The sequence below is a fragment of the Prionailurus bengalensis genome, chromosome X, assembly GCF_016509475.1.
Source record: "Prionailurus bengalensis isolate Pbe53 chromosome X, Fcat_Pben_1.1_paternal_pri, whole genome shotgun sequence".
Taxonomy (NCBI): Eukaryota; Metazoa; Chordata; class Mammalia; order Carnivora; family Felidae; genus Prionailurus; species Prionailurus bengalensis.
The window spans coordinates 20377620-20521798 of record NC_057361.1 but is presented as its reverse complement, the minus strand read 5'-3'; the positions used below and the strand labels follow the sequence as shown (position 1 = coordinate 20521798).

The following is a 144179-nucleotide window of genomic DNA, read 5'->3' as shown; positions in this document are numbered from 1 at the left end:
GTGTCCACAGAAGGGAGGGGGAGGAGAGCAGAAAGGACCCCAAGATGACTGCAGCAAGATGGGAGGCACCCTGGAAAGGACAAAGGGTACATCAGGTAGGAACTGGGGATACCAGTGTTTTGCCACGTCGGCTAGTGTTAGAGCCCATTGTGAGGTCTGTCGGTGCCTCCAGAAAACAGCAGATGAAGAGCACTCCCTGCATCGTGAACATTTGCCCCCTTCAAATGGAAGATGGGACGTAGAGGGTCAAGTAGGGCCTCCCTTCCCCCACCGCTGAGTAGCAGCCCAGCTCCTCTGTTGACACTGAACGTGGCAGTGGGGCGGGCCAGGGGGCTGTTAGGAGGAAGGAGAGGGGAGGGCCCTATTCCAACTCCTACACTCCAGTTCACCAGCGTGGTCCCTGGACCAGCGGCACGCATTTCACCTGGGAAACTGAGGAAGGCAAAGTCTCGGGCCCCACCCGCTACGTGGGGGCCTCTGAGGGAAGGGCCCAGCGGGCTGTGTTTTACCCAGCTCCTCTGCTGTCCACCCGAGTTTGAGAAACATTGCTCCAAGGCAGCTGGGAAAAGTCTCTCTCTGCTCTTATCCAGTACTGCCACCTATTGGGCAAGCTCTCCAGGCGCTGGGAGGTTCATCTAAACTCGAGGGTTTCCTTTAACAGACTTAAACAACTTTACAAAGCAAAACCAGAGAGCCGCCTTCTCGCAGCCCCTCACATTAGGTAAACACTAAGTTCACACGGCTGTGACAAATATATTGAAACTCCTATATTTTGGGTTTTCAAAAAATAAAACATTTTGCGTTCACTTTCCACGGCCCAGTAGAACACAGTCATTCCTTTTCTTGTACTGTGCCATCATAATACAATTGCGAAGTCACGGTGACCACGTTTTTCGAATGTGATAAACTAGACATATGGTGCAACTGAGCATAAATCGACAGATGGAGACAACATGACCTAATATTTGGAATTAATACCATCCTGGGAAATCTTAGAAGTTTGTTATTGTATCACAAATGAGGCCATCATTTCCGTGGTTTTGAGCACTCGAGCTCTTTACGGTTTTCAGTAGTTACAAAGAATAAAGCAGTAAGCACCTTCGCATAATAAACTGGTTTTTAAAGGTGATTTCTTTAGGATTACAATACTAAAGTAAAATTTCTAGCCCAAATGGTATAACATCACAATGGTACCTAAAGAAAGTTGAAAGAAAAACTAGAAGGAACGCAAACATGTTAACAAAAGAATCAGTCAATTGTGGCGCCTTCATCACACGCTGCTCGGCAGCTGCTGTAAATCACATTTACAACAAGCTTATACCATCGTGTCAGGGAATCTGGTCCACGTTCCGGCCTCCCATTATCTTGGGAACACTCTTCCTCTGTCGGTCCTGCCTCCCTGGTAGAAGCCAGAAATCTTGCTTTCTCAGCTTCCCGTGCAGATAGGTTCACACGTGACATAGGAGTCCTCCGTCACACGGACAGAAGTGAGACTTCGATTCATAAGTGAGCATCGTGACAGTCAAGAAACACGTGGCGTGTGGCGCCGGCAGCCGAGGGTCCAGCGCCTGCTCCCCAGCCCTGCAGGTGCAGGCCGTGGCACCGTGGCCGTGGTACTCACGGACCCCCCGGTGGGACGGTTTCACCGCCACTCCCGGCTGAGAGGCCTGGAAGCCGGACACTCTGGCCCTCTCAGAGGTTTGCAGACTCCGTGATTTTCTTTAACAAATCCCCTCTCTGCTTGTGTGCTGGCTCTAGTACTTCTGCTATAGAGCAAATCACCCCAAGGCTCAGTGGATTGTGTGGCTTAACGCAGAATTTCTCAATCTCAGCACAATCAACATTTGGGGCCAGATAATTCTTTGTTGTGAGGGGCTGTTCTGTGTGCTGTACAATGTTCAGCAGCACTCCGGGTCTCTACCCGCTGGATGCCAGGAACTGTCCCCTCCTCCCAAGTTGTGACAACCAAGCATAAGGTCTCCAGACATTGCCAAACGTCCCCTGGGGGGAAATCCCCTCCAGCTAAGATTGACTAGCTTCAAACAACAAAGTATTGGAGAATGTCTTGGCTGGAAGGTTCTGGCTTGGGGTATCTAATGAGGTTGCAGTCAGCTGGTAGTTAGAGCTAGGGGCTGGCTGGTAATGTTTGTCTTCTCATGGAGTCTCAGGGACCCTCCACATGATTTCTCTATGTAGGCTAGTTTGGGCTTTTTCACCACATGATGACCTCAAAGGAGTTGAAGTGCTTACGTGGAAACTCAGCGCTCCAAGAGGACTGGTACCCAAAAGAACTGGGTAATGCCTTTTAGAATCTAGCCTCAGAAGTCACGTGGTTCCACTTCCAACATAGTCACAAGATTCGAGGGGAGGGGACAGAGACTCTGCCTCCGGATTGGAAGAATGTCAGAGTTACACTGTAAGATCCTGTGGGATGGGAGATGGTGTTTGAAAACGATCTGAAAACTGAAAAACCATCTGAAAATCTGTCACAGTGCTCTACAACGTTACTCATCAGAGAAGTGCAAAGCACAATGAGACCCCACTGCATACCCACCAGAATGGCTAAAAACAAAACGATCAACAGCACTAGGTTCAGACAAGGACGTGGAGCAACTGGAACGATATTACTGAGGAATGTAACTCAGTATCACCAACCTTGGAAAAACTGTTATGGGCTGAAGCCAAACCTACGCCTAGTCTATGACCCAGCGATCACTTTCCTGGGCTCGGAACCCAAGGGAAATGAATGCGTATGTTCAACCAAAGGCACAAACAAGGATGTTCATAAAAGCTTTATTCGGCGTAATTAAAAACTGGGGGGGGGGGGACACGCGCATTGGGGCGCCTGGGCGGCTCAGACAGTTAAGCGTCCGACTTTGGCCCAGGTCATGATCTCACAGTTTGTGGGTTCGAGCCCCGCGTTGGGCTCTGTGCTGACAGCTCAAAGCCTGGAGCCTGCTTCCGATTCTGTGTCTCCCTCTCTCTCTGCCCCTCCCCCACCACTGCCTCTCTCTCTCTCTCTCTCTGCCTCTCTGTCTCTCTACTTCAGAAATAAACATTAAAAAAAATGTCTGTCTGTAGGAGAAGGCATGTATAAATTGGGATCTTCTCAAGGGGCGCCTGGGTGGCTCAGTTGGTTGAGAGTCTGACTTCAGCTCAGGTATGTCACGGAGCCCACTACAAATACTCTGTCCCTCTCTCTCGCTGCCACTCCCCCACTCACACTCTCTCTCTCAAAAAAGAAATAAAACATTTAAATAAATAAATAAATAAATAAATAGTGATTTTTCTCATCCAAGAGAATGTTACACTGCAGGGGGCACCTTGAGTGCCTCTGTCGATTAAAGGGCCGATTCTTGATTTCGGCTCAGATCATGATCTCTCGGTTCGTGAATTCGAGCTCCGCATAGGGCTCTGTGCTCACAGCGTGCAGCCTGCTTCAGAACCTGTCTCCCTCTCTCTCGGCCCCTCCCTCACTCGCATGCATGCTCTCTCTCTCTCTCTCAAAAAAAAAAAAAATAGATGTTTTAAAAAAGAATGTTATGCTGCAATATTAAAGGACAAACAACTTATACACTGAACAACAAGGATGAATTTCAGAGACACTGTGCTCAGCAAAGGAAGTCAGACATACACATGGTGTAATTCCACTTAGATAATGTTCAAAAAAAGGAAAAACTAATCAGTGGTGATGGAAATCAGAGGAAATGGTTACCTGTAGTGGGGGAAAGGGATGAATACCAACTGCAAAGAGACACAGAGAACTTCTGGAAGGCTGGGGATAATCTATATTTTGATTTGGGTGGTGATGACACAAGTGTATATATATATGTAACAGGTAATTGGGACACTTCAATTCGTGTGTTAGTGCCCTGTAAGCACTTTATTTTATCCCTCAATAAAAAGTAGAAATAAAATTCCTTTTCTGCTTAAAGTAGCTACTGGATTCTGTCAGTTACAACCGAGACCTTCACCACCGGACGGCCAGGTCTCCCGCCAGAGCCACCAAGTTCCTGTGTGACTGGACCCTCTGCAAATTAAGCCCTCTAGAAAACTATCTCCGCTCAGGATGCACCCAGGGGAATTTTCCTACAGAAGAGAGGTCCACAACCAAGCATTGTAACCCTAAAATATTAAAAACTGATGAACAAAACCATGTAGCTGGTGACTATCAGTCAGGAACATCCTACACACAGCTGAAAGATAAATTAGGGCACAGAGAAGTTCCATTGAGAAGCTTTCCCAGAACACAGTGCAAAGAGATAAAGGGAGGAAAGGAACAGAGGATGTAAAGACACATGGAGGAAAGATTCAGTAGTTACAATGTTCTCTTAAAGTTATTTCCAAAAGGAGATAATCGAAGCAACGTTCAAAAAATGGTAATAGTCAAGAAATTCCCAGAACCCAAACACAAGTCCTTAGATTGAGAGAGACAGAGTGCCAATCGATATTAAAAAAAGAACAACAACCACCCACATCTAGACAATGTGGCAAATTTTCAGAACAAGAAGGACAAAGCAATTGAGAGGGACAGCGAGTGCCAGTCAGCGTTTAAAAAATAACAACAACCACCCACGTCTTGACAATGTGGCAAATTCTCAGAACAACAAGGACTGAAAGATACTAGAACAAAATGACCTGAACAAAATAAGAATGAAATTGACATAGACTTCCATCAGCAAAACACATGCAGAACTTCTTGATAAATTGCTGATATGAAGTGATAGATACTTGGGAGTTCATTATATTATTCCCTCTACTTTTCTGTAAGATTAGACTTTTTCGCAGTGCAAAGATTTCTTTCGTTGTTTTTCCTTTTGTTGTCTACTGGAGGGTAAATATATTTGAACTTTGAATTCTGTATCCATTCATATTGTGAAAGATGAAGACAAAATGAGAACATTTTCAGATTATAAGGACTCAAAGCTATTATCACACCAGATGCTCCAAGAGAACTTCAACAAGGAAAAAAATGCAACTAAAACAAGTAAATGGGATGAAAGTGAATAGGAAAAGGGTTAACATTGGGCAGGGAGAGATGAGGGACCTTCAGGGAGGCAGGCTGCAGCTGCAGGGGGAGGCTGAGGAAGCAGCAAGGGCAGCGGGAGTTTGGGGAAAGGAGGATGAGATCAACCTGTTCCGGACCCGCCCGGGCTGGATGCCGTGCATGGAGTCTCACGAACCCTCTGGTAAGGCCCCAATAAAAAGTCAGGGACAGAATCCCTCAGCGGCTCCCCCCTCAGGACCCCTCTCACACTCTTGGGCACTTTGTATTTTCCCTCAAGAAACTCTCTCGCTTTGCTCACTCTCTGTTGTCCGCGAGATTCATTCTTCCACTCCGTGAGACAAGGACCAGCGTCTCCCCCACCCTCCTGTAACAAAAGGGGCAACGGAAGGGAAAGAAGTCCATAAAATACGTGGTAAAACTAAATTATGATCGCTTATGAAAATGACGGTCTTTAACACCAAACCGTAACTAAATTCAAGATACATCAGCATGGAAGTCCTAGGAGAGTGAGGAAGGGGTGGAGTTGAGGGCAGTAAAAGCTTCTAAGGGTCTAATTGTGTCCAGCTCAGTCATACAGAAGCAAAGTGGCCTTTAGCCGAGTACGCCTCACACTTGGATATGTACATGAATCACCGGGGCCCTTTGTTAAAGAGCATTTTCTCTTTTTTCCTTATATGTTTGTTTGTTTGTTTGTTTGTTTGTTTTAATTTAGAAAGACGGAATCCCAGGCAGGCTCCGCACTGTCAGCGCAGAACCTGATGCGGAGCTCAAACCCATGAACCCTGAGATCATGACCTGAGCTGAAGTCGGGACACTTAACTGACTGAGCCACCCGGGCGTCCCTAAAGAGCGTTTTCTGATTCAGCAGGGCTCAGGTAGGCCTGGGATTCTGCATTTAAAACATACTGCACAGACCACATTTTGAGCAGCAAGTCTTTAGGCTGTATTGTGGTTAAGGATTGTGCTGACTCAGGGCGAATAAATAGCTAAACTTCCCTCGTTCTGTTTCAAAAATGTAAAAATGATAAACACAGTGTTGCAGAAAGTATTCCGGGACACGATTTGTAAAAATCACAGACCAGAAGCGAAGTGGAAACCCACGGCTGTTTAAGTGTGGGCCCTTAGAGACCAGGAAGGACCTGACCCAGGCAGTAAAGTCTGGAATTTCAACTCCAGTCAAGGAATAAGGAACCGCCGCATCCTCTCCCCCCACCCACAGTAGGGGAACAGATGCACTGAGCTCATGGTCCACCAGCCCTATCTGCAGGCTTACCAAATTCCACGTGTCTGCTTCGGAGCAGAACTCGAAACAAACTGTACATATTGTGTGAGCTCCTGGTTTGGAACTGTGATACATGCCTGCAGGGCAAAAGCCCTGAGCCCCTGGTTTCTGTCCTCAAGACACTGGGCTGAAGCAATCTTAAAACCACTTTTCAGGGACACTGAGTGGGAAAGAAAACAAAACCAAAAAAAGCCTCCATAAAGATAAACGTTCACAAAAATTTTTACAGGGGCACCTGGGTGACTCAGTCAGTTAAGTGTCTGACTTCGGCTCAGGTCATGATCTTGTGGTTCATAAGTTCGAGCCCCATGTCGGGCTCTGTGCTGACAGCTCAGAGCCTGGAGCCTGCTTCGGATTCTGTGTCTCCCTCTCTCTCTGCCCCTACCCTGCTCATTCTCTCTCTCTCTCTCTCTCTCTCTCTCTCTGTCTGTCTCTCTTCTCTCTCTCTCCCCCTCAAGATAAACATTAAATTTTTTAATTTTTTACAAAGGCCACAATGAAACCCAGCACTGCAAAAGGAGGCCACATGTAAGAAGAGTCACATAAAATAAAGTAGAAATAATAGAACAATCTGGAAAGGATTTGAAAATGTGTATTTAAAATCAACAAAAGCAGGAGGTTATGAATCAAGAACAGATGAAAATCTTGAAAATTAAAAAACAAACAAACACTGACACCATTTTTGGATGGTAGATTAGCCGAAGTCCAGTCAGGAAAAGAAAAATCTCTCTAGATACTTCCAACAGAGGGAACTTGATACAAGGAGTGTATCACACAGGTAATAGAGGAACTGAGAAGCTGAGAGGGGACAGTGAGGCATCCCAGAGATCAAAATCAGCAAGCGGCTGCTACCACGCCTGTGGCTGAAGGGACAGCAGAGAAGGCTGTGCTGTCAGAACCCAGCATTTAGAGCCACGTGACAGGAACTAGAGCCATAGCAGGAGCTGCCACAGTGGAAGGTGCAGCTTTCCGACAGAAGACAGAGGCACAGAGGAGACACAGTCCCTTCTGGAGACACTGCCCAACACCCAAACAGGAGGGAAATTCCTCTCCCCGGAGGCATCTGCCAATACCTCCCATTGGCCAAACCTGCCCAGAAGGGATCATGGGATACATAGGTCCCTGCAATATGGAACAGGACAGAGTAGGGTGGGGAATGAATCAGAGAAAAACCGACAAATGACCAACGTAATGAGATCAACAGGAACGGGCGCAAAAAGGGGATTCGTCATTCAGAAGACAGAGCTGAGGAAATCACTCAGAGGCGGCCTAGTAATAAAAAGATTTAAAATATGAAAAAGTAATTTTCATGGGGGGGATAGATTGAGAGGCACCAAAACCTATTTAATGGAAGTTCCAGAGAGTGAAACTAGAAAGAATCAGGAAGTAGCAATATTTAAGGAGGTAATGTCTGAGAATTTTCCAGAACTGCAGAAAGACAGCCCCTAGATTGAAAAAGCTATTTCCAGGGAAGATCAGCTGTATTAAGGTACCATGAATCCCCATGAAAATAACTAAAGCTACGGGTAAAAATTTTTAAATCTTAACAGCGTTAAAGAAAACTAATAAAAAAGCAAGCACATACCAGGCCAAAATTCAAGAGAAACCAGGAGCCTGTAGAAAGAAACAGAATTTCAAAGCACAGACTTACTTTTACCCCCAAGGGATTTGCTAATAAGGAACACTTGTGCTTCAATTTTAGCTGCTTAATGGGAAAATTTGGACATAAAACAACGCCAGGGCCGGCCGAAGGTAGAGAAAGTAACAGGAGGCCTTTCCCATGTTAAGCTGGGACCCCATTGGCTTGGAGATATTTAAGAGCAGAGAAAAAAAATCCTTCCCTGTGAGGTTGTGACCATGAACTTGCAGCTCAGGTTCACACTGCCTGAGTGGTTCTGGGAATTTAAAGCTATGTACCTGATTTAAAGCGGTTGCAGATTGGGGCTAACCCAAGAAGAAAAAGCAAATGCAAAACTTTATTTTTTTAAGAAAAGCAACTTCATCCTAGGCTTCAGTGAATCTCCAACAAAATAATTTTTCAAGTACAATAAACCAGCATCAAGTAAAAAATAACCAAACATATAAGAGAACGAGTCACCATGAGTGGGAACCAGATAAAACAACAGAGTGCAGAATCAAACTTAGCAAAACGTCAGACAGAGATTAATTGGAAAAAAAGTCCTTACTGCATTTAAAGAAATAAAATACATGATTAAAAATATCTGCAAGAAGAAAAAAACTATAAAAAGTGATCCTTACCGGTTTCTACTGCTATTCTCCAATAAAAGGCATCAGGGCTCCTTGGAGAAACAATTGTTTCTAGAACTGGAGCAGGAAAAATACACAGTGAGCCCGGAGCACCTTGAACTGCCAGAAAATAAGGAAGTGCTCAAGAAACGAAATGTTAAGAGTATCTCAAAGGAGCACAGGAGACAACCCGAAGGAGCCACTAACAGCCAGAGCTGGGACAATTGGGGCAAGAGAAACAAAATACAAAAAGTAGTATTGCATTATAAACTAAAGTTGTATTTACAAAATAAATATCTATGAGTCCATAATGATACAAACAAAGAAAAAGTAATGGGGGAGAATAGACAAATCACAGAATTCCAAACAGTTTATGTAGATACTCCCCCTCAAGGAGGTGAAGCTTAACTTTCTGCCTCCTCCTGTGGGCTCTGCTTTGAGCCTTGCTTCCACAAAGGACAGCATCGAAAGGAAGGAAAGGAACTTAACAGTGGAGCAATCTGGCAGGTGCTACCTCAGCCAGGTGACCAAGGTCAACATGGCCAGAGAAATTGCGGAAACATATATTAACTACAAAGAAGAAACAGACAGTGGACTTTGCAACAAAAAGAACAGAGGCCAGGAGAAAATAAAGAGATAATTTCAGTGAGCTGAAAGAAAATAACAGCCAACCGAACAATCCATACCCAGTGAAAAAATATCCTTCAAGCATAAATGTGAAAGAAGAGAAGCAGAACCAGAGCAATCCGGACAATGAAGTTTTTAGAGAGAGACACAGACACAGAATCCGAAGCAGGCTCCAGGCTCCGAGCTATCAGCACGGAGCCCGATGCAGGGCTTGAACCCACAAACCACGAGATCATGACCTGAGCCAAAGCCGGCTGCTCAACCGACTGAGCCACCCAGGTGCCTCAAAAGAGAAGATTTAAAACTCTGGCAACAAAATTCGAAAGTGTAAAGAGGGGTGCCTAGGTGGCTCAGTCAGTTAAGCGTCTGACTCTTGATTGCGGCCCAGGTGATGATCTCACGGTTTGTGGGATCGAGCCCCACATTGGACTTCGAGCTGACAGCGCAGAGCCTGCTTGGGATTCTCTCTCTCCTTCTCTCTCTGCCTCTCTCTCTTTCTCTCTAAATAAATAAACTTTTAAAAAAGTGTAAATAGAATCAAATGGGAATCCAGAACAAAAAAAATACAGTAATTGAAATTAATAACTTGAGTGATGGGTTTAACAGCATTATTATACGCAGCTAAAGAGAATTGATGAACTGGAAGATAAGCCAGGAGAAAAAATATCCGTGACAAAGTAGAAGGGGAAAAAAGGAAAATATAGAAAACAGTGTAAGAGACATATAGGTTATGATGAAAAGACCTAACAAAAGGGTCGTAGAAGCCCCACAAAGAACAAAGAGGCAAAATGGGACAGAAACAATATTTGGAAAGACAATAGCTGGCAATTTTCCAAAACTAATGAAACATACAAGCCATATATTCACGAAGTGCTGTTAATCTGAAGAAGGATAAATACAAAGAAAACCATACGTAGGCACATCATACTCAAACTGCTGAAAACAAAAGCCAAAAAAAAAATCTTAAAACACGCAAAAAAAGACAAGTACCTTCAAAGGAGCAATTATGACACTGACAAATAATTTTTAACACAACAAGCGAGAGGAAAATGAAATGATATCTTCACAGTGTTGAGGGTCATTAGCTGCCCGTCCCGAATCATGTATTCAGTGAAAATACCCTTCGAAAATGATGGTGAAAAAAAATATTTTCAGACAAGAGACTGATGGAAATCCTCACCAGTAGAATTTCCTTAAAGGAAATAGTAAAGAGTGTCATTCGAGCTGAAGGAAAATGATGCCAGATGGAAATTCGGATTTTCAGGAAGGAATGAAGTACAAGTATAAGTGTAAATATGTGGGCAGTTCGAATATTGACTGTTCAATACAATAACAATAATTGCGGGGAGGCTTAGCATACACAACTGCAATGGCATACGGGTCAGGGGCAGGGGTATAAATGGAATGTTCAAGGTCCTTGCATGGTCCCGGAAGTAGGCAAAAATACCGTTTAACATTAGATCTTAATCAATCAAAGACACCTGTTTAATCTCTATTACAACTACCGCCCAGCAATCGTACTCCTGGGTATAGGCCCCAAAGAGATGTGTAGACACGTGCACCACAGGAGAAGGGTAAGAATGTTCACAGTAGCAGTATTTGAGACAGCCCCAGATGTTGATGGAGAAAGGATCAATAAATTGAAGTCTATTCATCCAGGGGAACAAAACAGAACGAGGGAGGGAGTTCCAGAGAGACTCTAACTGGAGGAGCTTGACAATCTTTCCCGGCATAGCCACCGGAATGAATGAATTGATTTGCTTCACTCCGTTTAGGATTAAAGGATTAAAAGTTCCAGGAGAATGAGTCAGCCTCACATACTTTACACAACACGCTGACACTTTGGCTCTACTGCAGTCATTAGAGGAAGAATCTGGCAGATGGAGCCTTCAGGGGCCTCTTTAGTTTCTGTAGCAGGAGTTCCGCCAGATCCTCAAGTTATCATTCCACCAAAGATGGTGCACACCTAGGGAATCGCCCAGAAGTAACCGTCCTTGCTGTTAGAGGAAGGGATGGATCGCTGCGGGCTGGTACCCCCTCCCCTCACAAAACAATCCATCCTTTCGGTCGCTCATTATTCATATAACCCATCTGCCCCTAGAGACGCTTCCCAAAATGCTGGGGTCTAAAATAATATAGAACGCGCTCACTCTTCCCAAAGAGAGGCACACCGAAGTCTCCTCGGTTTCTGTATCCAGCTGCAAGAGAAAGATCTCTGGATCAAATCTGCTCCTCTTCTAATTCCACCACAGTTCTATGTTGAGAAAGGAGTGAGTCACAGATATGAGGAATTCTTTAAAATTCATAAATATACATATTTGGCAAGGAAGAAACTTTGAGGATCAGAAATGGTCTTGTTTTTGCAACTAGTTCTGTGGTTTCCCTCCTCCATCATGCAACCCTAATTCTTCCTGCCTTGCTGGCGTGAGATGTCCCAAACTTGAATTTCTCAGAGTCTATGCCCCTGTCAGTCCTGCCGGGTCAGGTGTCCAGTAGTCTTGCCCAGGGGGGCCCCAGTTCCATCCGTCCCCTGCCCTACCCCCATAGCAACCTATTTTGTATGAATCAGAGGCGGTGGATTAAGCCAATATCATAAGCCCCTTGTTTTGCCTTCTCACAGCAATATCGCGAAGAGGCAAGAAGTTTCTGCACCAGATAAGCCCAGAGGCTCTCTAGATTAACATCCCAGCTGAAACCAGTCGCTCTTCCTCCCCACAAAGGGAGAGGATGCGCGTGATCTCAATTTCTCACAGGCTCTCCCAGTGCTATCAGCAACGGGCAGCTGATGCTCTCAGAACTGATATGCGACCCCCCCTGGGTAGCTGGCATCCAACTTCAAATCCACACCCTCCTCACCTCCCCCAACCTCCTTCCCACACAACTGTTCTCCTAGAAGCCCTGTAAAAAAAGGGGGGGAAAACCTGCCAAGAAATATACAAAAGGATTTTCAACCTCGCCGATAACCAAGGGAATGCAAACTAAAACAACAAGAAGTCATTTTTCACCCATCAGAAGGGAAGATATGACATTTGGGCAAAGTTTAGGGCAAAGAGGCACTTTCATTACCGCAGGAAGTCTAACTTGGCACGGCCACTTTGTCGAGGAATATGGTGGTGTCACTAAGTCTAAACATGCACATATTATATGATTCAGCATCTGCCCTTTTAAGTATCTGCTCTAGAAAACACACTCTGAAATAGACAGGAGATGTTCACCTTGGCATTGTGTATAAAAGTGAAAATCTGGAAACAACCTAAAGGTCATCAGTACAAGGTAAGTAAAATGTGGTCTTTTCATCACATAGCTAAGAATGAACTAGATGCCCAAGTATCAACAGGGATTTCAGAACTGGATGAGATGGTTGAGAGAAAAAAAAAAAAAGCAAGGAGAAGTGAAAAAAGTGAACGACACTGATAGGAGTGTATCATTTTTGCAAAAACAGGCACATGCGTGTTTATGCATATACTTTTTAAGTTCTGGAAAGATTTACTCCAGATTCATAATAAAGAGTGGAGAGGTGGGGAGCAGAGGGACTTAGATCAGGTTATTTTCAAAGGTGACTTAATCTTTATTTATAACATACTTATTTTCATCAGGAGAATGGGTTCATGTTTTATTCTTACAAGTGAAAATTAATAATAAAAATAACGCATGTTACTCTAGAAAGTCTACTTACCTTAAAATGCTCACTCGCTTGGTGTATGATGAAGACCCGCCTTTGGTGACATCTTTTATGCAGGACCATAGACCAAGGGGCCCTAGAAGCTTCCAGGAGTACTCCCTTGGAGATACAAGGTCTAACAGGCAAACCAGGCAGGCACAGCAGAATGACTCCATGAGTTTTAAGCCAAATTTAAACAGGAAGCTTCTAAAGCTTTTGAAAATCCACCAAAATTAGTGAGCTAACAGTGGCCCTTAAATGACTTATCAACTGCTGCATAAGAAATGATCCCAAAACAATACAAATCAAAACCACACTCAGGTATCACCTCACGCCAGTCAGAGTGGCCAAAATGAACAAATCAGGAGACTATAGATGCTGGAGAGGATATGGAGAAACGGGAATCCTCTTGCACTGTTGGTGGGAATGCAAATTGGTGCAGCTGCTCCGGAAAGCAGTGTGGAGGTTCCTCAGAAAATTAAAAATAGACCTACCCTATGACCCAGCAATAGCACTGCTAGGAATTTATCCAAGGGATACAGGAGTACTGATGCATAGGGGCACTTGTACCCCAATGTTCATAGCAGCACTCTCAACAATAGCCAAATTATGGAAAGAGCCTAAATGTCCATCAACTGATGAATGGATAAAGAAATTGTGGTTTATATACACAATGGAATACTACGTGGCAATGAGAAAAAATGAAATATGGCCTTTTGTAGCAACGTGGATGGAACTGGAGAGTGTGATGCTAAGTGAAATAAGCCATACAGAGAAAGACAGATACCATATGGTCTCACTCTTATGTGGATCCTGAGAAACTTAACAGAAACCCATGGGGGAGGGGAAGGAAAAAAAAAAAGATGTTAGAGTGGGAGAGAGCCAAAGCATAAGAGACTGTTAAAAACTGAGAACAAACTGAGGGTTGATGGGGGGTGGGAGGGCGGGGAGGGTGGGTGATGGGTATTGAGGAGGGCACCTTTTGGGATGAGCACTGGGTGTTGTATGGAAACCAATTTGTCAATAAATTTCATATAAAAAAAAAAAGAAATTATCCCAAAACATCATGGCTCAAAACGACACTTATTACTACACAGTTTTTGTGGGTCAGGAACCAGGGACTCTCACAGTGCTGCAATCAAGGTGTTGACCGGGGCTGCAGTCTCATCTGAAGGCTCCGTGGAGGGAGGCTCCACTTCCAAACTTGTTCAGGCAGTTTGTTGACAGGACTGTGTTCTTCACAAGCTGTTGGATTGAGAATCTTGGTTTCAGTGAAGGCCTAAGTTTCTGATTGGTTGTTGGCCAGAGACTGTCCTCAGTTCCTTGACATATGGACCTCTCCGTGGTGTCGATCACAACATGGCAGCTGGCTTCATCAGAAAAAGCAAGCAAGACACATCAGACAGAGAGAGAGAGTTGTGACCAAGACAGAGGTCATAGTCTTTTGTGGCCCAATCTTAAAAGGGACAACTCATTGCTTTTGTCATATTCTATTCATTAGAAGCAAGTGACTGGAGTGGCATACTCAAGGAGAGACAAGCATCATTAGGATCCAGATCAGAAGCTGCTACCATCACCACATGGGAATTCTGTGTTGTGTTTATGCTGTGTTATAATGGGGCCAATAAGGGGGAGGGGGGTGCCCCAAGCATGGAGGAAATATTAGTATCCAAGAGTCCTGAAAGAGAATTCCCAGTGTTCGAGAGAATATTAGTAAATCCAGTAGATGGCACCCTTCACTATGAGCTGGTACATACTCCCTTGAGAACAGCATCTTCTGACACAGCCTACCCTGGAAATAAAGAGATTTAAGCATCCAACTAAATATTAATAGGGATTATGATATATACCTATTGATGACCAATTTTCAAAGAAAAATAATACAATTCTGCTACATTTCAAATTGATTTCTATGATTACCTTTTTAAAATTCTGTTGCAGATTTTGGCATGTATGGTGACAAATTCTATCATAATGACATGTAAATTTTTTGTGTGTAAGCCAGGATCTGACTACTACTAAGTGAGCAGTCTTTTTAAACTACAAGTACCTCAGTTCGGCATCACAACTGATAAATTCAACATCATGTGGCCGTTTGTGCCTAACAAAATATTGTACTTCCAGAAAGATGGCCAGACCATCAATTAACTTTTAAGCCTTTCTTCACATGGTTAAAGTCTCTGGGTAATTATAAACATTAAGGGTCATCCAGCAGTGATTTTCAATCTATAGTATGTGACTTACTAGTGCGTCAGAAGGGACATTCCCATGGGGGCTGAGCAGTCTTCTCGGTGGTTAATTTGACAACTACATGCGGAGTGCTCTCTCTCGCTCTCTCTCTCTCTCTCTCTCTCATACCATGTTCTCCAGGAGCTCGTGCTGAGCAGCGAACAGCAACAACGTGTACTCTCTGCATAAAACTCCCCCGGTAAGCCAGCGAGCCCCAGCAGAGACGCAGGCAGCCAAGCTTCCCCCACTCTGCTCCAGCCCTATAATCCTTGAAACAAACTTCGTATCAGACCAAGCATCACAGCCACACGAGCAGGACTTCTCAAACACAAACACAAACATGCAAAACTCAGAGAACGTTTGAGGGAATCCATTGCCATGAAGGACAGGCACCAAGCTCACCCAACACAAGAAACACCAGAGTTGCCTCTCGTATTTATGGCGGGATGGTTATGTGTGTGTGTGTGTGTGTGTGTGTGTGTGTGTGTCTTCTTCCCACTCCATTTTGAGGAGTCTGAAACATCTCAAAGCTGAAATAATAGGAGGAGGCTTTTTTTAAAAATGTAATTAAAAGCTGAGAAGGAGTCACAAGCTCTTTCAGCATATTTAGGCTCAAGATATACACCAACAGGAAGTTGTCCTCCACAGAAATGTCTGATTGGTTTGTAACTATCTCTCCTGAGGGTCACCTCACCCCCATGAACTCTTCCGCTGTCCATGTCCACCCGCAGGACCTGAAACTTTCTCCTCCTCCCTCCAGGAGGGGAACTGGGTGGGGTACAGTATAACTGGTGGCCAATAATAGACTAATAAAAAGATCAAGGCATGTGGGAAAGAAGCAAAGATGTTGAAATGGTTCAAGGAAGTCGCTCTCTACTAGCGAAGAAGCGGACGCAGGCCCACAAGATGGGTGAACGGATGAGGACAAGCCACCAAGTTCTTCTTTAGACTCCATACGGCCTGGACTGTGAGGTGAAGAGTTCATCGTGTGTGTCTGGTTGGCTGAGGTGTGGGTATGCTGCATCTCTTCTCTCTCAGTTACTTACCAAGCTTTGCTTTCTCCTAAGGAGAAGACGAAGAGAGGAAAAGGTCGTGCATGGGGTCGTTATTGACCATCCCATCCCTTCCCCAACAAAGCAAAAGTCCTTAAGCCCAGACCACATTTTGAGGCACTCTAAGCCATCTTGGTGTTTCAAGGTGTGATATTCAGCTGGACTTCAGATTAAAACTTTTGTGTTACGATCTCGCGGTCCGCGAGTTCGAGCCCCGCGTCGGGCTCTGGGCTCATGGCTCGGAGCCTGGAGCCTGTTTCCGATTCTGTGTCTCCCTCTCTCTCTGCCCCTCGCCCATTCATGCTCTGTCTCTCTCTGTCCCAAAAATAAATAAACGTTGAAAAAAAAATTAAAAAAAACAAAAACAAAAACCTTTTGTGTTAAACAAGAAAACATTTCCACCATAAATGTCAGACTATAGAAACAATGATGTTAAAGAACGGGAGTTGCCCAGATGCAAACTGCAATAGCTCTGACATTCACCCCAGATAGCCCAAAAAGTGGGGGGGGATGGAAATTGTGAGACAAAGCGGCAAATGTGGTGGAGAACAGGCTATTGGAACTGCGTATGTTAGAGAGAAACCAAACACACGCAGCATTTGGTAAGTCTACCAAATTGAGCAAGTCTGAAGCCGTAAATCAGGTGGCGCTTCAAACATAACCTCCACAGATGAAGAAAGAGAAGTTGTTCCTGGGTGGAGACAGAGGTCTTGTGACCAACACGGGCCCCCCCTAAGCTCCACCAGTGCCACTAGCCCCCTGGGACTTGGGAGCCTCTGTGAGGCTGGTGATAAATGGACGCTTTAAAGTCACTGATGTAGAACACTTGCCACCAGGAACAGGAGCAATTGGTGAGGCGGATTTCTTAAGGTACCAGATCGGAAGACTTTGATCTGTGATTAGAGATGCCAATGAAATGGGACAAGAGCAGAAGCCACAAGAGCAGAGGGACTATGAAGTGATTCCCATGTTAGGGTCGTTCACAGCCTCTAGGTCACCAAACTGGGTTTTTGTTTGTTTTTGAGGGAACAGGAGAATGGACGACAGCTGCAATCCATAGGCCCAATTGATTAGCACAAGTTGGTGAGAAGGGGGACAGGCACCGCCTGCTCCTCCAGACCCTCTACAGCAGGGACCTCCTGGGAGAGAAGACAGCAAGGCTGGAAGGGCCAGAAGCACCAAGAGCAGAGCTTCTCAACCTCGGCTGCACGTTGAGTCACCTAGGGAGCTTTCAGAAAATACCAGTACCTTGACTCCTCCTCAGAGATGCACATCCTACCGGCCTGGGCTGAGTCCTGTGCCGAGAAACTTTTTCAGAGGATCCCAGGGGAGTCTAATGTGCAGCTAGAGTTGAGAACTTCTGACCCAGATTAAAAGCCTGTAATCCTAACGTATAGTCGAGATTTATTCAGCCATCTTCGTCTTCAGATTAATCTTCAGAATTCTCACCACGGGTGAAGCTAATCTGAGGAAGGGGAAAAGGTCATCATATCTGTTCTCCAAAAGCAAGATTAAATGACCAAGCTCCCACTGATCCAAGGGATAGAAGCGATCCAAAATACAAAAGTGGACCTGAGATCAGTAAGATCCCCAGGGTTTAGACAAAGCAGGATCCGAAGTCTGAGTAGGGTCCCCTCCCAAAAGTTCAGCTGGGAGACTCCACGGACTGATTTGACTTCAGTTGAACAGGATGAATCACGAAGGGACTGGCAGTGAGTTTTTAGTCACTCATACCCCAGCATTCGGGAAACCCAGACACACGTAGATGAAACCTGAAGTGCCACCTCCAAACATCGGGAGGATCTACATGGCCTGGGTTTCTTTCAAGTTGTTAGGGAAGACCGCCAGCAGCGAGCGGCCCGCAAACAGAAAGATACCTCCTTGGAGAAAGTCTTCTCGTTTTCACACAATATAGGGCAGAAACGGCGGGATGTGCTGCGCTCTGGCTCTAAAGTATGGGCGAAGAAATCACGACGAACTTGGGGTGAGGGGTTGGCTCAGTCGGTTGAGTGTCCGACTTCGGCTCATATGATTTCTCAGTCCGTGGGTTCGAGCCCCGTGTCCAGCTCTGTGCCGACAGCTCAGAGCCTGGAGCCTGCTTTGGATTCTGTGTTTCCCTCTTGTTCTCTGCCCCTCCCTAGCTTGTGCTCTCTCTCTCTTTCTCTCTCTCTCTCTCAGAAATAATAAACGAGGAAACTTGAGAAGAAAGAAGGAAAGAAAGAAAGAAAGAAAGAAAGACAGACAGAAAGAAAGAAATCATGATGAACTCAGTCAAGCTCAGCATGGCCTGGCCTCCACAAGGCCAAAAAAGGAGTTAAAGTCACGTGAGCAGCAGAAGGATGGAGACTGAACTGGAGAAGTAGTCTTTGGATGCCATTCTCAAATACTGGGATTCTCTCTGCAGAAACTTGCAAATACGTCCTCGGGAAAAGCGCTAACAGGGACAACAATTGTATAGAAGAAGCACACACGGTCCTCCCTCACTGTGTTCAGTTTCTAAGGAGAAAGAGTCTTTTTCACGTTGCAGTTCTTGGGTTTTCCTTTGTTGCGGAGAATCCACAGGTAATGCACATAGAGATTTTTAAAAATATAAAGAACATAGAGATTCCAAGTTGGAAGAAGAAGAGCAATGCGTTGGGGGGAGGGGCGGGATAAGAAGCTTTGTGGACTAGATATTTGAGGAGATTTGAGAGGGTTGGAAGAGATTTTCAGAGATCTCTTACCAGCAGTGTAAAGTTTATTGGGGAAGCAACAGTAGGGAGGAGGAATATTTAAGATGTTAGGTAGGCATTAAAAACGCATTTCCTCTTTGGTTTTTCTCAAGAGACCAAGTAAAGCTGTAAATTACTCATCATGAATGTTGGCTGCTGACCTAGATTTCTTTGGATAGATTCCTTGCAATAAATGGCTCACATAAAGTCCTGCAAATTAAAATTATTAAGAGTAGATGTAGCACACAGAAAATGACTTAGAATTAATTAGTAATATCAGGAGAAAGATTAGAGAGGCTATCACATTCGTAAAACAAGAATTGGCTCTTCAGAAATAAACGAGTTAAAGATTGGAAAACAAAAAATTGAATATCAAAAAACACTCTAGCTGAAGAACATGTTTTTCTGAGTGACATTCTCAGAACACAGTACAAAAGGGGGAACAAAAGAGGTAAAAATGTGAAAGAAAAGTTAAGAGAACAAGGACAAATTTAGAAGAATCAGCACTGATCTAATGCAAATTCCAGAATAGCCAAAGGGAATAGAAGGGAGAATATAGTAAAAGAACTGAGATAAAAATCCCCCAGATGTGAAAAAGAGACATGAGCTTTCATATTTAAAAAGCCAATCAAATGCCAAGTAAGATAATTTTTAAAATATTTATCTGGGTCTACTATGATGAAATATCAGAACACCAAGACTAAAGAAAAAATCCTTTAAATTCCCAAAGAGGAAAAACATATTGCCTTCAAAAGAATTGGAATAGCATTCTTGTCAGATTCTCATCACTGCTTCTAAATACTGTAAGAAAGGAAATAATATAGCTTCAACTACCAAGAGTGAGAACAGAATAGACATATTCAGACAGGCAAGGACTCAAAGTTTACTTTCCCAACCCCCTTTTTTAGGAATTTAGATGAAGTGTTCCAGCGCATGACTGTATAAGCCTAGAAAGAGAAAGACACAATGTTAAAGAAACAGTAAATACAATCAGGAAAACAAGTAGAAATAATTCAAGGATAGCAGCTGCACAAACAGACCTGGAGACAAATCAAGCCAGTTGAAACAGAGGAAGGAGGATCCCAGAGAAAAAATTTTCTGAATAAACCCAACCGTCCAAATGCTGAATTAAAATAAAAAGTTCAAAAACGGCAGTGCAATGGTAAAATGGTGGCAGAGGAACATCAACGATAAACTGAGAATTAACACTAAACTAGAAATTATGTTTATAGAATGGAATGTGAATTTCAAACACCTTGATGAAGTACAATAAAGTAACTCATAAAACATGGAATGTACATTTTCTATTTCTGGTGACTGTAGATTAATTTTGTTGCATACAAACTCTTTCACAAAGTACAAGCAGAAACACCAGGTTAGATATTTTTCAAAATCTGTTTGAAGGTATCAGAGCCAATGCAGTGAGGACTTGAGAGCCAAGATAAAAGAGATGAGAAACATACAAAGATGAGACCAACATTCGCTGCTGACTTCTTTTCCCTTCGAGGCCTTTACTGATTCTAAAAAAGCAGCTGAAAGGCTGAGAAGCTTAGCAAAAGCAATGACTCATAGACTGAGGAACTGAGCGCTGCTTCCAATAGTCTCAAAGGGATAGGGGGGAAATTAAAGAGTTTAGGGTCCACTAAGGAAAAGGGACACTGATAAACACTCCATGTTTTCAGCTGAAATCTCTGAAGGGCCATATATTAGGAATAAGAATGAATCAGAAACGAAAAAGCCCTCAAAAAGACTTACTCCCAGCTTCAAATCAGTTTAATCCCTGATTATATTAAGGAGAATTGCCTCTCTTTCAGCTTCCAGCCTGAAGCTAAAATAAAACTATCCTGTAAGAAAATAACTCTACAGTGAATCAAATTATCCCTCTCTTTTTTTTATATACACAATGCCAAACATTCCATCAACAATTATTAGAAGGATTCTGGCCAAGATGGAGTAAGGGGATTGAATGTGCCTTCCTATCTGAAACAACCAAAAGATGGGAAAAAAAAAAAAAAAAGGAAAAACTAGGTTACAAGACGCTGAACTTTAGGCAACAAATGACAGTGTTGGGGAGAACTGAGAAATAAGGTGATCGCTAGAACTGCCCCACGTTACTCCCTTGAGTTTCGAGCTCCCAGTGCAGGAAAGGAGAATTCAGGCACAGCCTGGCAACCTCCCCACGTTGAAGAGACAGAGCTGGAAATCCAGGGAGATCCACATGGCGAGAATCTGCAGGAATGAGTTTCATAGAGGAAACAACTGAAAACACCGAGAACTCCAGCCATCTACAGAGAGAGCCCCCTTGAGTATTCAGCAGAGTGCTAATCAGCACAAGCATGTTAGCAAGCTGCCCAAAGCCAGGGAAAAAGCTAAATGAAGAGGGACAGTACTTAAGCTTACACAAGGCCAACAACACTGCGTGTTCCCACCAACCAGACTGGACAACCTCAAAATTCACAGGAAATTTGGCAGAGTACTCAGAAGAATCTTAGGTCAGTTGTGGAGATAATTAACCCTAGACTAAACACTGTTCTGGTCCTGTCTAACAAATCTTAAAAGCAATACCTGAGAGGATCAAATTGTTTCCAAGTGACTTAACTGTGTCACAGAATAAAACTCAAGAATGTTTATAGGAATACAGAATTACCCGGCATTCAACAAGGTAAAAGTCACAATGGCTGGTGTCCAATTAAGAAATTACTAGGCATGCAAAGAGACAGGAAAATACAACCCAAAATGAGAGCGGGGGCGGGGGGGATAAATCAACCAAACCAACCCAAAATGACACAGATGTAAGAATTAGTAGACATTAAAAGACTTAGAACAGTATTTCATATGATCAGAAAGTTAAGACATGGAAGATATATATTTTTTAAAAGACCCAAATCAGCCTTCAAGAGATGAAAACTACGACGTCTGAGAGGAGCTTACACTGGATAAGATTAATAACAGATTAATAATAGCCAAAAATTTTCCAAATATGATGAAAACTATAAATTCACAGATCCAAGAAGCTCAATGACTCCCAGGCACGAAAAAAAACCCATGAAGAAAACCATTACAAGGCACATCATAATCATAGTGCTCAAAACCAGTGATAAAGAGAAAATCTTAAAAGCAGCCAGATAATTAAAACACATGTCACACAGCATATTTCTCTTTGGAACAATGCAAGGAAGAAGACAGTGAAGAAACATCTTTAGTGTATTAAAAGAATAAAAGTCCACCGAGAATTCTATGCCAAGTGGAAATTTTCAAAAATTAAGGGAAATAAAGACTTTTTCAAACTTACAAAAGCTGAAAGAAGTCATCACACAGTAGGGAAAGGAGAGTCTGTCCATAAATGATGTTGGGAAAACTGAATCTCAAAGAGATACCTGCACTCCCACATTCGCTGCAGCGCTATTCACAATAGTCAAGATAAGGAAACAATCTAAGTGCCTGTAATGAATTAATGGATAAAAAAATTGTGGCGCATGCACACACACACACACACACACACACACACTGGAACATTATTCAGCCTTAAAAAAAAAAAAAAAAGGAAATCCTGCCATTTGCAACAACACGGATGAACCTGGAGGACATTAAGCTAAGTGAAATAAACCAGACACAGAAAAACAAATACTGCATGATCTCACCTACATGTGCGATCTAAAAAAGTTGAACTCATAAAAGCAGAGTAGAATGGCGGTTGTCAGGGCCTGAGGTTTGGTAAAGGAAATAGGAAGATTTTGGTCATAGGATACAAAGTTTCAGTTATGCAGGATGAATAAGTTCTGAAGATTTAATGTACAACATAATGACTATAATTAATAATACTGTATTGGGTGGGGTACTGAGCCTGAGTGGCTCAGTCAGTTAAGCATCCGACTGTTGACCTCAGCTCAGGTCTTGATCTCAGGGTTGTAGTTCAAGCCCCACATTGGGCTCCACACTGAACGTGGAGCCTACTTAAAAAAAAATACTGTCATCGAACACTTGAACTTTACTGAGAGTAGATCCTAAGTGTTTTCACCACACACACACACAAAAAGGTAACTGTGTGAAGTGATGGATATGTTAATTAGCTTGATTGTGGTAATCATTTCACAATGTCCATGTAGATCAAAACATTACAGTTTCAACCTTAAATATGTACAATCTTTATTTGTCAGTTACACCTCAATAAAGCTGGGGGTGGGGAACAAAGGGAACAAAGAACAGATGGGACAAACAGAAAACTAGCGAAAGATACAGACTTAAACCTAAACATCTCAATATGCACATTGAATGTAAATGGTCTAAACACCCCAATGAAAAGGAAGAGATTGTCAATTGAGATTACCAACAAGACCCAACTATACGTTGCCTATAAGAAAGGGAGCTTAAGATATACCAGTCTTATAGTAATAAGAAAGCTGGAGTGGCTATATTAATTTCAAACAAAGCCTATTTCAGAACAAAGACCATTATGAAGAACAAAGAAGAGCATTTAATAATGATAAAGGGGTGAGTTAATCAAAATGGCAGGCAAGTCCTAAACATTTCTGCATCTAATAACAGAACTCAATAATACATGAAGCAAAAACTAATAGAACTGCAAGGAGAAAAAGACACATCCACAAATGTGGTCAGAGATTTCAATACCCCTCTCAATAATTTATAGAAGTAGGAAAATCAGGAAGGATATGGAAAACTTGAATAAAACTACCAATCACCTAGACCTAATTAATTGACATTTACAGAACACTCCTCCAACAACAGCAGAACACACACTCTTTTCAAATATTTGGTAATTAAATAACACACTCCTCTATGACTCATGGGTCAATAAAGAAATCACTGAGGGGGGCACCTGGGTGGCTCAGTTGGTTAATTTTCCAACTTCTGCTCAGGTCATGATCTCATGGTTTGTGGGTTCGGGCCCTGCATCGGGATCTGTGTTGACAGCTCCGAGCCTGGAGCCTGCTTTGAGTTCTGTGTCTCCCTCTCTCTCTGTCCCTCCCTGGCTCGTGCTCTGTCTCTCTCTCAAGAATAAATAAACATTTAAAATAATAATAATAATAATAATAATAATAAAATCAATGGGGTACCTGGGGACTCGGTCAATTGAGTGTTCGACTCTTGATTTCAGCTCTGGTCATGATTCCAGTGTCATGGGATCAAGCCTTACATTGAGCTGCTGGCTGAGTGTGGAGTCTGCTTAAGATTCTCCCCCTACTCTCTTCCTCTGCCCCTCTCCCCCAAGGTCTCTTTCTAAAAAATAAATAAATAAACGAGGGAATTAGAAAGTAAACTGAGCTATCTGAAAAAGGAAACACAGCATTTCAAAATTTGTAAGATGACACTAAAATAGTATTAAGAGAAGAAATGTTCAGGACTAAATGCCCAAATTAGAAAAGAAGTAGGACTCAAATAAATGACTTTATTTTCCACCTTCAGAAACTAGAAAAAGTGGAGCACCTGGCTGGCTCAGTCGGTAGAGCATACGACTCCTGATCTCAGGGTTGTAGGTTGGAGTCCCACTTCGGATGCAGAGATTACTTAAAAAAAAATGTTTTTTAATATCAAAAAAAGAAACTAAAAATAGAAGAGAAAATTAAACCCAGATTAATGAGAAGAAAGATGATACACAGATCAGAGCAGAAATTAATGAAGTAGAAAAAAACCAAGAAAATAAACGAAACCAAATGCTGGTCTTTGGAGAATTTTAATAAATCTGATAAACCACTAGCCAGACTGATCAAGGGAAAGAAAAAGAAATCATCACAAGATATGGAAACCACAAGCCAACATCTGCCATGAACATAGATACAAAAATTCTCACCATCCCTCAAACCAACCTCTCCTCCCCATGTCTCTGCCATTGTTCATGCATCACCATTCAAGTCATCCCCAAATCCCGTTTTCTACTTCTCTTTTGCTCTGCTCCCATATGCAATCAGTCAACTTGTCTTCAATTTTCTTCTGCACTCAGTGGTTTCCAGGCTGCCCCTCTTTCCCTTCTACCATCCCTGCTGTGGCTCAGGTCCTTCCTATCTCACAGCTGGAGTAGCCCTCGAACGGCATCCATCCGAATCCAGTCCGTCCAGGACACCTGTACACTGCTACAAACCAGCTCGACCTTCCAGGAGCACCATTTTTGTCACCACCTTGAACTAAGTGCCTTATGTCAACAAGCACTAACCACAGTGCATTGTACATCATCAGCACTCAAACATTATTTACTGAATGAAACAAACGAGTTCCTCGGGGCAGGGATCGTGTTGTTGTTTACCACTGGATACTCATGATCCAGCACAGCGTAGGATAGCAGCACTCAATCAGTGTTTCAGTGAGTGAATAAACCAAAGGTTGCCACTGACCTACCCAAAGCATTTCCAGGGCTCCCTCTCCCTATCGAATCAATGCTCAAACTGCTTAGTCTGGCATTCAATACACTTTATAAAATATTTCTGTGTTAGCCAAGGCTCTTTATGTTTTGAGAGATTAAAAATACAATTCTAGGGGCGCCTGGGTGGCGCAGTTGGTTAGGCGTCCGACTTCAGCCAGGTCACGATCTCGCGGTCCGTGAGTTCGAGCCCCGCGTCAGGCTCTGGGCTGATGGCTCGGAGCCTGGAGCCTGTTTCTGATTCTGTGTCTCCCTCTCTCTCTGCCCCTCCCCCATTCATGCTCTGTCTCTCTCTGTCCCAAAAATAAATAAAAACGTTGAAAAAAAAAAACAATTCTAAAGAATTTGCGCACGAGAAAGGGAATTTACTGGGGCACCCGGGTGGTTCAGCCAGTTAAGCGTCCAACTTCCCCTCAGGTCACCATCTCCCGGTTCATGAGTTCAAGCCCCGTATCGGGCTCTCTGATGTCAGCACAGAGCCCGCTCCAGATCCTCTGTCCCCCTCTCTCTTTGCCCCTTCCCTGTTCGTGCTCGTGCGCGCACTCTCTCTCCTGCTCTCTCAAAAATAAACATATTTTTTAAAAGTTGGTTTATTGGCTTGTGTAACTAGGAAGTCTAAATATCAAGAACAGGATCAGCGGAGCCGCTGGGTTCACAGTGGGCTATGGCATCCCAAGATGTCTGAGGCAAGATCTTGGGGGAAAGTCTGCACAAAGTTAAGTGGAGGCTGAAGAGACAGAGATGATGGGGAGCAGCGGGGGAGTGACTGATAGGTGCTTGAGGCAAATCCTGGAGTCTGCAATCCTGGGTCATTTGTGTGAACAGAGCAGGTCCACTTAAAGCAGCTTCGGTGGGTAATCCGCTGGTGGGTGTGAAGGACCAAAGGCCAGGACTGCTCGACCTGGGGGTGCGGGTGGAGCGAGGTGCTCAATGATGCCACACGGGGGTACAGTTAGTCAGGAACTTCTACCCGGTAAGAAAGACATTTACACCTGAGAATACACACCCGTCTCCCCACCCAAGTGAAAATTATTTCCTTCCTGTCAAAGAAGAATATCAGGGTTGCTGATGGCCCTGGATAACTTCCACACTCATATGCCTAAAATCAGGCACCTGCACCAGAGGATTGCTCCCTGTGCCTTTCACTGCTCCGATTTCCTAGCTGTTGGCTTTTGTCAATAACATGGGGTTTCCCCAAATTTCAGAGAAGAGCTGATGGAAGTCAGTCATATATATATATATATATATATATATATATATATATATATATTTGGAAATGTACGTGTCCCCAGCGTGTCCCCAGGACCCAAAGCTAGACTCTGGGATTAGAAAACCAAGGCAATGAGGTTAACTGTAAACACTCCGGGAGTTTCTTCATAAACATGACGGGGTACTGCAGTTCAAAAGAAAATTTTTTATAAATAAACATCATACCTTATACAAAAATTAACTCAAAACGGATCATAAATCTAAATTGAAATTGTAAAACCATAAACAAAATAGGAGAAAAATCATCTTGACCTAGGGTTAGACAGAGTTCTTAGGTATGATAGAAAAAGCATAATCTATAAAAAGAAAAAACCCTGAAATATTGGACTTTAAAAATTTTAAACTTCTGATCTGCGAAAGATGATGTTAATACAATCAAAAGATAAGCTACAGACCAGAAGAAAATATCTGAAAGTCACATGCCCAACAAAGGCCTGATACCCAGAATACATAAAGAAACTCCACAGTAAGAAAACAACAATTCCATTAAAAGTGGACAAAATGCATTAATTGATGCTAAAAGAAAGATACATGGAGAGTAGACATATTGTAAAATTCCATTTCTTTGAAATGACAAGAAGAGCAAATCTGTAGAGATGGAAAGTAGATTAGTGGTTGCCAGAGGCTGGGGAAGGCGGGGGGTAGAGGAAGCCATGAGGATGAGATTTCTTTTGGAGAGATAAAATACTCTAAACTTACATCATGGTGATGGTTGCACAACCCTTTGATGACACCGAAAGTATTGAATTGTATACTTTTTTGAGAGAGAGAGAGCACAAGCAAGCGAGGGGCAGAGAGAGAGAGGGGGAGAGAGAGAGAGAAGCGGGGCTCACCCGATGTGGGGCTCAAACTCACAATCCGTAAGATCATGACCTGAGCAGAAGTCAGAGGCTTAACCCACTGAGTCACCCAAGTGCCCTGAATTGTATACTTTAAATGGGTAGATTTTATGGTATGTGAATTATATTCCAATAAAGATGTTTCTAGAAAAATGTAGTATATTTGCAGAAAAAGACAAATGACAAGGACAGACAACAAAACAGAGAAATAGACCCGCATACGTAGGAATATCGTATTCTACATATTAGCCAGCTTTGCAAGTCAGGGAGCAGAGTATTGGTTTTTTGATGGGGTTCAACTTGTACCAGTTTGAAACAAACAAACAAACAAACAAACAAAACCCTTAAACTGGATGCCTAATGCATACATATCCTAAAACCAACTGTGGATTAAAGGCTCGAGTAAGGAAAGTCAAACCATAGAGCTTTTAGAAGATAACATGAGAGAATATCTTCTTCATAGTAGGGAAGGGAGGTCCTTCCTAAGACATAGAAAGCACTAATCATAATGAAAATACCTGTTTTACTACTTTATTTTTTTAAGATTTTATTTTTAAGTCATCTCTACACCTAACATGGGGCCCTAACTCACAACCCCAAAATCAAGAGTCTCACGCCCTACCAACTGAGCTGGCCAGATGCCCCTCAATTTTACTACTTTAAAAAACTGGGGGTGCCTGGGTGACTCAGTCGGCTGAGCATCCAACTCTTGATTTCAGCTCGGATCATGGTCTCATGGTTCATTTGTTCAAGCCCCACATCAGGCTCTGGGCTGACAGTGCAGAGCCTACTTGGGATTCTCTCTCTCTCTCTCTCTCTCTCTCTCTCTCTCTCAAAATAAATAAATAAATAAATAAACCTAAAAAAGTTTTTTAAATGAAGAACTGTTCTTCAAAAACACAATAGAAAGAGGTGAATGGCAAGCCACAGATCAAGAGAAAATATTTGCAGGGATTGTTAAATATCAAGGACTAATACTAAGAATATATAAAGGACGTTTGTGAATCAACAAGGAAAAGACAAACAATCGAAAAGAAAATGGACAAAAAAACCCCACCCTATACAGGCACGTCACAAAAGAGGAACCACAAATAATTAATAAACATGTGAGAAGATACTCAGTATTATTCATTAGGAATATGCTAATTAAAGCCTCAATGAAATATTTTTTTAACACGCACAAAATTGGCAAAACCAAAGTCTGAAAATATCATGCTTTGGTGAGAATGCATAGCAATGAGAATTCTCATATAATGCTGCACATCTTTGCCAAAACTGTGTTTTCAGATTTTGCTGGTGGGAGTATAAATTGGTCCATTTGGAAACAAAGCTTGGCATTGCATGTTAAATTTGAATAAGGTGAGATAAGATAATTGGGGACAATGGCAATGTCTGCTCTCATAATGCTCTAATTATTTTAATTATTTTTTTTTTGAGAGAGAGTCTGAGTGGGTGAGAGGGGCAGAGGGAGAGAGAGAATCTTTTTTTTAAGTTTATTTATTTATTTTTTAGAGAGAGAGAGAGAGAGTATGCAAACAGGGGAGGGACAGAGAGAGGGAGAGTGAGAATCCCAAGCAGAACCTGATGCAGGGGTTCCAACCCACAGACCATGAGATCATGACCTGAGCCAAAATCAAGAGTCAGATGCTTAAATGAATGAGCCACGCAGGCACGCTGAGAGAGATTTTTTGTTTTAATTTTATTTTTTATTTTTTTAAATTTACATCCGAATTAGTTAGCATATAGTGCAACAATGATTTCAGGAGTAGATTCCTCAATGACCCTTACCCATTTAGCCCATCCATCCTCCCACATCCCCTCCAGCAACCCTCAGTTTGTTCTCCGTATTTATGAGTCTCTTCTGTTGTGTCCCCCTCCCTGTTTTTATATTATTTTTGTTTCCCTTCCTTATGTTCATCTGTTTTGTCTCCTAAAGTCCTCCTATGAGTGAAGTCATATGATTTTTGTCTTGCTCTGACTGACTCATTTCACTCAGCATAATACCCTCCAGTTCCATCCACGTAGTTGCAAATGGCAAGATTTCATTCTTTTTGATTGCCAAGTAATACTCCGTTGTATATACATACCACATCTTCTTTATCCATTCATCCATCAGTGGACATCTGGGCTCTTTCCATACTTTGGCTATTGTGGATAGTGCTGCTCTGAACATGGGGGTGCATGTGTCCCTTCGAAACAGCACACCTGAATCCCGTGGATAAATGCCTAGTAGTGCCATTGCTGGGTCATAGGGTAGTTCTATTTTTAGTTTTTGGAGGAAGCTCCATACTGTTTTCCAGAGTGGCTGCACCAGCTTGCATTCCCAGAGATTTTTTTAAAAATTTTGTTTTAAGTTTCTATCTTGAGAGAGAGAGCAAGCGGAGCAGAGAGAGAGGGGAGAGGGAGAATCCCACTGTCAGCTCAAAACGTGATGCAGGGCTCCAAATAACAAACCGTGAGATCATGATGTGAGCCCAAATCAAAAGCCAGATGCTTAACCGACTGAGCCCCCTAGGCGCCCCAGGAAGGACACAGAATCTTAAGCAGGCTCCATACCCAGCTCCGAGCCCAACAAGGGGCTGGATCCCATGACCCTGGGATCATGACCTGAGCCAAAATCAAGAGTCAGAGGCTCAACTGGCTGAGACACCCAGGCGCCCCAATAATGCTCCCCTTCTTGCTAGCTTAACGAGACTTAGAGCATTCCAGGAAGGAAAGATATGGGGAATGCTTATCCAGCACTAACTATATGCTAAGCATTAAGTTAAGACCTTTTCACATGCTTCTTTGAAGTTGAGGCAAAAGGGGTGTCCAGAATGCTGTCATTCTATGACACGAAACTTCTGGCTGAAGTTCCTTCTACTAAAGAGAAATATCTCAGGAGCACTCTTACTCCATCAGGACAAGCTACACATTTACAAAGATTACCATTCTCTGGCTTCTTTCTTCAAGAGACATTGGTTTCAAACATTTCATTTTTTCAGTACAATCACGATCACACACTAGGGTGTGAGAATAAAGGGATTTTTCTCGTCGGTGCCATTTTATGATGATGAGACAAATCCAGGAGATCTTATTTGTGAATCACAGGAATGCCCAAAGAAGCAAGATGCCAATCAGAGAAGTAATAAATACAAACATAAGAAAATTTCCTTCAGCTGAATAGGGACTTGAGTCATCCTGAAGAAAGGGCTCAACAAATAAACTCCAGACACAGTTAGGACACACGTGCGCACGCACACGCAAACGACAGATCCTGGTGAACCTTCTGAATTCCAAAGATAAAGAAAAAAATCATATATCCTTCAGGCAACAAAGGAACGGGCAACATATAAACAACAACAACAACAACAACTACACTAGCATCAGACTTCTCCGAACACTGAAGGTGGAAAACAGTGAAACATCTATGAACTCTCAGAGAAAAGGGACCGTGACCCAAAGTTCTAACCTCTCAACTGAGATATCATTTGTTAAGGCAAAGGAGGTATTTGGGGGTAGTCAAGGCCTCAGAAAGAATATACACCCACACAGCAGACATGAGGGAGCAAACATGAAGTATACATCAATCCAATGACAATTTATTCAGCACAGAGATGTCACATGGGGAAAGATAAAATGACTAAGAAACAGCAGTAACAATAAATCCTGTGGTGTATTGTGCACTTACATCTAAGTAGATCATGAGAACATGACTGAGATTTGTAATGTAAGAGATTAAAAAAAAAGATTGTTGACATAGAAAACACATCAGATAAAACAGAATTCAAGATCAAATATGTTAAAGAGGACAAAAATTATGTTCTGTAAAAGGCACAGTCACGAAGATTACACATATGTAACAAAAATCTATATAGACACCAAATACATAAAGCAAAACTTGAAATACAAGGAAACTGCATAAAACACCCTTATGGGGGTTGATTTTAATATTTTTTGAAACTTAAAAAATTAAGTAGTCAAAAATTACCAAGGATATAGAGGATTTGAAAATACAATCAACAAGCCCAATTTTACTTATAGATTTATACCAGATATGGAAAAGTAAACAGTATACTAATACAAAACCTATTATACCTCACCCAAAAAGAAAACTTGAAACATTCCCCCAAAATGTAGAGGTTATACACACCATAGTTTGAACCCAAACCAATAAGACTAGAGATCAACACTAAATAAATTAATAAAAACTTTTGCTATTTAGAAGTTAAACACTATTGGGGCGCCTGGGTGGCTCAGTCGGTTAAGCGGCCGACTTCGGCTCAGGTCATGATCTCACGGTCCGTGAGTTCGAGCCCCGCGTCGGGCTCTGTGCTGACAGCTCAGAGCCTGGAGCCTGTTTCAGATTCTGTGTCTCCCTCTCTCTGACCCTCCCCTGTTCATGCTCTGTCTCTCCCTCTCTCAAAAATAAATAAAACGTTAAAAAAAAAAAGAAAGAAAGAAGTTAAACACTATTGTAAAGAGGAAACCAAAACTGACGTGTAGAGCTGTCTTGAAAAGTATGAAAAAGAACAATTAATATGCAATGGGACACAACTAAAGCCATATACCAAATAAAATGCACAGCTTTCAAGAAGTTCATTTAATAAGCAGTGAAAATAAGTGAAATACGAAACATGAGACATTTTAACTAGATAACAAAATAAACTAGAAGAAAACAGGAAAAGAAAACTAGCAACAATGCAAGAGGAGATTAAATAGAAAACCAAAACATACAAGGAAAAAACAAAATTAAGAGCCCTTTCTTTGATAATATCTGTAAACAGCTAAAACTCTGAAAACCTGTTTAAAGAAACAGAGAGAAAGGGTTGCCCAGCCGGCTGTGTCAGTGGAGCGTGTGACTCTTGGTCTCAGGGTTGTGAGTACGAGCTCCACATCGGGTATAAAGATTACTTAAAAATAAAGTCTTAAAAAAAATAGAGAAAACAAAATATACAACATTCGGGGTGCAAAAGGAGATAAAACCAGAAGTGCAAGAATAAAATAATTATGAGAGAATATTGTGTATGTCTTTAGGATAATAAATTGAAAATCTAGAAGACTAGTTCTCAACCTTGGCTGCACACTGTAATCGCCTGACGAGCTTAGAAAATTCCTGATGCCTGAGCCTCACTCCCAGAGATTCTAATTTAGTCGGTCTGGGGTGTGGCCTGGGCCTGGGGGAGACGAAGCTGTGCCAAGTGATTCTGATGTTCAACCCAAATCTAGAACCACTAAGTCTTTACAGGGCTTGGGCCATGTGGTCCGTGAACCAGCAGCATCAGCACCTCCAGAGACCTTGTAAGAAATGCGGAATCCCAGCCCCCACCCCGCAGACCTACAGAATCAGGATGAGCATTTTCATGACATCTCCCAGGTAATGTATACGCACGTTAATATATGAGATGTACTGATCTAGAGAAAATGGAAAATTTCCAAGGGAAATATAGATACTAACATTTATTTAAGAAGAAAAGCTGAAGGGGCGCCTGGGTGGCGCAGTCGGTTAAGCGTCCGACTTCGGCCAGGTCACGATCTCGCGGTCCGTGAGTTCGAGCCCCGCGTCGGGCTCTGGGCTGATGGCTCGGAGCCTGGAGCCTGTTTCCGATTCTGTGTCTCCCTCTCTCTCTGCCCCTCCCCCATTCGTGCTCTGTCTCTCTCTGTCCCAAAAATAAATAAACGTTGAAAAAAATAATAATAAAAAAAGAAAAAAAAAGAAGAAAAGCTGATGGATTAATTAGTCAATTAACTAATGTAGAAGAGATCAGAAAAGTAAAGACCTACCATTTATAATAAGGCATCAGACTCAGATGCTTTCACAATTGAGTTCTATCTAATCCTTAACAATCAGATAATGCCTCCAGTTTTAAAACCATTCGTAACTATAGCGAAGTTTCCAAGTACATCTCATGCAGCTAGTATTACATTCACATTCAAACCTGATGCAGTAGTACAAAACAAGAAAATTATGAACACAATTATGAACACAGATATAAAAATTGTAAATAACATATTACCCAATTTAAGCAACACTCTATTTACAGAACAATAAAAATTGCCTAAGTAGGGTACTTTTATCCTAGAAATTCGAGCATGGTTTAACTTTAAAAAATCTATCAGTGTAACCCAGTATACTTTATGACATTAACAAATACAAAATGAAAATCAAGTAACTATGTCAATGGGCAGCTAAAAGGCACATGATAGTGTTAGCAGTTCCTAATAAAATCTCTAAGTAAAAGAATAATGGAAAGAAATTATCTAGCCTTGGTAAATGCTACTTTCCAAAACCGACATTATACTAAGTGGTTCAATACTCAAGTATGGCCATCCAAAGGAGCAATAGAGAAATGACTGCTATACTATATATTATTCAGCATTGTTTTAGAAGTTCTAGCTATGATAAGACACAAAAAGGAAATAATTGACATCTTTTTGTGGTGACTACGCGCACAGAAATTCAAGAGGCTACTAAAGTGCAATTGGAATTGGGATGATAGTATGGTGGATTCGCTGGGTACATAAAAGTATATAGGGGCGCCCAGGTGGCTCAGTCAGTTGGGCATCCGACTTTGGCTCAGGTCATGATCTCACGGTTTGTGAGTTCGAGCCCTGCATCGGGCTCTGTGCTGACAGCTCAGAGCCTGGAGCCTGCTTCGGATTCTGTGTCTCCCTCTCTCTCTCTGCCCCTTCCCCACTCACACTCTGTCTCTCTCTGTCTCAAAAATAAATAAATGTTAAATTTTTTTTAAAATTTATAAAAACCAATAGTTTTTCTCTATACACTAGCAGCGTCTAGGTAGCCAAAAAATTATAATGTACTCATGACAAATATGACCTATATGAAGAAAGCAGTCGTACTTTATTAAAGAAGGCAAAACAAAACCAGAATAAATGGAGGAACATGGACGTGAAGACAGTATGATACAAATATTAGGCTCAATTTAATATTAAAAATTCATGCAATTTGGAGCAAAAAAAAAAAAACCCAATTCAATGGGTCTTCTAAGGGAAGCTAGGTAAAATGATCTCAATGTTCCTTTGGAAGAATAAATGTCGACAGAACAGTGAAAAAGAAAAGGACTTGCCTTTTGATATTAGAGCTCAGCGTAGAGTGCTGTGAGTAAAACAACATGCCAATGGTACAAGAATAACAAATAGATGAATAAAATAGAACACACTTCATAAATAAATCCAAGGTTATACATGAACTTGGTACATACAATGTCATTTCAGTTCATCGGGGTCAAGGATGACCTACTATAATAATTCGCTCTCTAACCAAGAGAAAAGGGAAACTAGGCCCCTTACCAAATAACATATACCAAAATAACTTTAACTGTAGAGAAGTCCAAACAAAATTAAAACATCACAAGAAAATCTAGGTGTGTATTTGTAGAACCTTGGGGTAGAAAAGAACTTTTTAAGTAGGACAAGAAACCCTAGGAATCATAAAAGGGGGAAAATAAATATATCTGATTACACAAATATTACAGATGGCAGGATAAGCCATAGACTGAAAAATTGTGCAGCAAGTGTATCAAAAAGCTAACAGGCCCCATGTTCAAAGGACTAAGTAGGAAATGGGGCACAGCATTTGAACAGGTGATTCATAAAACTCAAAGGGCTATTAGCCATGTGAAAGTTTTACTTAGCTCCACCAGGAAATCAGGTCAAGGCTTACTGAAACAAGGATGGCATCTAGGCAGAGAGATTATTTTTGTATCCATGATACTGGCCCAAACAGCCAGTGTTTGTGAGACTGAGGCGAGCGGCTACAGCCTGGAAAACCTGAACATCCAGCAAGGATTTCTTTAGCATTTGCTACATGCCATGTTGTTCTAGGTGAACAACAATGAACAAAACAGACAAAAGTCCCTGCACTCCTGGAATTTACATTCTAACCAAAAATAATTTGCCGATATCTAATAACATTTTCAGGGGTGCCTGGGTGGCTCAGTCGGTTAAGCATCCAACTCTTAATTTGGGCCCAGGTCATGATCTCACGGTTCGTGAGTTCAAGCCCCAGCGTCGGGCTCTGCGCTCACAGCGCAGAGCCTGCTTGGGATTCTCTCTCTCTCTCTCTCTCTCTCTCTGCCTCTGCCTCTCTCTGTGCACCTCCCCCCTCACAATAAATAAATAAACTTAAAAAAAGAGCACATACCCTCTCACTTAGTAATCACATCATGGGGGAATCCACCCTACAGATATTGAAACACAAGTATGTAAGGATTATATGTACAAGGACAATTATTCCAGCATTCTTGTAGTGGCAGAAAACTGGAAACAACCTAAATGTCCACTAAAGGGGAATGGTTGACCAAATTATGGTGGGTTCGATCTCTGGAGAGTTATTCAGCTATTAAAGAGAATGAGATAGAGTTCAGTCCAGTGTCCCAGAGAGATGGACATGATATGTTAAGTGACATGCAAAGATATGCAATCTGACTTTGGTCAAAGTGTGAAATCTCTGCTTCACCTGCTCTCCCAGATTCCTCATACTCCCTTTACGTTATCCACCTTTATACGGGTTTGTATGAGTAGAGAGGGAAGACACAGTCTGTTAACTATGACTACCAAAAGGAAATGGTTTGCAGAAAGCATGAGGGTGAGCTCTAGGTTGTCTATAAAGACACATACTCATTTTGTATTGTATAACACTTGTGACAGTAACAGGTATTTTGCAACTGGAAAACCCAATCAAATTAAAACTCAGTACAGATATTCTTTAAAAGACAGTATGTTCATCTAGATATGTCTCTTGAGGGAAGGGAAACAAAGCAAAAATAAACTGGTGGGACTTCATCAAGACTAAAAGCTTCTGCAGAGTGAAGAAAACAATCAACAAAACTAAAAGGCAACCTACTGAATGGAAGATATTTGCAAATGACTTATCTGATAAAGGGTTAGTATCCACAATATATAAAGAACTTGTAACAGTCAACACCCAAAAAACAAAAAATCCAATTTAACAATGGGTAGAAGAGGGGCACCTGGGTGGCTCAGTTGGCTAAGCGTCCGACTTCAGCTCAGGTCATGATCTCACGGTTTACAGGTTGGAGCCCCGCATTGGGCTCTGTGCTAACAGTTCACAGCCTGGAGCCTGCTTCAGATTCTGTCTCCCTCTCTTTCTTCCCCTCCCCTACTCATGCTCTTTCTCTCTCAAAAGTAAATAAACATTAAAAAAAAAAACTTTTTACAAAGTGGGTAGAAGGCATAAACACACATTTTTTCAAAGAAGACATACAGACGGCTAACAGACACATGAAAAGATGCTCAATACCAATTATCATCAGGGAAATACAAATCGAAACTACAATAAGATATCACCTCACACCTGTCAGAATGGCTAAAATTAACAACACCAGAAACAACAGGTGTTGGCGAGGATGCGGAGAAAAGGGGAACCCTCTTGCACTGTTGGTGGGAAGGCAACCTGGCGTAGCCATTCTGGAAAACAGTATGGAGGTTCCTCATAAAAGTTAAAGCTAGAACTACCCTACGATCCAGCAATTGCACTACTAAGTATTTATCCAAAGGATACAAAAAACACTAATTCAAAGGGATACATGCATCCCTATATTTATAGCAGCACTATTTTTTTCTTTTTTTTTTCAATATATGAAATTTATTGTCAAATTGGTTTCCATACAATATCCAGTGCTCATCCCAAAAGGTGCCCTCCTCAATACCCATCACCCACCCTCCCCTCCCTCCCACCCCCCATCAACCCTCAGTTTGCTCTCAGTTTTTAAGAGTCTCTTATGCTTTGGCTCTCTCCGACTCTAACCTCTTTTTTTTTTTTTTTTTTTCCTTCCCCTCCTCCATGGGTTTCTGTTAAGTTTCTCAGGATCCACATAAGAGTGAAAACATATGGTATCTGTCTTTCTCTGTATGGCTTATTTCACTTAGCATCACACTCTCCAGTTCCATCCACGTTGCTACAAAGGGCCAAATTTTGTTCTTTCTCATTACCACGTAATACTCCATTGTGTATATAAACCACAATTTCTTTATCCATTCATCAGTTGATGGACATTTAGGCTCGTTCCATAATTTGGTATAGCAGCACTATTTACAATGGCCAAAATGGAAGCAACCCAAGGGTCCATCAATTGATGAATGCATAAAGAAGATGTGATATGCACACACACACACACACACCGGAATATTATGCAGCCATAAAAAGGATGAAATCTTGCCATTTGCAATGGCACGGACGGAGCTAGAGAGTATAACGCTAAGTGAAATAAGTCAAAGAAAGACAAATACCATATGATTTCACTCAGGTGGAATTTAAGAAACAAGACAAATAATGCAAAGAGAAAAAATAAGAGACAAATCAAGAAATAGACTATTATGGAGAACAAACTGATGGTTACTAGAGGGTGTGTGTGTGGGGGGGGATTGGTAAAGTAGGGGATGGGGATTAAGGAGGGCACTGTCATGATGAGCATCGGGAGTTGTATGGAAGCGGTGAATCACTATATCGTACACCTGAAACTAACGCTGTATGTTAACTGGAATTAAAATTAAAACTTTTTAAAAAACAAAAAAGATAGTATGTTCTAGGTAATGGGATTGAAAAAGGAAGGTGTTTTACTTTCTTCTCAGTACCATACCGAATTTTCCATATTGTCTCCATAAAGAATGTGCACTAAAAATTTTTTAAAGACAACCAATAGATATGGAAATAGTTGATGTTTGAAATGAAAATTCCTGAACACAGAATCGATGCTGTGGTAACGAGACAGATAAAGGATTCCCATGTACAAAGACTGGAAGAGAACAAAGATGAACCCCTTAAACAGAGCAAGTGGCATCGTGGGTGATCGTTTTTCTAAATTTTGTGACAACATGTAATAAAAATAACTTGTGAAGTTATCATCTTTGAATAAGCAAACTTGCCCTTGAAAAGTTAGTTTTCGGAGGAAAAACTAAAGCATACTGGCCTAGAAGAAACAGGAACTAAATCTTTAAGTCTGTCACAACAACCACCAAAAGAGCGGGCAAATAAAAGTTTACTGGGGAAAAACAACAAATATTTAAGGCTAAAGGCAAGAACCTCACATTCCACTAGTGGGCTAACGCCAGAAGGCAACCCAGAGCTGGACTAACCCTTCCTATTTTATGAAGATGGCATGAGGGGACTTCTCTGCCTTTTGTGAGTCCTGGCCTAGGAGAGCTGGTGGTAGAGGGGGGGGGGGGGGGGTTGCTGCAGCCATTCTGTCCCACTTGCTCCATTTCTCTGGTGGGAGACCAAGCAGTCTCAAGAGCTCCGAGTGACTTCGGGTGACTGGCTGCATCATTCGAAGCCTAAACTGAGGGGAACGAGATTTGGCCTGTGTGTCCCTGATTCGATTTTACCAGAAGTCACACATTGAACTGGTGTTGTACGTCACTTCCCAATGTGGTTCGAACCCAAAGAGGAGAATGGGTGTAATCAGAGCCCCCCAAACCCCAAGACACGACTGCAACAGCTCTCCTTATCTCCAAGAAGCTCGGACAAAAGGAAATGGCTTCTGAACGTAAAGCCAAACACAACCATAAAGGAGAAGCAGAAACTCGCCTCTCTTGAGAAGCATAACAGGGGTGCAGTTAGCTATTCTGTTTTCATCAATGAGTTTAGGTACTTGTGTGGTCATTCACATGACGGGAACAATAAAGGCCACCGAAAACCCCTAAGCCGGTTTTCCGCAGCCAAGTATCACAGCGGCTTTACGGTATCAGCAGGTCACAATGCCAAATCCTTTGTGTCCACCAGTATCAGCAATACAAGTAACACGAGAGACCGTGGGAATAGGAAAAAAAAAAATAAACGAAAATAATTCTTGAGGTTGACCTCAAACTTGGTAAACTAAGAATTCATGAAAGTCAAGAAAATGATTTTAAAGTCAGGGTAGGTGCAGATGCGATAGTGGTATCTCATCGATGCTAGAAATGCTGAATGGAAGGGGTCACATCACTTGCAGTTTGAAGTGTTGGGGACTTATTAACTTTGTCATTTAAGCCTCCCCATTTGTGTGTGTGTGTGCGTGTGTGCCTTGTCTATAGCCAACACTCCACTAGGGTAACTTAAAACAAAATAGGAATTTATTTACAACAGCAAAGATGTCAAAAATAACAGAAACGATATATAACAAATCCAAGAATTATTTTATGAAAAAGGCAAACAATATATACACAAGAGATAAAATAAAATTCAAAAGGGCAAACTTAATTTTGACCTCATCAAAACAGCTGCAGAATGTGGCAAAGTGGTTTTTCAGGTATGAATTGCTTAAGTAATGTTGGGCCAATTAAACACACGCACTTTTCAGCTTTTCTCTCTTACTTGCTGAGTCTTCTTCCTCTGAATCCTGTGGACCTTTGAGGACTGTAACGTAGGGGAGGCCGTACGAGATTTACAAGTATAGGCTGTTTACTGAAAAAGGTATGCTGTCTGGCGGGCTCACACTTTTTAAAAAAAGGTAAACCAAAGGTACAAGCGAAGTCCCATTTCACCCTCCCTGCTTATTTCTGGGGTTGTGTGTGTGTGAGAGAGATCGTCTTGCCTACCACACAAAATGTTGCACCAGTAATCCTTCCAGCTCCTCAAGTGCTCTAAAATGTTTTCCCCAACTTGAACGTGCATCAGAATCACTCAGAGGGCACAGTAAGACACAGATCACTGGGTCCCGAGCTCCGTTTCCCGATTCAGTGGGTGTGGTGCGCGGCTGAGAATTTTTATCCTTAACCAAGTCCCAAGTGATTATGATGCTGTCAGTGCTGCCAGACCACACTTCAAAAACCACTGCTCTAAAATATCACACCCTTTTAGGATTTTGACCAGTCACGCTTTTCCCAGAGAACAGAGCAGTACATTATGCGACCGCTTGGGATCAGACTGGTAAGATGTTGTCTACCAGGCATTCTATTACAACTAAGTTTTTCACACGCAATGGTTTTGCGTGACTTACGGATCGGGACAGTGACACCATGTTCTCTTGACCATTTATCTCAAGTTCTAATTAGTTACTATTTCAACTATTAGGCAAACACTTGTACCTACAATAGTTGAAGATCTGAAGGATCTCGTCTCTAAAAAGAAAGATGGCTTGCGACGCCTGGGTGGCTGTCGGTCGGTTAAGCGTCCGACTACAGGTCAGGTCACGATCTCACGGCTCATGGGCTCTGTGCTGACAACTTGGAGCCTGCAGCCCGCTTCGGATTCTGTGTCTCCTCTCTCTGCTCCTCCCCTGCTCATGCTCTGTCTCTCTCTCAAAAATAAACATTAAAAAAATTAAAATAAATAAAAGAAAAAATAAAAATCAAGGACAGCTCAAATCCATCTGTTACTCTCTTTGAACTCCTGGTAGCTTTTACCTAACATCTGATTTTCACATGACAGTGGCCGTTCTCTAGTACCTTAGCGTCTACTAACTAAAGCACTCCAAACTTGGCACAAAGGTGTCACTGGAGAGCAGGGCTTCTCTGCTGTGGAGGTGAGGACAACACCCAGGGATTAAATGTGCTGTGGGTTGATGCTGCAATGAACTTTAAGTGCTCTCAAAAACAACTTTATGCAGGGCAAATTCACGTCAGGGGAACCGGAGAATGCTAATAAAACAAATCCCTTATGAAGATAAAAGAAAAAAAAAAAAAAGAACTTCAAGGACATGCTCATCAAAGGACTCACCAATCACCTCTTAAGTTCTCTGCTATATGACTTGCAAATTCGCAGGGCTCAACTAGTATGAGTATTTGCACTGAGTCACAAAATTCAAAGCAATCAAGCATTTTGCATTCCACTGTTACGTAGAAGGAATTAAGAAATGGGGAAATGAAAATAATCCACTGCTTTTGATGTTTATTAGGTTTACAAAAACTGTACATTTTTTTCCTTAAGAAAAAGCATTAACTTAGTACTGGTATCAAATAGACTAAACATCCATTAACAGGAAAATATTCTGATTTTTATTTTTGCACGTTATTCTCAAGTACACAATTACAATAATGTCACACATCCCTATATGATTTTCTTTTTATGTATTTTACTTTTTTTACAAAGTGTACAGAGGGAGGGACATACAATATTTAATAGGATATTTCTACAGAACAATAACTTATATTATGTCCTTGTAAAAATCTGTACCTCTTTAAAACATTTAACTGAAACATCCATTTTTTTTAGCTTTGCTAATCAAAATTGTTTTAAGAATTAAAACTAGGTTGTAACTAATGTCAGTACATAACAGTGACTACAAGTTCATTTTCTCTTTATACAGACAAATACATCTTATCATATTCACTTGACCAAACCCTTAAATACCTTTTAAAGGTTTCAATATTGTGCTTTAAAAAGAAAATAGCTGTGTATGATTCCAGACTATGTAAGAGAAATATAAAGTGTGTACAGTGTTGTGTTCTTTATCTTTCAGTTTATTTAAAAAAATATAGTTAAATGACCAATTCTTTATATTTTCTGTACTAATTTTACAGCATGTTTTAAAGTTAATAACTTTCCACTTTCACTTAAGTGTTTTCTTTTACATGACTTCTGGGAAAAAGAAATTAAGGGAGATTTTAAAGGTTCTCACAAAAAAACAGACAGAGCTTTCAAGAATAGTACTGCAGGGCAATGAATCACACAATTGTAAGTTACGCTTAAAAAAAAAAAAAAAAAAAAAAAAAAGAATGTTTATGGGGCCAAGAGAGCACAGGAGCTCCCGCTGGGATAGGCCCATGCCTTGGCTTTAACTGGCATTCAGGCTGGAGTTCATACCAGCCTAAAGCACTTGATTTCCAAGTGGATGAAATCAATCTAGCACTTCAGAGGCTTGCCAAACACCAAATATTTAGATTTCTAACCCTATAAATAGAATTCTTGAATACAAGTATCAATGGCAAAGAGAAAGATGAAAGGTTAAACCCGAACAGCACAAAGGGGAAGGAGCACCATCATGAAGTGGCAAGGCAGCTATCAGGTGGGAAGAAAAGTCCTTACTAAATCTCCTACAACGTGCCGGATACTCACATGCTGACATCCCATATAAAGGACCCCAAAAACTGTTCTCCATTTTCCAAGACCCATCTTCGCATGATCCAATTCTAAGTAACTGACTTCAGTGTATGCGTTTCTGAACTGATTCAGAACTGTTTAAAAAATACCAACTCTCAAAGAAAAACAAAACCGTGAAAGACTTGGGGATGTTCCAAATAAGGCCTCAGATTTTCCTCATGCACTTAAATACACCTTTATCTTCTAACCAAAGCCAATTTGGGTGTTCAGGTTTTTAAAGTTTGCTAACTGTAACTAAGACATAACAGAGCAGGCTGGACCTGCCAAGCGGAAGTCATCATTAGCACCCAATCTCTGGGACACGGAGCTGTGGCTTCCTTAATCCCCCTTCACTGGGTGACAGACACAGAGTTCCCTCAAGAGTTTCTCTGAGAGAACGGAGGGAGTTCTGTCTGGATGCTCATTAGCTTTTCAGAAAAATATAAAGGCATGGAGCTGAAGTTGTATGAAAACATTCTATCTAGAAACATCGTAACGTCTATTTTTCAATTACCAAAGATATTTAAAAGAAAATACCTTTAACTCTTTAAAAATACTAGTGTCCTTATTTTCCTTCTAATTCTTCACCTGAGTAGTCTCTCTGAAGAGCATGATTTACAAAATGCTCTTTCATGCATCCCTGCATCTTTCGTGTTATTGTAAATTTAATACTTTTCATTATAGATCTTAAACAACTACTACTGGGGTTGTGTGTATAAATATGTAAAATAAGCAATACACACAGATACATGTTCTCTATATATGTGCATATATATAATTCAGGGTACATTTACATATATAAAGTCGCAAAAGATCCTACGAGCCACGAATTACCTCAAGGAGATTCCAAAATGCAGTCCTCGATAATCTCATTTGTAACACACAACCATTCCGAGACAAAGCAGCACAGACGGAATAATCAAAATACAACATGACCAAGCAAAATTTGTCAAGGAAGTTTTCTAGAAGTCTGCTATGCTGACAAAAGATGTAAATACACCAAAGAAAGCCCCCCCCACCCCCCCTCCCTGCAAAAAGTACAGCTTGTCTGCTCAACGAAATGAAAAGTAAAGACGAACCCAGCCACTGTTCTTTCCTCAGCGATGCCCGGGTGGCAAAAGCTCAAATGGAAACTTTCACTGTCATGTGGTCTGAGAAGAGCAAGCAAGACAAGTCAAGGACTTCCATGTTAGGATAATTAGACCTGACTGTAAAATCTCCCGTTTATGTTAGTAGATGTCTCTGACAATTTTATTGTGAGAAATTCATGGGGAAAAAAAAAAAAAATGAGTCAACACGAATACTTTCAGAGTTACCAATCTAAAGTTACCTTAACTTTAAGTTAAATGGTCTTAGAAGAGTACCATCAAGGTAAGCAAGGTAAATATTTAAATAAATATAAAACTTGTAAGATAGAAAAATCCAGTATAGCATCAAGGATTACTTTATTAAAAGCAACTTATTTGTTGCTGCTTTCCCCCATTTATTAAACAAACTGAATAGAATTCAGAACACACTATTCAACAAAATGTAAAAAAAAAAAAAAAAAAAAAAAAAACAACAAAACTCTCAACTAGAAGCAATTCTATTTGTACACAGCATAAATCAATATACAGTATTGTATGTGAACGAGACTGACTGGCTTTAAAATGAGATTTCTGCTTCAAGGCCAACATCTCCATAAATGTCTGTAGAAGGACTATCAGGGCAGGCCAACCTCCTTATGATGTCGCATTATGTGCTGGTTCTTTTCTGAAGGTCGTCGGAACCCCTTCTTGCAGTACTCACAACGGTGAGGATAGTCTTTCGTATGAATGGAGATAACGTGCCGTTTAAAGCCCGAGGCGTCTGTAGTGCTATACTCACAGTACTCACACTGGTACACTTTCCTGCCACTGTGTGTCTTCATATGCTTTTTAAGCTCGTTCTGTTGCCTAAATCCCTTTCTACATCTCTTACACCGAAACGGAAGATCTTTTGTGTGAACTGAGAGAATATGGCGACTTAGAACAAACGGATCTGCAATCTTAAAGTCACAATGTCTACACTGGTGCATTTTTTTACCCTTGTGGGCAGCCACGTGTTTCTTGAGTTCAGAAGGCCTGTGAAAGCCTTTATCACACATGTCACACTTGTGGGGGTAGTCCTTCGTATGGACTGAAATTATGTGTCGTTTCAAGTCGCTCGAGTTCGAACTCTTGTGGTCACAGTGCAAACACTGGTGTGTTTTGCTTTCTTGGTGGATAAGAGCATGTTGCTGCACCTCTTTGGTATCTGAGAAAGTCAGAAGACAGATGTCACACTTGAATGGCATCTCTTTACTATGCTTAGTTTTTACATGCGTTTTCAAGTTAGAAGAGTCTGCAGACCTATACTCGCAGTACTGGCACTGGTAGGGCTTCTCCCCAGTATGGATTCGCATGTGCTTCTTGAGCTCTGACGGGTGACGAAAACCTTTACCGCACTCCACACAAATATGAGGAAAGTTCTTGCTGTGGACCGCCAAAAGGTGGCGATTCAATAAACCTTGTTCAGCTGTCTCGTATTCACAGAATTTACACTTGTGCATTTTGTTGGCTCCTTTCTCCTTATGCACCATTTTGTGAGTAAACAAAGCCCCAGCGTGAGAGAAATGCTTCCCACACTCATCGCATTCGATGGCCTTCTCGGCCTTGCTGGTCAGCTTGTGGCTCTCCAGGTGGTTGTGTAAACTTATCTTCTTGTTGGTAGTGTAATCACAGTCAGTACAGCGGTACTTCTTCTTGGTAAGGTGTTCGGGATGGTTTTTCATGTGCCTTTTCAAAAAACCTCTGGACTTAAATTTTTTCCCACAAATCATGCAGGGATAGACAGTCAAGGGATGTCCATCAGGGCCAATAATTATTGCTAAGAAAGGAAAAGAAAGGAACATGAGTGATCAAACCAAGTTCTGTTTTGGTTTCTTCAAGCATTCAAAGTGTGCGTTCTGAACATCATTAAGCAAGTGTTCCTACGTTAAGCTATTTGCTACTTAACATTACTTCTGCCAGTTTTCAATGTAAGAGAGAGAGCAACCTGGTCATAAAGAGAACCCTGGTCTGAAAACTTCATTCAGGCTGACTGTACCAACCTCAGTCCCTCCAGTTTGAAAAATCAATCAATAAATATGTGACTCCTACCAACTAACGATTGAAGCTATATCACTCGGTAGAAAATTATTTTGAAAAATAAAGTGTCGTAATCACAATTCCTGCTTTGCCGATTCCAAAAAACGTAATTTTGTGTCAACTTACAGTAGAGCTTAAACCCACCTATGAGAAATTTCATATGCAAATTGCCATACACAAATAGACAGGAATAGGTCACATGAACTCGAGTACCCGTCCTCCTGCTCTATAAAGTATGCCTACTTTATGCTACCAGAATCAGATTCTTTGTAGTCATTGAGTTTTTAAAAGAGTTAATGCCTGCGACATATTTGAGGGATTTCTTCTCATTTCCACATAAAAATCACCCACGTTTTGAATTTTTTTCCCATCCGTGTTCGATCCATTCCTTGTGTCTTTTTATCCCAGGAAATCATTCATGAATATCACTGAATTCTTAAAATTATATTTTCAAATTCAGTACACAGAAGCTACAATGTGGTCTAGCAGCTAGATTGCCATCACAACACCTCCGTGGACACACGCTAGGGTTTCATCTGAGAGCTCGCAAAGCACGCTGCGCTGTGGAACTCATGTGCCCTCACCTGTTTGGTACTGCCTGGAATCAGGTCTTCTCCTTTTCTTTGGTTTTTGTTTAGCCAGTCTGCCGAGCCCAGCAGACTCATCTATGTGCAAGAGGGCACTTGCAGTGCCATTCCGGGTTTCAATTCCATCAGAATTATTACCTAACAATGCGCATTAAAAAACAAAATTATACAGTATTATAAATTATAAAAAATTAGGGATTCTTTATTAACTATAACAATGAAAAGTAAGCCATGATACTCATGAATGACAGAGAGTCCCCATTCTAGGTAATGGGTTGTATGACCACGTTCATTATAGTGAGACGGTAGGAAATGCCTAGCTTCCAGATCTAAAAAACACAGGTCAGCATTGTGCCCCATGGACTCCCCTGTCGTCTCCCCAAATTGCAAAGTCACGGGCCAGATACAATCAAGAGGAAAAGTTTCGGCTGGAAAGCCTGTGCACTTCTTGCAGTACTCCCTTCTATGTAATAAACACATGAGGGAAATTCCTGTTAGAAATAAAGACAAAAAGTAGACTTTATAATCTTCCTCTACTTGTGTTCAAATCAAATAACCCTTACAGGGCACTGGTATTTCGTATTTCGGAACCCTAGGACAACAGGCACCGTTTCCAGGCATGGAGTCATGTTCACGAGCCAACGGCGTCCAAGGAGCTGCTGAGCGACTTACCGTAAGCTGCCGCCCACGCTATTGGCATGAAAGTCTTGATTTCGTTGTCGTCCATCTGCTGCTCGTGCACGGCAGCGGCCGCCGCGGCAGCAGCGTCCTCCTCTCCCACGATCACCTCCATATAAACTTCATCAGCGATTTCAGCAACATCTGAATAGGAAGTGATATAAACCTTTGTGACCGTGTTTACAGAGATGGCAGGGGAGACGTCTGTACTCAGATTCGGTGAAGAGGCAGGTAGAAAGGCCCAAACGTTACACACCTAGAACACAGCTTCCACACAGTCGTGAGCAGTCGACAGATACTTGCTGAATGAACCCTCCTCCATTCCTTGGCTTTCACCCTAACCCGTTTTTAAAGCAACATTCGAAGCGTACGTAGTCGCGGATACTGCCCCTGGGATACGGCAGCATAATAATCTGTACAGTAACGCTACTCGTTTCCTTCAAATTCTGACCAGATTTAAAGAGGGCGCTACAGAAACATAAAATTTTTCTCCCACAAAAAGGGCACCTACTTACTTAAATCTTCGTCTTCTTGCTGAGAGTCGTTGACAGTCATATAAACCATCTTTTCCCTTGGCACACGAATACTGCTATTCTGATCAAGTAATTCAACTCCGTGGTCATTCTCAGGTTCACTCTCCACAATGTCTACGGTGCCACCTATCAGGGAAGACGACAGCTCCAAGAATTTATCTGAAAACTTCATTTCCATCCGGGTGACTTACTACATTTTACAGACTTTTCTCCCCCTACATGGAAATCCTTGCTTAACAGTTATCTTCCGAATAGGTTTCAAAGGTTCTCAATCCAGACCACCCAAAAGTCATCGGGTTGAAGCGGCTGACCAGGATGCAGGTTATGCTGAAACTTTCCTCTTACCTAAGTCATCCTCTCCAGGGTCGGCTTTAAAAATGTACACCTTGATGACTTCAGGGCAAGTGCCATCCACTTTACAAGGATCGATTTCCGACTCTGCATCCATGGTCATTCCAGAGGAACCATCGTGTTCTATTTTGCCAGCATCATCCACTGAAAACGCAGGGAATGCATTACAAATAACAATAGCAGATACTTAAATTAAAACGTTACCGTTTTTAAAAGTCTTTTCTACGAATACAATCTCTAACATGAGTCATATGAAACTGGATAATTTTCCCTAGACAAGTAGACACGCAGGCACGGTGGGCCTTGTGCAACCAGGCAGAGGAGCTCAGAGACTTGACAGTGGTAGGCCAGAGGTTTCTCAATCGGGTCAGATGTCAGTATCTCTTAGGGAACTTAAAAACACGGGCCCCAGCCCAGCGGCACTACAGAATCAGAATCTAGGGGTGAAGCCAGGTATGTGGGCAGATTTAGAGATTCTGATCAGAGACTTTTAAGCAGAGCAGCGACAAGGGCACAGCACCATTTTTGCTACACCGTGCTGGCCTTTAGAAAAGTGGATGCAAAGGGATCAAGACAAAGCAAGGATACCACTTGTGAGTCTATAGCAATAAGGCAGGCAAAGGATGACGAGGCCTCGAATCAGGACAGAAGCAGATGGGGAAGAGGGCTGGACATGAGCCCCGTCTCAGGACTGAAACGGCAGGACTTAAGACCCAAAACTGAACATGACAGAGGAGCCAAGGATAACTATGGGGTTTCTGGTTTAGGTGACTGAGTGACTGGAGGAGGAAACGTCAAGAAGGACCTCTCTTCCTGCATGATTAATTAATTTAAGGTCCGAGAGGTAACATCCCTAAAAGCTCTCAGAGCTGGTGCCTGCCCCTATCCTTTTAGATTCCCAGCACCCTTTGCTTGTTTCTCGCAGAGTATGCAGTTCACTGTATTCACTATCAGGGATCTTCCCCCATCCCTCCGACTGACAGAGCAGAACCTGCCATTTCATTATTCAGTCTTTCAGGACCGAGTCTGGTGATGGTGGATGCTCAGAATACTGATGAACCAATGATTCAGTCGACGAGATGTGTGAGGTCAGTTGCTGAATATTGGGAGTCTGAAAGGCTCAAGGCTGACACAGATTTGGAGCCACCAAGTCCATGTCAACTAGCCCTGAGATCACACGCCGAGGACCTGCAGCGTGAGCGGAGAGGGCCAAGGATATCCTGAGGAACATCACGGTTTAAGGGAGGGACCAGAAGAGTTCACAAAGGAATCCGAGAAGGGAAAGCCGGAGAGGTTGGTGGAAGATCACAAAGGAAGCTAGCGAGTTATAAATTCCAAGAAGCCTAGTGAGGCCCATGGCAATAACGCAGCATGCGCACGACTGAAGGAGGAAGGTCTGTAGTGACCACAGCAACCTGGAAGTCACTCCTGCTCCTGGTGAAAAACAGTGTGGTGAAGGCTAGATGGGGTCAGATTAAAGTGGAAGGTGTGCATTTCTTCAAGAAGTCTCATTCTAAAATGGAGAACAAAGGGGCACTAACTAGAATGGGTTGCAGGGTCAAGGACTTTTCTGTTTAATTAATAAAAATACCCAAGCATATTCAGTCTGTGGGAGCAAGTACAACAAGAAGCTGAAGCCAGAGGACATGGTAAAACTTCTGGATCAAGATCTTAGAGGAAAAAGGGAAGATGAAACTGGAGGCAAAGATGAAGAAATTTCCCTTAGACTGGGAGAGCAATATGTTATCCTCTTGAAACTCGAGGTGGTAAACATGGATGCAAACGGTACGTTTGGGGGAAGGTACGTTAAGAGGGAAGGTTGTAGTGTCGGAAGCTGGAGGAGTTCAAGGCTGATGGCTCCAACTGTGGATATGAAACTGCAGGCAAGGGCTGCAGTTATCAGTGAGAAGATGGCAGACTGGGTGAAGAGCTTCATAAGTTTGAGAAAATGAGCTGATCCGGGACAAGCTTCACGATATGAAGGTTCAAAGAGATCAGCTGGTTAAGCTCTTTGTGGTTTAAAAAAATAAAGAGGGGCACCTGGGTGCCTCAGTCGGTTAAACATCTGACTCTTGATTTTGGCTCAGGTCATGATCTCACCGTCCTGAGATGGAACCCTGAGCAGGGCTCTGCACTGGGCATGGGGCCTGCTTAGGATCCTCTCTCTCTGCCCACCACTCTCTAAAAACAAAAACAAAAACAAAAAACAGCAACAAAAAAACCCCCAAAACCAAAACCACAAAAACAAAGGTTCCCTGAACTCTGCACATAACTACCTGAATTCCAGTATCTTGACTAAGCTTTATAAAAATGGTTTGTAGGGAGAAAGATTTGGCATTAAGTCCTTATTTCTGGCCTGATATGTATTTACCCTTTTGCAAAGCTAAATATTTTTATGACATACCCAGCTGACTGAGCCAAGGCTATTTTCTTAAAGGGAGCTTTGGAATTTCAAACTGAGGTAGCATTAGAAGGATGAAGATCTCACCAAACTCATAGGAGAGTCCTGAGTAAATCTGTTACATCATCAGAGAAATCATCTCTGAACCCTTTGATGCTGTTAACGAAGCTTGCCCTTCGTGTGTCAAAACTGATTTTAACAGGTACTGGAAAATCAAATGTCCTTGTGTTTACAAAAAACAAGGTCAGGCTAGCTGTTTTGTACAGGTTAATTTGTTGGTATTCACAAGATAAGATGTTTGATGACTGAGAAATCTAATCATTTTGGAACTTGCAAAATGCCATGTATTTAATTTACCTATAATCCGGAGTAAAAGACCTTTCTGTTTGCTTTCATAAATGTGTGGGAAAACACATTTGAAATATACAGGCTCACCTGAGCCAAGCAAAGCTATTCTATTATCAAACAAAAGCAGAATTCACCTTCAGATTTTCACCTTGAGAATCTATCCCACTAACTGAACTTAGGAAATTATTCTGAATATGAAATATTACAGAAGTGATTTGTTTAAAAAAAAAAAAAAAAGGCCCACGTCGATGGTTCTGTTAACTACTCAAACTTTCCCTGTGATTTTAGAGCTACCATTAAAAATGCATTTCTAAAACCAGACAAAGGTGCCTTTGATAAAACTGAGTCATCATACGTATGATTTCTGCCTAAGTGCCTTCTTCTAATGTGGTAATGAAGGACTAGAGCTTTGGTACTAGGCCAAAAGAGAAGAGCATAATTTCTGGAAATTAAGACTACTTCTAATAATAACTACCAATGGCATGACATTTTGCTATTTCCTCATCATTTGTATGTACTGTTATTTTGATTCTTACCTTTTCCAGAGACAGAAAAAAAGACCCGGAGATGGCATGTGACTTGCCCAAAGTCAGTGAACTAATGAGTGAGGGATGAGAGAAGAGGCACCTATCTTTAGAACCCAGACCTTCATTTTCATCTTCTGATTCTTTTAAGACATGTATGTTTACTGTATAAAATTTAGAATTACAACAAAACGAAACGCCAATAGTCCCACCAACCAGTTCCCATCACTATGTTAGTAAATTTTCTTGGCAGTTTTTCTAGTTTTGTTAAAGCAAAATTGGCATCACAGTTTCCTCAAGCCTTACATAAGAATAATCTTTACAGCTCATCCGACATTTTAAACTTCAAAACTGAGAAACATGTGACAATCTCATTAGTAACAACAAAACTATAGCAAAATGTAGGCAGTATTTTATACTGCTTCAAAGGAGCGTCAGTAAAATCTTTCAGAGACCGAAAATCGAGGATGTTTATGCGCAATGTTAATAAACAGTATGGTGTCTAAAAACACAGTTCGTTAAGATTTCAGAAACCCAGTACTTTCTGGAAAAGAAAAATTACTGGGGTGGGCGGGGGCGTACACTACTTCAAGTCAACTGTTAAACGAATGTTGATCTAATTAAAAAAAATCCCCCAAACTAAACTGATAAACAATCTACATAGTAAGGAAGGATGGTGATTGTGACGGAGAATGGGAACATTTATGGACCCTGGACCTCATGGCGAGCATGATGATAAGCCCTTAAAATGTCCCATTTACTCCTCACAAAAACCTTACGAAATAGGTAATATTGCTTTGTCATTCTCACCTAAGTTTCTAGACAAATTTCATTACAATATTTGCCAAAATAGAAAAATTTGTGATACTGGATTGCAGCGGAATTGCATTTTGTACAAATGAACACAAGAAAAAAAGATCTCTTCACCATTTGATCTCTCTCTTCCTACGTTTCCTACCAAAACCCCCTAGACACAGCCCTTAGTCAGCTTCCCTAAAATGAAGATCCAGTCCCCTTACTCTCTAGCCTACAATGGTACCCCATTTCCTACCAAATAAATTACAAACTGCACAGTCTAGCCACTGACCTCTGAGCAAAGCAGAGTGCCTTCTGCCTTCAGTCTCATCTCCCCCAGGAGCCCCGAGACAACCTCAAGTGCCCTGAACTTAGACAATACGTTATTTTTCTATTTCCATTCCTTTATGCTTCTTGTTCTTTGCTATATATATAATTTCTTGTAGAAATTATACAGCTTACTATTTAAGAAAAGTATTTTTAAAATACAAAAGGAAATAGGGGCATCTAGCTGGCTCAGTTGGAAGAGCATGTGACTCTTGATCTTGGGGTTCTGAGTTCAAGCCTCACACTGGGTGTAGAGATTACTTAAAAATACAACCTGAAGGGGCGCCTGGGTGGCGCAGTCGGTTAAGCGTCCGACTTCAGCCAGGTCACGATCTCGCGGTCCGGGAGTTCGAGCCCCGCGTCAGGCTCTGGGCTGATGGCTCAGAGCCTGGAGGCTGTTTCCGATTCTGTGTCTCCCTCTCTCTCTGCCCCTCCCCCGTTCATGCTCTGTCTCTTTCTGTCCCAAAAATAAATAAACGTTGAAAAAAAAATTTTTTTTTAAAAAAATACAACCTTAAAAGGAAATAAAAATGTGACCAAATCCCACCACCTAGTGGGGCACCTGGGTGGATCACGTCAGTTAAGTGCCCTACTCTTGATCTCAGCTCAGGTCTTCATCTCAGGGTAGTAAGGTTGGGCTCTGCGCTGGGTGTGGAGCCTACTTAAAAAAAAAAAAAAATCCTACCACCTAGAATTATCAATTTACAGATCATTCTTTAGACATTTCCCTATGCATATTTATAAATAAAAGGAAAAGCGAACGGATATTTTAATGAAAATTGGATACTGTAATATGCCCTTTTTTATTAAATTTTGGAGACAGCGTGCACACGACCAAGTGGAGGAGAGGGGCAGAGGGGGGTGGAGGGGTGAGGGAGAGGGGGGGAGGGGGAGGGGGAGGGGGAGAGAGGGAGAGGGAGAGAGAGAGAGAGAGAGAGAGAGAGAGAGAGAGAGAATATCCCAAGCAGGCTCCATGCTCAGAGCAGACCCCCACATGGGACTCAATCTCACGACCCTGGGATCATGACCCCAGTCGAAATCAAGAGTCGGAGGTTCAAGGGACTGAGCCACCCAGGCGCCCTTTTAACATGGCATTTTTAAATAAAAATTATTACAATTTACTTGAAATCAACACCAAGACAAATCTAATTCCACGGTCTATCCATTCCCTCGCTCTCCCATCCCTTGCCCTACCCCTTCCTTTCATTTCATCATAGTGGCTTGGCAGAACCACAATCTAGCCTAATTGCAATTTTCCTCTACGCCTCTCCACCAGCACCTATGCAGCTAAATCTGACCGGAAACACACATGCACTCTCCCATGCATGCACGCATGCTGGTTTCACTTTAAATTCATGACCCTGAACCTGAAGCAAACCTCTCCTGCTACCTTCCCTCCTGTTTTCTAAGTCTGTCTCCTCAAATCTCTAATTTCACCTCCCCATTCTTGCTCTCAGTTGATCTTCTTACTTCACTGAGAACTGAAACAACTGGAAGATCCACTAACAGATCTACCCACCTACCCGGAACTAAACCCGGCATGTTCCCATAGACAACTCACCTGTATTCCTAGCTAAAGCCTGCCCCCCTCTCCCCCACACCTTCTGCTGGATCACTTTCATCAGCATATAAACAAACTATTCTTTGTCCCCCTTTAAAGCAAAAACTCTGGATCCCATTTCTCCAATTCTTGTTATTCCATATCCTCTAAACTCACTTCAGTCGGGACCATGACTTGACCAGAAGTGTTCATCAAGGTCACCCGTTCTCTGCATTCATTTGACTCTACTTCACTTTCCTCACTTGGCTTCTAGGACACAAGCTCTCTGGTTTCCTCCTCCTTCACTGGCCATACCTCCTCAATCCTTTTCAGGGGCTTCCTCTTGGCCTCTTAATGTCGTAAACCTCAGGACTCAGTCTTGGGTCTTGGTTTATTTACAATCACTCCTTTGGCAATGTCACTGTTTTATAGCTTAAGTTTCACCTATATGCCAACAACTCCCAATTTTGCATCTCCACTCTAGTCCTATCTCCCAAACTCAGATTTGTACGTGTCAAGTCTCTGCTCAAATGTCACCTTCTTAGCAAACCCTGGCCACATTTGCAACCCCAAATCCTCCTTATACTCTTTTCTTCTCCCAACAAGGTATCACTTATACCATATCACTTATTTATGTCAGTGTACCTCTGCTAGAATATAATCTCCAGGAGGGGAAGGCACGGACATCTGTTTTGTTCACTGATGTATCCCAAGTGCCTACAATACAGTCTGACATACAGTACAGATACAACATTCATTTCTTAAATATATGAATGCTGATCTTCGAGTAAATGTTTTGTCATTATACGAGTTCTTAACCTTCTAAAGATAATATACTACAAAAACATTTAGAGTCATATTTTGCTTATAATACATGAATCAATTTTAAAGCCAGTATCTGCTGTCATCCTACTATGAAAGATGTGGAAATTAACACACTGACATACCTCCACTTCCCAAATATTTTATAGTTTGGTACTAAGTGAATGCCAGTACTCACTACCAATCCTTTTATCAGTTTTTCCATTCTACGGTTCTAGTGACTGACCCTTCAGTTTGCTAGATTCATTACCAAATAGGGTGGGCTGTCAAGAAGGGCTAATGGATACTACAGTTCCTGAGTTCTTGAATACATGAAAATGTCAGTCCGTGGCCTTTACTTGAAGAACAAATTGGCTGGCTATAAAATTCTTAAGTTACATGGGGCGCCTGTGTGGCGCAGTCGGTTAAGCGTCCGACTTCAGCCAGGTCACGATCTTGCGGTCCGGGAGTTCAAGCCCCGCGTCGGGCTCTGGGCTGATGGCTCAGAGCCTGGAGGCTGTTTCCGATTCTGTGTCTCCCTCTCTCTCTGCCCCTCCCCCGTTCATGCTCTGTCTCTCTCTGTCCCAAAAATAAATAAACATTGAAAAAAAAAATTAAAAAAAAAAATTCTTAAGTTACATTTTCTCAGAACTTTGTAGAGTTCTTCCACTGTCGTCACACACTGAGTACTTCTGTGTGGATGTCATTATACTCTTTATCCTTAAAGTTCACTAAACGTCACTACTGATTATGACTTGCTAGTTTTATCATTCTGTTAATTTCTTGAAACAAGAAAGATCTGATCTTTATTTTAGGAAAATTCGCTAAAAGATTCTAATCTTTATGTTAGGAAAATTTCTTCCATTGTAAATATTTTTGTATTTCACTGGTTGTTCCCTTCTTTCAGAATTTCACTGGTGTTTGGCTCCTTTACCTGTCTCCCGTATCTAGCCATCTTCTCCACATTTTTGTATCCTTTTTTTCCTTAACCATTTCATTATTGTGATTTCCTAAAGCTGGGTCCTCTGCCCATGCTTATTTACTGAGATATATTTATTCTTATAGTTGCTTCTATGGTGGCTTTTATCTTGATCATATTTTTATTTTTCTCTTTAACTTCTTTCTGATTAGTTTACTTTCTATCTGCCTCATACTGTCTTGTAATATATTCTTTGAACTTCTGCATCACTTCTTTGACTTTTAAAAAAGAGAACATGTTTTTTGCAATTTCATTGAGCCTATACAGACCAGTGCTAACCAATAAAACGTTCTGCGATGATGGAAATGTTCTACATCTATATGTGCACTAGCCACATGTGATTATTGAGCACTTGAAATGTGGTTGGTGCAACTTAGGAACTATATACTTAATTTTATTTAATTTTCACTTAATTAAACTTAATGAGCCACATGTGGCTAATGACTACCATATTGGAACACACAGGTTCAGACAGATGTTGGGATATACACTTTCTGTGTTTGAAATTTCAGAGATTCTTCTTGCAATATATTAAATAGAAGTATTTCAGAGAGCTGAAGAACATGAATCTTTAGATTCAAAGGGCTCACCATGCATGAAAACATAATGCATGAAAAAGACCTACACCAAACTAAGCACAACTGTATGGTATTTCATATCAGTAGGGATAAAGAGAAGGTCTTTAAAGCTTTCAGAAGAAAAAGAAACACCTACAAAAGAATGAGAGTCAAAATGGCATCAGGCTCCTAAACTGTAACACTGGATGCTAGGTGACAGTGAAACATGGCATCACATGTTCTCGGGGAAAATTCTTTTTAACCTAGAAGTCTGTACCTAACCAAATGATCAATCAAATATAAGGTAGAATAAAACTTTTTTTAGTATACAATCTATACTCCTTAAGAAGTTATTTCAATATGTGGTCTATTACAATAAGGGAGTAAGTCAAGAACAAAGGTGGCATGGGGATCCAGAAAACAGTGGATTAATCTCAGGAAATGTGAAGGACATTTTCAGAAAAATGTCTGCATGACATTAAGCCTAGAAAGCAACTACTTCAGAATGGAGCTGAGCGAGAAAAAGCTTTGAGAGGAAAATCACTGGGAGAAGGAAGACTCAAAGAAAAAAAACCTAAGAGGATGGAGAAGTAGGTCAAACTTAAGGATATATTTCTTAGAAGGCACAAACAATTCAGAAGGAAATCCCATGCTAGAGGACAGAATCAGTCTCTAAGACAGTCTAATTAAGTTTGAAACCTATAAACCTATGGACCAGTACCCACAGGGAAGACAAGGATTCAGTCACAAAATCCCAGCCTTCCAGAACTAGAAGCTACCTGTAAATCTTGGAACAGGTTAATGTGAAAGAAAAATAAAGACAATTTCACTTCCTAAATAATTTACTTCAAGGGACAGACAGTCTGAATACACAAATCTTTTCCCAAGTTTTAACAGGATCCCCAGGCGTGAATGTTAGGATTAACATCAAGGAGGGAGATCGGGCCTTTTAAGAAGAGCTGCAGTCAGTATTGCTGTGGAAGAAAGAAGGAATTTGGTTCTCTGAATCAAAAGCCTGTTCTAACTTACTCTGACAAGTCCAACAGTCTTACTACTTAATCACTTCAATTGTTAAACCTCTAAACCCAAAATCCAATCAAAAGAAAAAATTACAGAATAAAAGCTTGATACTATTCAACGAGTCCTAAGACTGCCTGTGTGGGCGGGTAGCTACTTAATTGGTAAAGATATCACAGATGGGCAGTTCCTCTTAAGAGGATACTTGAGCTCATAAGCAACTGTTAGGTCCCAGACACTGTGGTGAGTGGTGTCCCTCTCTTTTATCATGAGATCAATCACAACAGCCTGATGACAGGTGTTTTGTCCACCTTACGGACGGGAAACCAGAGCCCCTAAAAAACTAAGTAACTTGCAGGAAGCATTCTGCTGAGTAAGCAAATGTTCTTGTAGGTAAATACACTTAGAAGTTCACTTTTGGACCTCCCTTTCTTAGCTTCCTCCTCAGGAACCCTTTCTGGGGTTAAAATCCCATCTTATTTTTGTTACATAGCCTATAAAAGATTTCAGAGAATTAGTTATAATCTGATCTCCTTTTTAATTCTTGAAACTTTCCTGGACAGGTTCAAAGGTTTAATGAAATTAGCCTTAATCTGTAGAAAGGGAATTAAAGGATCAGAGCCATTCAAGTGCCAGTCTTAAGTCACAGTGATCTCTAGCATGGTGTTGGAGATAGAACTAATGGAAAATATTTGCCAAAGTGCACTACTAAAATGGCACTAACTAAACCTAGTTAACCAAGAACTGGCTTCTTAATTCCATAAATTCAGGGAGAAAAGAAAGGAATGACTATTACAATCCCACCCTGTGCCTGCCTTTGCCCAGGAATTCCCTGATGGGACAACAGGAAGGTCTTAAGTAAAGCCAGTCCTGAGTGAGTCCTGCCAGCCTGGTTGATGCCACCAACGGGAGACAATGTGTGGACGACAATGACCAGAGTTACTGACAGGCAGGCTCCATGCTGGGTGCCTGGTACATGGGATCTCTGATCAGCCACAGGTCAGGTAGCAGGACTGCCATCTTACAAATAAAAAAAACCAAGGCCAAAGAGAAGTCCGTAATTTGCTCAAATTCCTACAGCTAGCGAGCAGCAGGGCTGGCGTCCGTATGGAAGGATGGCTGGCTCTAAGCTGCAGGCACTGATTCCACTGCTTCTGAAGCACCGAAGAGCCTCAAACGAAAGGCACGTTCTCTCTCTCCCTCTCTCCGCCTCTCCCTCTTCCCTCCCCAACCCCCATCATCCCACAAAGTAACCACAGATCTGTTCAAAGGGCAAGCTATTGGACAATTTTGTCTAGGCTGCAAGCAGATAAACAATAAATAGGAGTCAGGAGGCCAATCTGAAGCTCCAATTGCTTCTAAGGCTTTCAAGATACAGACTTTTCACCCAATGTGATTTTTGGTGGGGAGAGGGGAAGACAATATATTTGCCTTACTTGAGGGCTTTACAACTGATACAAATCTGACATCCAGACTGAACAATAAACTGAAAACTCTTTAATGCCTTAATTTTGGTGATTTCTAAGTAAGTTTCAGAGTACCCACAGTAAAGACTATAGTTTTAGATGGATTAATAGCAATCTTTTTTAAATTTTATCAAAACAAGCTTAAAGCTTATTCAATATATCTTCTTTATTTTTTTTAAGAAACATTTTTTTTTAATTTTTTTTTAACGTTTATTTATTTTTGAGACAGAGAGAGACAGAGCATGAACAGGGGAGGGTCAGAGAGAGGGAGACACAGAATCTGAAACAGGCTCCAGGCTCTGAGCTGTCAGCACAGAGCCCGACGCGGGGCTCGAACTCACGGCCCGTGAGATCACGACCTGAGCCGAAGTCGGCCGCTTAACCGACTGAGCCACCCAGGCGCCCCTCAATATGTCTTCTTCAAATAAAAGTTTTCTCACATTTCAGAAACATTCCCAGGAAGGTATGTATTTTTAAAATTCTAAAATTTTATTCTGTGGCTTACCAAATGGTTTGAGAAACAAAAAAATGACAGAGTGCATATATAAAAATAATGGTAAGATACATAAACATCCAACCATCAGCCCACAGAACAAAGGAATAAACGACTATTTTACCGTCTCCTATGCTAATAGCCCTGAGAATCAGTAAATAAACCATCAGATGGCACTAATTCTCAGAGTTTGTGCCTTAAACACGGAAGTTTGGATTTATTTCTTCATTCATTCCCGGAATCACTTTTTACTGGAAGTCTACCACGACCAAAAGTTGTACTTAAGTAGGAGCTAACATCAGACCAACTGGTCAGAACACCTAAACTAGGAGGCCAGGGGCACCAAGGGGACATCGATATGTAGCAGCCGGACAGATCTCCAACATGTCCACACATGCTCCTCCTCTGGTAATTGTTTTGCCATCTGCCTAGCTGCACAAGCCAGAAACCAGAGAGGGAGCTTCGAACACTCCCTCTTCCTCAAGCCTTAAATTTAATCCAAATTCTACTCCCTAAATATGTCATGAACCAGTCTGCCAAAATCTACTGAGAGAACCTTATTTCAAAGTATTGTCACTGGTTTCTTACCTCAACTACTATAATCTCCCGTGGTGCAGTTTTTGTTTCTGATTTTACTCCTGTCTGCTTGCTCTCAACAATGCCAAGAGGATGATCTTTCTAAACAATCCACCTAACCACATTGTTATTAATCTGCTTACAACCTTTTAACAGCTCCCCATATCAAAAAGGTAAAGTAGGCTTCTTAGTGCATTCAAAGGCCTTTATTCTGGGCCCTGCCTATTTGCCAATCTTATTTCTCACCATTTCCTACATTCTCTTTGCCAAAGTTGTCATTTGTACTCCAAAGAGTCTCTGAACATTCCAAGATCTTTCACATCTCCTTGCCTTTAAATATGTCCTCCCTCCTCTGTGACATCCCTCCCTCCTTAGTCACCCGTTCATCCTTCAAACTGAGTTCACCTCAAATTATTTTTTAAAGATGTGATCATGACATTGTTTCATTTGCTTAAAAAACCCTTGTCTTTCAGATACATATACTGAAATACCTATGAATGGAATGGCGTGTGGAATTTGCTTCAGAACAAGATGGGAGGGAAGGAAATGCATAGGATTGGAGATGAAATATGTTGACTATGTCTTCAACCAAGCTTTCACAGAACTTTGGTTATACACCATTATTATGGTTTATTATTATAAATAATGCTTTCATAGGGATGCCTGGGTGGCTCAGTGGGTTGAGCGGCTGACTTCAGCTCAGGTCATGATCTCGTGGTTCATGGGTTAGAGCCCCACATCAGGCTCTGTGCTGACAGCTCAGGGCCTGGAGCCTGCTTTGAATTCTGTGTCTTCCTCTCTCTCTGCCACCACCCCCCCCCCGCCCCCGCCCCTAGCACTCTAACATGAATAAACGTTTAAAAAAATAAACAATGCTTTCATAGCATGTAGCTCACTCATCTACCAAAAATTCCCCCACTATCTTCTTCCCTTAGTGCTTCCAAAATATTTTGTACATTCAGTTGTGCATCTTTTCACAATCAACAGTAATGATCTGTTTCTGTTTGTCTTCCCTCCAGGACTGGACTCTGAATAGCCAGAGGCTTTCACTGCTTATCTCTTAACAGCTACCAAGGTTCCTAGCTTATCGTGGCTGGTCAATAAATGTTTTTGAATGAATGAAGGCACAAGGAAAGTAAACATGGACAAGAGTAAAAATAATAGCTTATGTATTATGTATGATTCCTTTTCCTCATTTAAACAAAGTTGAAAGAAAAATAACATTTAGGTAGAAAACCAATGGAAGAGAGTTTGGAGGCTGTCTGCATGGTTTCTGCCATGAGTTAACTAAGAAACTGAGCCCCCTTGGGGCTCCTGAGTGGCTCAGTTGGTTGAGCGTCCAACTTCGGCTCAGGTCATGATCTCGCGGTTTGTGGGTTCGAGCCTCACGTTGGGCTCTGTGCTGACGGCTCAGAGCCTGGAGCTTGCTTCAGATTCTGTGTCTCCCTCTCTCCCTGCCCCTGCCCCCCACTCACACTCTCTCTCTCCTTCAAAAATAAACAAACATTTAAAAACAATTTTTAATACAAAAAAAAAGAAACTGAGCCTCCTAAATTATTGCTGAAATTGGGTATTCAATAATAAATTTTAACACTCACTGAATTCTGTTTGCCTCTTCCATCCACCAGTAAGCACTATTTAAGCCAAACGCTACTGCTCTGTAGTAATAGCTTTATATACAGACATATATAAATACACACACATACAAACATGAAGGAAGGCAATATGAGAGTGAAGGGCAGATAGACACTTTGAATAAAACACACTTGATTTCAAATCCTCCACCTAATGCCAGCTGGATGTGTAACTTTGGTCAAGTTACTGGAACTGTTCCTATTACCCAATCTGTAAAAAACAGTGATAACACCAACATTATAAGGCTGTGTAAAGAAAATAATATATACTAAGTACTGACACACAGATACTATCTATTGAAGGTTTACTATCACCTATTTTTATTGTTACCAACTTGTTAACAAATCTCCAACTAAATAATCTCTCTTGAACTAAAAAAGCTTAAATTAAAAAATATTTTTTTAAGTTGTCCAAATTGGCTTCATAACAATCAAACCACAAATACAGTCATAAATATTTTCCCCCTGAAAAGTGAGCTTTATTAACAACAAACCTCACCAAACGAACTTAATTCCATCTTGTGACGGAAATGCAAATTGACTCCAGGGTCATTAGAAAATAGGTCTGATGGGCTTGAAAGCATTTTGCACATATTAGCACCTGAGCTCTTTCCTTGCAATACTAATCCAAATGCACATCATTACACATATGCCACCAGACCAAAAGAGTTTAATAAGCATTAGTTAAGAACTAACCAATCTAATGACGTATTAACATTCAGCGTTTATACAAGCAGTTGCATATTGTAGAAAATAGTATTCTGAATACAACTTTATCTTAGTGAAAACATCTTTGGCCTTGAGAACATAAAAACAACTAAACTGGAGAGAACACAGCTATATATATATATTACTACTCCATACTCATTGTCATAAAATACTTTTATTAAAGTTATGGTCTGCACAAAGTAAAATTTCCAATTTTATAATCAACATGTTAAAAACGAAGACATACTTTCATGTAACCAAACTAGTTTAAAGGGTTCTAGGCTTAAATTATTTGCTCGAGTTTTCTTAGTTTAGCTATTTTTAAACTGCTTAAAATAACTGAAAGCATGCATTTTATTAAAATGTATACGAGAAAAGAAGCATCATATAGGTTTATGTTAGAAAATAAACTCTCTGGCCAACCGTCCAGTTTTTGGCAGGAAGGATCCCATGCTCCAGAGGCGTATTAGTTGTTTCCTTTGAAGTTACTATAAAAGACAGACAGACCCAAGTACCCTTGTTTTCCAAAGGAACACATAATGTCGCCATCACTTATTAATTTTGTTACACCTTTTATGACCGAATTAAGCATTTTTGCCTGAGCTTTAAAATTTAGACATTAATATTTAGGGTAGTAAATTGTGCAAATTCACTACCCACTCTGACAACATGGAACTAACATAAGGGTAAACATACAGATCAAGGAAACAGAATTAAGAGTCCAAAAATTAATCCCTCACATTTACAATTATTTTTCAGTAAGAGGGCCGGAAACATTCCATGGGGAAAGAACGGTCTTTTCAGCAAATGGTGCTGGGACAACTGAATATCCATATGCCAAAGAATGAAGTTAGCTCCTTATCTACCTCACACCATCAACCAAAATAAACTCAAAATGGACCTAAGGCCTAAAGATAAGAACCAAAGCTATAAAACTTTCTTAAAAGGAGACACAGGTGTAAATCTTCATAACCTTGGATTAGGCAACAGTTTCTTAAATATGACACCAAAAGCTTAAGCAACAAATAATATATATAATCAGACTTCATCAAAATTTAAGACTTTTGTTCATCCAAGGACACTATCGAGAAAGTGGAGGCTATTGGCAGAATGGGAGAAAACATTTGTAAATGATAGATCTTATAAGAGATTTGTATCTAGAATATATAAAGAATTCTTTCAACTCAATAGTAAAAAGGCAACTCAATTTAAAAATGGGCAAGGCATCAGGGCACCTGGGTGGCTCCGTTAAGTGTCTGACTTCAGCTCAGGTCATGATCTCACGGTTCCTGAGTTCGGGCTCTGCGTCAGGCTCTGTGCTGATAGCTCGGGGCCTGGAGCCTGCTTCAGATTCTGTGTCTCCATCTCTCTGCCCCTCCCTGGCTCACGCTCTCTCTCTCTCAAAAATAAACATTAAAAAACATTTTTTTTTTAAAATGGGCAAGGTAGACATTTCTCCAAAGAACACGTACAAATGGCTAATAAGACCATGAAAAACCGCTCAACATCATTAGCCATCAGGGAAATGTAAATCAAAACTACAACAGGATATTGCTTCACATCCACAATGATGGCTATGATTTAAAAAAAAAAAAAAAAAAAGACACTATTAACAAGTGCTACAAAGGGTGTGGAGACACTGGAACCCGTATACACTGCTGGTGGAAAAAAAAAGTGCAGCCACTTTGGAAAACAGTCTGGCAGTTCCCTAAAAGGTTAAACCTAAGAGTTACCATACGATCCAGGAATTCCACTCATACACACACACACACACACACACACACACACACACACCCAAGAGAAATGAAAACATATGTCCACAAAAGTTTGCATGCAAATGTTAATATTACAGATAAAACAGCTGAAAAAGTAGAAACTTAGAAATGGACTAAAACTTACACCCAGACAATGGAGTATTCTTCAGTTATAAGAAGGAATGAAGCACTGACACGTGCCACAACATGAACGTTGGAAACATTATGCTAAGTGAAAGAAACCAGTCTCAAAGACGATGCATTATAGGATTCCATTTACATGAAATATCCATAATGTGCAAAGCTATACAGGCAGAAAGGAGATGAGGGGTTGCATAGATTTGGGAGAGACAGGGAGAAAGGGTTGATGGGAATGATAGCTAAAGGGTATGGAGTTTCTCCTTGGGTAACAAAATTTTTTTTTAATTAGATGATGGCTGCACAAGTTAGTGAATACACTAACAACCACTGAAGTGCACTTTAAATGGGTGAAACTGTATGACATGTGTTACATGATGTTATATGTGTTAAAGCCGTTACCAAACAAAGTTTATTTTAACACATATGTTGAATCTAGGATTAGAAAGGAATACCTAGCTCCTGGTCATCTTCTACCTAACTGTTCTAATTAAAAGACATGGGATATGTCAACAAGACCTAAAGAATGACTTCTTGTTGATCACGTTAATGTAAGAGGCACCCAGAGAATATTTTGCTTCCTGCAGCTGTTGTAAGGCAGTGCCTGACTCATGATCACCAGATCTCCAGCTTTCCCTATTGTACAAACTGATGTTTAACAAAATAGCATCTTGACTATGCAGCTGCAAAGTGAAACTCTGGGAGGCTGAAGACCACTGCAAAGAAATAAGGGATGTCTGGCAGCTGTCTTGGATTAAAGGAGAACTGAAAACCAATTTGGTTAACAAGTCGATGACTCAACATTCCATCTCTCAGAGACCCAGAAAACTCAGTACCACCATATCTAACCTAACCAGAACCAAGTAAGAACCACTAGCTTTCGGGAGGGAAGAAATATTATTAACACCTTAGATATGGCATGGTACCCACAGACTTTCAGCTATAGTCTTTATATATTCAACAAATATTTATTTCATACCTATCTGCGTTGGGTTTAATGGAGAAGATACATAAATGGCCAAGATGCAGTGGATAGTTATTGTACTCAGGAAACAGATCATCAAATTTAAAAGCCATCTTAACATCTAGACTGCAAAGACGAGATAAAGAGGTCATCCTGGCCTCAAAGGCAGCTCTACAGTGACAAAGGACATTTATGTCTATATACGCTATTATGACAATGTAAATAATGAGAATTGCTACTTCATCATTTTATTTTTTATTTATTTGTTTTATTTATTTTGAGACAGAGAACGAGCACACAAGCAGGGGAGGGGCAGAGAGAGAGAGAGAGGGAGAGTGAGAATCCCAAGCAGGCCCCACAGTCATTGCAGAGCCTGACGCGAGGCTCAATTCCACGAACAATGAGATCATGACTTTAGCCGAAATCAACAGACGCTTAACCGACTGAGCCACCCAGGTGTCCCCATCATCATTTTAAATGAGACCTTCAGAGCCAAGAAATCTGCCAAGATGGAAACTAAAGACTTTATAAAGCTGTTTATTAAGCTCTTAGATCCAATGACTTACTGGAATTTTTGAAGAGTATTTAGTTTCTGGTCATGTTCTTTGACCCATAAAGTGATGAATAAATATCACAGCGATTCACAGATACTACCATCTCTCACTATGTTATGAAAAGCATTAAAGTGGACTGCTAAAAATGGCATCTGTGCATTCTCTATCATGGAGAAAATCAGGCCATAGTTCCTCTATACGCTTACCACAAAGCTCTTGTCAATCGTAAACTTCTGCAATCAATTTAGGTTTTAAGAGAAAACGCAGCACTGGGAGGCAGAAACAAGAGAAATGCTAATTAATTCTAAAGCATCCAAATGGTTTGATTCTGAAGCCAATAGTAAATTACATTTTTAACATGACCACACTTTGAAGGGAAAAGAGACGATGGTGTGGAAGGGAGGAAAAATGAGTCAAGAAGTGCCTGCGTAATAGAGAAGACAAAAGACACAAGCAAACACAAAAACAAAGACGTCACCATCTCTAAATCCAATTTAAAAGCAATCAAACCATTTCATTATAGTAAAATAAGGAGATTAGGTAACGTGTGTGTGTTCTTTGTATTCTTTGAGCTTGGATGTGACATTCTATTTTAAAAGGAAAACAATAAATTATCACTATGTTCTTAAAATACATATTTATATACATATATAAAATATACAAAAATACACAACAATAGCAGTTTGTGTCCATCCTTAAGAAAGCCAGGGCCTAAAAGAAAGAGAACTGTAAGGTTTTTAATGAAAATTTTACAAGTCTGGACTCCGTAATACAATGTAAGAATCTAGTATACTATGTCAATCATTACTAAAGCAACTCCTGTTTTTTTGTTTGGTTTCGTGTTATGACATTCTTGGAGGGATGAACTTCCTAGAAGAGCAATAAAGGCAAGAGACAGTGATAGAATGCAGCTAAAGGTCATACCAACACTATGCATTTCACTCCTGAGAAAACGAGTTTAAGTGCAAAGAGAAGTCAAGGAGAAAACCAAGAGGGCTTTTCTCCTGAATCTTTCATCTGGTCCTCTTCCCCTCGTCAAGCACGATGAACCCAACTCCTTACTTTCTCCAGCCTTGCCTCCGGGTTGCCTGGTCTTGCAGAAGAAAATCTGGCAGTGATATTTAAAAATGGCATTTTCATCCTAAATGCTGCATCTTACATACAAACTTCAGACTCCCAACCTCAGCGGGCCCCTCAAGGCAGTGAGGCAATCTATCCTTTGAGTTCTTAAGCTTCCCGCCCTGGTCCCTCCCTGTAAGACTAAGGTTTTTCAACCCTTCGTCTCTCTTCTTCAGCTTTCCACCCAACCTCTGCAGGTCCTTCCGTATCAGCAGGTAAATTTGCTACACACAAAGAAAATAGCTCCCAACATTCGTTTTTTTTAAACATGCTATTTATTTAAAGGTTTTATTTTTAAGTAATCTCTACACCCAACGTAGGGCTTGAACTCACAACCCGAAGATCAAGAGTAGCAAGCTCCACCAACTGAGCCAGTCAGGTGCTCTGCTCCCAACATTCTAAAGCTTCTTTTACTGCCTCTGTCTCAGAGAAGGGGCCTCACCGAACAGCCCTCCACTGCTGCCCTGGACCTCATTCCCTTCCCCTTCTCTGGAACTGCTCCATCTGGTAGCCCTTCCCTTATCTTGAGTCTCTATGTCCAACGGTTTGTGTCCTGCACCTGTAAGCCTATAAATATATGCTCAACACGCTTTCACCATCCAGCCAAACATCAAAAGCTGTACTCCTGCCTCTTTTGTCCATTCACCGACCAAAATGGCCATTTATAGAAACTGCTTCACCTACTTCACTTCCACCAACTTCTCAATCCATTACAGCTCATCTCTTCCATCTCTACACCACTGGCCCATGCTTTATTGAAACTACTGTAATTAAGATACCAATGAATCTCCAAACTTCTCAATGAAACAGCTCCTCTCTCTCTTCTCAGCGACTGACACTTCCAGGAATTCTTTTCATCTTTAACAGTGTTAAAAACACTCTCTAAAGATTTTCCTCCTCCTTTTCTTCCCAAAACCTCCGGATTTTCATGGCCTCTTCTCTATCTACTTCCTAAATACCCAAAGGATCCATATTTGACACTCTTATTCTACAAGCACTCTCTGAGGAGGGCGCCTGGGTGGCTGAGTCAGTTGGATGTCTGACTCTTGATTTTGGTTCTGGTCATGATCTCGCAGTTTGTGGGATCGAGCCCCACATCGGGCTGTGCACTGATAGTGCAGGGCCTGCTTGGATCTCTCCCTCCTCTATCTCTGCCCCTCCCCTGCACATGCGCACACGCACTCTCTCTCAAAATAAACGTAAAAAAAAAAAAAAAGCACTCTGTGAGGAACCACCACCCATTTCCACATATATCTATATGCCGTTGTCCCAAATATCTTCCTGTAGCCACAAACTCTCTCAAAAGCACCAAGTTCGTATCATCAACTGCCTAGGAGAAACATCCACCAGACTGTCCCCAGCAAGCAACTCAAACTTCTAACAGGTCCTAAATCATGATCTTCCCACCAAATCTCCTCCTGCTTTCAGGTAATAGTATGACCAGCCACCCAATTCCCCAAGGTAGAAACCTTAGGGTCGTCCATAAATTCTCTTCCTCCCTCAGATCCTCACCCCTATTCCATCACCGAACTTCTCTCGCTTCATTTACTTCCTAAACTCTCTTGAATCCAGTTCCCTCTTTCTGTCCCCATTCCTACGAAGGTACTTAGGATCTTCTTATCTCATAAACGCACCATTTCAACTACTCTCTACCGCTAGTCTCTCCCTCACCATATTCTTATTCTGTATAACTACCAAAATTATCTTGCTGAAATAAATTCAAACTTCAAACAGGCCACCATATTTTTCCCTGTCAGACTGGCAAAAACTAAAACAGAAAATAATACCCTGTGCTGGTCATTTGTTTAGGGAAATGGACATTCTCATAAACTTGGTGGGGGAGTTATTATTAGGCAAAATATTGAGATACTATCACCAGACTTATAAATGTGTATACCCTTTGATCTCGCAATTCTATTTCTAGAAATTTGTTCTATCAAATTAACCAGAAAGTATACAAAGATATGTCTCCCTCCCACTCATGCCCTTCTTCACCTGGTAAAACTAGAGCTCATCCACGAGTTCAAAGGTCAGCAACTCCCTCTTGTGTCCACAGCAACTTAGTCACACCTCTGCATCACAGTGCAACCTATCTTTCTCTCCTGTAGTAAACTGTAAGCTAAGAACAATGGTTTTCGGTGTTTCTTTATCACCTATCCATATCTGCACTACTTACAACCACGTCTAACACACGGTAAGGGGCCCCAATGCACATGTGTTGAATGAAGGCATTTTCTTCCTCTTCACACAAAGAAGTCGGATTTCCAAAATCTGGAACTTTTAAAAGGTATGTCCTAAAATGCTGGTGGACTCCAATATATGCTTACATTAAATTCCTGTATTATAACAGGTATTCAAGCAAAGCAAATAGTCTTGTGAATTTATATAAGCAAATAGTCTGTGAGTCTTTTTTTGTTTGAAGTTTAGTTCCTAAAGGCATGAGTATCCCCATACTGGGTCAGAACTGTGGTCTGTCCAACTGAGGATTTTCTCTCTGAAAATGGTACCAAGAAATATGTTGTAAGACATAGCTATCCTTCCCGACGTTAGGTTAAAAATGTACAACTGTGTTCTAAAATACCTGACTTTTCTTCAATAACCTACCATGAGTCCATCATACTTGAAATCATGTTTTGGAATCATTTAATGTTTCGATACTACACCAGAGCTCTCTTCCATGCTAGCTGTTATATAAATAGCATTTTACATGTAAGTAGAGTAAGTACATAAGTAGCACTCTACATCCAAATACAAGAATGTAAGGAGTTTGGTTACGCATGTTTTTCCAAGTTGAACTCCTTTTAAAAAGTTTCAAGAGGATTCCTAATCCTAATAAAGGCTTCTAACAGCCTAATCCCATCCTTCATGATTTCAGAAAGTTCAGTTCTACTCCTTTCCATCCTTGTCTTTCTAGACTGAAGAAATCTCATCTTTCTATTGTGTCCTTACAGAGAAACGACTCTTTACTCTGCACTATTTCACTTCTCTTCATTTGGAGTTATGTTACAGGATCTAAACTGAAACAACAATGTAGTTAGGTCTATGAGATTTACTTCAATTTTACAGAAGTCAAGAGAATTTCACCCCTGATGTAAATTAGGAAAGACAGCCTTCAAAATACCTTTGACAATCACTGTACCCCAAGACTTACAGGAAATCATAAGGTAGTCCTCACAGTTGCTTTTGTCATCATCTTGCTGGTCCACAGGGATCCCATTGGCATCTATGACTGCTTCAGAGCCACAATCTGCTACCAGTACTTCTTCTGAAACGACATCCGTTGTCAGAGGATCGGTGACAATTTCTGCTTCTACTACACTGTCATGAACGACATGTTCAACATGTCCAACATCAGACACATGTATGGATTCACTCGTCAAGACATGTTCTGGCATAGACATTGAGGCTGAAGTAATGTCGGAAGCCAAAACATCATCTGGGACCGTGCAATGTGCTAAAGAAACTTCTTCGGTTACATCTGAGTCCAGCACCTGCTCTGGAATGATGACCGTTTCAGATACATCTGCTTCTTCCATGATATCGGGGCAGTGAACATCTTCTATAACAACATCCTCAATAACATCTTGGATAACAACAGAGTCTGGGTCATCAGGAACAAAGTTATGCACAGTTATGTCTGAATCCACAACATCTGAAACAAAAACAGTCTCTTGTACTTCCACAACAATTTGATCACCATCCATGTGTGTAGCATCAGCTCCTTAAAAAAAAAAAAAAATTAAAACCACAAATTTCAGGTAGGTGTGCAAGTCTACCTCAAATAATGTAAATGTTATTCGATTTCTAGCAGTAAAACAGACTAGTTCCACAGTTTTCTCAAACATTAATGTAGATTAAAGAAGAGGGAATCTATTTTTGAATCATATCAGAACAGAAATTTTTAATACATGAACTTTTATTCTCATCCCAAATCAAGTTAAGATAAGGAAATACAGAAAAACTAAGCAACCGAGCCAGTCACACACAAAAAAAATTCGTGAAAGTCAAATTCTAGGCTCACTAAAGTTAAGCTCATATACACAGGTACTTAAGGGAAGATTATAAAACCAAGTGATGTAACTTCTGGTGGCAAATACACCATTTTCCTTGATTATATGAGTTTTTCATTTCTTTTTCCTTCTTGCTCTCTTTCTCCTCAATATTTTTTCTTCTTTCCATCTCTCACAAGTATTTTTTAATCCATTTTTTCCCCTTTCTCCCCCTCTGTTCTGGAATAATATCTCACCGATAACCTCTATTTATGACTATGGAAATTTAGAAATTATCCTCTGAATCTAGGATATAAAAGGATTGGGGCATAAATGAAAAAGACGGCTAGAAGGCCACAGTTAAGAAGAAAAGACAACTGGTTAAGGAATCTCTGTGGACAGATGAAATGCACACAAGCGCAGGTGCTCTGGAGTGATGGAGGCCAAGGTCGACTGGAGTGGTGCCTGCCCCCACTTCACCAGGGTATTCCAGCTCTATCCAGCCTCCTCCCGTCCCCCTCGCCCCATACCCTAACTCCCCAGGAAGCTCCTCAGAATATAAGAAACCTTACTCTGCAGTTAAGGAATGAAGGTAGAAGGTTGAATCAATTGAAGCCCAGTGAGGTTAAATGACTTCACCAAGATCACACCGTTTGCACAGATTATGGTGCTCAATAAATATTACTCTGAATGAATGCCACAAATGGGAATCAAAAACAGATATCCTTGCCAGAAACTAACGTAAGATAAAAGAAAACAAATCCAGTATCTTGGATCCTAGTGTAGGGAAAAGCAAAGTTTTATCAAAGTCTTACCTAAAACACCATTCTGTCGACTAGTGCTTCTGGATGGGACTCAGACCAGGCTGAGACCAAGCAGCTGTCTAATTCAATGACTGTGTGTCACTGGCCAGGCCCTCAAAGACACATGGCTTTGTTCAACCAACACAAATGACCGGCCAGGGCCAAAAATACCATTAAAAATGTAAGAAATCTTAAAGCCAGTTAATATCCATTTTAATCACATCTAAAAATAATAAAACAAATATGTCTGCTTTAATTTCTATAGCACTTCTACAAAATGTTCCATACTCATTTGTTTCCCATATTTTCAATATTAGCACCAGCAACAGATCACTGTAACCTCCATTTTGCAGACATGAGGATGAAAGCATTTAGTGGCAAGAAGACTGGTTACAAAATCTAAATCAGAGAACAGAGTTTGGACACTGATTTGTTTTGTGACCTTGGGCAAGTCATTTAACCTCTGACTTTTGGTTTCCTCATCAATAAAATGAGGACAGTAGTATCTGGCATGCATACCTCACAGGACTGTTGTGATGATCAAATGGGAATGTATGGGAAGTGTTCTGAAAAACTGTAATGAGAGGTTTCATTATTATTAGGACATGAAAACGGAGGCCCTGACTGATTAAGTGACTTGCTCAAAGGTAAACAAACACCCTAAGTGTTACCAACCAGGGCTAAAATGGAACAGCCCTTCAATCCACCACTTAGCCCATGACCCAGGCTTGTCTGTAGCAAGATTAAGCCAGTAGAGAGTGTACATTTTTCTCCAAAGAGCCTCGTCTCTCTTTAAAGCACATTAATTATACTTCATGTTCTAATGAAGAATTATACCTCTGCATTGATCATTATCAAAGTGAAGTTACCAAATGTGAACTCAAAGACTATCCCAGGTTGTTAAGAGAAATACATATACCCCTGCTGGATTTAGAGACTTAAGAAAAGTTAAAGATTTAAAATCATTAATATTTAATTTCCTGATAAAGTTAATCACTATTTCTTTAACATACTGCAATACGATCATTTCAAGTCCAATGGAAAACCGGTCAACGTTTTATTTATAAGGGTAACTAGCTAGTGTGATATAAAACCATTTTACATTGTAAAACCTAGCAAAATCACGTTACAATGTTATATAGTTGGAATCATGGGTAATCTGAAACTGTGAATACATTTTTTTATAGTATTAGAACTTCATGAATTTATTATTCCTTACAGTTTGGAGCGTGAGGTAAGACTGTCTTCCTGAAGCAAAGGGCTCCTTTTGTCCCCTTTTGAGAGACAGGGTTGTAAAAGCAGGAAAGGGTCACAATGCGCAGGGCCTGAGGTTTATACGTTACCTGCTGGGTCATGAACGGAAAATGGAGAAATGACACAATCCACATGTTATCTTATGATGAGTGTTTTAACTGGTGGGCTAGACAAAAGAGACTAAGGGTAAGGAAAATAAAAGTTACCGCAAACTAAGAATGAGATGACGGAGCCTGTCCATGTGGCAGAAAGTAGAAGGAAGAGATGTAAGCAAGGGAGAAATAATAGGACTCAGTGCTGGAAATGGGCAAGAGATTAACTGAAGAGGACACTGACGTTTTGAGACCGCTGCTGTCAAAGACAAGAATAGGAGTGTTGGTTATGAAGGAACCAGGTTTTTAACGAGGGGAATAAGAATGTGCTCCCCTTAACCAACCGAGGCCAAAAAGATACAGGACAAAAAGATACGTAAGTGTGAATATCAATGTAAGAGTCTAGCAATCCGTCCACTTGATAGCCAACTCTGAATGTGGTAGTTGGAAGCGGAACAACCTGAGTTATACCTGTTGCATCAAAAAACGAGTTTGGCTCTTGTGGTTGTAATTCAAGTCCATCTTCATCCATGGCCTTTGATTCTCATCAGTCACAGCTCCTAAAGCAGAAAAAAAGGAAACCAAGCATGACTTTTTTTGTATCATGTATTAAAAATTTCACTGTGATTTATTTCTGAAGCACTCGAAATTATGTGAGAGATGAACATCTATCAAAAATGTCTCTCTCTAAAACAAAAGGGAACTAACTTAACTGCTGTCCAGTGACATATGGGCATCTATAGGACAAGGCAAGGCAGATGAACAAGGCGGCGGCGCCTAGTTTTTTTAACTGAGATACTCCTTACATACATCAAGTATATAAATCCTGATAAATTCTTACACATGCATAAACCTGTATAATCACTACACAACCCAGACCAAGATCTGGAACATTTCCAGTACCCCAACACTCTCGTCTCCTCTCAGTCCATATATACACCCCATATTCCCACAAGGGTAAAGAGGTTTATTAAAGTTCAACCAAAATACACTCTACAGCTTACTGGGGGGAAATTTCTGCACGATTTTCATACTGCTTCTCTATATTTAATGTAGTCTATCTTTCAACCAGTACATTAAACCACCGTAAATATCCAAAACATGTAACTGTAGTAATAAACAGCCTTTGGGAATTCTGCCTAACTTACATTGACCTCTCTCTTTTTTTTAAGTTTATTTATTGACTTTGCAAGACACAGAGAGAGAGACAGCATGAGGGGAGGGAGGGAAAGAGAAAGAGGGAGAGAAAGAATCCCAAGCAGCTCCACGCTATTAGCGCAGAGCCCCACTCGCGGCTTGATCTCACGAACCTCGAGATCATGACCTAAGCAGAAATCAGGACTCGGTGGCTTAACCAACTGAGCCACCCAGGCGCCCCCTACATTGACCTCCCTTAACTGACCATCCAATCTAGGTAAGTAAATTTCCACAGTGTATTTATACTCTCCTGGCCAGAGTTGACTGGCACTAGCTACAAAATGGTAAAAATAAGTTCATCTTTGAGCACCATAAAATCAAAGTCCTATCCCTGAGAATCTGAAACCATGAGCAAGGGTCAATCAGTCTTCTCCCCACTGCCATCACCCACCCTTGCTGTAACACAGGAGCTTGAGAAAGGCCATTTCCAACTACTGCTTAGACTAGTGAGATCACATTTACAAATAAAAAATAAATAGAATCCAGCGAATGCCCTGAGAAACAAAGTAGAAGGACCAGGGAGGGGAAGTTTACCCAAAGCTTTTTAGCTCCTGGTTCTAGACTTTTCCGAAGTACAGCTACAGGACCTTGTCTGCCTGGGGTTTTTGCAAGACATCCCAGTAACCTTAATGTTCCCTTTTCTACTTAAGCCCAAACCTACAACAATAAAAAACTTAACCAATTAAAGAATACGCTCTCTAGCACTAATCGCTAATCAGGGATTGTGGTTTACTCATGTTCTAAGTATTACAGAAACCTCCTCCCCCACTGATTTCCTTATCTCTCTACTTTCTCTTTCTAATCTGCCTAAATGGTACTATTAGACATCTTTCTTTTACCTTTATCATTTTTCACTGATGATGTAAGTGGTGAAAGCTTCTTACTAAAATTTCAAATAACAGAAACAAGAGCCCTTTTTCTTTTTTTTATTTAAGTGTATTTATTTTAGTAATCTGTACACCCAACGTGGGGCTCAAACTCATGACCCCAAGATCAAGAGTCGCATGCTCTTCCAACGGAGCCAGCCAGATGCTCCAAGAGTCATTTTTCTAAAGCATCAGCTAGATGACATCATTCCTTGGTTCAAAAATGTTTAATGGCTCCCTGCTGCTTCCAAATAAAGTTCACACTCTTGCCATCTTCTAAATTCCATACCTAAACAATCTTTCCCTCATTCTGTCCCCTACCTTCCCTTCAAGTACCTCGCATGCATGCACACACACACACACTTCAGCCAAACAAAAATGTCCAGTGTCCTCATAAGACCCCAACTCTACACTGAGCTCAGGGTTTCTTCTACCTAGAACACCTTTCCCCCAAATCCTTTCCCCCACAAAAAAAGAAAAAGCTGAGGGGCACCTGGGTGGGTTAAGCGTCCAGCTTCAGCTCAGGTCATGATCGCATGGTTGGTGGGTTCGAGCCCCGCATCTGGCTCCATGCTGACAGCTCAGAGCCTGGAGCCTGCCATGGATTCTGGGTCTCCCCCTCTCTCTGCCCCTCCCTCACTCGCACTCAGTCTTTCTCTGCCTCTTGAAAATAAACACTAAAAAAAGTTTTTTTTTTTAAAAGAAAAAGCTGAAAATAATCTTTCCCTCCTCTGAATTTCTCCGGCACTTTTACCATTTTTCTCTGAGTTTACCTGTTTGCCATAAATAACTATTTACTTATATAGATCTTATTTTCAGACGCTAAACTTACATATAAATATTTCTTATTTATATACCCATTAGAAACTCAAATAACATTAATGTAATAAATTAATTTTCAACATATCAACTCTGAGAACCTTTCTATTCATTTTCAAGGAAGGACATGTTTCATGTTATTTATTCAAAATGCTTCAAATTAAAAAGAACAACAGGGGCGCCTAGGTGGCTCAGTTGGTCAAGCATCCGACTTTGGCTCAGGTCACGATCTCACAGTTCGTGGGTTCAGGCCCTGTGTCCGGCTCTGTGCTGACAGCTCAGAGCCTAGAGCCTGCTTCAGATTCTGTGTCCCCCTCTCTCTCTACTCCTCCCCTGCTCAGTCTCTCTCTCAAAAATAAGCAAACATTAAAAACAAATTTCTTGAAAACAACAAAACAATTTTCAACTCTGAAAAATGGAAACTTGTACATGCTTTGAAAAAGTTGTCAACTGCTCTCTCCCCATTAAAATCACCCCGGCCATAATGCTTTCTCTTCTTCCCAATTTAATAATGTAATTACAAAATGATAAACTGTAAATTAATCTTCTTAACATAATGCTATACTATTACTCGAAATTAATCCAATTAAGAGGACAATAAACAGCATTTGTTAAGGTATTAAGGGCCCTCCTACCAATTTCCCTACATAAACCCAACCCCATCAGCTCTAAGGATTCTCAAGCTGCACAAGAACTCCTGTGCTGGGTATTCACCCTCCTGGGCTTTTCTCTCAGAGTCTGACAGATAATCAATCCCCCAGGTTCTGAAGTTCTCTCCTTCCTCAGTGTTCTTTCCACCTTCCCGGCCACTGGCAACTCTGCCTTCTGGCTCCTCACCGCAGCCTTGCCCAGCCCTCTGCCTTCCACTTTTATGCCACCGTCTCAACTACCATTTACACAGAGGTGAGTCCTCAAGTCCACATACTAAGGGGAGCACCTAACATTCCCACCAGACCCTCTGCGGACTATTTTCACCAGGATAGGACCCTGCTTTCTCCTGACATGACCGCTATGGCCTTTTCCTTCCTCCCTGCTTAAATTCAGTCAGGTTGTCAGACCTTCATTTCTTCTCCACAACCTCTCAGGAATCTGTGCCTGTCTTTTTATTCCCACTGTCACCACTCAGCTTCCTATTTCCCGATCCCCGCCCCGCCCCCCCCCCAGGGGATGAAAGCCCTGCTTTGTATCAGGGCACTCCCTTGCTCAGAAAGCTTCGCACTTCCCCCATATGAAAGGTACTCTAAAATACTAACCCTAGCTACCACAACAGACTTATGCGCTATTTATTCCCATCATTTTATATCATATCCGTTTCTCTTTAAGTTTACTTATGTTGAGAGAGAGAGAGCACGCACCCTCCCCCCACCAAAAGAGCTGGGGAGGGGCAGAGGGAGGAAGAGAGAATCTCAAGCAAGCTCCACACGCTGTCAGAAGGGAGCCTGATGTGGTTCTCGAACCCACAAACCAGAGCTGAAGTCAAGAGCCGGACGATCAACCGACTGAACCACCCAGGCGCCCCTCCATTTATTTTCTAACAGATACTCTGGCCCAAATGGAGGGTAATCCACTCACCTTATTTTGACTTAGGTGAGCAGTAATTGTTAAAACAGTTTTGACTGCTTCATTTTCCTTCTATTTTGTCATTACAAAAACTCCAATGAGGAAAAAACGTGTTTTTACTTCTAAGCAGAGATGACTGTCCTTCAACTGTGTAACCCCTATGTGGTTAGAAGTAATTCTCTCTGACAACCAGAATGAAACCAATGTTCTTAGAACAGAACCTACTCACAAGAGTTCTCAGGACTGTGATAAAGTCTGAGAGTAGGGAACAGGCACAAATAATGTAACTGAAATTGTTCCTACCTTTGCTGCAAGAACCAAGCCCAGAGATCACTTGAATTTGGAGAATTCAAACCAGAATAGTTCACAGAACCAAGACTAACAATTTGTGGAGACATACTAACATTTTGTGATTATCAAATGTCCTCAAAATACTTCTGGGACCCCACTCTACCTCAAGCTCAGTAAAATATTCCCTTCCCAGTTGCAGAAGTCATGATCCTAAACACGGTGTGGAAGAATTCACAATAGAAAAACATACAGTTTTAAGGGAAATCATGGGTTGAGAGAAACTCAGGAAATTCACAAAAACTTTCTTTCATTCCTTAAAATAAAACAATAAAAATACCATACCAAGTTAATAGGTATAGCAAGGGTATTTATCGATCTTAAATTAGTGATAATGAATATAGGACATTTCCCTTGTGGATCTCTTGATGCCTAGACACTTTGATGATCTCCCTCGTGGGCAAGTTAAAAAGGTGCTTACATATAACTTCGCTTTTTGCAGCTAATACGCATACAGTAATTACTTTTCTGCTTTCGGCCTCCCAGAAACTCACTGCCTTTTAATTTTATGACTCAACTCTAGTCCCTCTCCCTAAGTCAAACTCAGAGAACGAGTTGTACTTACACATTGTAGATGAAATTACTCAAGCTGCAGGAAAGGCAAAAACCTGATCTGTCTCTAAAAGAATTATTATTATTATTATTATTAAGTAAACTCTACCCACAACGTGGGGCTCGAACTCCTGACCCTGAGTTCAAAAGTCACATGCTCTATCAACTGAGCCAGCCAGGTACCCCTAACAGAATTTTTCTTACAGTGAAAGTGGAACTGGTGAAAATTTACATTTAAATCTTCTCTCTTAAGTTACATTTCTTTCCAATTTTTCCCCCATGTTGTTTGATGTTGGCCATTTCTTCAGATACCTAATTTTCTTCTCTCTCTTTTTTTTTAATATTTATTGATTTTGACAGAGTTCATTCATGTGAGTGGGGGAGGGCCAGAGGGACAAAGAATCCCAAGCCGGCTCCTGTCAGTTCAGAGCCCGACACAGGGCTCGATCTTTCGAACTGAACTCTAAGATCATGACCTGAGCTAAAATCAAGAGATGGACACTTAACCAACTGAGCCACCCACGTGTCCCCGGATACCTAATTTTCACGTGTGGAATTCTATTTCACTTCTCTTACCAACTCAACCTTTAAATTTGTCTCTACGTTAGCCACTCGTAAATTCATCAAGTCCTCTATTTTCACTGCTACCTCTCTAACAAGCTCTGGTGTCTTATATCCAGAACCCAACAGCCCCTTCCAATCAAAAGACTTGAACCCTTCTAAGGTGCGTCTGGCTGGCTCAGTCATAAGAGCATGCAAGTCTTGATCTCAGGGTTGTGAGGTCAAGCCCCATGTTGGGCATAAAGATTACTTGGGGGGGAAAAAAAAGGCTTGAGTTTTTCTTGAACTCAAGGAATTTTCTTCTGTTGTTTCTATACTTTCTTCCATTTTCTCTGTTCATTCATATTAGAATTTCTACTGTAGGATGCAAGGACTCCTAAAACTAGCCTCCATGTTACCTTAGTTTTCCTCTCATATATTCTTTGTACTACATTCTCAGAACCCCTCAACTCTTTCTTCTAAGCTAACTACCTTGATTTTCACTCTATCTACTGAATTTTATCTAAAAGGTCATATTTTAATATCAAAATAAACTTTTTCACAGCAGTCTTTTCTCTTTTAGTGGATACAGTATCTTACCAAATGTCTCTGAAGATTTAAAGTTAATTCTGTATTCTATATTAAACTGTCTCCTCTGCTGTCTCATTATTCAGTCAGTTGGATTTGGTGCCTCTCTTTCAGGCTGCTGATTTTCCTCAAAAGCATGATTCTTCTAGGTTGTCCATTCATATCTGTAGATGAAGATCTAAATCAGAGTTACATTCTGATAGCTAGGTTATATTTACCCAGCTCAAGTGAGAATCTTCGCTTGCAATGAACCTATATTATGACCACATTTAGAGGTCTAGAGTCTAGAAGAATGAGTCCAAGGAAGACAAAGGAGCCATGCAACCAGCCAGGCTTTTTTTTTTTTTAACGGTGGGCAAGTATCCCATCTTCCTGGTACTGGAGGTCCGCCATCCCTCAGGATAGCCACAAGCTACCTAAAGCACTGTTCCTTTTTCCCCACAGGACCTACTTTGGAATTTCCTATGGACGAATTTGCAAATCAGAAAGTTGAATTTCTGGCATTCTCTCAGGAGGAAACCCACACTAGAAGACACCTATACTAATAGGTAAATGACTTAGCTTTTCATACCTTTAATTATCTGGCTGTGCCCAAGGCTTGCTCCTCCTAGGACATGCCTGCTTTTGACACTGGGGGTAATGCAGAATATAATTTTTGGATGGTCCTTCCAGCTTTCTGAACAAGGCCACTAAGCTCTCTAGGGTTTTGCCATGAATTGATTCCCAAGTGCTTTATTCAACCAGAAATTTATCATATTTTGGTTTGCAAGTAACATACCTATCAGGTTCTTTTGTTTCCCTGAATTTATTTTTCTATTTCTTCCTCAATGTGATTTTGAAAGGGCAAAAAAAGTAAATTGTATGTTCTCTACTCTATCTTGAATTTAAAGTCATTATGATTTGTATCAAATAAAACAGCATGCAAATACATAAAAACAAAAAACTATGAGACAGAAAACAAAAATCAATAGTAGTGACAAATTACAACTCTTATCGACCCCTGACAGATCAAATACTCAAAAACTAAGGAAAGAGATGTATACAATTAACAATATTAATGTAATAGCTTCATTTCACATTCCGTTCCTGAAGAAGAGAATACTTTGTTTTCAAACAACCTTGCCCACCCTCTATGACAAGAAGAGGAGAAAATGCATGCTGTTGTAAATTGCAGAGCCCAGGCCTTCCGTGTCCTGTCCTACTTGGAACTTTTGTACACTTGCTCAAAATTTCAATGCCAAGGTTTTGTTTCAGATTAGTTGTTTCCGTAGAATCATTTTGAGCCAATAAATTTCACAGTTTTGTTTAAAGTCTAAGAGTTTGAACTTTCAACATCTATTAAAATTTGATCCTAAAATGACAAGCCTTCTTACCGCCTTATTTTTCCAAAGCCCTTATTCGTGCTCAGACTAAGAGTTGCCAAAGTACTTTCTGAACCTAGTTGCATTGATGTGCTGTCCACACTAAGCACTAGTTTTTAAATGCCTTTGCCTGTAAGACTGTAGCTTGACGTGAGGAAATGCATATACCTTCTAACTAGTTTTCTGTACGTAAAGCGGTACAGTCTCCTTAAATAAACATTGCCATTTAACACATTCAATAATTCATCAACCCATGCTCATTACACAACAATCTACTGTATGGGGTGGAAGGGGATGGGCAAAATAGGGGAAGGGAAGTAAAAGGTACAAGCTTTCAGTTATAAAATAAGTTAAGACATGAGGGGTACAATGTCCAGCATAGGGAATTCAGTCAATAATATTAAATAACTTTGTACAGTGACAGATGGTAGGTAGATTTATCTTGGTGATTACTTCAGAAGGTATATACATGTCGAGTCACTGTATTTTAATACACTGAATATATACCACATATACTGAATACACTGCAATATACGTAACACATAAAACTAATATAACACTGTCAATTATACTTCAATTTAAAAATAACATATAAAAACCCTTTTCTTTGGATCACTCTTCTTGATTTTGTCATGAAAAGCATTTTTAAAATAGTTTATTAACCTTTGCTGAGATTTTGAACAGGAATTCAATTCACATATTTCCTCGAATGAAGTATTCTGCCTTTAGGTGCAGGTGTACTGGAGTCGAATGTGTCAAACACTTGATGTGATCAAAGGATAAGACAGTTTTCTGACATGATATGAAGTGGAAATTAATTTAAACTATACTGTACATGGAATAGTTAAACTAAATAAAACGGTGGGGGGGACTTTTTTTAAAGGTTAATTTCTGTCAAATGCAGTACATGAAGAAAGGCTTGTATTATCAGAAACTGTTTCCTCCACTTTTCCTTTTTCTTGCACCTGACATTTCCCCGCAAACTGGGCATTTAATACCCCTTTGAACTAAATGATCATTCCCAAAGTTGTTAACTGAGTAAGTGCTTTTCTTACCAAACTCCTTCTTAATAAGTAATGTCTCCTTATATTAGAAAATCTTTCTGATAATGCATTAGAATTTGGGTTTTTTTGGATTAAAGCAGTCTTACTTTCATTTTACTTCATTCAAGCTAACAAGGGCTTTTCTTAGTTTTCTATTAACTAGTTGTATAAATCATGTATCACCGCTTCATAGTTTTATTATTTTTTGAGAGCGAGCACGCACGTGTGCAAGCCAGGGACAGGCAGAGATAGATGAAAGAAAGAAAGAAAGAAAGAAAGAAAGAAAGAAAGAAAGAAAGAAAGAAAGAAAAGAAAAGAAAAAAAAAAGAAAGGAAAAGAAAGAGAGAAGGGGGGGAGGGAGGATCCCAAGCAGGTTCTGCACTGTCAGCACACAGCCCGATGTGGGGCTCAAATTCAAACTCACCAACTGTGAGATCAAGACCTAGGCCGAAACCAAGAGTCAGAAGTTTAACCAACTAAGCCACCCAGGTGCCCCTACAGCTTCATAGTTTTTAAGCTATTTTTAATAAACTATGAAACTCTTTAAAATTACAGCAACTTGACTAATATGGACTCTACTCTTTCCCTCACCTGAATGATCACATGCTTGTTAATTGCTTTTCCTAAATACATTACCTTGGGTCTGTGAGGTTCTGTAAACTCAGCAATGATACTAACAAATGTTCACAGTACATGTTAAACACTGGCAAGAATATAACACCAAGCTTTTCAACAACTATAACAAAAAAAATTTTTAAATTGACAGTCGCAGAATCAGGGAATACTGATCTTTTGTCAATGCAATCAATAGTATGTTTTGCACCCATAACATACTAAATCCTTTAATAATTAAAAAAAGAGAGAGGGAGCGAGACCAGGCTAGACACCACAGGCACTGGTTTGCAATACACCTACTTTTTTCTCATATATATATATATTTTTTTACAAACCCCTGTGTTGCAGGAACACCCGCTTCTTATATGACTAAGAATGACATGCTCCACTGAGTATCAGCTCCAGGTTAAGTATCGGCAACATTAATTCCATGATCATTCTCTGGAACAAAGTTAAGGAGCCAGCTAATTTATACTCCCCACCCAAAGGAACCCAAACCTGGCTCTTTCCAGGAGTATAGGGAGATAGTAAAATACTACTAAATAATTATCTAAAGCAGGGAGTGGGGACTGAAAGCACAAACATATATCATTTGAAATGATAAAGAAAAAAAACACAAAGAAAATGAAAATTTTCTAAGAAAATCTTCTATAATTCCATGCTACCATATTGAGGGGAAATATGTTATCGTTAATAAAGGAAAACCCAATCACCATGAAATTAAGGAGATAAAAACTTTAATTTTTTTTAACATTTATTTTTGAGAGACAGAGAGAGACAGAGAACGAGCAGGGAAGGGGCAGAGAGAGGGCGACACAGAAGATGAAGCAGGCTCCAGCCTCCGAGCTGTCAACACAGAGGCAATGTGGGGCTTGAACCCACAAATCGTGAGATCATGACCTGAGCTGAAGTCAGACATTTAACCGACTGAGCCACCCAAGTGCCCCTAGGAAAAAAAATTTTTTTTAATTTTTTTTTTAAGTTTATTTATTTATTTTGACAGAGAAAGAGCACAAGCAGGGGAGGGGCAGAGAGAAGGAGAGATAGGATCCCAAGCAGGCTCTGCACCATCAGCGCAGAGCCCGACGTGGGGCTCAAACCCACGACCTGTGAAATCATGACCTGGGCTGAGATCAAGAGTCAGACACTTAACCGACTGAGCCACCCAGGCACCATCCCCCCCAAAGAATTTTTTAATAAAGGAGAGTTGTCTCTTACCCTTTCAAAAAGCTCTAGGTTTTCCCCAAAGCTATCTGAGCTATGCCAGGACAGAGGAGAAAAGCTTTCTTGATTCCTTTTACAAAACTTTACCATTTTTAAAACCCCTAACAAAAATAATGTAATCAAACTACAAATTTGATTAATTATGAATCCCAAGTGAAGTGTTTGTAAATGTGATCCATCTGGTAAAAAATATGTGTGCACTCACTCATGCACATGCACCTTGACAAAGCATGGTTAGTCTAGAATTCAAAGACAGAGCCAAATAATGGCCTGAATTAACAAGTTAAAAAAGGAAAAACCTAATTTTCTCAACAGATGCCAAAAAGTTGAAATTCAACATCCATTTCTGTTGTTGTTATTTTGTTTTTGGTAGTATTCTCTCCAGGTTTCGACAGGGTAGAAATAATTTTAAACAATGAGTTAGGATGCCTCCTTTTTTTGTCCCTTTTTAATTTCCCATACTCTGAGAACATCTATTTTTTTTTATTTAAGGCTATTCAAATTGGAATAGAAAAACATTTTAACAGTTAAAAAATACAATAGGAATGAAATACAAATACATGCTACAACATGGATGATCCCTGGAAAGAATATGCTAAGTCAAAGAGGCCAAACACAAAAAAAACACATAATAAATGTCAAGAATAGGCAAATACATAAAAATGGAAAGTAGATTAGTGGTTGTCAGGGGTGGGGGGTGGGGGTAGTGATTGCTAATGGACACAAGGTTTCTTTTGGGGGTGGTAAAACGTCCTAAAATTAGTGGTGATGATTTCACACCTTTGAATTTAATAAAAACCACTCAACTGTACATTTTTAAAGAGTGAATCTTATAACAATTTTATAAATTATAAACAACAAAGGAGTATATGCAAATCTTAAACTAGTTCATGTTACAACATGTGTTTTTGGATAAGAGAATGATGTATCAATTTATACAAAAAGGCATGGATTAAAACTAAGGTAAAACACTAAAAGTATTTCTTCTAAAGTCAATTAAGACAAGGATACCCATTATCACTCTTATGAAGATTATATGGGAACTTATAACCAATATGATTAGGTAAGATAATAAAATGCAAAATATAATTATTATTTGAAAGAATTAGACTTATTTATACATGATCTATCTAGGAAATCCAAAAGAATCAACTGAAAAATTACTATCAGTATGATTTCATAAACTGTGCTGGTACAAAATTAATATACTTGAAGACAAAAGCTTTCCTACGTAACACATTTAAATCCCATTGATAAAAATACTTGAAAACTCTAAGTGGGGTTAAAAAACACAAATAGGGGCGCCTGGGTGGTTCAGTCTGTTAAGTGTCTGACTCTTGGTTTCCTCTCAGGTCATGATCTAGTGGTTCATGGCTTCGAGCCCGACAGCAGGCTCTGCACTGACGGTGCAAAGCCTGCTTAGGATTCTCTCCCTCTCTCTCTCTGCCCCTCCCCCACTCACACTCACTCTCTCAAAAAAAATAAAGAAGATGTTTCCATTTAAAAAAACACAGACAGGGGTGCCTGGGTGGCTCAGTCAGTTAAGTGTCCGACTTCGGCTCAGGTCATGATCTCGCAGTTTGTGAGTTCGAGCCCTGCGTCGGGCTCTGTGCTGCCAGCTCAGAGCCTGGAGCCTGCTTCAGATTCTGTGTCTCCCTCTCTCTCCTTTCCTCCCCCACTCACACTCTGTCTCTCTCTCTCTCAAAAATAAACATCAAAAAATTTTTAAAAATAAAATAAAATAAAAAATAAATTAAAAAACACAGATATATAAAGAAACCAATCTTGCTCTTCAAATCCACAACTACATTGTCAGCTAATCTTTGACAAAACAGGAAAGGATATCCAATGGGAAAAAGATAGTCTTTTCAACAAATGGTGTTGAGAAAACTGGACAGCAACATGCAGAAGAATGAAACAGGACCACTTTCTTACGCCAAACCCAAAAAGAAATGCAAAATAGATACAAGACCTAAATGTGAGACCTGAAATCACAAAAATCCTAAAGGACAACACAGGCAGTAGTACCTCTTTGACATGGGCCACAGCAACTTCTTTCTAGATATGTCTTCTGAGGCAAGAGAAACAAAAGCAAAATTAAACTGTAGAGACTTCATCAAAAAAAAAAGTTCTACATGGCAAAGGAAACAACCAGCAAAGCTAAAAGGCAACCCATGGAATGGGAGAAGATATCTGCAAGTGACATACCTAATAAAGGATTAGTATCCATAATATATAAAAAACTTCTACAACTCAACACCCAAAAAACAAATAACCCAATTTAAAAATGAGTAGAAGACATGAAGACACTTTTCCAAAGATGACCCACGGATAGCCAACAGACCCATGAAAAGATGCTCAACATCATTCATCGCCAGGAAAATGCAAATCAACACCACAATGAGACAGCACCCCACACCTGTCAGAATGGCTAAAATCAATAACACAAGAAACAACAGGTACTGGTGACGACATGGAGAAAGGGGAACACTCTTGCACTGTTGGTGGGAATGCAAACTGGTATAGCCACTCTGGAAAACAGTATGGAGGTTCCTCAAAAAGTTAAAAACAGACCTACCCTATGATCCAGCAATCACATTTGTGAGTACTTACCCGAATACGAAAATACTAACTCAAAGGGATACATGTATTCCCATGTTTACAGCAGCATTATCTACAATAACCAAATTATGCAAACAGCTCAAGTGTCCACTGACTGATGAATAAAGAAGATGTGGTGAATATATATATACAAGGGAATATTACTAAGTCATAAAAAAGAATGAAATCTTGACATTCGCAATGACATGAACAGAGCTAGAGAGTGTATGCTGAGCAAAATAAGTCAGAGAAAGACAAATACCATATGATTTCATTCATATTTAAGAATTTAAGAAATGAAACAAATGGGGGGGTGGTGAGGCAAACAAGAAACAGACTCTTAACTATTCGACCAAACTAATGATTACCAAAGGGAAGGTGGGTGCAGGGGTGGGTTACATAGGTGATGGGGATTAAGGAGCACACTTGTTGTGATAAGCACTAGGTGCTGTATGGATTTGTAGGGGAAATTACTGTATTATACACCTGAAATACTATATTCTATTATTTAACCAACTGGAATTTAAATAAAAACTTTTAAAAAATCTTGCTTTTCAGTATGATGAGTCAACAGTATCAATTTTCCCTTAATTAACCTCTACATTCAATCCAAATCCCAATACACTGTTGTTGTAAATCAGGTGACCTTATATATGTAGGTCTACTTTCAGACTATTCTATTCCACTGATCAATCTAGCTTTGTGCCCACTGTTTTAATCACTATAATTTTATAATAAACTTCGATACATAGTAGGGCATGTCTTCCAACTTTTTATTCAAGATTGTCTTTGCTATCCCTGGCCCTTAACATTTCCATATAAATTTGAGAACTGGTATATCCAAAAAAAAAAAGTCCTGTTGGTATTTTGATTGGCATTCCATCAAATCTCTATATATCATAACTGACGTCTTTATATAATATTGACACTTCTCATCCATAAACTCTGTTATTTCCCATTATTTTAATTCTTCATTAAGTTCTTAGTAAGGCATTTTACTGAAGATCTTAGTAAAATTTTTATTTATTTATTTTTTATAGTATTATTTATTTACTTTTGAGACAAAGAGAGAACACGAACAGGGGAGAGGCAGAGAGATACAGCAAGACAGAGAATCCCAACCAGGAGATTGACAGCACAGAGCCCAACGTGGGGCTCAAACTCACAAACCGTGAGATCACAACCTGAGCCGAAACCAAGAGCCAGACGCTTAACAGACTGAGCCACCCAGGTAGCCCAGTATGTTTTTATTTAAATTCCAGTTAACATACAGTGCAGTGTTAGTTTCAGGTGCACGATACAGTGATTCAACACTTCCATACAACACATGCTACTTCACCACAAGTGCACTCCTTAATCCCGATCATCTATTTAACCCATCCCCTCAGGTAACTATTAGTTTGTTCTCTACAGTTTAGAGTCTGTTTCTCAGTTTGCCTCTCTTTCTCTCTTTCCCCTTTGCTTATTTGTTTTGTTTCTTAAATTCCACTCATGAGTTAGATCATATGGTATCTGTCTTTGACGGACTTATTTCACTTAGCATAACACTCTCTAGCTCCATCCATGTCATTGCAAATGGCAAGATTTCATTCTCTTTTTTTACAGCTGAGTGATAGGTACTGGCTTTTAAATTCGATTTTCAAATTGTTTATTGTTAGTATAGACAAATACAATTAATTTTTGCATATCAATCAATGCTCCCCAATTATAATGCAGTAAAATCAAAAATGTCCCGCGATAAAACAGGGAAAAAAAGAATCCCATAAATTTGAAAACAAAGTTCTAAAAAATTCAGTGGGCAATAAGAAAATTATGAAAATCACAATATATTTAGAAATAATAAAAATTAATTCACGTCAAAATCACAGCATCTGGTTATAGTTCAGAGGGAAATTTATAGTCTTAAAGGCATAAGAGCACAGATTAAATATTAATGAGCTAAATCTTCAACTTAAAAATTTAAAATATCAGAATAAATGCAAATAAAATAGAGCGAAAGAAATATTAATCATACTGGCAGGAAGAGCAAGGATCAATAAAAGAACTATTTGGAAAGCCTTAATAATACAATCAAGTTACTTGTAGTACTGATCAGAAAGAAAAGAAATAAATGAAATTAATATTTTAAAGTCATTAGAGAAGCCTATATTTTATACCAATATATTGGAAAATGTGTATTTTTCTGGAATATTGTTCATTTTGTATAAATAAACAAAAAAAAGAAAAGCCAAAATGACTTATCACCATGAAAGTATTACTATATTAAAAACCAAATCAGAAAAGACATGAATTAGACATGAGTTAGACATGAATTCTAACTTTCAAGAAACATAGTATCTCTATTAAATACAAGTTGTTTCAAAAAAATAATTCATCTTATCAAGTTAGCATAACCTTGTTATCAAAACAAAACAAAGACTACATCAAAATAGACAGGTACATGGCAATGACAAAGGGATGCCAATATCCAGGGAATCCAGTTTAAAATAGGAAATCTATTAATGCAATTTATCACACCGATAGATGCGGCAAAAGCACTAAAAAAATCAACTCCTGTTCGTGACGAAAACTCTGAAATGATAAGAAGATAAACTAATAAATAATAACTAGCCCGTCCAAAAACAAATCAATACGGTATGGTATTTGATGATAAAATATTAGGCACTCCATTAAAGTACCTAGACAAGGATGCCTGCTATCAATGCTTCCATTCAACACTGTGCTAAACGCATCAGTCAATGCAGTTCCAAGAAAAATAAAAAAAGAGATACGAGGCAGAAAAGTCATGGAAAAGAAGAAACAAAACCTTCATTATTCACATACAACTACTCAGAAAATATAAAAGAATTAGAAACTATTATTACTCACACATTTCAGTGAATCTAAAGATACTACCAACAAGAAGTTGCATCCTTGTTTTACATACAAAAAAAAAAAAAAAACAACCCTGACAAACTGATGCCGTACTTTGTTATTTAGAATGTTCAATTTAGATTGAGGCCATTCTTTTAGACTTAGACGTATTTTATCAGATCCTGCACATACATAGAAAAGTAGAAGCAAAAAGAAATTGGTAGGGTATTCCTAAAACTTCACATTCAGGGTCCTACCATGGATTGCTCTTCTACTCAAAGCCAGTCAGTCTTTCTCAACAATATTGCCCTCTGTCAAAAAAGCGTTGGTGATACAGCACTTCTTAAAATGCTCCATTATTATTTATAGGATATTCCTTCCAGTCAGACATCCACTTCGCAATTTATTCTGCCTTCAGTTGTACTGTCTGGCATGAAATAACACCACAGGGTACACGCTCATTTAAGTGGGGACAAAATGAAGAGTCCTGACCAAGTATGTGCACGTGTAGGCAATAATAACTGCATCAGACGACTGCTTGAACAACAGTGTTTATATGGTGATCTACGTCTACTAAAAACCTATTTTGATTTCAGAAATGCTAAAATGTAGAGGGGAAAAGGGCATCTCATAATCTATAAAACATAGTAAGAGAGAAGATCAGCAAGTTTACATGATCAATACATTTAAGTCTGCAGTGTTCGCTATGCATTAGCAGTAACTAAATAAAAATATTAGTAACAAAATCCTATTCACAATAAGAACTGTGTAGTATCTAGCAAAAAAAAAAAAAAAATCAAAAGTTGTGCAAGAGTTTTATGAAAATCACCAGACCATGCTCAGATTCAAATCATCCCATTTCCACTACTTAGCATATATGTATCTATATATTTACTCTACAAATTTGATGGAACTACAAAAATCCAATAGTTTTTCACAGACATTGACAAACGGACCCAAAAATAAACAAAGGAAAGAGCTTTAAAATTTCTGAAGGGGGCGCCTGGGTGGCGCAGTCGGTTAAGCATCCGACTTCAGCCAGGTCACGATCTCGCGGTCCGTGAGTTCGAGCCCCGCGTCGGGCTCTGGGCTGATGGCTCGGAGCCTGTTTCCGATTCTGTGTCTCCCTCTCTCTTGCCCCTCCCCCGTTCATGCTCTGTCTCTCTCTGTCCCAAAAATAAATAAACGTTGAAAAAAAAAAATTAAAAAAAAAATGCTTTAAAAAAAAAAAATTTTCTGAAGAAAAAGAACCTATTATAAAGAAAAAAAAAAGATTTAGTTATAAAGCTATCATTATTAAATCAGAGTGGTAGAGTCAAACAGACCAATGAAATCAGAAGAGACCAACGAAAAACGGATGTGTCTACATGAGACTACAATAAATCTCAGGAGTTTCATTAGGAATCAGGGGGCAGAAAGGCTCAACGAATCCATATTAAAAAGATAAAATTAGATTCCTACATCACACAATAGAGAAAAAAAATTCCAGAAGAATTAAAGACCTAAATCTGAAAAGCACAGCATGGGTATGACTTTAGGGTAAGGGAACAATTTCTTACAGATACAAAAAACATAAGCCATAAACGAAAAAAAACCTGAGAAGACTACCTTCACCTTAGGAAGTCCTACACAAACAAGCTAAAAAAAAAAAGCCACAGACTAGGAAATGGTATTTTCAGGATGTATAATTACAAATCATTAGTATTCAAAGTATAAAAAGACTATCCATCAACCAATGAGAAAAAGGAAACAATCCAATAGAAAAATGGACCAAAGATACGCACAAGCAAGTCACAGAATATTCAAATGCCCAATAAATATGGGGGGCAAAAAGCTCAGCCTCAATAGTAATCTAAGAAATGCAAAATGAAAACAGCAACGAGACACCATTTATACTCAACAGATTGGAAAAACTTGCAAAGGCTAATCTTTTGGCAGTAGTCTGGAGAAATACAGGCTCACACGCAGCTGGTGGGAGTGTCAGATGGAACACAATTTGATGATTAGGCAATTCCCAGTAAAGTTGACAAACGCACACTTTTGAATGTAGCAATTCTACATCTATAATCTCCAGAGAGAAGAACCCTGTATAAGGATGTTCACAGCAGCAATGTTTGAAACTGTACAAAACTACAAACATAAAGGCCCCTCCGTAAGAATAGATAAATAAAGCACAGTGTATTTATACATTGAAATATATGAACCAGACTGGTAGCTTTCAAACTTCTTGGTCTCAGGACCCTTTTTACACTCTTAAAAAATGAGGACCCCAAAGAGGTTTTCTTTATGTGGGTTCTATCTATAGATATTTACATTAGAGATTAAATCTTAAACATTTAAAAAATATTTATGAATTCATAAAAACTAACAAGCCAACGGTATATAAACATAACATTTAAAAATAGCTGTTTTTCAAAACAAAAAAATTAGTGAAGAGTAGCATTATTTTACATTTCTGCAAACCTCTTTAAAATAGGCTTAATAGAGAACAGCTGGATTCCCATAACTGCTTCTGTGTTCAACCTATTATGACATCATGTGTCGTGCAGCCTCTGTACAGCACTTGTGCAGTGCATACAAGAACGCAGCCAGAACAATCTCAAGGATCCCTGGGAATTCCTACAGCACACTTTGAGAACTGCTGAACTAGATCCACGTACAAAATGGATAAACCTCAAAAACGGTGTTAAGTGAAAAAAAAATCCATGAAATGACACACACAGTATGATACCATTTATGTACAGTTAAAACACAAAAAGCTATACCTGATACTGGGTTTGGTACATATATATCGGGACAATCGTTACTTCAGGCAAATTAAAGACAGGAATGGGATGGACACTCTTTAAATGGATCTGTGAGATTTTCTTTCTTCAAACAAACAAAAAAGTTATGAAGCAAATATGTAATAAAATATTTAAGATCTGTTAAATCTGAGTGACACTTGCTTTTCAGTAGTTCTGAAATTTTTCACAATTAAAAATTTTTAATATATTTTTTTAAATCCTAATGGCTGTATATCCACTCCTCAGCTAGTTTTCCTTAAAGTGTTTACACTTTAATAAATGTTACAAGATACCTGGATTTTTATAAAAAATTGTTTGGAAAAATAATCTGACAGGAATAAGAATAGACTGGCCATATTAACCAAACAGTTAAGGAGCGGGGGTTACCCAGCTCATGTGGCGTGCCTTAATATGTATACTCCTTGTGGTCAAGGGACACATAGACTAGATGCTTTAATACTTGAAAACTAATCAACTACAAAGTTTTCTGCACCCAATAACCGAGATAATTGTTTTTAGAAGCAATGACCATGTGCCAGGTACTGCTGGAGGAGAAGAATAAAAGAGAACCTATCTCTACATTCAGAGTTTAGGGGGAAAAATGACAAAAATATAAACACACAGTTAAAATATAATAGCATTAAGTAAATTTAATGCTAAATTAAAGATGTCCACACTGCTATATGAGCTAGAGAAGAATGAGCCGGGAGAAACAACAGTGCAATTAACAAAAAGCAAGCTAGACAGCAAGACTTGTTTGAAGGACTCTGGGCTAAGAAAAAGAAAGAAACAGAAAATTTTCTATAAACAGTCTAGACATCTACAATATACCAGATAAATCTGGTTTCAGCCACGTTGAGACAATGACATACCTGGGTAGGAGATGGTCAGTAGGCAACTGGAAATGCTAGATGAGAAACACGGTGAAGAACACTGAAAACAGGGGCGAAGATTCAAGAAAAAGGACAGAGGATCGACCTTGAGGGAAATCCCAAAACAGAACACAGAGAGAGCACAGACAATTTCTGAAACAAAGAACACTTTTATTTGATACACCCGATGACATGCTGTGTAAGTTTCTCAATTTCGGAAATAGTGGATTTAGGAATAAGTGCGATGAATAGAAATAAAAGCAATGGCGAAAGGAACAAGAAGACAAGCGAGGTTTTAACATGAGCAAACCTAGGAATGTTTCTAAGGAGAGGGAAAGGCACCAGCAGAGTTAGAGGGCAATGATGCAAGCGAGCAGCAGAATCACGGACAGAGCCCCGAGGACAGGCCTGAAGGAGGCCAATTCTTCCTGCAGCGAAAGAACGCGAGGAAAGCCTAGGTAGAGACAAGAGGAAGAGCAAGCAGTGGAAAGGAAGGAAACTCAGATGCTTAGATCAGATTGTTGTCTATCTTTCTGGTTTAAGTCAGAGATTAGATAATCTCTGCAGAGGCTGAGGGGTTTCAGGACGAGTTGAAGAGTTTAAGAATAAAAAAGAAAGTCTTGAATAGCCAGTGTGCACAAACACAAATAACACAAGTCGTCAGTGACAATTACGATCCCAGATGGGGTTAAAGAGGAAGCATTTACAAAGAGCAATGTTGACAAAATTTTTTTTGTAATGCTCTGCGGGCACGTTTTTAAAAAAGGAACCTTGCACCTATCTGAAATAGACACATAAATTAAAGACTAACACCTCATTTACCCAAAATGGTTGGGTAATAAGGTATTACACCAGTTTTCCAGATCATCAAGGTCTACCCTTTTAGGCAAAAACATTTAACAGTTTCCAATAGAAATCCTTCTGAACTACGTTATTATCTGTCTTCTTAACCATGCAACTTGAATCTCCTTAATCTTAACCATCCACTCATGCTGTCCTGGAACACCTACTGCTGCTGTACTGTGTGCGCAGCTACACAATTTTCTCTTTTTTAGAGCTCTTCCACGTCTTTCCCAGCTGTCCAGACATAAAGCAACTGATTCTTCTTCTAAGTTTATGTTTATCCTTACCACCTCAACAACCGCAGCCCACTTGCTTAGCAACTTGCTTCTTGTCGGCCTCCTACAACGCACTGTTTCTCCAACTTTTCTAAACCATGGCCCCTTATGATAAACACGAGAATCTTCAGTTCCCTCCCGTCCTCTCACAGAGCATCACTGCTATGACCTCTTGCAGTCCAGGAAAAACGAAAAACTGAAATAACTTTCTAGTGAATACTTATGCTACCTACAGATTTATATCATAAAATTCTAGGAAACACATTCCGCACGTGTGCATCTAGGACAGTCAGATATTAATCAAAACATGAGAAGGCTTGGCTTAGCAAACAGTCCAAGTCCCATATCCAACAAAAGGGTAGTTACTCTCACCAAGGGGAAGAACAGGGGTTGCAAAAGGCCATCTGAAGGCTGCTGCCTTTTTAGTAATCTTTCCTCTAACCTAACTTTTCAAACCGACTTCTTAAAAAAATTACCATGAGAATACTTACAGGTTCATTGCTTACCTTTGTCAAGAAACCCAGAGCACTAGTGCTGCAATTCTCAACCCCGGAGAATGTGAAAAGTTAGAAACCTCTCACTCTTGTTTACCACAGAAATTGTAACTCAGAGCAAGAAGTTATTTGGAGCGAGAAGTGAGGACAGAAAAGAGGAGCAGCTGTTTAGTACAAACAGATCAGTTAAAAAGTAGCAAAAACTGGCTGGCTTAACTTCTGAAGTCCTGATAATCATTCAGGCAGTGAGAACAATGATCCACTTGCTACTCTCATTATTTCCCAACCTGGAAAACTTTTCCTAGTCCAGTGGAGCCGCTAAGTGAACACAAAGCCCAGCTCAGGTGTGTCACCACCCTACCTGAGGGCTTTCCTGCCTCCCCTGTCATATAAGCCCCTCCACCTGGCAAGCAAGTCCTTCCACCTTTTCTAGCCGGGATTCCCACCAACCCCCCCCCCCTTCACCATCTACTCCTGCCAAAACATCCCCCTCCCCAAATTCTTGCTCTTTTGCGAAGAAACTTCACCCTTGAAATGCCCTTTCCCCACCCCCACCTGTGCCTAACAAAGTCCTACCCAACCTTAAGTAACCTCAAAACGTCACCTACTTGAGGAACCCTTTCCTCATGCTCCAAACGGAAACCCTGCCTTCCTCTGGAACCCCAGTAATCGGTTGTATCTTTTACGCCAGCACTTCAGTGCATTTCACCTCGTCCCATCCGCCTCTGAACAACCACCGTCTGCATTACAAGAACCTTTCTAATCTTTCTTATCACTCAGCAGCACAGCGCATCACTAACACTGGGTTCTGAGTTTACGGGGGAGTTGTGCAGTATGCAATCAAACGCCCTTTAACGGACGAGATGCCACTTAAAATTTTTCAAATTAAATAAACTAACACACAGGACAAGCACATGAACGATAATGCATCAAGAAAATTTTAAAAACCTGTGTCCTTCTCGCTCCTCAAAAAAAGTTCACACCAACAGATCACTAATTGCTTAGACGCCCCCTGTGAAGAAAGTTGTTTTCAAATAAGCAAGTTGCAAAGACTCCTTAAGAAACTTATTCCTCCGTTTTCGTGCTGTGCAATTTACACTTTTCCCCCTACTGGATAAAACAGTTGTGAGAACTCATCTCCTATCAAATTTTATCTTTATTTCTTTATTCAGATACTCGAGAAAACATTTGAGCGTTGGAAAACAACCGCATCGAGGGCACCATGATAGCCACGTATGACATGGAGTGAAAATAAAATGTCGTGGAGTTCCATTTGCCGTAGTGAGCCCAGATGCCTGGGCTGCCACCCGTCCCGACGGCCCCCCGGGTGGCTACAGGAGGAGAAAGGCGCGGGGCCAGGAAAGCTGAGGGACGAGATGGCCGCCTGCGGCAGCTCAGTTAAAATGCAGCGGAAGCAGCAACCAGTCACGGGGCTGCGGCAGGCAGGGCAGCAAGGTGGCGCTGCCGCCGAGCGCCTAGAGCCTGAGCGCCCATCATGGCGGCAAGGGCAATGGCCGCTGTGGGGAGCGAGCACGCCCCCTCCGCGCGCACACGCTGCCGTGCCGGGCCTCGGGGGCCCGTCACCGGAGCCGCCGCCGCCGCCGCCGCCGCCCGCTCTCCGACCCCCCCTCACGGGCTGTAGCGGAATTTTCTCTTCAGACGCCGCCTTCAAGATGGCGGCTCCCCCTCCCGACATCCCCCTCAATCGTCCCCTGCAGCAGGCGCCGAGCCGCCGCCATCTTGTCCCCCGTCCCTCCCCCCCTCGCCGATATTTACATAGCGAAAATCGGCCCGGCCGGCCTGCGGCCTTCACCTCACGCCTGCAGCCTTCGCCTCCTTGCCAGGCCTCGCCCCCGCGCGGTGCCCCCGGCAGGCCGCGGAGCCGACCCGACGCCCCTCCGCCGCCTCCCGGGCCACCGGGCGACCCTCCCCCAACCTCCGCCCGTTCACGGAGCGCGCCTCCGCCGCCGCTCGGGGCAGCCGGGCTCCTCCCCGGGCCTAACTGCGGCCTCCTCGGGGCCTGCTCGGCGCCACGCGCCGCACCGCCCGGCCTAGCGCGGAAGGGCGCCTCGCGGGCCGCCGACCAGGCCGGGACCAGGCCGCTGCGCGCGCGCTAGGCCCCACGGCCGCGGCGGCGCCCGGAACTCACCGGACGGGCGTGCGGGCGGTCGGCGACGGTGGCGGGTGCTGCAGGCCGGCCTTTCTCTGGAGCACTGGGCCGGGCTCCGGCTGGTGGGGCGGGCGGAGGGAGGGAGGAGGGGCCGAGCTCGGAGCTGACAAAAAGCGGCCCAGCTCCCCGGCACGGGCCCGCCGTCAGCACGTCACGTCACCGCCCGGGAGAGAGACCCAGGAAAATGCGGAAGGGTAGATAGGCCCCCTCCTCCGCCCGGTGTGTCCCCCTGGCGCCCCGGGTCGGCGCCGCTCACGCTCCGCGACCGGGGAGCCCAGTGGCCTCGCTGCGGCGGGGTCTCCGGCGGCCGGAGTCTCCGTGACAGCGCCCCCCTTCTTTCCACCTCCTCCGCGCTCCCGCCCGCCGCCGCTACACACGCGCCGCTGCCGCCGCCTCGGCCGTAAAGCCTGCGCGGGGCCGCGGTCCGCCGACCCCGCCGAGAGGCAGGCGGCCCGCACCCGACCCGGCCTGGCCGCCCCCCACCATATCCCGCGGGCCTCGGCCGCCCCCCGGGCCCTCCCCGGGGACCTACCGCCTCTCCGCGCCCGTCTTGGCCGAGGCGCCTGCTCGAGTTGTTTGCAGGCCCTCAGACCCCCGCCCGCAGTAAATGTGTTTTCTTCATCCCTGTGGCTGGAGATGATAAATTTAGCAACCCCCGCCGTCCCCTGCCTTCGCTTAAAAAAAAAAAAAAAAAAAAAAAAAAGCCTCTTTGAAATAAAATGAAAATAGGCTTGCCAGTCTAAATGGGTGTGTGGGCACGAGGAGGGGGAGAAGGGTTATCTCCAGCTACTACCAAGCCGTCTATTTTTTTTTTTTTTTAAACAAGCATTCAGTCAAAGGACCTAGCTGGTTTTATTAGTTTGCGGAAAAAAGGATGAGGAAAAGGGTTACCTTTTGAAACTGGTTCCGCACATTGCAATGAACAGGGATTTTTAATGTATATTTTCTATATATCTGTATTTCAGAGTTTAGGAGCCTATGAAATATAAGTCTTGTGTAATTGTTTCATAAATAATGAGTTTTCCACAGCCTTAATATAGAGAGGTAGTAGAATTGGGTATGGATATTTTTTACAAACTACTTAAACAAGCGCTTAAAGTTTAAAAAGATTTAGGAGAAAAAGAAAACTATATATTTGATTAAACAAGGGTTTATCAACTCCAAGAATGTCTATTTTGTGTTTTCATTAGTTTAAATTTTTATGCTCTTTCCATTCTGAACTTGGGACCCAAACTATGTTTACAAGTTACTAGTTAAACGTTAAACTGTAATCCTTACGTTAATCCAGAATGTGACATGTTTTTTTCAGTTCACTAAATGTTCGACAAAGAGATTTTTAAACAGTAAAGAACACAAAAGTTATCAAACAAATAGCATATTGGTGTGAAGTCTCTTTAAATACAGAGGCCATGTATTTTAGGTTCCTGTCATAACTTTCTAAAACTCCCACAATGCAAGTTGTCCATTCCCTCAGACATTTTAGCATTATAAAATCCTTTCAAGAAGAAAAAACAAAGGTATAATAACAATAAATCTCTTGAGAACGTACTGGAAGGCAATTTTCCTCTCCAGGCTTTACCTTTGGTTTTTCTGAAGAGATAAAATATCCTTTCAAAAATGGTGAATGACAGCGTGTCTTCACCATTTATAGAAAATTGCATTAGGTTGTGATACAGACTGTATTCACAGAAAGGTAAATAAAACTAATATTTTTTCAAGTAAAAAATGAGAAATATTTGTACACACTAATACGATTTCAAAAAAGGGTTGATAACCAGTGTTTAAGTACTTTCCAAGGGAGTCCATTAAATGCTATGGTATGTCAAGAATGGAGTCTCATCATCGTGAGAACAGCAGCATGAACACAAAAATCTAATGTCAGCATTCTTGTTAGTTCTTCCATAATCACCATCAAATACTTCTAAGAACACCAGTATAAAGCACTTCAGAAAAGAGTATCAAGGAGGGTAAATAAAAAAGAGGTTTCCTCCATTTAAAAGTCCAGAAGTAGTTTAGGTCTTCAGACTTTTCAAGAGCCCTTTCAAACATAAGACACTGTTAACTTTGATGGGAAACAAGGAAAGACTGCCCTAGTTCTATTAATTATAGTAGATAAAACTTTACTGCAGTACAACAAATATTCTGTAGATGATTGTACAGATGAGCTCAACTCTTTTTGAGTTGTCAAAAAAGGGAAAGTAATTTGTGCTTCAAATCCATTTATGGAAGGCCATAAAGATGTGTATGATAAAAATCATTTTCCTAGAAATACACTCAATATAAAACACTCATGATAAAGTGAAGGAGCAAAGAAGGTATAAGCAGCAGAGATCAGAAATTGTTCAGTGTTACTATAACATATAAAATATAGTCTGTGGAAATGTTCACAAAAAGACCTGCAGGACACCTAAGATCACTGAAAGCATTTGGTAATCAAGCAGTGAGTGGTGAAGGACTTGACACCTTGCACTTGAATGACAGCCTATCTTGCACTGATACTTTTGTTCAATGTTTTGGTATTTGGGACCTATAGAATTCTGGACACGGAGTAAAAATACGTGGTGCTTGCCCTGGGGGAACTGCAAACAAGGAAGCTGTGTGTGGCAGAATAAAAACATTCTTAAGTGCTTTCATTTTCTCACTTAAATAAACACACAATAGAGGGAAATTTTATTTAGGTAGATGGAGAGCAGAATATTTCAAAGGCATATGCTGTGAATACAGAATAGATGGTTTCAATGCAGTCACATGGATTTTGGTTATGTGCTACAATTTATTTGTTCCTTCAGAGCTGTTAATGTATATCAGAGAGTTAAAAGCATCTACTCAAGGTTTTGACAGTGTTTTAATAACTTAACTAAAATCCCTGACATGTTTATAGGTCCTGGAGCCAAAAATAATACAAAGCCTTTCAATCACTTTTCCCAAGAAAGATTAGTCGAAAAGAAGCCATTAAAAAAAGAAGAACAAGAAGAAGAAAAGCTGTTGATTTTCACTCCACATCACTGACTGATAGAAATCCAAATGGGAAACAATAGATTATTGGCTTAGAAAATAGAGACCTTCTTGAATAAAGTTGTAGTAAGTCGTTATTTTATATCCCAAAGGTTGAAAAATATTTACTTTCCCCTAGAGAGGCCCTGGTTTTATTGAACCAAGCATGCCCTATAAAAATGAACCATTTATCTGATACTTGATACTTAAGTCATACTTATCTTAACATGAGCAAGTTGCATCACGTTGGAATTCAGCTGGCTATAATTAATGTCAAGTAAGAATTTTTAATCTGAGCCTTTAAGCCACACACCCTCTCCAAGGGAAATAATTTTAAACAGTGACTGACAATTAGGTGATTTTCAAACAGTATTTTTTTCACACAAGTCATTAGTTGAATAAGACATTGTTTAATTACTGAAAGTCACCAATAGCCAAATTCTCATGGATTATAAATCACAGAACACTGCAAACAAATTAGCTCCACTACAAAGGTGAAAATCAATATGTGAGGCCCAGAAACAATGACCCGTCTGGTGCCCAGACTGGAGCCTCGATATACAATTTTCCACTAAAGGAACCAAGGTTTCTGGGAGAAATGACTGATTCCTGGGCTGAATCAGAAAAGTACAAAGTGAACCAGGAATATCTCCTCATAACAGAAAGCAAGGAAAGAAAATGTCAGAGCTTACTAGGGGTGTGTCAAAAGGTCTCGGGGGGCCAATTTAAAGAGGCTCTAGTTGGCTAAAGATGAAAATATTTGAATGTCAAAATAATAACTGCTATAGGGGCACCTGGGTGGCTCAGTTGGTTAAGCATCCAAATCTTGGTTTCGGCTTAGGCCATGATCTCACGGTTTGTGAGTTCCAGCCCCATGTCGGGCTCTGTGCTGACAGTGCAGAGCCTGCTTAGGATTCTCTTTCTCTCTCTCTCTCTCTCTATCTCTGCCTTTCTCTCTCTCTCTCTCTCTCAAAGTAAATAAACTTTAAAAATTAAAAAAAAAAAAAGAATAACTGCTATGGAATGAAACACATCGAGTATGTTTGTGAGTTTATAATCAGACTTGAAAAATGATCAATTGCACAGCTTTGTGAATGTACTAGAAACTAGTGAACTATACAATTTAAAAGATTGAATTATATACCATGTGTATTATATTTTGAATTTTTAAAAATGATCACCTTTGGAGAGTGGTAGAGAACCAACTCATTGTTTTGCAAAAGTAAAGGGAAAGATGAAGCACTTATCCTAGATGAACTTTTCTCAGGCTAAACAAATAGCTGATAAAGGGAATTTTCTTTTAATAATTCTGCTAATATATGAAAAAGACTTGATGGAATTAGAATGTCACCATTTTGCAACCCCTAATGAATTAATGGATCCAGGCAATGACCATCAATGGCTGCTAACCAGAGTGACAACTAGACATATGCCTCATGACGAAAGTACACAAAGCCAGCACCTAAAAAAATCATACCTGAACCTGATAAACTCTTCAGTTCTAGTTGCCAATTTATAGGTAATACAGGGAACAGAGAAACATATCGATGAAACCTCAGGGATGCAATCAACAAAATTCAGATGGTGAGAAACACTAGAGGACCTGCTTTCTTCAACAAATAAATTATAGCAAAAAATTTAAGAGGAAACCAGTAATAGATAATAAAAGACTTAAAAGAAATTATTAATGGGGGCATCTGGGTGGCTCAGTCGGTAAAGCGTCCGACTTCCGCTCGGGTCATGATCCGGTTTGTGAGTTCGAGTCTCGCGGCAGGCTCTGTGCTGACAGCTCAGAGCCTGGAGCCTACTTCAGATTCTGTGTCTCCCCTCTCTTTGCCCCTCCCATGCTCACGCTGTGTCCGTCTCTGTCTCACAATAATAATTAAATGTTAAAAAAAAATTTTTTAATAAAAAAATTATTAATGAAATGTACTGTATGAACTTTATTTCAATCTTGATTCAAACAAACGAGTGTAAAAAAATGATGAGACAATTAGAGAAATGTGAACACTGGATTATTGTCAATGTGAACTGGATATATATTGATATAAACAAATTACATTAGGTGTAATGATGATGTGATTATATCTTCAAAAGGGTCCTTACCTTTTAGAGATAAATTATCAAAATATTTACAGATAATATGATATGCTACTGAGGAAAGACCTATACTCTGAAAACTATAAAACACTGATAATAGAAACTGAAGATGTCACAAACAAATGGAAAGATATATTGTCCTTATGGACTGGCAGAATTAATACTCTTCAAAAGTCCATACTACCCAAAGCAATGGGTAGTATGGGATTCAATGCAAGCTCTACCAAAATACCAAAGCATTCTTCATGGAACTAGAACAAATAATCCTAAAATTCGTATAAAACTACAAAAGATTTTGAAGAGCCAAAGCAATTTTGAGAAAGAAGAACAAAGCTTCAAGTATCACAATCTCTGACTTCAAACTATACCACAAAGCTACAGTAATCAAAATCAAAACAGTACAGTACTGGCACAAAAAAAAGACACACAGATCAGTGGAACAGGAGAGAGAGCCCACAAATAAACCCATTCTTATAAGGTCAATTAACCTAAGACAAACGAGGCAAGCATATAAAATGAGGAAAAGAAAATCTCTTCAATAAACGGTGCTGGGGAAAATGAATAGCTACATGCAAAAGAATGAACTGGACCATATTTTTATGCCATACACAAAAATAAACTCAAAATAGACCAAAGACTGGGGTGCCTGGGTAGCTCAGTTGGTTGAGCATCTGACTTTGGCTCAGGTCACGAACTTGTGGTTCATGAGTTCAAGCCCCACATCAGGCTCTGTGCTGACAGCTCAGAGGCCTGGAGCCTGCTTCGGATTCTGTGTCTCCCTCTCTCTCTCTGCCCTTCTGCTGCTCATGCTCTCTCTCTCCCTCCCTCAAAAAATAAACATTAAAAAAATTTTTTTTAATGGACCAAAGACCTAAACATGAGACCTAAAATGATAAAACTCCTAACAGAAAATATAGGCAAAAATCTCTTTCACATCAGCCTTCTCAAAATATTTATAGATATGTCTCCTGAGGCAAGGGAAGCAAAAGCAAAAATAAACTATTGGGACTACAACAAAATAAGATTTTGCACAGCAAAGAAAACCTTCAACAGAATAAAAAGGCAACAGAATGAATGGGAGAAAATATTTGATATATCTGATAAAGAGTTAATATCAAAATATATAAAGAACTTATACAACTTAACACCAAAAAACAAACAAACAAAAAGCAACCAAACAATGTGATTTAAAAGGGGGCAGAGAAACTGAGCACACATTTTTCCAAAGAAGACATACAGATGGCCAGCAGCCGCATGAAAAGATGCTTCACATCACTAATCATCAGAGAAATGCAAATTAAAACACAATGAGATACCTTATATCTGTCAGAATGGCTAGTATCAAAAAGACAAGAAACGACAAATATTGGTGAGGATGTGGAGAGAAGGGAACCCTTTTGTGCCCTGTTGGTGGGAATGTGAATTAGTGCAACCACTGTGGCAAACAGTATGGAGGTTTCCCCAAAAATTAAAAATAGAAATACCATATGATCCAGTAATTCTACTTCTGGGTATTTACCAAAAGAAAACAAAGAGACTAATTTGCAAAGATATATGCACCTCTATATTTATTGCAGCATTATCTTCTTTAATTTTTAAAAAACATTTCCTTTATTAAAAAAATTTTTTTAATGTTTATTTTTGAGAGAGAGAGAGAGAGAGAGAGAGAGAGACCACAAGCATGCATGAGCAGGGGAGGGGAGGGGCAGAGAGAGAGGGAGACAGGGGATCAGAAGTGAGCTCTGCTCTGATAGCACAGAGCCCAACACAGGGCTCAAACCCACGAACCCTGAGATCATGACCTGAGCCACAGTCAGACGCTTAACTGACTGAGCCAACAGGCGCCCCTATTTATTTTTTTAAGTAAGTTCTGTGCTCAACATGGGACTTGAACTCACGACCCCAAGATCAAGAGTCGCATGTTCCACCGACTGAGTCAGCCAGGCGTCCCTGCAACATTATTTATAATAGTCAAGAGATGGACTCAACCTAAGTGTCAATTGATAGATGAAAGGATGAAGAAGATGTGGGAATGGAATGGAATATTACGCAGCCATAAAAAAGAATGAGAGCTTACCACTGCAGCAACAAGGACGGACCTAGAGGCTATTGTGTTAAGTGAAATAAGTCAGACAGAGAAAAATAAATACTGTATGATTTCATTTATATGTGGAATCTAAAAAACAAAACAAATGAATAAATAAGCAATCAGAAAACAGAAAGAGACTCATAAATAACAGAGAACAAACTAGTAGTTGCCAGAGAGGAGGTGGGTGGGGGCATGGGTGTGATAGGTGAAGGAGATTAAGAGGTAAAACTTCCAGTTATAAAATAAGTCACAAAAATGAAAAGTACAGCATAGGGAATATAGTCAATAATCCTGTAATAACATGGAAAGGTGACAGATGGTGATTACACTTATTGTGGTGAGCATTTGATAATGTACAAACTTGTTGAATCACTATGTTGTACACCTAAAACTAATGTAATGTGTGCCAATTGTACTTCGATAAAATGATATGCATTATTCTCTTTGTGTATATACTTGAAATTTTCTGTAGCGAGTCAAAAAAAAAATATGGGGTGCCTGGGTGCCTCGGTTGGATAAGCATCCGACTTCGGCTCAGGTCATGATCTCACGGTTTGTGAGTTCGAGTCCCGCCTCGGGCTCTGTGCTGACACCTCAGACCCTGGAGCCTGCTTCAGATTCTGTGTCTCCCTCTCTCTCTGCCCCTCCCCTGCTCGAGCTCTGTCTCTATCTCAAAAATAAAATAAAGATTTAAAATTAATCGATTCATTAAAACAAATAAACATACAAAGAAAAAATTACCTTCACATTTCAAAGAATCTTTGAAGCGGGGCAAGTATTACAGATATTTGTTGCTTCCCTTGTTGCTTTTCTGTGGACCTTATAACAGCACTTATTTTTAAAAACCATCAGCATATGGGGCGCCTGGGTGGCGCAGTCGGTTAAGCGTCCGACTTCAGCCAGGTCACGATCTCGCGGTCCCTGAGTTCGAGCCCCGCGTCAGGCTCTGGGCTGACGGCTCGGAGCCTGGAGCCTGCTTCCGATTCTGTGTCTCCCTCTCTCTCTGCCCCTCCCCCGTTCATGCTCTGTCTCTCTCTGTCCCAAAAATAAAATAAAACGTTGAAAAAAAAATTAAAAAAAAAAACATCAGCATAATTAAACAATGAAATCAACTAAACCACATATGATTAAGGAAACAGCCCTGGTTTTCAAACTTGCAAGCAGTATCTTGCTAAAGATGTGGGCTGCTGGCTCTCAATTCCTAGAAATTCTAATTTTTAGTAGGTACGGTACAGGGCTGAGGAATCTGCAGTTTAACCAGGAGCCTGGGTGATACATAGACAATTGGGCCACACACCAATATACTTTAAGAAACATTAGTACCTCTGGTAAATGCCTCTTTGCCCACATTTATAAGAGTTTTTCTTGGATTATAAAGAAGTAAAATTGCTGGATATGGCACCTTTTCAATATTACTATCCAAAATGAATGTACTAATACATATTGCTTCCAGTAGAAGGAGAGAATTCCCAATTCCCCGTTTCGTAGCCAACTCTTGATGTGCTCATACTTTCTAGTTTTTGCCAAGAACATAACTACCTTACAGAATGATCTTTCAGTTACCAACATTTGCTAAAGCAGCTCTTGAAAAATCTGCCACATTTTGAACAAAGACTCCTTTTCAATGACATAACGACTTTTCACCCCAAAATTCGTTAACTAAATATGCTAAAAGAAGTGATAATTCAACATTACAGTTTAAGGCAAAAATATTCTCACCAATTACAAGACATAAGAATTCCTCAGCAGAGAATCTCATATGGAACAAATTTGAATTGTGCTCTATGTTTACATGAACCACAAATGTTTTTTGCTTGTTTTTGAACACAGACATCAAGCAAATAGAAACAAACATCCCAAATTGAGAACAAAACAGGAAGAAGCAGCTGGCAGAAATGTGGAAAGTTTCATAACTCTTGAAAAGGTGAGGGGAGCCGAGGACACGGCAGGAATGTGACGGAGTAAAATTAAGGTTCCAATGAAGTGTGAATTGTGCACGTAAGACTCAGGCGATGGGCAACGGTGTCCCCAGTTTATGGTCATGAAACTTCACATGAAAATGCAGTAAGAAGTAGTCAGAGCCTGACATGATCTGGTCCGGTGAGGAGTTGGGAAGGTTTTCCCCGTAAAGAAAGACCCCGTGAGTAGCCAGAAAACAAACGGATTATGAATAAAAGGGTTACCGAGTCCCGTGCTCTGGAGCACAGCCTCTGCAACTTTAAGGCGCACACAACCCCCACCCCGCACCCCCCCCCCAGCCCCCACCGCCGGGGGCGTCGTGAACGTGCTGTTCCGTCGCAGCGGGGCCAGGACCTCCCGGAGGCTCTGCATTTCCAGCAAGCCCCTAGGCCGGGCCTCTGGGCTGAGCAGCGGGGGTTCCTGGGATCGCCCGCGCGGTCGGTGGCTCCTCGCGCTGACCGCTCAAGTGTGTCGGTGAGAAGTCGTGTGCCGCTGCCAGAAGGACAGTGGGCCGGGTGAGGGGCAGAAACTCATTCCCTAAGCGGCCGGGCCGGGGGCGGCCGGTCCCTTGTAGGCCCTTCCAGGGCCTCAGGGCCCAGGAGGCTGGGAGGAAGCCCTCCGGAGATCAACACCGGCACCCACGTCCCCGCCCCCGGGAACTCAACGTTCGGAGGTGGGGAGAGATGGTAGAGACGGGGAACACAGACCATCGCCCACAGACAGGTGCTCGCCGCTCCTAGCCAAGAGACGCAGTAACGAAAGCTCGCAGTAACGAAAGCTCGTCGGGGAACCCAGGTTTTCCTAAGCTTGGGGAAGATCTCTCTCTCTCTCTCTCTCTCTCTCTCTCTCTCTCTCTCTCTCTGTGCAGACTGAAAGAGCTCCCCGCACTTCGGGGAAAATCACCTACCCACGCACAGACACAGTTGGCAACAATCTGTAACCACAACTTGCAACTACAAAAAGCCCCACAACCACTGAGGCGGGAGGAAACCGTCGTTCGCTGAGGGCTCAGCCCGTGTTCTGCACGCTACTCGCGGCTCTACTGAATTCTCTCCCCTAAACCTCACGGCTTCCAACCAAGCCGCGCGCGGTGCCCGCCTTGACGTCGACTGACCTCGGGAACCCTGAGCGAGTCTGGCGGGAGCCCTGTGCGCTCCAGCCGCCTCCGCTGTCCTCCAGCCCTTGCCGGAGCAGACGGGCGCCTCTGGGCTCCCCGCGGCCCAGTCACCCTGGACGAGAGTGTGTCTTCCGGTCTCGCCGCGGAACCGCTCGGTCGGTTGTCTCTCTGCCGCGTGCGTGCCCTCGGGTCGGTGGCGGAGGCCGAGAGGCCGGAGTGAGATGACTGGCCAGAGGCTGAGGCCGCTACGGTTAGAAGCCCTGGCAGAACGAAAAGGTCGGAGTGAGGGAAAACGAGCCGATGGAAGGGAGGAAGGATGGCTTGGCCAGCAAGTGCAAAGGGCCCAAGGCGGGGAGGCCTAGGACTTGCCCCGCTTTACACACGATGGGGGCAAGGACTGCAGAGGTCAAGTAACTTGCCCAGAGTCACACATCCAGAGCTCTCCACCGCTAGGCTAGAAGGCAACAAAGTCAGTTTGATGTCAGGCTTCTCTGCAACATCAGTCTGCGGAAGAAAATGGACCAACAGCTAGGGTTTTTAGAGAACAGGGTTATACCGGAGGATTCCTACGCGCGGCCAAATGGTCTTGCGCAGTAATGGCTGGCAAATACTAAGCACACACTGGCAGGCACTCTTCTAAGTTTTAAGAGGGCCTCTACACTACTACACCTGACCTACCAGAGGGGATGATGACACATGTTGCAAGAGGGTAACTAGGTAGGGATAGTGGCCCGTACCCTTCTTACCGTTCTTCTCTGGATATGGAACCTCTGCCCTGTGAGCAAGCTGGAGCAGGAGTGATCAGGTCCCAGGACTACGGCCAGCGGCGCATGCAATAGAACTTCTGTCCCACAGTGGAGGCTGGACAGGGGATGGAATCTCTAATTCTCCTTAAACCTACCTGGATATATAGGTTCTGCAACACCGTTGGAGGTGATGAGAGATGCTGATGGCCCGCCTTTCCTGGAGGGAAACCGTAGTCTTAGATTGGGCGCTGGGAGGAAATGGAGCCCCATCTTTTTGGCTGCATCTTACAAAAGTAGACATTCCATCACATTGATCTGGGAAGTAGGAAACAGTTTGTGGCACAAATGTCACAGACTCCCAATTAAGTAACAAGTTCATTGCTGAAGTTTTACTAGTAGTAGATTTTCTTGGATAAATGTTTCTCTATTTGCCATATGTGCTTAGGACAATTCCAGAGACTTTAAATGGTTGAGTTTTTTAAACAATTTTCACCAGTTAAATGGTTGTTTCACTGGGGAAAGTGTCCACCAACCTCACCTCCCCGTTGTGGAAGTCTGGACCTCAATCAGGTTTTTTTTAAGGTGCAAAATAAGTTTATTTGATAGTATTATATAAACTCATGAGTCAAACACATTCCATGTGTGTTAATCCACTGCCGTTTTTAAATTTTATTTACATTTTTTTTTAATTTTTTAATGTTTATTTTTGAGAGAGAGAGAGAGAGAGAGAGGAGAGATGGAGTGTGATCAGGGGAGAAGGAGACAGAGGGAGACACAGAATCTGAAGCAGGCTCTAGGCTCTGAGCTGTCAGCACAGAGCCTGACACAGGGCTCGAACTCATGAACTGCAAGGTCATGACTTGAGCTGAAGTGAGATGCTTAACCAACTGAGCCACCCAGGTGCCCTTATTTTTATTAGAGAGAGAGAGAGAGCAAGCAGGGGAGAAGAGCAGAGGGAAAGAGAGAGAGAGAGATACAGAGAATTTTAAGCAGCTCTAAGCTCAGCGCAGAGCCTGACATGAGGCTCAATCCCACGACCCTGGGATCATGACCTGAGCTAAAATCAAAAGTTGGATGCTTGGGGCACCTAGGTGGCTCAGTTGGTTGAAAGTCCGACTTCAGCTCAGGTCATGATCTCGCAGTTTGTGAGTTTGAGCCCCACATCGGGCTCACTGCTGTCAGCCTGTCGGCGCTGAGCCTGCTTCAGATCTTCTGTCCCCCTCTCTCTGCCCCTCCCCTGCTTGTGCTCTCCCCCCAAATAAATGAATATTTAAAAAAAAGAGTTGGATGCTCAACCAACTGAGCCACCCAGATGCCCCCCCCCACACTGCAATTACTTTTATTGATCCTCAAATTATCCTATGACTAGGGGGAACTTCTTTATTTTTTTTTTAATTTTTTTTTCTATTTTTTTTCAATATATGAAGTTTATTGTCAAATTGGTTTCCATACAACACCCAGTGCTCATCCCAAAAGGTGCCCTCCTCAATACCCATCACCCACCCTCGCCTCCCTCCCACCCCCCATCAGCCCTCAGTTTGTTCTCAGTTTTTAAGGGTCTCTTATGCTTTGGCTCTCTTCCACTCTAACCTCTTTTTTTTTTTTTTCCTTCCCCTCCCCCATGGGTTTCTGTTAAGTTTCTCAGGATCCACATAAGAGTGAAACCATACGGTATCTGTCTTTCTCTGTATGGCTTATTTCGCTTAGCATCACACTCTCCAGTTCCATCCATGTTGCTACAAAAGACCATATTTCATTCTTTCTTATTGCCACGTAGTACTCCATTGTGTATATAAACCACAATTTCTCTATCCATTCATCAGTTGATGGACATTTTAGGCTCTTTCCATCATTTGGCTATTGTTGAAAGTGCTGCTATAAACATTGGGGTACAAGTGCCCCTATGCATCAGCACTCCTGTATCCCTTGGGTAAATTCCTAGCAGTGCTATTGCTGGGTCATAGGGTAGATCTATTTTTAATTTTTTGAGGAACCTCCACACTGTTTTCCAGAGTGGCTGCACCAATTTGCATTCCCACCAACAGTGCAAGAGGGTTCAGGGGGAACTTCTTTAAGTTGGCTCCTGAGTCCTTTTGATATGACCCTAACAGTTGTTGACAGCTTTCTTACTGTCAAAATACTGTGTACTTTCTGTTCACTTTGGCAGTACAAATACTAAAATTGGAATGATACAGAGATAAACATGGCCCCTGTGCAATGATGACACACAAATTCATGAAGCATTCCATATTTTTTTTTATTTTTTTAACGTTTATTTATTTTTGAGACAGAGAGACAGAGCATGAACAGGGGAGGGGCAGAGAGAGAGAGAGACACAGAATCTGAAACAGGCTCCAGGCTTTGAGCTGTCAGCACAGAGCCCGACGCGGGGCTCGAACCCACAGACCGTGAGATCATGACCTGAGCTGCAGTCGGACGCCCAACCAACCAATCCACCCAGGCGCCCCAAGCATTCCATATTTTTACACACCATGATTTCAGTCATAAGTCGAACTTAAAAAACAAAACAAATGAACAAAGAAAAAAAGAGACAAGCCAAAACATGGACTTTTAACTATAGAGAACAAATTGATGGTTACTAGAGGGGAGGTGGCTGAGGGGATGGGTTAAATAGGTGAAGGGGATTAAGGATACACTTATTTTGGGGCACCTGGGTGGCGCAGTCGGTTAAGCGTCCGACTTCAGCCAGGTCACGATCTCGCGGTCCGTGAGTTCGAGCCCCGTGTCGGGCTCTGGGCTGATGGCTCAGAGCCTGGAGCCTGCTTCCGATTCTGTGTCTCCCTCTGTCTCTGTCCCTCCCCCGTTCATGCTCTGTCTCTCTCTGTCCCAAAAATAAATAAACGTTGAAAAAAAATTAAAAAAAAAAAAGAATACACTTATTTTGAGAGCACCTGGGTGCCCCAGTCAGTTAAGCATCCAGCTCTGGATTTCGGCTGAGATCATGATCTCACTGAGCATCAGGCTCCGTGCTGGGTGTGGAGCCTGCTTGGGACTCTCCCTCTCTCCCCTTCTCCCTCTCTCTCTCTCTCTCTACCTCCCCCCTCTGCTGCTCCCCAGCTCATGCACATGCTCACTCATGCACACACTCTTTCTCTCTCACGCACAAAAAAAGAGTACACTTATTTTGGTGAGCACTGAGTAATGTACAGAATTGTTGCATCACTATATTGTACACTTGAAACTAATATAACTGTATGTTAACTATACTGGAATTAAAATACAGTTCATACATACAGTTCAAAATACATACATACATACATACTGTGTACATTACCCACAGAATGCTTTTGAAAAACTGAAAAGTCACACTTACCAGTATCAAAAGGAGTATATATGGCTTCCAAAGAAATGAAGAAGATAAAAGCAAACACTCAAAAGGGAAAAAGAAATTTAAAATTCATAAAAAAATTTTTTTTAATAAGGAAACATTAAAAATAGCATAAATATATGACATTTATAATAAACAATGTATTAGTGATCATGATAAATATAATAGAATCTACTCCCCTATTAAAAATTAAAATTCAGGGGCGCCTGGGTGGCTCAGTCAGTTAAGCATCCGACTTTGGGTCAGATCATGATCTGACAGTTCATGAGTTCAAGCTTCACATCAGGCTCTGTGCTGACAGCTTGGAGCCTGGAGCCTGCTTCGGATTCTGTGTCTCCCTCTCTCTCTGCCCCTCCCCCACTTGCACTCTGTCTCTCTCTGAGTCTCAAAAGTAAATAAAATGTTTAAAAAATATTTTTTAATTAAGATTCATAGGGGTGGTTGGCAACTCAGTCAGTAGAGCATGTGACTGTTGATCTTGGGGTTGTAAGTTTGAGTCTCATGTTGGGTGTAGAGATTATTTAAAAGTAAAATCTTGGGGCACCTGGGTGGCTCAGTCGGTTAGGCATACAACTTCAGCTCAGGTCATGATCTCGTGGTACATGGGTTGGAGCCCCATGTCAGACTTTATGCTGACAGCTCAGAGCCTGGGGGCTGCTTCAGATTCTGTGTCTCCCTCTCTCTCTGCCCCTCCCCTGCTCTCATTCTGTCTCTCTCTCAAAAAATAAATATAAACATTAAAAACAATTTTAAGTAAAATCTTAAAAAATAAAAAGATATAAATAAATAAAAATTAGGATTCACACATTGGATTAATAATTCTATTTTATGTTATTTAAATGAAACACAAAATGAAACAAAAATAGTAATGTAAAGGAAGGGGAAATATATAAAAGAAATGCAAATTTAGAGGAATCAAAATGTACTTACAAAACAAATGTACTTACATTAGTACAATTTGACATTAAAAAAATGACCTTGAGGAGCGCATTGGTGGCTCAGCTGGTTAAGTGTCCAACTCTTGATTTAGGCTCAGGTCATGATCTCGCAGTTCATGAGTCTGAGCCCCACACCGAGCTCTGCGCTGCCAGTGTGGAGCCTGCTTGGGATTCTGTCTCCTCTCTCTCTGCCCCTCTCCTGCTCATGCTCTCCTTCTCTCTCTAAAATAAATAAACTTAAAAAAATAAATAAAATAAAATGACACTGAAATTTATAAAGCCAAAATATGAAGAAGGATAGAGACTCACTTAACAATATGATTAATAAGTCTCATTTTAATAGATTCCTGGAGAGAAACATGTATTGAATAGTAGATGATATACCGTTTTTGTTTCCTAGTGCCCATGCAGCATTCGTAAAAACTTGAATATATAGCTGTACTAACAGTGGCATGTAAGCAGAGTTCAATTGCTAAAGAAGATTCACAGGACCCAAAGTGACAAGGCTTACAAATGTAAAAAGTTTATTACAGGGGAAGGACATGTTACAGCAAGACCACAGAAGTCAGACTATACATCCCAGCATATGGCTCACAGCAGGGCCTGGTGAGGCCAGGTGCAGTCTCCTATGGTCTTCTTGTGGTCCTACCAAACTGCATTCATCTCATATCTTCCCTGCCCCAACCCTAGAATCAGCCATTTCTTTAAGGAACCCTGAATTCTTTTATCGGAGAATGGTATTTAGAAACAAAGATCTGGGGGCTAGGTGTGCTCATTGCTGCTGGCGTGTCACTGATTCCAGACCACTGCAGAAGCCAGAGCCAGAGCCAGAAAATGTATCTAAATATACTACCTTATGTATACATACATATCTATATTTCTGTATATTATCTACCAACTATAGTACATTTATGTACAGTTCTTTTTATTGTTGGTCTTCCATTCCCTGGTCAAAACACCATTTTTTCTTTTTTTTTTTTAATTGAAGTATAATTGACATACAACATTATATCAGTTACAGGTGTACAACATAATGATTTGATATTTGTATATACTGCAAAATGATCACCACAATCAATCCAGTTAACATCTGCCACACTACACACATTTCTTGTGATGAGAACTTTAAAGACTTCCTCTCAGTTATGTTCAAATATGCAATATGGTATTACTAACTCTAGTCACCATGCTGTACATTACATTCCCATGATTTCTGTATTTCATAACTGAAAAAGTTTGCACATTTTGACTCCTTTCACCCATTTTGCCCACACCTCACCCCTCTCCTCTGGTGGCCACCAATCTATTCTCTGTGTCCATAAACTTAAAAACAATTTTTCCAAGTTATTTAACTTTCCCACCTGCCTTCTTCAGTGAAGTTATGCCATCCATTTTTTTGTTTTGTTTTTTAATTAATTTATTTTTTAATTTACATCCAAGTTAGCTAGCATATAGTGCAACAATGTTTTCAGGAGTAGATTCCTTAATGCCCCTGACCCATTTAGCCCAGCCCCCCTCCCACAACCCCTCCAGTAACCCTCAGTTTGTTCTCCATATTTAAGAGTCTCTTCTGTTTTGTCCCCCTCCCTGTTTTTATATTTTTGCTTCCCTTCCCTTATGTTCATCTGTTTTGTCTCTTAAAGTCCTCATATGAGTGAAGCCATATGATTTTTGTCTTTCTCTGACTAATTTCGCTTAGCATAATACCTTCCAGTTCCATCCACGTAGTCGCGAATGGTAAGATTGCATTCTTTTTGATTGCCGAGTAATATTCCATTGTATATATATATATATACCACATCTTCTTTATCCATGCATCTATCGATAGACACTTGGGCTCTTGCCATACTTTGGCTATTGTTGATAGTGCTGCTCTAAACATGGGTGTGCATGTGCCCCTTCAAAACAGCACACCTGTATCCCTCGGATAAATACCTAGTAGTGCCATTGCTGGGTGGTAGGGTAGTTCTATTTTTATTTTTTTAAGGAACCTCCACACTGTTTTCCAGAGTGGCTGCACCAGTTTGCATTCCCACCAGCAAAAGAGATCCTCTTTATCCGCATCCTCGCCAACATCTGTTGTTGCCTGAGTTGTTAATTTAGCCAGTTGTATCTCATTGTGGTTATGATTTGTATTTCCCTGATGTTGAGTGATGTTGAGCATTTTTTCATGTGTCAGTTAGCCATCTGGATGTCTTCTTTGGAGAAGTGTCTATTCATGTCTTTTGCCCATTTCTTCACTGGATTATTTGTTTTTTGGATGTGGAGTTTGATAAGTTCTTTATAGATTTTGGATACGAACCCTTTATCTGATATGTCATTTGCAAATATCTTCTCCCATTCCATCAGTTGCCTTTTAGTTTTGCTGATTGTTTCCTTCACCGTGCAGAAGCTTTTTATTTTGGTGAGGTCCCAATAGTTCATTTTTGCTTTTGTTTCCCTTGCCTCTGGAGTTGTGTTGAGTGAGAAGTTGCTGTGGCCGAAGTCAAAGAGGTTTTTGCCGGCTTTCTCCCCGAGGATTTCGATGGCTTCCTGTCTTACTTTTAGGTCTTTCATCCATTTTGAGTTTATTTTTGTGTATGGTGTAAGACAGTGGTCCAGGTTTATTTTTCTGCATGTTGCTGTCCAGTTTTCCGAGCACCACTTGCTGAAAATGCTGTCTTTATGCCATTGGATACTCTTTCCTGCTTTGTCGAAGATTAGTTGGCCATACGTTTGTGGGTCCATTTCTGGGTTCTCTATTCTGGCCCATTGATCTGAGTGTCTGTTTTTGTGCCAGTACCATATTGTCTTGATGATTACGGCTTTGTAATACAGCTTGAAGTCTGGTATGCCATCCACTTTTAATACAATCAGATTATTTTGTCAGACTCTGCATTTCATCCTAGGATCACTGACAGTCAGAATGGTTTTTAAAAATTTGCAAACAGTAAAGTTCATTCTTGGTGATGTAACATTCTATGTGTTTTTTTTTTAGTTTTCATTTATTCATTATTTTTTTATTTGTTTATTTTGAGAGAGAGAGAGAGGAGGAGGAAGGGTCAGTGAAAGAGGGAGAGAGAGAGAGAGCGAGAGAAAGGGAGAGAGAGAGAATCCCAAGCAGGCTCCGTGCTATCAGAGCAGAGCCCAGTGTGGGGCTTGACCTCATGAACTGTGAGATCGTGACCTGAGTGCAAATCAAGAGTCAGACACTTAACCCACTGAGTCAGCCAGGCGCCCCCATTCTATGGGTTTGTGACAACTGTAGAGTCATAGATCCTCCACCATGCTTGTACGACCCATTACATACTCAATCCTTCCCTCTTCCACAAGCCCTGGCAATGACTGCTCTGCTTTCCATACTGTGGTAGACTGAATAATGACCTGAAAAAATACTCAAGCCCTAATCTCTGCAACCCACGAATGTTACACCACATGGCAAAAGGGCCTTTACAGATGTGATTAAGTTAAGAATTCCGTGAGGGGGATATTATCCAGGTGAGTCCGAAATGTAATCACAAAGGTCCTTAAAAGAGAGCAGCAAGACTGACAAAGGAGTTAGGAGGAGACGTGAGAAAGGAGGCAAGGCGGCGGCGTGATGTGAGGAAGGAGTCGCAAGCTAAGTCATACAGGCAGCCGCCAGAAGCCAGAAAAGTCATGGAAGCGAATCCTCTCTTAGATCCTCCAGAAGGAGCCAGTCCTACAACACCTTGACCTTAGCCTAGTGAAACTGATTTTTGAGTTCTGGCCTCGAGAACTGTAAGCGAATAAATTTGTGTTGTTGTAAGCCACCAAGTCTGTGGTAATTTTTACAGCGGCAATAGGAAACTAATACATCTCCCTCTAGTTCTGCCTTTTCCACAATGTCTTATGAATGGCATTATACAATACTTGTGGATCTTAGAATCTGGCTTCCTACCCTTGGCAAAATGCATTTACAATTCATCCGTGTTTATGTTACATATATTTTACCACTAGGAAAAAAGATTCACTCATGTTGTTGAGTGAATCAATAGATCTTTCCTTCTTATCACAGCCTAGCATCCCATTGTATGCATGGACCAGTTTATCCATTCACCTGTTAAAGGACATCTGGTAGTTTCTGATGAATAAAGCTGCTACAAGCATTTGCATACAAGTTTTTGTGTGCACATAAATTTTCCATTAACTTGGCTATTAAAGAAAACTCATAGGTATGCATAGCTTTCAGGACGTGGGGTTGCAATATAAATATCATTACCAGGGAAACACATTATTAAGTAATACAAACAGAAAGAATTACAGGCTTTTTAAGGCCAAAGTTTCGTTCACAGAACAAGCCGTAAGTTCTGAGTTCCAGATGTGTTACAAGACTCCTTCATTAGTAATAACATTTTCAAGGACATATCAAGAAACCAGAAAATCTTACCCTGTTGCTGGGATTTCTTACACCAGCAGCTAGGACAGCCTGTGGTTTTCGAGACCAAATGCTGAAATTCCATTATTTCGAACTGAAAGAAATAAAGACAGACCTAGGAAGTTTAAAACTCACTACGGAAAGGAAAAGGGCAAAATAGAATTATAAACAATTGGAATATTAGCATGGAATGTTATCCATCCTACAGTGTGAATGGCAAAAACCGACAATATCTGAATTTCTGGTTGATTATATTGGCAATCCATTCACCCCTAGTCCTTAGCACTGTCGCCACGAAACTTTTTCAATTAATTTTATGAAGTCATTAAAACTTACTTGTTTTTTCCAACAGATGTGCAGTGACACCTCTGTCAGTGGACTTCTGCCAAACATAAAAGTAGCAAAATTTTTCCCTAAGGGACCAAAGCTACAGAAGAATAATTGCAAGTTGTAGCCCTCAATGCAAAATCAGGTACAAGTCACATACTAGCCAAAAGGCTTATAAAACTAACTACAAAGTGCATAATAAGTATTAGTTGGGGGTTGAGATTTTTCTCCTATTTACAAGCGAACAAATTAGCCTGTTACCATTTCCTGGATGCCAGCAGCATGGTAAGCAGTATGAGCCTCATTAGCTTATTTGTGTGGGTTCCCCACTCCCCAGATCCCACAGGGGCCAGGCAGAGGAGCCCAGATAGACCCACTGTGTACATACTGTTAGTACTTTGGCATTGCAGCTGAGGAAAACTGGCCTTGGGGAGCTCACATCTTTTACAGCAAGCCCATTATTTGTTCAGAAGGAGATATCACCTCATCCCTCAAGGCAGTTCCCTACAAAGGAAGCCCTGAGAAGCGGCTCCTGCAAGAGGGTCTGAGTCTCGCATTCCAGGCATGTAAAATGAGCACAAGCGTGACGCTCTGGGCTGTGACAGATAGTACGTCGCAAAAATAGTGTGCCCAGAGAGAAAGGGCTGTGTATCCTTCCACTGGAAGTGGACAATAGGAGGTACGAGCAAAGTTTTGCTCCTAGGAAGAGTTTCCTTCACCCCTGTCTTTCAGGGGCTAGAATGCACCCACTTTTCAGCTGGTGCCAGCAAATGTGTGTAAACCGGGCCTGTGCTTTACCTGATAACCAGTCATAGAGAACTCTCTGGAAAGTCCTAAATGTGGGTTAAGGGAGAAGTAAATCAGGAGCAAGCGCCATGAGAGTTTAAAACACTTCTTCATGCAGTTTGCTTGTACCTCCTGACCAGCTTGGACTCAATTGTGTTTATATAGCGCTACCATTTTCTTTATTTTTATTTTTTTTAATGTTTATTTTTGAGAAAGAGACAGAGTGCAAGTGGGAGAGGGGCAGAGAGAGAGAGGGAGACACAGAATACAAAGCAGGCTCCGGGCTCTGAGCTCTCAGCACAGAGCCTGATGTGGGGCTCGAACTCACAAACCGCGCGATCATGACCTGAGCCCAAGTCGGACACGTAACTGACTGAGCCACCCAGGCGCCCCTAGCGCTACCATTTTCTAATGGAATACTGTTGTCACATCCAATTTTATGTTTCCATGGATCAGATGACACTCACTTTCTGATGGTCATTACAAGAGGCACACCTCACTCTTCTTTCACCTTCCAGATTTCCTGCCCGTGCTTTCCATTGAGTGAACCTACCCAGAAGCTGGAGGGCAAGGAAACCTATTGACACGGTCCCTTCCTACTGCACAGAGCAGGTAGAGAGGGTGGAGTGAATCTCGAAGGGAAAATGTAAGGTACCTAGCACAGCCCATAAATGGCATTGATGTCACTGGCGTGATTTTCTAAAACATTAAGCCATTCTTGGTAAAGCTCCAAACAAAACAACAGACACTCCTTTCAATTTACACAGTAGTTCCATTCCTGGAAAATTCCAGGGTATAAAACCATGCAAAAAATACTTCGAGTTATGCTCACTTCAGCAGCAATATACTAAACTTGAGAAGACAGGCATGGGCCCTGCACTAGAATGACATGCAGGTTTGTAAAAGCCTTCCATATTTTTAAAAACGCATTTAAGAAAGAGAAAAAAGTATGTTGAGTTTACATGTAAAATGAGATCAGGTTTAGGTTCAGATAATGACAAATAAGTTTTTCATATACACGAATGTCTAGGGGGACATTTGAAAATTATGTAAGATGTAGGAAAAATCATCCTTGTAAGAAAGTCACATGCACTGAATGACATATGACATTCTTGGCTTCTGTCCAACTAACCAACAGAAGATCCCAGCCAGGGGATTCGTGTGAGTCACTGCAACAACCAAAGGAGCCCCACGTGTTTTCAAAGTAGACCCTTGTGTGGTACTGCCCCTAGTGAGACCCACTCTCCTAAGGTGAAACATTCATCCTGGCAGAATTTGAGTTTGATTCTTCATCCACTTAGCATCTGGAGGCAACACTCAATGGAAGAAATTACTTCTCAAATTATGGATTCTTGCTCAATCCAACATACACAAGTCTCTGATCCAAACTTGTGGGTCAGTTACCAAACACTTACTGCCATTTCTGGTGATGTATAATTGTGAATTTGAATTTTCTGATTTAGTATATATACAAAGTAAGAAGATAACGGAATGTGAAGCTCAAACTTCACATGGAGCCAGATAAAAGTTTATAAATAACCACATTTCGTGTCATTTGATATCAAACTATAACATTTTTCTACTTTTTTTTAGTTTATTTTGAGAGAGAGAGAGAGAGACAGACAGAGACAGAGAGAACACAAGTGGGGGCGGGGAGGGGCAGAGAGAGAGAGAATCCCAAGCAGGCTCTGTGCCATCAGCACAGAGCCATTTGCGTGACTTGATCTCCTGAATTGTGAGATCATGACCTGAGCTGAAACCAAGGGTCAGAATGACTGAGCCACCCAGGTGCCCCACATTTTTCTACTTTTAACTAATATATTTTAAGTAATACATCCACATTATATAAAAATACAAAAATATATAGGGGCACCTGATCTCATGGTTCATAACACAAGCCCAGTGTCGGGTTCTTTGCTGATGGTATGGAGCCTGCTTGGGATTTTCTCTCTCTCTCTCTCTCTCTCTCTCTCTCTGTGCCCCCCCCCACAGGAATTCATGTGAATGCTCTCTTTCTCTCTCTCTCTTAGAATAAATAAACTTAAAAAAATACAAAATATATAAACAAAAATTAAAAATAAAAACATCACATTCTGTGGTAGACAGAATAATAGCCCCCCTCAAAGATGTCCATGACCTAATCCCCGGAAACTGTGAATGTTATGGTAAAAGAGACTTTGCAGATGTGACTAAATTAAGGATCTTGAGATGGGCAGATTGTCCTGGATTATCCAAGTGGGCCCAATGTAACCATGAGTGTCCTCATAAAAGGGAAGCAGGAGGGTCAGAGGACAGAGAAGGTGACGTGATAATAAGAGCATATATTGGAGTGATGCAACCAGAACCAAGGAAAGCAAGCAGCCTCAAGAAACAGAAAGATGTAAGCAATGGATTCATTCCTAGAGCTTCCAAAAGGAACCAGCCCTGCAGACACCTTGGTTTTAGTCTCATAAGCCTCTTTATACTTCTGACCTCCAAAACTGTAAAAGAAGAAATTTGTGTTCGTTTAGGCACTAGCTTTGTGGTAATTTGTTACAACAACAATGGGAAACTCATAAACGTTCACCACCCCCACCCCCCACCTTGTTAGCACCTTGGTACCTGGACTACTTCCAGATCTTTTCCTGTACCATTATATGTGTGCGTGTATGTGTGTGTGTGTACTTCTCACAAAATCGGATCACAGTCGGGTCACATGCTATTTTATAACTCATTTTGTAAATTTTTAAAAATGTTTTACTTATTTTTGAGAGAGAGAGAGAGACAGAGCACAAGTGGGGAAGGGGTAGAGAGACAGGGAGACACAGAATCTGAAAAGGCTGCAGGCTCTGAGCTGTCAGCACAGAGCCCGACGCGGGGCTCAAACCCACAAAACGTGAGATCATGACCTGAGTGGAAGTCGGATGCTTAACCCACTGAGCCACCCAGGCTCCCCATAGTACTTCATGGTTTAAAACTAATTTTTTTGTGTCAAAGTTTCTCTAATAAATTTTGGAATGGCGGTCAATTAACAGAAGTTTAGGCAAAATTACCATACGAATTATTTGTTTCTTACTAACAATGTTTATTTACCCAAACAAGGCACATCTATGCTTTTAGAATGTTTTTTGAAAACAATGCAGTTTGATTCTTCATATTTTTTAAATGTTTATTTATTTATGAGAAAGAGAAGGCGGTGAGCCTGTGCGTGCACGTATGAGCAGTGGAGGGACAGAGAGAGAGACACACAGAGAATTCGAAGCAGTTCTGAGCTGTCAGCACAGAGCCCAAGGTGGGGCTCAAACTCACAAACCACGAGATCATGACCTGAGCCAAAGCCGGATGCTTAACCGACTGAGCCACCCAGGTGCCCCTGATTATTCAAATTTTCAAGAAACATGTGAAATAGAATTCAAAGTCCAAGCTCTGGACAACCACTTATGATGAACAAATATGTCCCTAATCTAAGCCAATCACTCTTGTCTTTAATATCTAGTAACATATATTTAATTTTTAAAATTATACAAGTAAATCTGTATTTCTTTTATTTCTGGTAAAAAGTTAAATGCTGTTAAATGTCCACTGGAAGTAATGTTATGAATATTGATAAAAGAAAAAGTACTCAAGTTCATTTTGGTTTTGGGGGATTTTTTTTTTGGATTTGTTTTGTTTTGTTGTTTGTTTTTGAGAGAGAGAGAGTGCAAGTGGGGGAGAGGGGCAAAGAGAGGGAGAATTCCAAGCAGGCTCCACGCTGAGTCTGGCTCGATCCCACAAACCTGGTGGGATCACGACCTGAGCCAAAATCAAGAGTCAGATGCTCAACCAACTGAGCCATCCAGGCACCCCACTCAGATTTATTTTGAATACTTGTCTATTACTTTCAGGTTTAGCATAAGATGTTGTAGAACAAATAATTCAGCCTGACAAAAGCCATTTCCCAAAAGTACTACTTCCAGTCATAATTTCTCTATTGAATGAGACTTGACAGTAAATATTGTGAACTTTCTCACAACCACTCTGCACATGAATCAGTAAGTATAACTATAATGTATCTTCTAGAAGGTAGCAGGGCTGGCCTTACAGAAGCTTGAGGAATAATGGGTAGGTTCTTTGACCAAAAATATCATACCCACTAAAAAAGAAATTAAGTTATTTAAGTCAAAGACTTTTCTGGTACAGCTTCACATGTTCTTTAAAACTCTGTTCTGGGGTGCCTGGGTGGCTCAGTTGGTTAAGCGTCCGACTTCAGCTCAGGTCGCGATCTCGCGGTCCGTGAGTTCGAGCCCTGCGTCGGGCTCTGGGCTGATGGCTCAGAGCCTGGAGCCTGCTTCCCATTCTGTGTCTCCCTCTCTCTCTGCCGCTCCCCCATTCATGCTCTGTCTCCCTCTCTCTCAAAAATAAATAAACTTAAAAAAAATTTAAAAAAAACCTCTGTTCTATGTCATGAAACTTTTTTCTGTATTAGTAATGCACTGAAGAGGCTGAAGGAATCTTGAAAAATGGGACTGGGTTTTATTTATTTTTCTGTCCTTGGGTCTAGTACAAAACCTGGTGCATTTTTTTTAACTTTTTTCTTTTTTTTTAAGTTTATTCATTTTTGAGAGAGAAAGAGTGCACACGTGAGCAGGGGAGGGACAGAGAGAGGGAGAGAGAGAATCCCAAGCAGGCTCTGGGCCACTAGCACAGAGCCTGATGCGGAGCTCAAACCCACAAACCGTGAGATCATGATCTGAGCTGAGATCAACAGTCAGACATTTAAGTGACTGAGCCACACAGGCACACTATAACACTTGGTCGAGACCCAACCCAGAGGCAGCAGTTTGAAAAGCACGTGGGTTACACGTGAAGGTGATTTGTTGACTAACTTTAGGGCATGTGCTGGAGGGGCAAAGATCTTTAGGAGGTTTCTCTGGAAATGGAAGTTTTGGCAGGCACCATTTATCTTGTCCTCCTTCAGCCTAGCTAGCCAGATGCTTGTGGGGGTCAGTTCTGACAGTCTCTACCTACCTTGCTAGCACCTATTACCCCACTCTGGCATTCACCTATAGACCTGCCATGGCAGGTGCCTCTCCAAAGCAACTCCTACCCCACCACACCTGGTGGGCAGCTTCAGTTGGGACTGGCTTCCCCCCAAAGCAACTACCTCCCCGCTACACCTGGCAGGCAGCCCCAGTGGTATTGCATCCCTCCAAAGTGACTCCTGCCCCAGGAAGTGAGAGGGGGGGAGCCAGCCCTGTCTGCCAGTGCAACCATAGCAGGTGTGGCCTGGTTCTGGAAACCAGGGGAGGCTGCACTACTCGGCACCACAGGATACCTTCTAAATAAGGCCACTACTTTCAAGAATAGGAGATGTAGCTGATCTACTTAATACATAGAAATAAACACAGAGAGTCAGACAAAACGAGGAGACAGAGAATATGTTCCAAACAAAAGAACAAGACAAAATCTCAGAAAAAGAACAAAAAAAAATGGAGATAAGCAATCTACCTGATAAAGAGTTCCAAGTAAGGGTCATAAAGATACTCACTGGACTTGACAGAAGACTGACAACTTCAACAAAGAGACAGAAAATATAAAACAGAACCAACCAAAGCTGAAGGATACAATAACTGAAATGAAAAATACACTACGAGGAATCAACAGCTTATTAGAGTATGCAGAGTAACAAATCAGTGATCTGGAAGACAAGGTAATGGAGAGCATCCAAGCTGAATAGCAAAAAGAAAAAGTAATTTCTAAACATCATGAGAAATGAAGGGATCTCTACAACACCATCAGTTGTACTAAAATTCACATTATACGGGCCCCAGAAGAAAAAGACAGAGAAAGGGGCATAAAACTTATATGAAGAAACAATAGCTGAAAACTTCCCTAACCTGGGAAACAAATTAGACATCCAGGTCCACAAAGCACAGAAAACCCCAAACAAGATGAACCCAAGGAGGTCCACACCAAGACACATAATAATTAAAATATCAAAAATTAAAGATAAAGAATTTCAAAAGCAGCAAGGGAAAAGCAAATAGTTATGTATAAGAAAAACCCTATAGGGTTATCAGCTGATTTTTCAGCAAAAAATTTTCAGGCTAAGAGTGAGGGGCATGATATATTCAAAGTCCTAAAAGGAAAAAAAACATACAACCAGCATGGTTATCATTCAGAATTGAAGGAAAGATAGAGTTTCCTAGATAAACAAAAGTTAAAGGAGTTTATCACCACTAAACCAGCCTTATAAGAAATGTTAGGAAAACGGTATGGAGGTTCCTCAAAAAACTAAAAATAGAACTATCCTACTACCCAGCAATGGCACTACTAGGCATTTATCCACGGGATACAGGTGTGCTGATTCGAAGGGACACATGCACCCCCATGTTTTAGCAGCACTATCCACAATAGCCAAAGTATGGAAAGAGCCCAAGGGTCCATCCATGGATGAATGGATAAAGAAGATGTGGTATATATGTATACAATGGAGTATTACTCGGCAATCAAAAAGAATGAAATCTTGCCATTTGCAACTACGTGGATGGAACTAGAGGGTATTATGCTAAGTGAAATTAGTCAGAGCAAGACAAAAATCATATGACTTCACTCATGGGAGGACTTTAATAGACAAAACAGATGAGCATAAGGGAAGGGAAACAAAAATAATATAAAAACAGAGAGGGGGACAAAACAGAAGAGACTCATAAATATGGAGAACAAAGTGAGGGTTACTGGAGGGGTTGTGGGAGGGGGGATGGGCTCAATGGGTAAGGGGCATTAAGGAATCTACTCCTGAAATCATTGTTTCACTATATGCTAACTAATTTGGATGTAAATTTTTAAAAATTCAAAAGAAAATTAAAAAAAAAAAAAAGAAACGTTAAAGCAGAAGAGTCCATAACTAGAAGTGACAGACTGATAAAAGAACAAATTTAACTGGCAAAAGCAAATATATAGTAAAGGTAGTAGATCAACCAGTTATAAAGCTAATATAAAGGTTAAAATACAAAAGAACTATGATCAATTCTATCTACAAAAATTAGTTAAGAGATACACAAAATATAAAGATATAAAATATGACATCATATACTTAAAGCATGGAGGGGAGAGTAAAAGTGTAGTGCTTTTAGAATGTGTTCAAACTTAAACAGCCATTCACTGAATAAAGACTGCTATATACATAGGATGTTATATATGAGCCTCATAGTAACCACAAATCAAAAACCTGTAATAGGTACACAAAACATAAAGAGAAAGGAATCCAAGTATAACACTAAAGAAAGTCACATAATCATAAGGGAAGTGAACAAGAGAAGAAGAAAAAAAATAGAGAAGAACTACAAAACAACCAGAAACAATTAACAAAGGGCAGTAAGTATAAACCTACTAATAATGACTTTTAAAATTTTTTTTTTCAACGTTTATTTATTTTTGGGACAGAGAGAGACAGAGCATGAACGGGGGAGGGGCAGAGAGAGAGGGAGACACAGAATCGGAAACAGGCTCCAGGCTCCGAGCCATCAGCCCAGAGCCTGACGCGGGGCTCGAACTCACGGACCGCGAGATCGTGACCTGGCTGAAGTCGGACGCTTAACCGACTGCGCCACCCAGGTGCCCCTAATAATGACTTTTAAATGTCAATGGACTAAATGCTGCAATCAAAAGACAGAGGATGATTGAATGTACAAAAACAACAGCAACAACAACAGACAAGACCCATTTATATACTGACTAAAAGAACCTCACTTCAGACCTAAAGAGACACACAGACTGAAAATGAAGGGATGGAAAAAAATATTCCAAGCAAGTTGAAGCAAAAAAAAAAAAAAAAAAAAAAGGCTGGGGTAGTGATACTTAAATCAGGCAAGACAGACATTAAAACAGACTGTAACAGGGGCGCCTGGGTGGCGTAGTCGGTTAAGCGTCCGACTTTAGCCAGGTCACGATCTCGCGGTCCGTGAGTTCGAGCCCCGCGTCGGGCTCTGGGCTGATGGCTCAGAGCCTGGAGCCTGATTCCGATTCTGTGTCTCCCTCTCTCTCTGCCCCTCCCCTGTTCATGCTCTGTCTCTCTCTGTCCCAAAAATAAATAAACGTTGAAAAAAAATTTAAAAAAAAAACCAAAAAAAACCAGACTGTAACAAGAGACAAAGAAGAGCATTACATAATGATAAAGGGATCAATCCAACAAGAGGATATAACAATTATAAATATCTATGTACCAACATAGGACCACCTATATACATAAAGCAAATATCAACAGACACAAAGGGAGAAACTGAGAGTAATATAATAATAGTGGGGACTTTAACACCCCACTTACACCAATGGATACATCATCAGGGAGAAAATCAATAATGAAACTGTGGCTTTGCATGACACATTAGACCAGATGGACTTAACAGATATATACAGAATATTCCATCCAAAAACAACAGAATCCATGTTCTTTTCAAGTGCACATGGAACATTTTCCAGGATAGATCACATGTTAGGCCATAAAACAAGTTTAAATAAATTTAAGAAAATTGAAATCATATCAAGCATCTTTTTCAACTACAACGCTATGAAACTTGAAATCAATTACAAGAAGAAAACTGGAAAAAACACAAACACATGGAGGCTAAACAACATGGTGTTAAACAACCAATGGGTCAATGAAGAAATAAAAAAGTATCTGGAGACAAGTGAAAATAAAAACACAATGGTTCAAAATCTTTGGGACATAGCAAAAACCATTCTAAGAGAGAAGTTTATAGCCATAAAGGCCTAACTCAAGAAATAAGAAAAATCTCAAATAAACAATCTAACTTTACACTTAAGGGATCTAGAAAAAGAACAAACAAAACCCAAAGTTAGTAGAAGGAAGAAAATAATAAAGATCAGAGTGAAAATAAATGAAATAGGGGCACTGGGTGGCTCAGTTGGTTAGGCGTCTGACTTTGGGTCAGGTCATGATTTCATGGTTCATGGGTTTGAGCCTCATGACAGGCTCTGTGCTGACAGCTCAGAACGTGGTGCCTGCTTCAGATGCTTTGTCTCCCTTTCTCTCTGCCCCTCCCCTGCTCACACCCTGTCTCTCAAAAATAAAAGTTAAAAAAAAAGAAATAAAATGAAATAGAAAACAATTGTTTAAAAAATAATAGAAAAGATCCATGAAATCAACACCTGGTTCTTTGAAAAGATAAACAAAATAGATAAACCATCAGCCAAACTCCTCAAGAAAAAAGATATAGGGCTAAATAAATAAAATCAGAAAAGAAAGAGAAGTTACAACTGATTCCATAGAAATACAAAGGATTATAGCAGACTACTATGAAAAAGTATATGCTAACAAATTGAACAGCCTAGAAGAAAGGGATGAATCTCTACAAACATACAATCTTCCAAGACTGAATCAGGAAGACATAGAAAATCTGAACAGACTGATTACTAGTAACAAAATTGAACCAATAATCAGAAAACTCCCAACAAATAAAAGTTCAGGACCAGATGGATTCACAGGTTAATTCTACCAAATATTTAAAGAAGAGTTAATACCTATCCTTCTCAAAATTTCTAAAAACAGAAGGAGGAGGAATGCTTCCAAATTCATTCTATGAGGCCACCATTACCCTGATAGCCAAACCAGACAAAGACAATACAAAAAAAGAAAAATAAAAAGAAAAATATAGATGAATATGTCTAATAAACATAGATGCAAATATCCTCAACAAATTATTAGCAAACCAAATTCAACAATACATTAAAGGAATCATTCACTATGATCAAGTGGAGTTTATTCCAGGATGCAAGGATGGCTCAGTATCCACAAATCAATCAACCTGACACACCACATTAACAAAATGAAGTATAAAAATCATATTATCATCACAATAGATGAAGAAAAAGCATTTGACAAAATGGAACATCCATTCATGATAAAAACTCTCAACAAAGTAGGTTTAGAAGGAACATGCCTAAACAAAATAAAGGCCATATATGACAAACTCACAGCTAACATCATACTCAATGATGAAAAGCAAAAAGCTTTACTTCTAAAATCACGAAGAAGACAAGGCTGCCCACTGTCCTCACTTTGATTTAACAGAGTACTAGAAATCCTAGCCACAGAAATCAGACAAGAAAAAGAAAAGAAAGGCATCCAAAATGGTAAAGAAGCAAAACTATCACTATTTGAAAATGACACGATACTATCTATAGAAAACCCTAAAGACTCCACTAAAAAAGAATACGAGAACTAATTAAATGAATTCAGTGGAGGTGCAGGATACAAAATTAACATACAGAAATCTGTTGCAGGGGTGTCTGGGTGGTTCAGTTGATTGAGCATCTGACTCTTAATTTTGGCTCAGGTCATGATCCCAGGGTTGTGGGATCGAGCCGTCTGCTGGGCTCCATGCTGAGTGTGGAGCCTGCTTAAGATTCTTTGTCTCTCCCTCTACCCCCTCCCCCACTCTCTATCTCAAAAAAAAGAAAGAAAGAAATTTGTTGCATTTCTATACACTGATAACAAACTAGAAGAAGAGAAATTAAGAAAACAATTCCATTTACAATTGCATCAAAAAGAATAAAATACCTAGGAATGAAGTTAACCAAAGAGGTGAAAGATTTGTACAGTGAAAGCTGTAAGATACTAATGAAAGAAATTGAAGATGACAAAAATGGAAAGATAAACCATGCTAATGGATTAGAAGAATTAATATTGTTAAAATGTCCATATTACCCAAAGCAATCTACAAACTGAAGGCAATCCCTACCAAAATACCATAGTATTTTTCATAGAACTAGAACAAATAATCCTAAAAATTTGTATGAAACCACAAAAGACTGTGGATAGCCAAAGAAATCTTGGGAAAGAAGAACAAAGCTGGAAGTATCACAATCTCAGGATCAAACTATACTACAAAGCTATAGTAATCAAAATGGTATGGGTACTGGCACAAAAACAGACACATAGATCAATAGAACAGGAGAGCCCAGAAATAAACCCATACTTACAAGGTTAATTAATTTGCAACAAAGGAGGCAAACATAAAATGGGGAAAAGACAATCTTTAATAAATGATGTAGAAAACTGTACAGCTATGTGCAAAAGAATAAAACTGGGCCACTCTTTTACACCATACACAAAAATAAACTCAAAACGGATTAAAGACCTAAATGTGAGCTCTGAAACCACAAAAACTCTTAAAAGGCAGTAAACTCTTGTGTATCAGCCTTAGCAATACTTTTCTGAATCTGTCTCTGCAAGCAAGGGGAATAAAAACAAAAATAAGGAGTGCCTGGGTGGCTCAGTCAGTTTAGTGTTCGGCTTCAGCTCAGTTCATGATCTCACAGTTTGGGGGTTCAAGCCCCACATTGGGCCTCTGTGCTGTCAGCCCAGAGCCTGGAGCCTGCTCTTAATTCTGTGTCTTCCCTCTCTTTCTGCCCCTTCCCCTCTCGCACTCTCTCTTTCAAAAATAAACATTAAAAAAAAAAAGGAAAAATAAACCACTGTGACTACATCAAACCAAACAACTTTTTTTTAATGTTTATTTATTTTTGAGACAATGCGAGAGACAGAGTGCAAACGGCAGAGGAGCAGACAGAGGGAGACACAGAATCCGAAGCAGGCTCCAGGCTCCTAGCCGTCAGCACAGAGTCTGACACAAGGCTCGAACTCACGAACCGCGAGATCATGACCTGAGCTGAAGTCGGGCATTCAACCGACTGAGCCACCCAGGTGCCCCCAAACTAAAAAACTTTTTAAAAAGGATTTTAAAACACTTTTTAAAGTAATATCTACACTCAACATGGGGCTCAAACTAACCACACCAGGATCAAGACTTGCATGCTTGGGGCACCTGGGTGGCTCAGTTGGTTGAGCACCCAACTGTTGATTTTAGTTCAGGTCATGATCTTGTAGTTGTGAGATTGAGCCCTGTGTTGGGCTCCACACTGAGCATGGAGCCTGCTTAAGATCTCCTCTCTCCCTTTGCTCCTGTACCCTACTCACACATACTCTCCCTCTCTCTTAAAAAACAAACAACAGGGGCGCCTGGGTGGCGCAGTCGGTTAAGCGTCCGACATCAGCCAGGTCACGATCTCGCGGTCCGTGAGTTCGAGCCCCGCGTCAGGCTCTGGGCTGATGGCTCGGAGCCTGGAGCCTGTTTCCGATTCTGTGTCTCCCTCTCTCTCTGCCCCTCCCCCGTTCATGCTCTGTCTCTCTCTGTCCCAAAAATAAATAAAAAACGTTGGAAAAAAAAAAAAAACAACAAAAAAGAGTTGCATGCTGTACCGACTGAGCCAGCCAGGCACTCCAAACTAAAAAACTTTGGCACAGTGAATGAAACCATGAACAAAATGAAAAGGCAACCAACTGAATGGGAGAAGATATTTATAAATGATGTATCTGATAAGGGGTTAATATCCAAAATATATAAAGAACTTTAATACCAAAAACACAAAAAATGGGCAGAACACATGAATAGATACTTTCCCAAAGAAGACATACAGAGAGCCAACAAACACATGAAAAGATGCTCAACATTACCAATCATCAGGGAAATGCAAATCAAAACCAAAATGAGATATCACCTCACACCACTCAGAATGGCTAGAATCAAAAAGAAAAGAAATAATAAGTGTTGTGAAAACGTGGAGAAAAGGAACTTCCGTCCACTCTTGGTGGGAATGTAAATTGGTGCAACCACTGTGACAAACAGTGTGGAGTTTCCTTAAAAAATTAAAAACAGAAATACCAGGGGCACCTGGGTGGCTCAGTCGGTTAAGCGTCCGACTTTGGCTCAGGTCATGATCTCACGGTCTGTTAGTTCGAGCTCTGCGTCAGGCTCTGTGCTGACAGCTCAGGGCCTGGAGCCTGCTTTGGATTCTGTGTCTCCCTCTTTCTCTGCCCCTTCCCCACTCACACTCTGTCTCTCCCTCTCTCTCAAAAATAAATAAAAACATAAAAAAAAAAGAAATAGAAATACCATACAATTCAGTAATTCCACTTCTGGGTGTTTACCCAAAGAAAACACTAACAAAGAAAATGTACCCTTGTGTTTATTGCAGCATTATTTATAATAGCCAAGATATGGAAGCAACTTTAGTGTCCATCAATAGATGAATAAAGAAGATGTAGTATATATATGCGATGGAATATTACCTAGCCATAAAAGGGAATGAAAACTTGCCATTCACCACAACATGGATGACCTAGAAGGTATTATGCTAAGTGAAGCCAGTCAGACAGAACGACAAATAGTATGACTTCACCTATATCTGAAATCTAAAAACCAAAGCGAATGAACAAACAAAACCAAAAACAGCTTCATAAATACAAACTGTTGATTGCCAAAGGGGAGGGTGTGGGAGGATGAAATAGTGAAGGGGATTAAGAGGCACAAACTTCCAATTATCAAATAAATAAGTCATGGAGATGAAAAGTATATCATGGGAAATACGGTCAATAATAGTGTAATAACTTAGTATGGCAACAGATGGCAACTATACTTATTGTGGTGAGCATTGCATAATGTATGTAATTGTCAAATCAGGATGTTGTACACTTGAAACATTTATATAATACTGTATGTCAACTGTACTTCTATTAAAAATAAAAAGTAATAGTGATAATAATTTTTTAAGTTTATTTATTTATTTTGAGAGACAGAGAACCAGTGGGGAAGGGGCAGAGAGAGAGGGGGACAGAGGATTTGTAGCAGGCTCTGCACTGACAGCAGCGAGCCTGATGTGAGATCATGACCGTGAGACGCTCAACCAACTGAGCCACCCAGGCACGCCACTAATTATTTTTAAAACTTCAATGCAATAGATATTAATGGGCTATAAACCCAGAATGAGGATTATGTGGACTGTAGGTACAACTCCTATTTAAATTTTGGACTCCATCTCACTTTATCTATAAAAAGGGGAGCACTCTACACGCCAGATCTTACAATCCAGCCAGCCTTTGGCCAAACAGCAACCTCAGTCAAAATAGACTCTGAAGTAACAGGGACAATACTGCCCTCTAGGGAACATTTTGGAAGCTTGTGGGTACTTTTTTGGACACAACTCGAGTGAAACCTGCAAAACATCAATGATAAAGGGATTCTTAAAAGCCACAAGAGAAAAAAGGCATTATCACTAAGAAATGAAAATTAGACTGTCACCATACTTTACACCACTTAACAAATGATACCAGAAGACAGTGGAATAATATTTTCAATTTTTTTTAACGTTTATTTATTTTTGGGACAGAGAGAGATAGAGCATTAACAGGGGAGGGTCAGAGAGAGAGGGAGACACAGAATCTGAAACAGGCTCCAGGTTCTGAGCTGTCAGCAAGGAGCCTGACGCGGGTCTCGAACTCACAGACCGCGAGATCACGACCTGAGCCGAAGTTGGACGCTTAACCGACTGTGCCACCCAGGCGACCCTGGAATAATATTTCCAAAGAGAAATTATTAGCAACATAGGATTTTATACTTAGGTTAAATTATCATTCTACAGTAAAAACAAAATAGAGACATTTACAGAAAGAGAAGTAGTTTACCACTCACAGACTCTCACTAAAAGAAATCCAGTGTTTAAAAATTTTTAATTCCAGTATAATTAACATACACTGTTATATTAGTTTCAGGTGTACAAATAGTGATTCAACAATTCTGTGCATTACTCAGAGTTCATCTTAAGTGTACTCTTAATCCCCTTCACCTATTTCACCCATCCCCCCCCTTCCCTCTGGTAACCATCAGTTTGTTCTCTATAGTTAAGAGTTTGCTTTTTGGTTTCTTTTTTTCTTGGTTTGTCTTGTTTCTTAAATTCTACATATGAATGAAACCATATAGTATTTGTCTTTCTCTGACTGACCTACTTTGCAAGCATTATACTCTATAGAAAAGAAATGTAATTACCAAGAAAGATAGCACCCCTATTTCCCAGCCTCGGTGAAAGAGTTGAAGCCTAACTTTGATAAGCACCAATTAGCAAGTATAGCTGGCCTAATCACATAGACCAACCTCCCCCACCAATGTCCAGCACTTTTCACTAGCTCACCTCAATGTTACACTTTAGAGGTGAGTTCAATCTCTCTCCCTCATTGCAATAGTTTTGAATAGTCTTTCTTGCCTTTTTAACTCATCCGGTGCAATTTTTCTTTTACAAAAATCTTGAAAAATGTTGCTGTTAGAATGAGTATATTTGAAGAAGGCAAATGTTCTACAAATTATGCAGCTGTAGTTTATGCTAATATTGGAGAATCTCCCTCCCTCCATTTAGGGCAATGTAGAACAATGGCACCATGCAATAATTAGCAACTCCTATAGTCTCAAGTTGGGAACTCCCTAAAAGCTTGACCAGGGATCTGGCTAGAATTTATACTTCTGACCTCAAAGAATGAACTAAAAAAGGGGGAAAATGTATATAACTGGGGCAAGTGGAGAGCAAATTCTGCAAAGGACTTTGAGTCTGTAAATGGAAACTGTTTCAAAAGTTGGTTTCTTCCAGAAACTCAAACTTCTTTCTTGCTATTGGTATCAATACTAACAACCTGTATTCTAATCACATCTTTCATGTATGTGGTAAAAAGCTAGTCTCCAATCCTATCTTGGCTTCCCACATAACTCAGGGTCTGATCTTAATCTTCCTCTCTCTTACATTAGAAACCCTCAAAAACATTTCTCCTAGGAATGCCTGGGTGGCTAAATCAGTTAACCATCTGACTCTTGATTTTGGCTCAAGTCATGATCTCACGGTTTGTGGGTTCGAGCCCGATATCAGGCTATGTGCTGACAGCACAGAGCCTGCTTGGGATTCTCTCTCTCCCTCTCTCTCTCTCTCTGCCCTTCTCTCACTCACATGTGCGCGCGCTCTCTCTCTCTCTCTCAAAAATACATAAACTTAAAAAAAAAACATTTCTCCTATCAAATAGGAATGGACACAAGCAAAGATAGTGTTGTCTTGTTCACAGTACCTAGCAAATGAAACAGATTTAATGAACATTAGCTGAACAAATGAATGAATTCCAAAGTTGAATATTTTCAAAAAATGTTAAAAAATCAAAGAAATACTGTGGATGTACTGGTTTCTGGTGCCAGCTAAGATCAAGTAAGACCACTACAGTCTCTTTTCTCCAACTTATAACAACTAAAGTCTCTGGAAAAAAACACAACAAGCAGTTATCTCAGAATCTGAAAAGTGTGTAAAAGCAGGTGGATTGGGAAGGGAAGTAAAAATGTGATGTGACTTGTCCAGGGGTGAGTTACCCATACATTTGTATCTACTTTCTCTCCTAATATTGATCAGGGAAATCTCCAGCAGAGTTGCTATAGGAAACACAAGGAGAATAACTCCAAGGAACCCCATATTTCTGGTCAGAGGAATGAAAAAATAGGCCCCTGAAAGCTGGAAAGTGTCACAAAGAAGAGAGAGCTAGAGAAAAGGATCCTTTAATTCTGTGTATGAACCAGTATACATCTCCGGCTCACCTCTGAGCTCAGTACGCATGGGATAGACCCAAAGCAATATATCAAAGACTCTGAGAACTGAACTATGATATAAAACACCACTCAAACTAACCCCTAAGTAGACCAGATGTAGGATAAGCCCAAAGTATCAGAGCAAAGGCTTTGAAAACTGAACTGACATTTCAGTAGGTTCCAACTACACAGTGAGCTAGAATTTGTAGTTAGAACCTAACCAGGTTGATTGCCTGCTTTAAAAAGAAATCACATCCACTGGAGGACTTTATAACACGACCCAGATTCTTGCAACATAAGATTCAAAATATCCAGTATACAATCCAAAATTACTTGACATACAAAGAATCAAGAAAAAGTAATTCCCAAGGGAAAAGACATTCAACAGATGGCCAAACTCAAGATGACTCAGCTACTGAAATTTACAGAGTTCAAGGCTGTTATAATTATGCCCTGTGAGGTAAACACACCCTTTAAATAAATGAGAAAAGATAGTTGTCAGCAGAGTAAAAAGAAACTACAAAAAAATAACCAAATGGAAATTTTAGAGGATAAAATGACAGTATATCAAATAAAAAATTCACTAGATGAAGTCAACAGCAGAAGTGTATATGTGATGTGTGTGTATAATATACAGAAAATCATCATTTTATATGATATATAGCTATATATACCAGGATTATGTGGACTGCAGGCACAATTCTTACTTTAAAATTTTGGAATCCACGTCATTTTGTCTTTAAAGAGGAGACTAGCCTAACCTTAAAGATCATGAGAGGCTGGAGATCTACAGCCCAGATCTCACTACCCAGCCACTCTCTGGCCAAACAGCAACCTTAACGAAGAGATGACAATAGTCTCTGAAGTGCTATGGGTGTAAAAGAAACAACACCGCCCTCTAGGGAGCATTTTGGAAGTTTGTGTGTGCCTCTTGGGGACAAAGACTTTTGGGGACACATTAGAGTGAAACTGCAAAATACCAGTGATAAAGAGAATATATATGCAGAGAGAGAGAGAGAGAGAGAGAGAGAGAGAGAGAATGGGAGAGATTCTAAAGATTTGCATAATGTGATTGTAGGGGTTGGAAAATTCAAAATCCTTCTCAGGGCAGGCCAGCAGCCTGAAAACCCAGGGAAAAATTGATTGTTGCAGTCTTGAGTCCAAAGGTAATTTGGAAGCAGACTTCTTTCTTCCTTAGGGCAGGTCAATCTTTTTTCTTAAGCCCTATGACTGACTCAACAAGGCACAACCACATTATGGAGGATAATCTGCTTTACTCAAAGTCTACTAGTTTAAATGTTAATCACATCTAAAAAAATACCTTCACAGCAATATATAGACCAGTGTTTGACCAAACAATAGGTATCATAACTTAGCCAAGTTGACACATAAAATTAACCATCACAGGGGCACCTGGGCGGTTCAGTCAGTTAGGCATAGGACTCTTCATCTCAGCTCAGGTCATGATCTCATGGTTCGTGGGATCAAGCCCCGCGTCGGGCTCTGTGATGATGGTGCAGAGCCTGTTTGAGATTCTCTCTCTCCCTCTCTCTGCCTTTCCCCCACTTGCTCTCTCTCTCAAAATAAATAAATAAACATTAAAAAAAATAAAATTTACCATCACAGATGACAGGGAAAAGAGATTGTGAGCTTGAAGATAGGTCAAGAGAAATTATTCAATCTAAAGAAAAGAAAGAAGAGTGAACAAATTTAACAGAACCTCAGGCCTGAGAAAAACTATCAAAGAATCAACCATTTGCACCACTGGAGCAGAAAGAAATTAGTACAGAAAAAAATATTTGAAGAAATAATGGCTGAAATTTTCCAAAATTTGGAGAAGGATATATCTATATAGTCAAGATCAGCAAACCGAAAACAAGATAAACTCACCAATGAGAAAAATTTGTTCATTCTTCTCAGTTACATATAAAGCAATAATTAAAAATAACCAGATATAAGTGACAGTCTCAACAAATTTCAAAAAAATCAATAATAACAACAGACCTTACTCTCTGATAGAAAAGAAGAATAAAAAGATGTTTTTAAAAGATAAACGTTCAGTCAATTATACTTCAGTAAAGCTGAAAAAATGTGTAGAACAATAAAATGCTACTAATGACTTATGAGTTTAAGAGCAAATCATGATTTTGTAAAGGATTCTTAGATAGGATACCAAAAGCACCAGCAACAAAAGAAAACAGACATATTGGACTTCATCAAAATGAAAAAACTCCTGTGCTTCAAAGGACATCATCAAGAAAATGCACAGGCAGAAAAAAAAGAAAATGCACAGAAAACCCAAAGAATGGGATTTGCCAAACATAAGTCCGATAAGGGATGTGTATTTAGAACATATAAAGAATTCTTACAACACAATAATAGAAAGACAACCCAATATTAAAAATGAGTCAAGGATCTGAATAGACATTTCTCCAAAGAAGAGGTACAAATAGCCAATAAGCACATTAAAAAACGTTCAACACCATTAACCAACAGGGAAATGCAAATCAAAACGATAATGAGATACCACTTCACACACACTTGGATGGCTAAAATCAAAAAGTCATAATAAGCAACAGGAACTGTCATTACTGGTGAAAATGCAAAATGTACAGCCACTTTGGAAGACAGTTTGGCAGTTTCATAAAAAACTAAACGTATTTTCTTACCATATGATCCAGCAATCACCGTCCTTAGTATTTACTCAAATGAATTGAAAACTCACGTCCACAGAAAAATCTGCACACGGATGATGTTTGTAACAGCTTTATTCAAAACTTCCAGAATTGGAAACAATCAAGCTGTTTTTTCAGATAAACAAACAGTGATACATTCATACAATGAAATATTATTCAGTGATAAAAAGAAATGAGTTATCAAGCCAGAAAGATATTGAGGAACTTTAAATGCATATTGCTGAGTGAAAGAAGCCCACCTGAAAAAGCTACGTATTGTATGATTCCAACTATATGACATTCTGGAAAAGGCAAAACAATGGAGACAGTGAAAAGAACAGTGGTGGCCAGGGGTTTAAGGGGAAGGAGAAAGGGAGCTATGAGTAGGTAGAGCAAGGGGATTTGGGGGGCAGTGAAACTATCTTGTACGATAGTGTAATGGTGAATATATGTAATTATACAATTATCAAAACCCGGAGAATGTACAACACAAGGAGCGAATCCTAATGTAAATCATGAACTTTAGTTTAAAAAAAAACTGTTGTAAACAATGTCAAGTAAAAAAGAATATAGCCAAAGGAGAAAATAATAATAACAACAGGTGTTGGTGGGATGTGAAGAAACAGGAACCCTAACATATGGGAATTAAAATGATGCAGCCACTTTGAAACACAGTCTGGCAGTTCTTCAAATGATTAAATATAAAGTCACCATCCAAACCCAGTAATTCTCCTCCTAGGTGTATACTGAAGAGAAATGAAAACAGATGTCCACACAAAAACTTGCACACAAATGTTTACAGCAGTATTATTCATAATAACCAAAAGGTAGAAACCCAAATGCCCATCATTGGACAAATAAATAAACAAAATGTGGTATATCCATACCACATAATATTATTCAGCAATGAAGAGGAATGGAATATTAATAGATGCTACAACATGGATGAACCTTGAGAACACCATGCTAAATAAAAGAAGCCAAGTATAAAATGCCACATATCGTATGGTTCGATATATATTAAATGTCTAAAATAGCCAAATCCATAGAGAGAAAGTAGATTAATTGTTGCCAGGGGCTGGGATTGGAAATAACTGCCTAATGGGTACAGATGGGGGTTCCAGGTTTTGGAATTAGATAGGGGTGATGGTTCCACAACATTGTGAATATACTAAAACCCACTGTATCATGTACTTTAATTTTTTTAAGTTTATTTATTTATTTTGAGGAAGATAGAGCACAAGCAGGAGAGGGCCAGAGGGAGGGAGGGGAGAGAGAGAGAATCGCAAGTTGGGCTCTGCACTGACAGGGTGGAACCCGACACGGGGCTGGATGTGGGGCTCCAACCCACTATGAACCGAACCTGAGCCAAAATTAAGAGTTGGACACTTAACCAACTGCACCACCCAGGCACCCCTGAATCATGTATTTTAAATGGGGGAGTTTAATAATATGCGAATTATATCTCAATAAAAAATAACACCCTCAGTTTTAAGAAACAGGATGGATCCAGCAGCTGCTCCTGGAAAAAGGGATTGATTTTTTTTTTTAAGTTGCAAAAAGAAAAATAGGAAAGGCTGAAAATAAATGAGTTATATACTCATTTCAGGACCCTAGGGTGAAAAAGGTAAACCCAAAAGAAGTAGAAAGACAGGTGTAAAAATGGAAGAGTAGAAATTAGTGATAGAAAACAAAACAAAACAGGAATTAACGAAACCAAATGTTGTTCTTTGAAAAAACTACCAAAACAGAAAAAATTCCAGTAAGTCTGATCTCCAGAAACATAAGGAGAAAAAAGACAGTGGGAAAGAGAGAAAGAGAGAGGGAGGGAGAACAATATTAGGAACAGAAAAGGAAATATAATAAACAATAAGGGCAGAAATTTTTAGTAACATATGAGAATACTACGAACAACTTTATTCCAGTACATATGAAAACTAAGAACACATGGAAAGATTTTGAGAGAAATATAAATTACCAAAATAGAAACTGATAATCAAATGTTGCTCCTGATAAAAAAACAAAACAAAACATTATGCCCATGGTCTTACTAAAAAGCTTTACCAAATCTTCCAAAAAAAAGATAATCTCTCTATATTAAACAATATATCTCAAGAAACAGAAGAAGTATAAAAGTTACTCAGCCCATTTTATGAGCTAATATAAACTTCATAACTAACTCACAAAACAGTAAAAGAAAGTAACATTTCAGATCAATCCCACTTCTTAATATGCATGCAAATCTTCTAAATAACAACCCTAAGCAGTGTATTAAAATAAATAATGTGACATAATCAGGTAGAACTTTTGAAAAATGCATCAGGAAGAGTTCAACATTAGAAAATCTAGTAATATAATATTTTATAAAGGAAAAAAATATAATCATCACACAAGATACAGAAAAGACAATACACATTTATTCATTATTTAAAACAAAACAAAAATAAAACTCCTAAGATAATTAGAACTAAAGGGAAACTTCCCTAACCTTGAAAAAAATATCCATTAAGAAAAAAAAAGCCAACTACACAGAGGCAAGACTTTCAAGGAAGGTGGAAGGCAAATTATGTCCCCAAAAAGTAACTATAAAATTGACAAAAACAATCATTTCAATGTTCTAGAAATCAACGGAGGCGGGGAAAGGGAGGATGGGAGAGAGAAGGAGAACACAAACTACCACTATCAGGAATGAAACAGGAAATATCACTAGAGACCCTGTAGACATAGAAAGGATAATAAGGGAACACTGCAAACACATGAAAAGTCGACAACTAAGATGAAATGCACCACTTACTCAAAAAACACAAACTACCACAATGCACCCAATGTGAAATACATAATTTGAATAGTCCTATAGCTCTTCAGGTGATTGAATTTTTAATCTCAAAAAAAAAAAACAACCCAAAAAGAAATCTCCAGGTCCAGATGGCTTTCACTTTTAAAGAAGAATGAACAACAATTATATACAAACTTTCCCAGAAAACAGAGAGGGAACACTTCCCAATTCATTTTGAAGCTAACATTTCCCTGACCAAAACCACAGAGACAATACAAAGAATGAAAACTACAGCCAATTTCCCTCATCAATGCAGATGTAAGATCCTTAATAAAAATCAGCAGTATATAAAAAGAATTATATGGGTTCTAGGATCCAGAATATATATTTGAAAAAATTTCTACAACTCAATAACAAAAAGGCAAATGATCTACTTTAAAAATGAACAAAGGACTTACATAGACCTTTCTCCAAAGAAGATATATGTATGGCCAACAAACACATGAAAAGATGCTCAACATCATTAATCATTAGGGACTTGTAAACCAAAACTACAATGAGATTCCACTTTATACCCACTTGGGTGGCCATAATAACAACAGCAACAAAAGGTAAAATGTAAGTATTGATGAGGATATGAAGAAACTGGACCCCTCATACATTCCTGATGGGAATGTAAAACGGCAGAGCCACTTTGGAAAAGAGTTTGGCAGTTCCTCAAAAAGTTAAAACACTGAATTACCATTTGACCCACCAATTCCACTTCTAGGTATATACCCAAAAGAATTGAAAACAAGTGTTTAAACCAAAACCTGTTTGTTCATAACACCACTATTCACAATAGCCAAAAGATGGAAACAACCCAAATGTCCACCGACAGATGAATGCATAAACAAAATATGGCATATTATTCAGTCACAGAAAGAAGCACTGACAACTGCTATGACATGGATGAACCTTGAAAACATTATTCTAAGTGAAAGAAACCAGACACAAAAGGCCACATATTGTATAATTCCATTTATATGAAATATGCAGAATTGGCAAATCCAAAGAAACAAAAAGCAGATTAGTGGTTGACAGGAGCTGAGGGAAATGGGAATGTGGAATGATTGCTTAATGAGTATGAGGTTTCCTTTTGGGGTGATGAAAATGTTCTGATGATGGTTGCACAACACTGTGAATGCACTTAATGACAATTAATTGTACATTTTCAAAAGGCTAAAATGGTAAATTATATGCTATGTGTGTTTTACCACAATAATTTTTAAAAATTTTTTTTAATATTTATTTAATTTTGAGAGAGACAGAGCAGGAGTTGGGGAGGGGCAGAGAGAGAGAGGGAGACACAGAACCTGAAGTAAGCTCCAGGCTCTGAGATGTCAGCACAGAGTCCGACATGGGGCTTGAACCCATGATGTGCAAGATCATGACCTGAGCCAAAGTAGGACGTTCAACCAACTGAGCCACCCAGGCGCCCCCACAATTTTTTTAAAAAAAGAGAATCATACACCATCACCAAATGAGGTTTATTCTCTGGATACAAACCTAGGTCAACATTCAAAACTCACATCTACAAGCTAAAGAAGAAAAAAAATCACATAATCATATCAATTGATTCAGATAAAGCATTTGACAAAATTCAACACCCATTCCCAATAAAATTTCTCCGAAAAATAGGGGTAAAAGTTTTCTTCAGCTTGATTTTTAGCATCTACCAAAAAAAACCTTACAGCCAACGTTATACTTTTTGATGAAAGACTACTTTCCTCCTAAAAACAGGAATAAGGCAAGGATGCTTGCTCTCACCACCTTACTCAACATAGTGTTGGAAGTCATAGCCAATGAAAAAAGGAAAAAAAGGAAATTAAAGGCCTCTTGATTGGAAAAATAAAATAGAACTGCCTTTATTTGTGAATGAAATAAATGTGTATGTAAAAAATCTATGAAAGAACTCCTAGAACCAATAAGTGAGTTCAGCAAGATTGCAGGATACAAGATAAACATATAAAATCAACTGTATGAACACACGGACACAAAATTTTAAAATACAATACTATTTACAATCAGTCAAAAAAATGAAATATTTAAGTGTAAATCTAATAAAACATGGATAGGACTTGTAGGCTGAAAACCACAAAATAATGATTAAAGAAATACAAGAATTTCTAAATAAATAAAGAGATATTCTGTGTTCATTAACTGGAAGATTCACCATAAAAACATATCAAGCTCCTCCAATTCATACACAGGTTTAATGAAATTTCTATCAAATCATAGCAATACTATTTTACAGATATAGAGAAGCTTATTGTAAAATTTATATGGAAAGAAAAAGGAACTAGATTAGCTAAATGAATTTTGGAAAAAAAAGAATAAGGTGGAAGGAATCACTTTACCTGATTTCATGATTTATTATATAGCTACAGTAATCCAGATTATATGATAGTTGCAGGGAAAATTATTTAGATCAATGAACAGATGAGAGAACCCAGAAGCAGACCCACAATAAATATGCCCAACTGACTTTTGACAAAGGTGCAAAAAGTAATTCAATGGAGGAAGGAAAGCCCTTTTGTCAAATAGTGCTGGATCAATTGAACATTCATAGGCCAAAAAATGGATCCCAACCTAAACCTCACAATTTATACAAAAATCAACTCAAAATCGATTGTGGACTTAAATGTAAAACATAAACTATAAAATTTTTAGAAGGAACACAGGAGAAAATCGTCAGGATAAAGAGCCAGGTGAAGCATTCTTTTTTTTTTTTTTTTTTTTTTCAGGCAAAGTATTTTTAGACTTAACACCAAAAGCACCATTCAGGGAAAAATGGGTAAGTTGGACTTCACCAAAATAAAAACTTCATCTAGGTGAAAAGACCTTATTTGGAAGATGAAAAGTCAAGCTTGAGACTGGGAGAAAATATCTGTAAATCACATTGATCTGACAAAGGATTAGTATCTCTAAACTCAACTGTAAAAAAGCAAATAATCCATTACAACATGAGGAGAAGATATGAACAAACATTTCACCAAAGAGGATATACAGATAGCAAACAAGCCCATGAACAGATGTTTAGGTATCATTAACCATTACAGATACAAATTAAAACCACAATGAGGTATCACTACACATCTATCAGCATGGCTAAAATAAAAAATAGTGACAACATCAAATACTGGTGAGGATATGGAAAAACTGGATACCACTTGCTGGTAAGAATGTAAAATTAGTATAGCCATTCTGGAAAATAGTTTGGCAGCTTCTTGAAAAACTAAACATGTAATGACCACACTACTCAGCATTTGCACTCTTAGGCATTTATTCTGAAAAACTAAAAACTTAAGTTCACACAAAGACCCGTACATGAATGTTTACAGCAACTTTAATTGTAATAAGTGATAACTGGAAACAACCCAAATGTCCTTCAATGGGTAAATGGTTAAACGAACTATAGTACATCCATACCAAGGAATACTATTTAGTAATAAAAAAGAATGAACTATTGAGCTACTCTTACACACGACTTGGATGAATCTCCAGAGAATTACACTGAGTAAAAAACAAAACAAAACAAAACAAAAAAAAAACTAACCCCAAAAAGTATGATTCTGTTTATATAACATTCTTGAAATGACAAAATTATGGAAATGGAGAGCAGGTTAGTCGTTTCCAGGGGTTAAGGACTGAGGGGAAGGTGGGGGTGAGGGGAACAGGAGGAACCAGGTGTAGCCAAATGAGGGCAACACAAGGGGATCCCTGGTGATGGACAAGTCCTGTATCTTGACTGTATCAATGTCAGTATATTGGTTGTGACACGCTACTATAGTTTTTAAGATGTTACCACCAGGGGACACTGTGTAAAGGGTACATGGGATTTCTCTGTGTCATTTCTTAGAATGGCATGTGAATTCACAATGATCTCATAATAAGAAGTGTAATTTTAAAAACAGGATGGGATACAGAGAAAATGGTGCTTAGAGGGAAATTTGTAGCTTTAAATATCTATATAAGAAAAGAAGATATAAAATAAATAACCTACCCTTCTACTTTAAGAAACTAAAAAAGAAGAGCAAACTGTATCCAAGGAAAGTGAAGGAAATAATAAATATTAGAGCTGAAACCAATGGAACAGAAAACAGAAAAACAATGGAGAAAATCAAAGAAACTAAAACCGTTCTTTGAAAAGATCAATAAAACTAACAAGCTTTTAGCTAGATTGACCACACACACAAAAAAGAAGATACAGATAGCCAAAATCAGGAATGAACAAAAAGACATTACTACCCACTCTACAGAAATTAAAAGAATTAAAAGGGATTATGTGAATAATTTTATGCCCATACATTAGACACCTTAGATGAAATGGAAAAATTCCTGAAAAGACACAAATAATAAAAATCAGCCCAATAAGCAACAGAAAATCTGAATATATCTATAACAAGAAATTGAACTAGTAATTTAAAATCTTCCCCAAAAGAACAACCCAGGTACAGGTGGCTTCATTGGTAAACTGGTAAATTCTATCAAATACTTAAATAAATATTACCAAACCTTCACAAACTCTTTCAGAAAATAAAGGAAGATAGAACACTGCCCAATTAATTCTATGAGACTAGTATTACCTCATACCAATACCAGACAAAGCCAACACAAGAAAACTAAAAATCAATATTCTTCATTAACAAAAACACAGGAATCTTTAACAAAGTATAAACCAACTAAATTAAAAAATATATTAAAAAGGATCATACACTATGATTTATCCTGGGAATACAAGGTTGATGTGACATCCAAAAATCAATTAATGTAATATACTGTGTTTACATAGAATAAATAAAAAACCCATGCTCATCTCAATAGATACAGAAAAAAATGTTTCACAAAATTCAACACCCACCCATGATAAAAACTCTCAACAAACAAGGAACCAAAGGGAACTTCCTCAACCTAAAAATCCCAGGGTTAACATACTTCATAGTCGATAGACTGAATAGTTTCTCTCTTAAAATTAAGAACAAAACAAAGATGTCTGCTACTTCCACTTATAATCAACATTGTTTTCGAGGTTTTATTCAGTACAATAAATAATGAAAAAGTTAAAGGCAACCAAATTGGAAAGGAAGGTGTAAAACTGTCTTTATTTGCAGGTGACACGATCTTATATAGAAACAATCTCAAGGAATTCGCACACAAAAAAAAATGACTAGAAGCAATAAACGAGTTTATCAAGGCCACAGGACATAAAAGCAATACATGAAAATCAACTATATTTTTACATGTGAACCAAAAATCCAAAAATGAAATTAAGAAAACAATTCTATTCACAATAGCATCGAAAATAACTAGTTAGGAATAAATTTAACAAAAGAAGTACAAGGCGTGTACACTGAAAACTAACAAAACATTACTGAAAGAAATTAAAGAAAATATAAATAAATGGAGGGACATTACATATTTATGAAT

The 144179-nt window shown here is 40.3% G+C and overlaps 2 protein-coding genes, 1 non-coding gene and 1 pseudogene across 7 annotated transcripts; 3 read left to right on the top strand and 1 right to left on the bottom strand.

Moving 5' to 3' along the window:
- Positions 1-41106: 41106 nt before the first annotated feature.
- Positions 41107-96670, bottom strand: ZFX (zinc finger protein X-linked). 5 transcript variants are annotated; one of them, XM_043570993.1, is made up of 8 exons: positions 96585-96670; positions 72917-73005; positions 69459-70028; positions 47607-47756; positions 47244-47387; positions 46723-46872; positions 46048-46188; positions 41107-45203 (listed from the first exon to the last, which is right to left on the bottom strand). In XM_043570993.1, the coding sequence occupies exons 2-8, from the start codon at positions 72975-72977 to the stop codon at positions 44020-44022; spliced, it is 2400 nt and encodes a 799-aa protein (XP_043426928.1). In that variant the 5' UTR covers positions 72978-73005; positions 96585-96670; the 3' UTR covers positions 41107-44019. The 5 variants fall into 5 exon arrangements, with proteins under 5 accessions (XP_043426928.1, XP_043426927.1, XP_043426930.1 ...); XM_043570992.1 differs by lacking the exon at positions 96585-96670 and adding an exon at positions 96032-96310; XM_043570995.1 differs by lacking the exon at positions 96585-96670 and adding an exon at positions 71619-71673.
- LOC122477026 (basic salivary proline-rich protein 3-like) lies at positions 95139-95999 on the top strand. Its single transcript, XM_043569959.1, has one exon. The coding sequence runs from the start codon at positions 95139-95141 to the stop codon at positions 95997-95999; it is 861 nt and encodes a 286-aa protein (XP_043425894.1).
- A 12540-nt stretch (positions 96671-109210) lies between the features above and the next one.
- LOC122478080 lies at positions 109211-109312 on the top strand. The gene has a single exon (XR_006295845.1). It is a non-coding gene; the product is annotated as a U6 spliceosomal RNA (small nuclear RNA).
- Positions 109313-117657: 8345 nt separating this feature from the next.
- LOC122478115 lies at positions 117658-117752 on the top strand (annotated as a pseudogene).
- Positions 117753-144179: the final 26427 nt, after the last annotated feature.

What these genes read in the sequence shown, in the direction of transcription:
- ZFX (XM_043570993.1), bottom strand. Translation starts at nt 72,977, where the DNA reads ATGGATGAAGATGGACTTGAATTACAACCACAAGAGCCAAACTCGTTT. An exon ending in GCAAGAAGACGAAGATTTAA is followed by an intron (nt 46,873 to 47,243) that starts GTAAGTAGGTGC and finishes CTTCCTATTCAG; the next exon opens with ATGTTGCTGAAATCGCTGAT. An exon ending in TTCCAGGCAGTACCAAACAG is followed by an intron (nt 45,204 to 46,047) that starts GTGAGGGCACAT and finishes TTCCTTTCTTAG; the next exon opens with CAATAATTATTGGCCCTGAT.
- LOC122477026 (XM_043569959.1), top strand. Translation starts at nt 95,139, where the DNA reads ATGTCGTGGAGTTCCATTTGCCGTAGTGAGCCCAGATGCCTGGGCTGC.